A 144,179-nucleotide genomic window follows, 5' to 3' on the forward strand; every position below is an offset into this window, starting at 1 on the left:
TGCTTAGCGGCATCATTCCAAACGTTTACGTGAAAAGAAAAAAATCAAGCACACACATTGTGATAGGGTCCTCTAGAGAAATAACAGCAACAGAGCGAACATGTATTATAAAGGGAATTTATTAGCTTGGCTTACACAATAGTTGCTGAATCTAAAATGCTGGACGCCCAGTTAGTTCCAATCTGGTGCTGAGGTTGTGGAGGATTCTCTCGTCTTCAGTAATCTCGCTTCTGATAGAAGGAAAAAAAAACACACACACACACAAGAAACAAAAATGAAGCAAAAATGTAGCATTTGCAGTCATTCTGCTCAGCTTGGCCACTGGCCATATGTGACATTAAAACATTTTATACCAGAATTTAATTTTCCAGCCGCACCGATAACATTTCAGTACTTATTTCCATCGTCACAGAACATTCTTTTGAAATATTTTATCCCTGTCAAAGCATTATCCATTCTTAGCTTAGTTCCCTTCCTTCCTCCTTCTTTCTTTTCCTCCCTCCCTCCTTGTTTTCTTCCTTCCTTCCTTCCTTCCTTCCTTCCTCCCTTTTCCAGCTAGGGTTTCTCTGTGTAGCTCTGGAACTTACTCTAGACCAGGTTAGTGTTAAGCTCAGACCCACCTGCATGTGCCTCTGGAGTGCTTGGATCAAAGGTGTGCGCCACCACCAGCAGGGTGCTTATTTTCTTCTTAATGGGTGTTATTTACTGTTACATTTTGGGCCATCCACAATTATTAGAATTAGGTTATCCTTAAAAGTTTCTTTTACAAGTTTGGACAAGACTGGATTAGTATATGAAAATATGAATTATGTTTTATTTATTTATTTATTTATTTATTTATTTATTTATTTATTTATTTATATTTTTGAGAAAGGGTTTCTCTGTGTAACAGAGCCCTGGTTCTCCTGGACTTGCTTTATAACCTTGGCTGGCCTTAAACTCATAGAGATCCACTTGCCTCTGCCTCCAGAGTGCTGGGATCAAAGGTGTGTGCCACCACACCTGGCTTTCTTATAATTTGTATTTAAGGTAATTTATATGGAAATAGGATAACTAAAACAAAGCCTAGTGTGCTGGTGCATACCTTAATCTTAACACTTAGGTAGCTGAAACAGGAGGATTATGAATTCAAATCCAGCCTGGGTTACATATGTTTTGTGTTTCTGTTTTGTGGTAGTGCTGAGGATTGAACTCAGGGCTTTATGAATATCGGGAGACACTCTACCACTGAGCGATATTCCCAGCAGTGTGGGTTGCATAGTGAAATCCTGTCTGAATAACAACAACTAACAACAAAGACAGCAACAACTAAAAGGAGGTTATTGGAATAAAAATGTAACAATGTTAACTCAGTTCTAAGACTCATGTATAAATGGTAGAACTAATTTGGGTAAACTATTTTCATAGTAGTAATTACTACTTCAAAACCAAAAAGAAAAAAAAAAACCTAAGTGTAAAAAATGCTGAATGTGTTCCAAGCCTTTAATTCATTTTGCTCCTGAGGTTTAAGCCTAATTCAATTATGTAATTGAGATCTCCATATTAGTGAACATAGTCATTTCCTGTTTAATCCAAATATTTAACATCTCATGAAAATCCCCTGGCACATTTCCTTGATGAGAGATAGGTAAAAATTCTTAATTCTCCCTTTAGCTTTAGAGGAAGTAATGGTGGAGACTCCAGAAAAAGCTCCGAGTGAATCATTTAAAAGGTACACAGCTATGGAAGGGACCAGCCCATTCAAAACCTAGAGAATCACTCACAAGAACTTAACTCATATTTGTTGTATAAATACCAGCCATTGGAGGGCCTTTGATAGAGTGTCTAAAACTCTCCATAACTAAAAAGTGAACTTACTTTGGCTTCAGTAAATAATGATAACTTTGAAAAAGCAAGAAAATGGCCACACAATGCAGCTGTTTTGGCTATTTAAACAAACCAACCAACCAGGAATAGAATATATATATTACATAGAATATATATATTACATAGAATATATATATTACATAGAATATATATATATTATACATATATATTCATACATTATATATATGTATATATGTATATATTATATATACATATATATGTATGTACACACACATACCAATATATATTTTCTATCTAAGCCAGGAAAAATACAAATATTTGGCACTCACTTTAAATATTTTGTTAAGTAAACTAAGGTAGATGTATCAGTTAGTCTGAGGTTATTGAGAGATAGTTCAGGAGTTAAGAGCACTTGCTGTTTTTCCAGAGGTTCCAGTACCCCCAAGGCATCTTACAGCCATCTATAACTATAGTCCCATGGGACTTGATAACCTCTTCTGGTGTGCAGAAATACATGCAAACAAAACACCTATATACATAAATAAATCTTATTATTATTATTATTATTATCATTATTATTATTGTTGTTGTTATTATTGAGGCAGGCTTTCTCTGTGTAGCCCTGGCTGTCCTGGAACTCTCTCTTAGACAAGGGTGGCCTCAAAGCCAGAGATCTGCCTGCCTCTGCATCCCCAGTGCTGGGATCACCGTCTCACAAAATAAAATAAATAAATCTTAAAAAAAAAATGACAGCAAGAGAAAAAAGAAATACTATTGGAAACTTAAATGGTACCAGTTTAAACAAAGATAGAAGCGCTGTTTTTTCTTGCATATACATTGTAAAGACTTATAATCCGAGGCTGAAATGGGGACTCAGTTATCAGAACCTCACTCTTTCTGTTCTGTAATTCTTAGACCATGAGCTCCATTGCTAAGTATGCTTTCCACACTCACAAAGCCGTTGTGTAGCTCTTCTCACAGCCAAGCTGTAAGAAAAGAGGACACAGAGTTCCTGATAATTATGGTACCCTTTCTTCCCATCAGCTTTTTTTGAAGATCCCCCTGACAAGTTGTGCTGGCATCTTTGGCTGTCTATACAGGAACTTCACCAGCCCCTACACTATCATTTAGAAAGGCTCCTGGTTACAAGTATTTACTTTTATCATCAACTTGAAGGAAATACATTTTTAGAAGTTTGACTTATAATCTCCATTAGCAACAAGGTCATGTTTATAGAGAAAGGAACAGGAGGAGGAGGGCATTAGCAATCTTCTGTAGACTTGCTGGCCGCACTTCAAACTATCCCATGAGTCTATGTCTGAGTCACAGCATAAGCACAAGTGGCTGAAGAACTGTGTTCTTCTGATGTTTTAGTTTTAAAACATTCTGAAACAAGCATGGTGATACACACCTGTAATCCCAAGCACTTGGGAAGTGGAGACAGGAGGATCAGGGGTTTAAGGTAACAACCTTGAGGATGCTCAGTGACATAGAGAGTTTGGAATTAGTCTTGGGTGCATGAAGCCTTGGTCAAAATGGGGAGCAGATACCCAGAAGTTCCTAGTTGAGGAGAGTGTCTCATGTCTGTAACTTCAGCACTTGGAAAAGCAGAGACAGGAGAATTGTGAGTTCCAACTTAACCTAAAAAAAAAAAAAATGGGCTAAACAAAATGAGTGTGTTTACTAGCCCACCCCACTTTTTAAAAAAAGACAGGGAAAAAAAAAATGAAATATTTTGTTAGCAAATTCTAAACATACTGGAAATGCTCAGCTTTCTGTGTTTAAGTCCTAGTTAGATTGCTCAGTAGTGGAAGAGCATGTGTGGAGGAGCACATAGAAGAACTTCCAGACCTGGGACTTTTGTGGCTAAAGAACTGTATTAAATGGGATTTAAGTGAATATGGCCATATAGTTAGAATAAGCTCTGTAGTTTATTCACATCTTAAGAACAAATCTCAAGTAGTTATGATGTAAGAAAATGCTGTAATTTTTCACTTCCTTTCAGTTAAAAGGCATGATTCCTTTTAAAATTTGTGTGTGACGAAAATCTGTGTGAATGGGACACGGAAAGTCCTAGGCTTGTTTTTAGTCTTTAGAATTGAGGGTACCTGTGTGGCTAGCAGTGTGGCTTTCAGAAAGAGACGCAGAGAACATTGGGAGTGCACAGAACATTCTTGCTATCCATGAGTCATTGTCTCCCTCTTAAACCCCACACTCTGATCCCAAACGATGACAAGGAATGAAAAAGTGGCCACAGGATCTTGTGTATAAGTATTCACATAGGATTTCCGGTCTCTGAGATGGCTTTTACATAGGTGTTAGCCTGTGGCTGATAAGATCTCCCAACAAATTTTGCTGCATATTTTTTAAATTTTAAAAATCAAATTGATTTTAAAATCTAATTAAGTATATATATGCATGACACCACACATGGTTACTTATGTTATTAGATGAATATATGCTGCCACTGAGGTGCTTTTCTGCTGTGTGAGACAGGGATCTCCTCATGTCGACTGGACTCAGAGGCTCCTACTGCCTCTGTGTTTAGTCTGTGACTGATTTTTTTTTTTTTTAATTTGGTTTTTCAAGACAGGATTTCTCTGTGTAGCCTTGGCTGTCCTGGAACTCACTCTGTAGACCAGGCTGGCCTCGAACTCAGAAATCCGCCTGCCTCTGCCTCCCAAGTGCTGGGATTAAAGGCGTGAGCCACCACCGCCCGGCTCTGTGACTGATTTTTAATAACTATTTTGGGGAAATAGTTCAATTTCTCTATTACCTTGCTTGTAATTATGCAAGGCCTATGCAATGCATTTATATTTTATCATTTTATCATATTCACCAAATTCTTCCTCCTCTTCATTTCTTCTTTCTTCTTTTCACGATCCTCCTCTTCTTTCTCTTCCTTCTTATCTTCCTCCTCTTCTTCCTCTTTCTCCTCCTCTTCTTCCTCCTCCTTCCTTCTGAGACAAGGTCTTACCTGTAGATCTGGCCAGCCTGGGACTTGCTACACAGACCAGATCTTCCTGCTTCTGACTTCCCAGCGCTAGGATTAAAAGCATTTGCCACCACATTAAGAGCATTGGCCACCATACCTGGCCCATTCACCAAATTCTTTAGCACTTGATATACATACAACACAGGAATACTGAGAAAATTTACAAAAAAAATTTTTTTGTGTGTATGGGTGTGAACCACGTACATGTCTGATATACACAGAAGCCAGAAGAAATGGAACTGGAGATACAGACGTTTGTGGCCCAACATGTGGGTGATGAATCGCTCTACAAAAAGCAGCAGGTGCTGTTAAGCTCCGAGCCCTCTCTCCAGCCCCTAGCTCTGAGTAAACTTTACTCTTTAGTCATTCACTGATCGAAAAGTTTATTGATTAGGTGGTAGAGATGTAAAGAAACAGGTCAAGATGTCTGTCCTGAAGGAACAACACTGTTGTCCAAAGCAACTGAACCGCAAGGGGTCTTATTTCTATGGCTTGGCTTTATTCTTCCAGTTCTAAAATCATGTCTACTTGAACTTCCTAAACTGATGATCATCAGTTTTCCAAAACCTCCCTTCAAGCAAGAATCCAATAGGTGGGCAGTGGTGGCGCACATCTTTAAACCCACAATTTGGGAGGCAGAGGCAGACAGATCTGTGTGAGTTTGAGGCCTGGTTTATAGAGTGAGTTCTAGAATAGCCAAGGGTACACAGAGAAACCTGTTTGCCTCCCACGCCACCCTATCCACGATAGAAAGCAAGAAACAGGAAAGAAAAGAAAAAAGAGAAGAAAAGAAAAGAGAAGAGAAGAGAAGAGAAGAGAAAAGAAGAGAAAAGAAAAAAGAGAAGATCCAAGAATAGGTTTGAAGTCTTCTGGGTGGATTTGAGAGGCTCATCCCCTAACCTTTGCCTTAACAACGTTTTTGTCAGCCTTGAGATCCAGTTCCACACACCGCATCAGGGAGGAGCTGTGCTAGCCCTCTGGGAGTTTATAATTAAGTTCAGTGTGTGGAGGATGGAAGGGGAGGGAAATGGCCTATAATTACAGAGTTCTGTTGGTGAGCGCCTGCCGGGCTAAGTGGCAGAAGTAAGAGAAGTGGATAAAGCTTTCTGCATTCTTAAACAAAAGTCTCTCAGAAGTGCCTGGAGGAACCAGGGAACGAGGTGTGCCTGGCTCTTTCTTTTGATTGCAGCCCGCCCCGGCTTGCGGGGCTTCTTCTGGAGGCGCGCTGCCACTGGCCCCTGGTCCTTTGGACCTGGGCCGCAATCCCGGGGCGGCCTCACAGGACCCGCCGCCAGCGCGCACGGAAGTGCGCCCGGCCTTCTCCTGTGGGAGGCCACCGTGAGCGCGACTTCCTCTTTCGGCGGGGCGGCCGGGCCTCGCCGGCTCCTCCTCCTCCCCGGCCTCCTCCCCCAGCCCGGGCAGCTCACTGCCCCGAGGTACGGCGCTCGCCCGGCCACTTCTCAGCGCCAGGCACCGCGCGAGCCAGCGACTGAGCCGACAGAGCCGGAGTCCCGCGTCGGACACAGCGCCTCCTGGGTGGCCGCCCGGCTCAGCCTCGCGCCGCCCCGCCGCCCCGCCGCCCTTGACCGCGAGCGCACAGCCCAGCACCGCAGTTCGGGCGCGCGCAGGCGGCGGGCCGCGGCCACCGTGCACCGGGACAGGGACTGTAGTCTTTCGGCTCCGCGCCCCGCGCGCGCCCCGGCGATGGCTGCTCCCGGGCGGCTGCTGCTTCGCCCTCGCCCCGGCGGCCTCCTGCTGCTGCTGCCTGGCCTCCTGCTGCCCCTCGCCAGCGCCTTCAACCTGGACGTCGAAAGCCCCGCCGAGTACGCCGGCCCCGAGGGTAGTTACTTCGGATTCGCCGTGGACTTCTTCGTGCCCAGCACGTCCTCGTAAGTGGCCGCGCTTGACTCTCCAGGCACCCCCTCCCCCACCGCGCGCCCTCACCCAGCCGATCCGCACCCAGCCGCTGGTTCCAGGGTCCTCCCGGCCCCAAACCGGCCTACGCTCTCCATCCTGCGGCTAGCCCAGGTCTGGCATGGATGAAACGTTTGTAGGGATGATCAACCCTGACACTCAGCATCCACTTTCACCCTGTCCCCAACTTCTTCTGATTGGCTGGGGACAGTGCGAGAGAGCTTTGAAGGAGCTCTGTTAAACATCCAGTAAAAGTGAGAAATCTGTACAGGCTCGTCCTGCGGGACTTTTGGCCGTCTCTGTCATTCTGTGACTTGCTTCACTTGGTCCTAGAATTTTTTCCTCCCGTTCCAGTTAGCCTCTTTCCTAGTGCTTTTTTTGCTCTCTGAAACTAGCCCTTCCTCTCCCTTCGTGTTCTCTCTCTCTCTCTCTCTCTCTCTCTCTCTCTCTCTCTCTCTCTCTCTCTCTCTGTTTTTTTTTCACTCCTCTTCTAGACACTCCGATGACTAAAGTGACCAAATTGCTGCACTACATCGTAAAGGACTGAGACCTTTGCGCCTTTGAGGTCCACCAGATGAATGGAATGCGTCATCTGCTCCTTTTCTAGTCTATTTAGGTCATTGTTTAGACAGAATGGCGGTGAATGCTGAGTTTTCACTCGCTGCAGGTCACTTCAATACTGAAGAATTCAGCAGGTCACCTAGGCTTTCAAATTACCCACGTCCCGTGTTGCAAAGTCTCTGAGGATTTGTTATTGTCGTGTTTTGGATTAAAGTTGTCTTTGACTCAACGCTGGCATCTTTCTCATCCCTACTAGTGTTAGAAACCCAGATTTAATTAATGTTTTTTTTTTTTATGTTTATTACATCGTTTTTTTTTTTTTTTCTTCAAAGAAACGGTTCCTTTGGTTACTTCTTAGGGCTCACAAAGGGTAACAACACATTTTTTTCTTACAACAATTTTTTCCCCTCAAGATTTCGTTTTGGGGGAGGCGCAAAGCATACTTTTGATGGGTAGGTGATACAAAGTTAATTTGAAGGTGACCTAAGTTTGTCTGAGGTTGTTAGGGCAGCCTTCAGGATTTGTCACCGTTTTCCTGAACACTGCTGAGTATCATTGGTACCAGTCCTTAAATCAACACGTAGCGTGGGTGGGGTTGGCAAATGTAGCCCACTCAGGACTTGATTCACACTGCCAGTGCTTTCTGTTAGATCTGAGCTCACATTCTCCAAAACGATAAAAGATCGATTGCAGACATCTGATCACTCACACAATAGGTGATTGATCTCTTTCTGGGGATGGAGTGGAGTTTGGGTCCTACCCAGGGGCCCAGGCTGCTGAGTCTGTGCTAAACCTCTGAGCTACAGCCACATCTACTCTATCTGATCATTTTAGTTAGCTCATCTTTTAAAAGTTTCCCTTTTTTATGTATTTTTTTAAGTGTATGCTTTTTATATGACGAGCACTGTACTTGCTCCCGGGGTGCATCCTTTAGATTTAGTGTTACAGAATTTTTCTGACTGAAGTATTCTCTACCTTACATCAGGAATTAGCATTTAAATACTTCAGAGTTGATGGAGTGTTTGCAAATGCTATTAATTCCTTTTACTGTTATTTAGTAGGGTGTTTTTTTTTTTTTTTTTTTTTTTTTTTTTTTTTTTTTTTTTTTGCTTCTGTCTATGGCAAAGATTTAGTAACCAAGATAACATGGCAGGAACATGGCAGGCTGGCAAGCTTTTAAATGATTTATGCCATGGAAAACAGCAGTTATGAGCTATTGGTGATATTTACTATTGTGGATTGCAAGGAATGCAACTACTCTTTGGAAAACATATGGCTAATGGCTAATGGATTTGCTATGAGCTCATACGTTTGCACAGTCTCATGTTTAAAGGAACTTGTGTATGAGGTTTTTTTTTTTTTTTTTGTTTGTTTGTTTTGTTTTTAGAGACAGGGTTTCTCTGTGTAGTCCTGGCTGTCCTGGAGCTCACTCTGTAGACCAGGCTGGCCTTGAACTCAGAAATAGCCTGCCTCTGCCTCCCAAGTGCTGGGATTAAAGGCGTGCGCCACCACCGCCCGGCAGTTTTTTGCTTATTATCATAGTTTTTGTATTATCATTATCAGTTGCATATATTCTTTCTTTCTTTCTTTCTTTCTTTCTTTCTTTCTTTCTTTCTTTCTTTTTTTTCTTCCTTTTGTTCTTGAGACAGGATTTCTCTGTGTAGCCCTGGCTGTCCTGGAATGCATCCTGTAGACCTAGAACTCAAAAGTCTGCCTGCCTGTGCCTCCCAAGTGCTGGGACTAAAGGCATGTGCCTCCATGCCTGGCTTATCATAAACTTTTAAGGAAAAACTATGTAATCAAGTGTTCATTAATGAAAGAGCTCCCCACCCCACCCCCCATTTGAAAAAGTATTGATTAATGAGGAGAATAGCAGTGATTCCTACATATTCCAGTTTCAGAAATCTAAATACTATGAAATGGTTTCACTTCTCTTTTTTCTTATAATAGATTATGAGTGATAATATCATCTTCATATTGTTACGGGAATGAATGCATCAGCACTCATTAAGAAGAAATGTTAAGCAAAGCTTCCAGGATGAAGCTGTGCACTGTGATATTCACCTGTAATCTTAGCACTTGAGATGTGGAGGTAGAAGGATCAGGAGTTTAAGCCCCAGTTATGTCCTGAGTTCCAGGTCTGCTGGGGTAACATGATGCCCTCTCTCAAAACAGAAAAGGTCTTAGTTTCAAGTTCTATATCTCCATTAGAAACAATATTGCAATAGCTGTGGGTCAGTTAGCCCGAATTAGCCTTGCAACTCATTTTGGCTAAAAGTGAATTATATTTGCATCAAGAGATGTTGGTTGCACCTTCATTTCTATTAATGGAACCCTCCTTTCTCTGTTGCCCTGGAGATCATTTCATATTCCTCCCTCTCATTTTCTATTTTACTTTGTCTCTCCTACTACACTCCTCTGAGATTAGTCACTGCTTAGTCACCAGGCAGAAGGACTTACAATCTCTTTCTTGTTAATGTTTCCTTGCTTCTAGCTTTGCTTTCTGCTTTTGCTTCTGCTTCTTACTTGAGCCTGCGCCCTTCTGGGCGCTCAGATCGTCTTGAATCATTCTGCCTATTATTTGGTGGATAGACCTGCAAAACACCTTATATGTTTCTACTGGTTTTATATTTCCGAAATTTTTTTTTTTTTTAAATCTCGATACTCTGTTGCTAAATTCTTTGTAAATTCTTTCCCCTTGGCAGAGGAAATCTAAACCCAGATTAAGGCCTCCTGAAGGAAATTTTTAAAATTTCCATGCTGTAACCATTGTCATAATACCTTAGACAATGACTCAAAGTAGTGTACTTACCTGAAGTCCCAGCTCTCAGGAGGCTGAGGCAAGAGAGGACTGTCACAAGTTTGAGGCCAGCTGGGCTATATAGTTAGTTCCAGGATGGCTTGTTTTGGCTACAGAGTGAGACTTAGTCTCAAAAAACACACCCACACCTTAAAAAAAAAAAAGACTTCAGCATGTTTTCATAAACTTGAATGTGACTGCTATTGTGTGGCTTAATTTTTCACAGATAATACATCTGACTAAACTACAGTCTTTATTATTTGGAAAGCAAATCTTACGTCTGTTACTTTTGCTTAAGATCATAAATTTATTGGGTGGATGTGATGGTGGACACTTTAATTCTTAGCCCTCGGGAGGCAGAGGCAGGGAAATGCCTGTGAGTTCCAGGGAAAATGTATGAAATGTGATAGTTTCCGTTTCCATTTTACTTTACATAGTTGTTGACCTGAAGCATTTGTTTGTTTGTAGAGCAAATCTGAAACTTTTGAATTACACCTCATCTATTTTATACACATTTCTTTTTATGTACATGAATAGTATTTATTTTTTCAGGAGTTCCCATTGGTTACCTCAGTGTCAGCTACGTATGTGAAACATGCTTTATCTTGGAAAGGTCAATGCTGAAAGCAGCCAAAGAACTTAGTTCATTTGGAAAGTTTGGAAATGTACTTGTCATTGTTTGGCCAGCTGCCCTGCTTGGTAGCCAGACTTCCATTCTGTGAAGCCACTGCCCTTCCTGTTCTGCACTGGATAGGAAATGTAGTTCAAGGGCATCCTCAGAGTGTCTCTTTCCCTTCTTTCTCTTCCCACCCCCACCCACACTGCTTTTTTTCCTTCCCATCTCTTGCCTCCGTCTCCCCTCTTCCCTTTCCTGCTGCTTCTCAGCATCTTTCCACTCCTTGGCATCACATGAATAGCACACTTATTTCTGGAGTCCTAAGGAGGCATTAGTACAAATAAATTGAGTTACCACATAGTGCTAGTGAAGGTGTGGCTCTTGGTCATGTTCTTGGACAAACTACTTTTGGAGTGAGATAGAGTCAGCAAGGAGAACATTGAGGGCATGTTCGATCTTATGTTGCTTAGCCTCAAAATATACATGCTCTTTAGGGAGGTCTTTCCAGCCCCATGCAACCTAGAGCTGGCTCCCCACCTGTCTGCTTTGCCCTGAAATGGTGTGAGCCAACTTTCCTGCCCTTTGCTTTTCCTCTTTCCCTTTGAGTTAATTACTTGAGTATTAATGGTTCTTTGAGAAGGCTGAGGAAAGAAAAGCTCCCTTAAAAGCAGGCTTTAAATTACTTCCTATTTCACTAGGAAATAGCGTATTAATTATATAAACTGCTGTTTTGATTGCTAATGGCATCATTGCGTATTGTTTCGAAGCTTTCAGACATTGTTTTCATTTATCTACTGGCCACCTGGGAAAGAATTTAGCTAATGACAGAGACAGAGCACTGTACCTCTGTTCTGGAGAACTGAGGACAGATTTCAAGTGACTCCTCTAGCTGACTTGCCTTGTTTGCACTGGGCGGTGTTGCTTGCTACACCGCAAACAACTTTTCTCTTCTGTCGCCTCTTTTACTGTACTTGGACTGCTGCAGGCAGTCGGCAGACAGTTTTAGCTGACTTTTAAGTAACATTACTTGCTTTTTATAAAGAGTTTCATTAACGTTTTTAGTCCTTAATTATTCTTCCTCTTCTTCTTCTTTCTTCTTCTTTTTCTTCTCTTCCCTTTTCTTCTCCTCTTCTTTCTTGTAACTGTGGCTTTTCTATGCCTGCCCCAGTTCCCAAATAATGCTTCCTCTGAGTCTGAGTGGCACATCCCCTGCACCATCCTCTTTCTCTGAGTTCCTTCCTCTTTCTCTCTCTGTCTAGAAGGCCCACCTTACTATTATGTCTTTTGCTATAGGTCATAGGCTTTTTATTTCAACCAATCAAAGGTGCCTTAGGCAGGCAAGGAAGAACAGAGACACACCTTCACAAAGTGTATAAAAACATCACTCTATCACCACCCCCTCCTCTTCCTTTTCCTCTTTCTCCCTCTCTTCCTTCTCTTTTTGGGCTCTCTGTGTAGCCCTGGCTGTCCTGGCACTCACTCTGTAGACCAGGCTGGCCTCTAAGATCTACCCATCTCTCCCTGCCAAGTGCTGGGACGAAAGGCGTGCACCACAGCAGCCCAGCTTCCTTAATTTTCTTAGCATCTTTTTACCCCCCCCCCCCCGTGCCCTCCAGTCTATGGGAATACTTATTTACTTCTTTAATACATAACTTCCTTTTAAGATTCTTTACTTTTTCCAAATCTCCATTCATCTCTTTTAAAATACTTAAGTATTAAAGGTAACTTTAAGTATTACAGTGCTATTTATATTAAAACAAACCTGTTTCATATTTTAAATTTTTATTGTTTTTAAATTATTAGCCTGGGATTAGACCCTGACAGTTCTCACATGTTTCTTCTTTATTCTTCTCCTTTTTCTATGCATTTCACCAGCGGGTGAGACTGCACATGAAGGCATATGTAGGGACACTGTTGAACATCGATATTAGCTCCTCTAATTGGCACCCTTGCAAGCCTGCACTGTGCAGTCAGCCTGATGAAGGCAGCAGACACTCAGGCTGTGTGCTGCCAACAAGTGACGTTTTCATTCAGTGCTCTCTCCTACTGTGCCCTTTCTTCAGCTTTAGCCAGAGGCCCTCCCCTAATAACCGACGAGTGTGTGCTGTTTTACAGTTGCCCAGCCAAGAAGATATCTGAAGTACAAAACTAAATAGAATTGTTACATGAGGAAATTGTTTTAAGAATAATTTAATTTAAATAACTGAACGATTAGGAAAGTATGGTTTCTGTGACCCAAGAGTTCATGGAGTACTTTGAAAACGACTTACTGTATGTAGTTAGACCTATAGCTAATGAATGCTTCGTTACCTGTTCAGGCAGAAGAGTGAATTAGAGCTCCACATTCAAATAAGTACTTCCTCATAAGTAACGAATAGTTTTGAAAAAAAATAGAAGGCTCTGAAAAGAAATATACAAAAGACTCCAGAGTGAGTGGCTTGTGGGTGTCAAGGCGAATCTGGGATCCAGCTACTTTGACTTGGAAGCCCATTGGTCCACACTAAGGGATCATATATATCCATGCTCAGATAGTCACTTTAAGAACTCTGAAGGAAGGAACCAAGTCCTCTTCAAGGTGCAGACTTTGACAAGCAGTGCATAGATAGTCCCAAGTCAGATCACTGACTACTTACGTTTCAGCCTTCTGACCCTACAGCTTGCATTTCAGCCTTCATGTGGCCAGAGGAAAGGGCAGAACATAGGAAACACTGGACGCGATCACCATCTTTAAGTCTGAAGGTTAGGGGAAGGGATGTGTGCTAGACTTGACAGCATCTCATGGAGGGAAAGGACCTGGGCTCCCCACTCTATCCCCAGTGTTAAAACACCAAGCTTGTAAGCCAGAAGCAGCTTAGAAAAGGGAAAGGTCATGTAGGCTTATGGTTCCAGAGGTATAGTCCATATAGCAGTGGAGGCATGGGGGCAGGTGATTGGAGTAAGACGCTGAGAGATCACATTTTCAACTACAAACCCAAAGCAGAAAGAGTGAATTGATGTGGGGTGAAGCATATAGTCTCAAGTCCCTTCCCCTTGATATCCATCCTTCAGCAAGGCTACGTGGACTAAAGTTTCCATAATTGCCCCACATTTCACCACTGACTGGGGTCCAAGTGTTACAATACCTGTGCCTCTGAGGGGCTTTCCCCACTCAAACCACTGTATTCTCCTCTCTTCTGAGCTGTGTCCCAGTTTCCCACTGATGAAACCACTGATTGGAAAATCTCAGTCCATGGACCATCTCCCCACTGTCTGTCTGTGAAAATAAAGTTTTATTAGAACCCCCAAAGAAAAGTAGCACATATGCCTGAATTATTCTCTCAACAGAGTACATTGGAAATTTTTTAGATAAAAAGTGAACATTTATGGTATCTCTCCCCATCACACTGTCCCAGTTTAAAATTTTTTTTTCCCTTTTTGAGACAGGGTTTCTCTGTGTAGCCCTGGCTGTCCTGGAACTCACACTGTAGACCAGGCTGGCCTCGAACTCAGAAATCCACCTGCCTTTGCCTCCCTTGTGCTGGGATTAAAGGTGTGTGCCACCACTGCCCGGCCTTTTTTGCTTTTCTTTCTTTTTTCTCTTCCTTCCTTCCTTCCTTCCTTCCTTCCTTCCTTCCTTCCTTCCTTCCTTCCTTTCTTTCTTTCTTTCTTTCTTTTTCTTTTTTTAGAGGGTTTCATGTAGCTCAGGCTGGCTCTGAACTTCTCAGGTAGCATTATGTAGCCAAGGTTTGCTTTGAACTTCTGATCCTCCTATCTCCTGTCTGATGCGATTATGGGCATGTGCCATCACACCTGATTTTAGGTGGTACTAGGGGTTGGATTTAGGACTTTTTTGTTTTGTTTTCTTTGTTTTTGCAAGCTAGGCAAAGAACTCTATGGAATGAGCTACATACATCTCCTGCTCACTTTGCCTGATTTGGTGGTGCCAGAGATCCCACCTCAGGCTTCAGTGATGCACTAGTTAAGTGCTGTGTTACTGCGCTGCATGTCCAGACTTACGGCAAAGTTTTGATCTAACTGAGAGGAAAACACACACAGACACACACAGACACACAGACACACACAGACACAGACACACACACACACACACACACACACACACACACACACACACGCAGACACTCACACGCAATATCTACAGCTAGATTTGCCTTTGTAAATTTATGTATTTATAGCAAAAATTCCATATTCTAATTTGCCTATGTTAATCAACAAGTTCTGAAAGAATTCAGGGTATTGTAATAACCAGGAATTTCTTTATCTTGTAGGTGAAACAAGTCTCACACTCAACCCTATTTTGTTTTTTCTGTGAAAGAAAGATTCTTGCTGAGTGAAAACAAAGCTGATTTCTTACTCAGAACCATTGCTGTGATGGGAGGAAGCCGGCACTGGTGTTTTACTGCTGCCAAATATGACTACATAAAGATTCATTAAACAGGGAGTGGCTTGGTTTGGAGTTTAATTTGGATTTTGATTGTGTGGGTTTCAAGATAAGTGTCAGAGGATACTTATTACCTAGCAGTCCACACAGCGGCTTTCCGTCTGATCTAGCTGAGCTCTGACTGCCACTACCCAGAGGAAGTGAGGTTGAACTGAAAAAATTTACAATAACTGCATTTTATATATTTGGTTTGTCATTGTGAGTTATACTTTGCCAGACCTTAAGGGACTTGTTTAGCCAGATGGGACGGCAGTGAGGCAGTGTCTATCTAGTGTTGCTTTCCTCACTCCCCGTCTCTCGGAACACTCATGTTTTGATACTGTTCAACTAAATCTGTCAGTTCCTGGAAAAGCAAAGTGGAGAGTTTCTTTTTCTTCCTTCTCTCGCTAAGCTTGCTCTTGTCTGTCTTCTCTCCCAGCTCCTCCTGGGTACAGATCTCCATTTCCCATGGGGACTTACTTAGGTGTCTCACAGACAGAGGGACGGGACAGACTGAGAGCTGAGTTCATGTTTTCTTCTGGGATCTTGCCTTCCCCTCCCCTACTTGCTCAACTAGACTGGAGAATGTGAAGAGTTGGATGGTGTTTTTCTTTCCTCCCCATTTCTATGTTCAAAGCCTAGGTGCCATCTCTCCCTGTTCATCCTACTCTTAGTATTTCTTAACTCTTCTTCCATCTCCCTTGGCTAATGAATCTTGTTTGCTTTTTCTTTCTTTCTTTCTTTCTTTCTTTCTTTCTTTTTCTTTCTTTCTCTCATTTTTTTCCTTTTTCTTTAATTCTCCAAAGTCAATAAAGTCTCCATCCCTAAGGTTTTAAATGGAACTGAGATTAAAACTGATGGTCTTACTATGTCTGAAAGGGACTTGATGATGTAGCCTTTGCCAGGCTTCCAGGCTGTTATTTTGGGCCACTCCTAGCTTGCTCTCTATGCTTAGCAGTAACCCCTTGTCTCTTCTGTCCGGGAGACCAAGTTCTCTCCTACCAAGGATCATTATGCAGTGCTTAAGGTGTCCCACCTACCTCTTCATCTCCCTTTCTCACCTCCCTTCCCTCCCCTCTTTTATAACCACTTCCTAGATGCTCTTTCTCTCCTGAGCAGATTCCTCCCAATTCACTGTGCAATCTACAGAGATCATTTCCCTGAGGACTTTATCTCTAAAGGATCTCCCTTTCCATTCCCCTGACATCTTCCTGGAGAGAGTTTCCTTTACCTAAAGGAACTCTTTCCCTTCCATTCCTTGAAGGTAACTTTTCTTTATCTAAGGAAGGCCTGCCTGCCATCTTTACTTCCAAGAAATCTTCTCCCTTGGCCAATTGCTTGTCACCTTCAGAGTAATGTTGCATGATTTGTTGGCTGGCTTGGTTTCTCATGGAGAGAACAGTGTCTAGACCAGGCGTCTTTAGTGCCAGAACTGAGGCTGATGTAGAAAATATGTTTAAGCCTCTGCGTTATTTTTTGAATGAGAAGGAAACAAAAACTTAGCCAGGACTGGTGGTGCACATGATTTTAATCTCAGTACCTGGATGCAGAGACAGGGGGATCTCCGTGAGCTCAGGAAAGACAGCCATACTCTGAGGACTTATTTGAGAAACAAAAAACCAATAAAACAAAAATCAATCAAACAAACAAAAAAATGTGAGGGGGCAGGAGAAAATGGAACTTAAGAAAAAAAAGTACATTTCATGTGTGTGCGTGTGTGTATGTGTGTGTGTTTGTGTGTGTTTGTGTATGTGCACGAGTGCTATGGTGAACATGCATGGAGGTCAGAGGACAACTTCAGGCATTAGTTTTCTTTTTCTACCATATATTTTCTGGGAATTGGACTCAAGTCTTCAAGACTTGGCAACAATAACCTTTACTATCTCACTGGTCCAAGAAAATGTATGTACTTAAAATGTATAGTTTGGGGTTAGGGAGATAGCACTGGCTGTTGTTTTAGAAGACCCAGGTTCAACTCCCAGCACATACAAGTAGCTCACAACCATGTGTAACTCGAGTTCCAGGGCATTCAGTAAATACTCTCTTCTGAACTCCATAGGTACAGGCACGGAGGCTGTACATAGATACACTTGCAGGCAAAACATTCATACACATAAAATAAATACATTAAAAAAATTAAGATGTACAGTTTGGATACTGTACATTTTTAAGTGAATGCAAGAGAGATTATTTTATAGTGGAAAAATTATGCCATCCAAAAGTAGTTTTTGATGTATTTGTGAATAGTATCAAAAGAATGTTTGGTCATGAATCATAATATAAATATTACGCTTTGTGTCATTTGAAATATCACCTGGCTTTTGTGTTTTAGCAGGATGTTTCTCCTGGTGGGAGCCCCAAAAGCAAACACAACCCAGCCTGGGATTGTAGAAGGAGGGCAAGTTCTCAAGTGTGACTGCTCATCCAGCCGGCGTTGCCAGCCCATTGAATTTGATTCAACAGGTAAACCTTGACGCTGTTGGCCAGTCTCTTGATTTATGTCATTTGGTTGGCTGGTTGGTTAGTTTTAGAGGCAGAGTCTTACTATGTATCCTTGACTAGCCTGGGGTTTGTTGTGTAGACTAGGCTGGCTTTGAACTCACAGAGATCTGCCTGCCTCTACCTTCCGACAACAGTGATGAAAGGCTTGTGGCACTATACCTGGCCCATTTGGTCCTTTTTCTTGCCTTATTTTTATTTTTGTTTAATGTAACAACAGGGCTGGAGAGATGGCTCTGTGTTTAAGAACACTTGTGGCTCTTGCAGAGGACTGGGGTTCAGTTTTCAGGACTCACTTGGCAGCTGACAAGCATTTGCAACACCATTTTGGGGGACCCAGTACCCGCTTCTGGCCTCCAGAGGCACCAGCCATGTACATGGCTCACATACATGTGTACAGGTAAAACACTCGTATACACAAATAAAAGCAAATACATCTTTTTAAAAAAGTAACATCTAAGACACATCATCACCTCACACCCACAGGGAGACTTGTCTGTATAAATGATTCGTATGTGTTTGCTACAGCAGCTCTGTGTATCTCCATTACTTTGGATGTCTTCCAAAGGAAACTTACAGTGTCAATATGTAGACATTTTGGGAAAACCTACTAAGATAAGTCTCTGTCTCTTCTGGGAATAGGGAGCTCCCAAGAACAGTAGAGATTTCTGCTGTTTTACTGTGAGCCAAATTGAGGCAGGACTCATTGACTATTGAAGATATTACCTCTTCATTCATCCATGATTCCCAGGCTTGATGTGACGCAAAAAACAAAAACAAAAGTTAAAGAGTCATCTTGAGTAGTCAAATAGATTTACGTGACAAAAAAAAATCATAAACACATTTTTATTTAAAATGTGCTGGAAATTTATATTGTGTTACTGATAACAGGATAATTTTATTTCTGGAACAAATTTTAATGTCAATGAGGGCTGTGGCGGTAAAAAAAAGTTAACCTGTGGAAGATGAGAGTTAATTCAAATTTTATATTTACATCGTTGGAGTAAAGTATTCAGACTTCTATATGCATTTATGTTGGCATATTCATATATATTTAAAAGTCTGGGGAGAGGCTGAAGAGGTGGCTCAGCAGTTGGGAGCCCTTGTTATTTTGAGAGGTCTTGGGTCTGGTTCCTAGCACACATATGGTAATTCACAACCATCTGTAACTGCAGTTCCAGGGGATCTGATGCCTTCTTATGACCTCTGTGGATATGAGGCATGCATGTGGTATATACATAACTGTGCAGTTAAACTGTAGAGGTGAGTGGGAGACTATCCATATAGTGAGCTAACATAGTCTGTTTCTTCTGTTTTGTGTTCAAGCCAGTATTAGTTCCCTATTGCTGGTATCAGAAGCTATCCCAACCCTGGTTTCTTTCTTTTTTATTGCTGGAGATTGAATTCAGGACCTGTGTGTGGAATATGTGACCTCTGAGCTTTTTCCCTTCAGCCTTAGATGTCTTTCAACAGCACAGGTTTATTATAGTCAGTCCTACAAGTTAGATATCTGTAATGGATCTCACTGGGCTAAAGTCAAATGAGCAACCCAGCATTTCTCTTGGAGCCAATAGCAGGGAACCCGGAGCTTCTGGCTTCTTTCTTCAGCTAAGGCCAGCAGTATTGACAAGATTCAGTGCTGCCTCACTTGGACTGATGCTTGTCCTGGCTCCTCTTGGACACACCCAGACATTTTCAGATGATGTGGTTGATCACACCTGTCAAGTCTTTTATGGCTTGTGATTTCCTGTATTGCTTAGGAAGATTCTGGGAAGTAGGATGGACATCTCTGTTGGAGTAGTGTTATTCTATTGGCCAGAACCTCTTTACATGTTTTAAAATTTGATATGGTTATGCTGAAAGCTGCTTCCAGCAAGAGCTCTGTTTATATAAATAGGCTTTGCTCCTTCTCTTGTTCTTTTTCTGTTGGCAGCTGTGGTTACTTGGAATGCAAGCTTGACTTAGAAGACTGAGATTCAGGCTCGGATACTTCCTGGGTGACCTTGGGAAAGTGATTTACATTTGCTAGTATCAGTTTCCCAGTTTGTCAGGGAAAGCAGAGTTGTCATGTAGATCAATGGAGTTTGTGTCTATGAATTCACTCATAGATAGCAAAGTGCTATACTATATAAGGGAAGAATTGATTGTTTATTACAGCCTCTAAGACTGGGTGAAGAATAATCATGAAAAAGGAATTACAAGAAAGGAAAGAAAGAAAGATAGTTGTGGCTGTTAAGTGAATGATGTCTTGGTTTACATTATAATCTCTGTTATTGTGACTTTTGGCAAAACCCTCTTATTCCCACGTGTTTTCCTTTTCCAAGGAAGCAGATGTTACTAACAGACTCATCACTGCCCAGTTTTATTTATAAACAGAATCTTTTCCAGCTGGAAATGGCCTCACGTGTCTCTTACTCCAGCCCCAGGGTTGGCTAAGACAGTAGGGTCACTGGGGCATGCTGGCTGCCAGACTAGCTTCAGGTCCAGTGAGAGACCCTGTCTCAAGGGAATACAGCAGAGAGCGATAAAGAAGGATACCTACCAGGCTTCTGGCCTCTGCATACATGAGTGTGGATGTGGGCATCCACACACCCGAAAGCATATATAACACCCCACCACCCCCTCCCCTTCCAGAAGCATAGGCTGTTGATCTCCACTGGGGAAGGAATACATTCCTCTTTCCTTGGAAATACAGGCTTGACTGCAAGCTTACGGATAGTGCCTTTTAAAAGTAGAAGGATCTAACTTCATCTTAGAGAAGGTCAGATGTACCCTGAGTACCCTGCTACTGCAACGCTCAGGCATGTTTCTAGAAGGTTTCAGCTGCAGGCAGCAGACAAGCCTGGCCACGCAGACTCATCCCGAAGAATGCTGTAAAGTTATTTCCCACACATTCCTAGCCTTTGCTTTAAATAACAAATGTAAAAATGGCCTCCGTGTCGTATACTTTCCAGCTTATGAAAACTAAAACACTTAGGTAGACTCTAAAACAGCTTTCTGCAAGTTTAACTTCCTCCTTCTGGCGAGTTTTTCTGTCTTTCCGAGATATGTCTAGATTGTACACTTCTAGTAGCCTTACAAATTACAAAGTTAAAACAAATGAAATGTAGTTTTTTTTTTTTTTTTTTTTGCTACAACATGATCCAGTTCTTTTGTTATCGATTAACATCTGTAACATTTGACCAATCCGTTTCACATGATCCCTTTAAATCTTCTCACAGTTTGATCCTACTCATGCCCATTCTTTCAAGACTGGGGTTGGTTTTATTTTTTTTCTTTTTAAATCTCCAGTAAAGGGATTTTGTTTGAAACTGTTTGAAGCTCTCAGATCACTTCCTCCCCAACACTAGCGGGAAACAATCCAGCATTGAGAGAGCAGTGCTGGCTCACACAGGCCTGTGTTTGTGCTGTGTTCCTGCAGAACCTCAGAGATGGCTTGTGGGATGAAGGGGGAGAGTCTGAATAAGTCTAAATAAACAATGCTGGTACCCAGAAAAATGATCTCCACCTTGTTTCTTCCGGATACACTTTGCTGACTCTTCTTGTTTATCTTTAGAGGACAGCTGTCTTAGGTAAACAATGTTTCTGGATAGTTCTGTGGAAATTAGTGACAGCATGCAGCTTTAGTGGGGACACAGAGTATGAGAGAGGGAGGGATCATGCACCAGCCAGATCAGCTGAATCACCATGGTGACCAGCAGAATGACAGCTGTCAGCCATGTTGTTCCCACAGGTCTGCTTCTTCACTGTGGGCAGCAGAGGCCTTGGGTCTCATTTACTGATGCATCATTACCTAGATTACCCTAGCATCTAGACAGAGATTTAATTAATGAATGATCAAAGGGCTTTCTTCCTCTGACCTGGCAAGTTTCACATAAATAATAACGTCTATCAAGAGATTGTTTTCCTCAAAAAAATTTACTCACTCAAATTTATTTTTTAGTAATATCTGAGTTGAAGTTGTATTTGGGGTAAAAACTGGCTTGAGGAGGTTTTTGAAGTGTTTATTTTACTCAAGGATTAATATGAAATGACATTTTAACAACTTGTTTTAGCAACAAAAACCAACAAATTCTCTAAGAACCTACCTAAATCATCTACTTATTCATAGAACTCATAGAAACAAATAGGAACCAAATGAGTGCGAACACATTTAACTTCTAAATAGAAGCGAACTCTCTTACTTCTTTTTAATATTTCAGCATTTCTCTTTTAAAAAGAGTGGCCTAATCTTGTTAAAAAGATATTCTTTAGTCAGAAAAAGAAGAGACAAACACATAGTTTTAGGTTAACAGGGTATCTGCGTCTTAAGATTTAGCATTATGTTAATGATATTTTAGTTCCCCAGCAAACTGAACCCTGCATGTCTGGCATTAGCTTGGGAAATACTTTGGAGAGAAGAAAGAAGCATTAGATACTCACACCAACACTGAAGGGGCACTCTTGTGCTTCTGCCCTGAAACATTTGGGAGTTTGGTGGGGAGCAAAGAACACATTTTGGAAGCTTGCAGAGAGAGAGAGAGAGAGAGAGAGAGAGAGAGAGAGAGAGAGAGAGAGAGAGAGAGAGAGAGAGAGAATTTAACTTTCAAGTCTCCAGTGATTTGCCCCATGATTACATTTATTTTATTTGTTTTAAGATAGGGTTTCTCTGTGTAGTCTTGGCTGTCTTGGAACTTGATTTGTGTATTAGACTAGCCTTGAACTCATGAAGATCTGCCTGCCTCTCTGTCTCTCAAGGGCTGGGATTAAAAGTATACCACCATGCATTGTCCTCCTCTGAAGTTTGTTTGGGTGATATGAGCCAGTTGTCTAACACATTTGAGATAAAAACAAACAGCATTTCTCCAGCCCTGGAGTCCCTGGCCTGTGTTTTATTTTTCTTTTAAGAGTGGCAACACAGTCCAGCAGTTTGGGTGGCTCAGCATAGAGACAGCAGGACAGCGGTGACTTCGGGGTTGTGACTCAAAATATTTACTTCCCTCATGTGTTCCAGAGTGGCTGCCAGTCCACGCCAGGTCCTGAATGAGCTGCCTGTGGGTTTGTTTGGAGAGCAGCCTTTCCTTGCTTTCTCCCGCCTACTCTATTCACACTTCCTTTCAGCGGAGCCACTGTCTGATGTGGACTCTAGTATTTTAAGACTTGGGCTCTTAGTGAAGACAAACTTCCTTTGGAGCAAGCTTCTTGAAAGGATGGAGATCTGAAGTTGTGACTGTTGAAGCTGGAGGAGGCAGTAAAAGTAGTAGGTTTTGTGTGTGTGTGTGTGTGTGTGTGTGTGTGTGTGTGTGTGTGTGTATTTATGATTATTGACTTAACTTTGGGTGTCAATATAGGCTAGTGCATATATCAGCTATATTTAGTGATGTAATTGGACATTTAGGGAAGATTTATTTTATGTGTATGAGTATTTTGTTTGCATGTCTGTCTGTGCATCATGTGTGCAGTGCCTGTAGAGAACTTAAATTACTGGATACTCTAAGACTGAAAATACAGATGGTTGTGACCTGCCATGTGGGTGCTAGGAATCAAACTGGATCCTCTGAAAGAGCAGCCAGTGCTTTAAACTCGGTGCCATCTCTCCAGCTTCGGAACTGAAAAAATTAAATGCATGGTGCTTTAAGGCATGGCTGTTGATTCTGAACACTTCTACGTTTCAGAGAAGCTCCAAGTTGTTTTGGAATGAGAGCCCCTCTGTGCTGCCCCATTTCTCCTAAAGTAGTACTTTTCAGTTATGACCCCTTTGGCAACTCTATCTCTAAAAGTACATTACAGGGCTGGAGAGATGGCGCAGCTGTTAAGAGCACTGACTGCTCTTCCAGAGGTCCTGAGTTCAATTCCCAGCAACCACAGGGAGGCTCACAACCATCTGTAATGGGGATCTGATGTCCTCTTCTGGTGTGTCTGAAGACAGCGACAGTGCACTCACATATATGAAATAATTAAAGAATTATTATCTTTTTTTTTTAAGTACATTACAATTCATAGCAGTAGCAAACTATGAAGTAGCAGTGAACTAATCTATGGTTGGGGCCACCACAGCGTGAGGGACTGTATTAAAGGGTCACAGCATTAGGAACGGTGAGAACCAACTGTATTAAAGAGTTGCAGGCTCAAGAAAGTTGAGTGTCGCTGCCCTAAGGAAACCAGGCTTTCTAATATTTAATTTAATGTCATTTATTTTTTTGAAGACAGGGGTTCTACTTGCTAGAAGAGGCTGTTATTAGGCTCATGATTTACCTGCCTCACTGTGCTAAGATTACAGGCTTACAGCACAATGCCTGCCTTAAATTAATTTTTAAAATTTCTGCTTACATCCAAAACACATTTCTGATGTTTGATGCTTTAAAAACAAAACATAACAAAACGAAAAACCTCTGACTGGTGTTCATTTGTTCTCAGTAGGTGGTAAATAGGTTTTCATATGGAGAAAAATCCATAGATTTTAAACTGGTTTATAAGTATAAAGCAAATATATAAAATTCGCATGTATTTTCTGTGACTTTTCTAGCTTCCATTAATCTTGATATCCACAGAGAGAAGTCCCTGAGAGGCATTGTGGCAAGAGGTTTTCTTCTCTCTTTTTGGGTGGTGACACATGCTTTTAATCCCAGTACTGAGGAGTCAGAGACAGGCAGATTTCTGTAGTTTGAAGCCAGCCTGGTATACAGAGTGAGTTCCAGGACAACCAGGGCTACACAGAGAAACCCTTTCTCAACAACAAAACAAAACGAAACAAAACAAAACAAAACAAAACAGGATTCTCTCTCTCTCTTTCCCTCCCTCCCTCCCTCCCTCCCTCCCTCCCTCCCTCCCTCCCTCTCTCCCTCCCTCCTTCACTTCCTTTCTTTTGGGCATCTGCATCTTGGGAACCAAACAGGACCTTTTCAAACAAACGGAAGAAATCACTGCAGTGGGAAAAAGCCCAGGAGGAAGACTGCCATCCATGGTTCTAGGAAAGCTTCCCTTTTCAGTGTATGATTCATTGTAAAGAGGAAGTGAATGCTGAGAAAAATACTTGAAGTACTCTAGTAATGGGACAAGGCAGTTCTTTACCAGGAGCTCCAGGCTCTGGGTGCCAGCAGGAAGTGTTCCTCCTCTGGTGTCAGGGTCTCGGACATGCTTGTCCCTTCTTAGCGATCCTCCCCCACCCCCATGTTGCTTCACACCCTTACAGCATTCTTGAGGATCTGCCACAGATATCCTGGAGGTCATAGCCCCCTCAAGGAAGGCTGCTGGGGCTTGGTCATCCTCAGTCAGCAGTCTCCCTGAAGTCTACTAGTATCACATCCATGCTGTGTTCAGTCTTCAGGCTCAGGAAGGGTTTTGGCCACTGCTTTTCCAGGTGGCCAGCAGTGTCAGGGGTAAAGCTGTCTGGTTCGAGGTTCCAAGAGCAAGAGGAAGGTGCTTCCTAGGAACGAATTGAGGTTGTCTCCTAGAAGGATCTGTGTCTCAGGAATGGTATGGGGGAGATTTTTTTTTCCCATAGGTTGATGTGTTGCTTTTTACCAAATATTACATATTTATCTATCTATTTATTTATTTTTATTTTTATTGGATATTTTATTTACATTTCAGATGCCATTCCCTTTCCCCATTCCACTCCCTAGAAAACCCCTATCCCATCCCCCTCCTCCTTTTTGCTTTTATACAATTTTTTTTTAATGTTGATCAAAGGCTTTATAAGTTTGGTAATGCTCAATAACAAGATGCCCATACAATCAGAAGTGTAACCCAATACCCAACCTAGATATAACAACTATCTTTGACTGGCGGAGACACAGGAACATCCGCCTTTATGTTCCTCTCCTTCTCTCTGTCTCTGACGCTCTTTTTCTCTATCTCTCATCTCCTAACTTCTCCTCTCCTTACTCCTCCTCTTCCTTTCCTTACTCCCCCCACCTTAGTTCCTCCTACATATCACCTTTCCTGTTAAAATAAAACTTTTCTCTCAAAATACAATTAGAGCATAACTATACCAATTTGTGTCAGTAAGGTACAAGATAGACCTAATACCCAGTCCATCATTTTGTTGATTAAGCAGAACCTCTGTCATCTCTCCTAACTAAAAGTCTTAGCTCTGAACCTGGCTTTTTTCTTGGCTTTAGAATGAATGTCAGCTGAAAACCATCCTCTCAAATCTTTTCTCTCAAAGTAAATAGCCGGGATTGGCTATAAGACTGTAAGTCTTTAACCCCGTCAGAAATCCAGAATGACTGAATTAACTGAAATTATGGGAAGCACAAACCATAACTTCTAAAACTTAGCCAATTTATAGAGACCACTGAACACCTGGACAGTCCCTATACTACAAAACGTTGGAGCATCTGATCTTTAGCCTTCTGGCCCAGGATCATCTGACAGACCTTAGTGATGCAGAATTATTAAGGGCTGATTACTCTGTCTTGGCAGATATAATCAGTCGACTATTCTGCAAGTGTGTCCTTTTCTGGACAGTAATTTGTCTGTAGATGGAAAGAGGTAATTCTTGCCTAGTGGCTGTCTCACAACTGGAGTAACTCCAGAGATGCTCAGTTTCTTCTTAGAATCCAAGACAGGAAGCTGTCAGGAGCAGACAGGTCTCTAATCAAAATGAACATTAATACAGAAATGTTTGTAACATCAATTCTGTGGATTTCTGATGTTTTGAAATCCAACTATCCATGTAAGGCTATCTGGACTGTTGTCTGTTAACTCCTCTCAGCTATTTCTAAATAAACTATAGAAAACACCCCTATGGTATAGGGGGAGATATTTTGTATACCATTTTATTTTATATTTTACTTCTATACTGTTATCAAAGAGTTATTTCTTTTTAATTATATGTATTTTTGAATGTCTGTGGGTGAGTATGTGCCATGTGTATGCAGGTGCCCTTGGAGGTCATTGGATCCTCTGAGGCTGTGAGCCTCCCTGCGTGGGTGTTGGGAGCTGAACTTGGGTCCTCTAGAAGACTTGGGCATTCCCATATCTGAGCCATTTCTCCAGCTGTCTGTACCTTGTCTGTCTGTTTTGTCTTTTAAGGAGAGTTAGACCATGGTGGCTGTTCTGAGCTTTCATTACTTGACAATGTACAACAACAGCTTGTGCTACTGTATACAAACTTAAAGCGAAGTATATTTCTTGAGAAAAACATTTATTGAGACAGTTTTGGAAAGTGGAATAATTAAATAACATTTTACAAAGAGGAAACTTCTAAACATCCAGGTATAAAATAATGGAAGAAAAATGACTTAGCACAAGGGTGCTTGAGTAATCCCTGGGAGGACGTTCTCAGCATGGTGGAAAGGCCCTTCACAATTCTCCTCCTGACGTTTCCTCCTCTAATGTAGAGAACAACCCTTAATACCCTTAGAAATCCACAATTACCTACTCTTTTATTTCGTGGCACAAAACTTGGTCTAGAACGCTGGTTCTCAAACTGTGGGTCATGACCCTTGGAATGACCCTTTCACAGGGCTCACCTAAGACCATCAGAAAACACGTTTACATTATGCTTCATAACAGTAGCAAAATTACAGATATGAGTAACAATGAAACTAATTTTATGCTTGGGACCACTAGAACATGAGGAACTGTATGCAGCATTAGGAAGGCTGAGAATCAATGGTCTAGAAGGTATTTCTTTGTTGGTACTGTACAGCTGTATTCATAGGCTCTCATGATTGTACTGTAGTAGACATGCGTTTCCATAAGAAACCGTGTCATCATGCCTTAGGTCATGAGTGAGTATATGCTGGATTTTCAGGTAGCATTAGAATTTCAAGAGGAAGGAATGAGGTTTCTCAGGCAAATGAGCCTTGAATACAAAGGCTGTGTATAGAAATGAGACTACCTAGTTCCATGGATTGAACACGGGAGAAAGGGAGGACTTAGATATCAAATAGGCATATCTTGAGGCTTTGGTAGAAGTATATCCATTAGAATAATAGTCGATAATGTGCCATGCTCTCAGAGAATTTATCACCTTAACCTAGCCATGGACCTGTGTCCTAGGCCCCAGTGATATGCTCTGTTGAGATTGCCACATGTAGTGGAAGAACACATAGATTAGACTTGGAAGGATATATATATGAAGGTTCCATAAATCAGTCTGAAAAAACTGAAAACAATGGAAACAGAAAGAAGGCATTCACTAAACTATTATGTGGTTATGAAATGAGGCTATTGTACAGCATTCAAGATGATATCAGAAATCTATTTTCACTGATTATTGTTTGGAGGGAAAATGGTAATATGTATTTTAGTCATAGGGCTTTCCTGTGTTCTGACATTCATACACGTCTTTATGGCAGGAATGCCTGGGAACATAACAGGTGGTCACAGCGTTTGTTACAGTTACTCAACAATTTAAATAATTTAACTGGAAAACCTGGCTTATGATGACTTTTCCATATCTGTGATATAATTGGTGATGTTAACAGTAAACCAGAGACACTAACATGCCCTTTTCTCTTTCAAGATTTAATTTTAATATTATATGTGTTGGTGTTTTGCTTGCATGAATGTCTATGCACCATGTGTATGCAGGGATCTCAGAAGAGGGCATCCTGGGACTAGAGTTGCAGCTGGTTGTGGGTTGCTAAGTGTGTCCTGGGATCTGAGCTCTAGTCTTCTGCAAGAGCAGCAGGGACCTTTAACCACTGCGCTATCTTCTAGCCCCACACACTTTCTGATCAGCTAGTATCCTTAAGCTATCTATATATAAAGTACAAGAGATGACTACAGTGTAGGCAAAGTGTTCAGCTAATCAAAGGACACTTTTTATTTATTTATTTATTTATTTATTAACATAATCACAGTATGTAGCTCTGGCCATCCGAGAATTCACTTTGTAGACCAGGTTGGCTTTGAACTCACAGATATCTGCCTGCCTCTGCCTCCTGAGTGCTGGGACCAAGGGCTCTGTCCCCTGCCCGCCACAAAGGTACACTATTCTGAACCTAGCCTGATAGAAATTGATTCTCGTGTTCTAAGAACAGTCTGCTTTGTTTCTGATCACACATACTGTTCTTTTCCAGGCAATCGAGATTATGCCAAAGATGACCCACTGGAGTTTAAGTCCCACCAGTGGTTTGGAGCCTCTGTGAGGTCAAAGCAGGATAAAATCTTGGTAAGTCTTTAGGAACTGAGGGGGGCCGGTTTGTGTAGAGCACAGGAAGTTTTGTATGTTGAAGTTGGAGTGAAATTTGGTCTGGCCCATGTGAGCATGCTGTTACTTACTCTTCCCTCTTGCTGCTTCCCAGGCTTTTGCTTCTGCCCCCTCTCCTGCCCACAATGTTCACGTTGTTGTTCGTTTCTTTCTGTTCCCTTTGATAGTCTCTGTGGCGCCATTGAACAAAGTCAATTCCTGCTGTCCCACACACTTTTTATTTATTTATGTATTTATTTATATTAGCATAATTCTTTGTTGGTTCTTTGTGGACTTCACACCACACACCTCAATCCCACTCACTTTCCAGTCCTGCCATGTCCACCGTCCACCCTTTTAACCTCTCCACCAAAGAAAATATAAAATTAAAAGTAAATTAAAAAAAAAAAAGATTCTGTCCTGAAAGCTGCAGTGTGACACACAGTGTGCCCTTTCTTTGCCCAAACATCTTTGCTTGTAAACATACACTGTAATGAGTCATTGGTCTAGATCGAGGCCTCTGGCTTCTGCTACCCCATCAATACTGGACCTTCACTGAGATTCCTCTAGGATATCCTGTTGTTGCCTTGTGTCATGGAGATTCTGCTGCTTTGAATCTGTGGGACCAGGTCTCTTCATGTGTTCCAGCAGTTCATAGATGTTGAGGTGGGCCAACTCACAGCCCTGGATCTGGGTCTGAGTTGTAGCTGAGTTGGTCAGCAGACCAACTCTCCCATCCCCACGACACCAGGGCAACTCTTTCGCACTGCCGAGGTAAGGGGCCGGGTCAGCTCTCCTGTATCCACATCACCACTGGTGCCACCATGCAGTGGCTAGTGAGGGACAGGACCCGCTCACCATGGTCCTCAGACATCAGTGTGGTTTCAGGCAGACTGCATGGCCTTTGGTGGTAACACAGGCTATGGACATCGACCTGATGCGGTAGGACCACACATCCAGACATGGCCCTTGGTGGAAGCACAGCCTAGAAATGACCATGGCCTCAGGTGCCATTGCCCGCTACTCACCTCAGACTGTTCCTCACCACCCTCATATCTCCAGCTTGGCCTCTAAATGGCACAGAAACCAGTCCACTTCTGTTTCTCTCCCATCTCTCCAGCACATACTTGCTCATCATAGTGCTGACTGCCCTCCCACCCTTTAAAAAAAAATCCTAAAACAATTTTATGTGTATGGATGTTTTGCCAGCGTGTATATCCCTGCACTGCGTGCATGCAGAGCAAACAGAGGCCAGAAAAAGACGTCAGATCCTCTGTTACTGGAGTTCTAGATAATTGTGAGTGGCCGTATAGGGGTTGGGGACTTAACCTGGGTCCTCCGGAAAAGTAGCCAGTGCTTCTAACTGGAGAGCCATTTCTGTGCTGTTTCCACAGTTCTCTCTCCTCCCCATACTTTTTAAGCACCCCCACCCACTTTTTGAGACAAGATATCAATCACTCTGTAACAGGGCTGTCTTTGAACCCACAGTCTTCCAAGTTCGGAGGTTACAAGTACATGCCTTCATGCCAGGCTCAGTCTTTTTCGTATCTTAGTTTATGTGACACTGTTTGTTTATATTTACTCCCTCCTGTCTTGCTCACTTTTAAAATGTCTCTATTAATACTTTTTCTGCTCAGTTCCTAAATGTTGGGATGTTTTTTAGCATTACTGAAGTCTCCATTGTTTTCGCTAACTGACCTATTTACCCAGAGGGTTTTTTCATGTTCCACGTCTGTGAATACAATCTATATATTATAATCTCCAAATTAATATCAGCTATCAGTTGGCCCCAACATTTTAAAGGGGTATCCCTAAATTATCTATTTTTTTGTCCTTCTAATAGAGTACTCTGAATGAATATGATCAAAGTGGGATTCTTGTTACCTTCTGTCAAACAGCATGAACAAATAACAGGAATAACTTATCCCTTGATGGTGTGGCTTCCCACTCTATCAGTGATTCCTATAAGACATAGCCCCCTCTGAAATGCACCTCTTCATAGGGTCCATCCTCTCTCTCTCCGCCCTGCAGTGAACCACCACCCTTGCTCATCCAGGCCAGGGGAGTTGCTTGTCTCGTCTGTCAGCTTCCTCTCATGCCTCAGTTGTAGCCTGTTTTGCACAGCAAGACTTAAGGAATCAGTGTTTCCCCCTTGATAAAAACAGCAGAGTGACTTTTTATTTCTGAATTTTTACCAAACATGGAACACAAATATCACTAAGATCAGGTTCATTGTAGTTAGGGTTTCTATTGCTGAGATAAAACACCATGACCAAAAGTCACTTAAGAAGGTTTATATCAGGTTACACTTCCTCTTGATAGTCCATTATCCGAGGAAGTCGGGGTAAGAACTAGAGGCAGGAACTGATGCAGAAGCCACGGAGGGCTGCTGCTTACTGCCTGGCTCCACATGGCCTGCTCAGCCTGATTTTTTTGTAGCACTCAGGATCATCAGCCCAGGGGTGGCTCCACCCACAGTCAGCCGTGTCCTCCCACATCAGTGACAGTGAAGAAAATGCCCCACATTTTAATTTGGTGAGGGCATATTTTTGTTTTCAGTTGAGGTTCCCTCTTCCAAAATGATTCTAGCTTGTGTCAGGATGACATAAAAATTAGCCAGCACAAGGCTGTGCTTCTGTTATCTCAGTCTATCTGAAATATTTTAACGACACTTGTCTTTGGGTTTATTTCTTCCGTATCCCAGGTCATTCAAGCAGTATAGTGTTACTCCCATCTACCTGGAGTGGGTTTTCTCAGTTTTTATTCAACCATTTCCTTTTGTTCAGTGTTCACTTTTAATTTCATTTTCTGAGAGTCATCTGTAATTATTTCAGTTTTACTTACATTTTTAAAATATGATGATGATGTATTAAGGAAAGCTTGTTAAAGAGTTGATGTTTCAGCAGGACCTTAGGGGACATGTCAAGTGTTACTCTTAGAGCAGAAGGCTAGGTGTGAGATGGGGTAAGGCACACAGATTGATGACTCAAACCAAGCAGGGAATGCTGCTCATCCACCTTACAGTCAAAGATGTGCACAGTGGTATTGGCTCCTGCTTTTAGTCTCACCAGAGTGGATATGAAATAGTCCGAGGTCAGGGTTTCTGTTGGAAAGTTATTATAGAAATATGCTGAGCTTTCTTCTAGCAACTTAAAAATTTGTTAAATTTTTCCAAGTTTTATGTGCCATTAAAGCATTCCTTATTTGATTGCGTCTATGAGATATTGAAATCAAACCTCTGGAAAGTTCACAGTTTATTTGGAAAGTACATAGGAGAAGCACTGCAGGGTACTTTTGCTTATTGCTCTTACTGCTTGCTGTATAATTTAGGGGTATCTCCTACAAGCATGAGGATATGATTTAGTTCCAAAGGTGACTCAATCTGTGACCTTCAGCTCAGCATCTAGAAAGAATGCTTCTTGAAACAAGAGCTTTGCTGACTTCTGAAGACAGGAAATGAGAGCTACAAGTAGTCTCCAGAAAAATCTACTCCTTACTGTACCTGAGAAAGCGTCGAAGTGACAGAGAATCTGAAGAAAACAAACAAACAAAACAACAACAATAATAACAACCACGACAACAGCACCTCTGTTAGACTCTTTATTTACTCCTGCCGTAAAGCAGAGGCTGGGTTTGAAGTTTTCAATGTTTAGTGCTCTTGTATTCTGAGTTAGCATAGATATTAGGATTGTTAGTTTTTCAGAGGATTCTTGTATCATGGACGAAACCTTTGCTTTTTAGGCCTGTGCTCCATTGTATCACTGGAGGACTGAGATGAAGCAGGAGAGAGAGCCAGTTGGAACCTGCTTTCTTCAGGATGGCACAAAGACCGTTGAGTATGCTCCATGCAGGTCAAGTATGTATGAAAAGCTGCACTGCCTCTTAACAAGAGACCCCACTAGCCTAGTTTTTGTGTGGGAAGCATGTGTGTGCCTGTATGACAAATTGTGTAGACATTGTGAGATTGACAGAGCAAAATGAACTAATTCTGTTTATACAAAGAAATTACAAATGTGAATTGATCATGTTTATTGTTTCTAAGAACTCAGTGTGGCCATCCTTGATTTGAGATAATTAATATCTAATCTTGGAAATATGTTATGTCCAGTCATAGTGAAAAGATGTTTATGTAAGCTTCTCTCAAGAAGAAATGGGCACCACAGTTAAAGATTCTGAGTCACTAGCTCAGGCCTGGAACCTACATTTTAATCAAGCTCTGTAAGGTTGTCCTGTTTGGGAAGCACAGTTGTAGATGAATAATGATATTAAAAGTAGATTTAAAAGGATGTCTTGATGAGCCAGAGTTCACAAAGGACCTCGAAGATAGCACTTAGGTCTCTTAAGTCTGGATTTGCCAGGCTTTGCTTTCATTGGGATTTTAACTAACATTAATGAAAACTAACATTAGTGTTAGTTGAAACGCCAGTGAAGGTTATACCCAGACGATTTCTTGCGGGTGTCGTTTGGCTATACCTTTCTCTGCATGTCTTTCTTCCTCTGGAGATCCCAGACCTTTTGCAAGCATAGTTCTTATTGGATTGGCCCTGACTTTGCATCCTCTTTTTACCAAAGACATAAAAATAGATTGTCCAAGCTGGGCTATGATGGTGCATGCCTTTATCCCAGCACTTGAGGAGTAAGAGGCAGATGGATCTCTGTGAGTATGAGTTCCAGGATAGCCAAAACAGAGAGAGACCATGTCAACAAACAAACAAACAAACAAACAAACAAACAAAAAACAACCAAACAAAAATAGATCGTTCAAATGCAGTCTTGCCTTGTCTAAGGGGCATAGTCTATAAGATGTTCCACCAACACCCAAGACCATACAAAATTCTACACGCTACTAAATTTCTTCGATGAATCATTTATTTAAGGCAATTTCCCAAGTAGTAACTTCCGAACATGATTAATAGTGAGCAACTGAAACAATTAACAGCAAAATGGTGCCAATAAATGGAGGACTCCAGGTAGTCTACCTGGTATCTTTTATGATGCTCAACCCAGTAGTTGAACAGACAGAACTAATTAGTAAAGTCACAACATGAAGACACTTCCTGCTAGATTCATCTCCACGTTAGCTGACATATAACATTAGGTCAAATGAATGACACAGTCTTCCAGCTTCCAATTTTGAATCTCCAGGGAACTGCAAATTTTTTATTAAACAGTTATTTCTTAGTTGACCACTTGATCATCCTCCCTATTGTAAATGTGAAATACACATCAAAGGCACGGTACCTGTGTAAAGAGCATGCCCTGCCTGGGTGGAGGAAGTCAGAGCTCCATCCTCAGTGCTTGGGGCCATCTGTCTCACTACATGTGTGGGTGGTTAGGTCCCAGTAGCATCCTCGTTGGTAATGTGTAGAGAATGTAAAGACTACATTAGTGTTTTTAATGTCTGTCTTTCAAAAACACTCATTTTGAAAATAAAACTTCATAGCTATGAGGAGAGAGCTCCTCATCCCGTGTCAGTAAAGCTGTCATAGAATACATAAGCACATACATTCACATGCATGCATACAGATTTCTGTTCGTGTGTACACACAACAAGCACACCAACCATCACTCTTCTCATTTGAGAAATGCAGAAATGGAGACTGAGGACAGGTATATTCCCAGATATCGATATCGACTGGTCAAATAAGAATTTGAACCCAGGTTGCCATTTTTTTTTCTTTTTGGAGCTAGATGCTGAGCTAAGGTCTCATATATGTTAAGCACTTTCACCCTTGAACTATGCCCCCAGACCTCTAGGTGTGTTATATTAAACAACCAACCAACCAACCAACCAACAACAACAACAAACTTTCCTTGCTTTACTAACCAGAGAATAAGCTTACCATTTCAACTGCGTCTGAAAGGGGCATTCTAGCGACACATCTTTGTGTAGCTGTTTCCTAATGCTTCCATTGTTTGCTTTAGACATAACGAAGTCTTATTTCCTAAGATACTTAGCATTCTAACTGTAGTGATCTGTGGCTTGTGAACCTGCCTTTACAAGTACCTTTTTATGGGAATCTAGCCACACCCATTTGGTTATACACTGTCTAGAAGGTTGAATCATTCTAGAGTTGACACAGTATGTGACCTCCCCCCACCCCCCATTTTCTTAAGCACTTATCTTTTCGGAAAAGGTTTATGGACCTCTGTTCTAAGTAAAACACCTCAAAGAAAAGCATCATAAAACACAGACAGAGGAAATGACTCTCCTAGCAAACCAGGCTATAGTGTGCTACTTGGTCAGACTTTTGACATAGGACATACCAACAGGCTCCAATTAAGAAGGAGGTGACTTACCCAGGTCTAAGTAAAACATCTCAAAGAAAAGCATCATAAAACACAGACAGAGGAAATGACTCTCCTAGCAAACCAGGCTATAGTGTGCTACTTGGTCAGACTTTTGACATAGGACATACCGACAGGCTCCAATTAAGAAGGCGGTGACTTACCCAGAGTGGACACTGAGGAAGAGTAGAGCTTGGGAACCTGGGTTATACCCTCAGATTCCCCTAACAGTGAACCTGGAACACTGGGTAATCCCCTTAACCACGCTGAGTCCTCACTCAGTATTGGTAAAACGCTGGTTCTGACCAAGCCTTTCTGAGGTACTGTTTGGTTTATGTTTTCCTTCTATTTCTTTTTAAAATTCTCCTCTCATGTGTAAACTTCCCCTCTCTCCTCCCAGCACCATTTGATATTTTGTGTTCATTCATGCTTCAGTAAATTGTACAGTCCAGAACAGGATGATTCCAGTTTTGTGAGGCTGTAGCTGCATGCTGACCTCTTTGTAACTTTGTAACTGCTTGGCTGTGGTGGTTTATGTTTGCATGTGCTGGGGTTGGCTTTGTCTTTCTTGTTGTTATTATTCGGTTGGCTGCTGATTCATTGGTTTTTGTTTTTAACATGACCTATGTGTACAGCCTGGATAAAGAACCTCACTCCTCGTCTCCCAGTTACTTCCTTACTGTTCGTGGTTGCTCGTGGCTTTTAATGGCAATCTCCATGGCCATGCTTGGCCTTAAGCACTAGCCAAATGTCCGTCTGTTGAAAACTTGCCTGAGTCACAAGTGTGGAGGCGTTTTCAACACTGTGCTCACACTGAATCCATTGCGCCTCATCTCTAATTTTGATAACTATATTTGGATAGTTAAGGTTTCTAGTTTTTTTTTTTTTTTTTTTTTTTTTTTTTGACTTCTTCCTTACCCAGATAATGACTGCCAGGCTGCTGATTGAGATAGCACAGTTCAGTAGCATTCAGGTTCACAGTGTCATCTGGTTGACTGTGGGTAAGCCACTTAATGCCTCTAGCACGAGTCTTCTGAACAAACAATGACTAATAATCACATCTCTCCAAAGATTGTTCTGAGCCTGGAAAAGAAAAATGCTAAATGAGCAGCTTCCGGTAAGCGCTTAGTGCACACTTGTGACCTTGCTGTCCCAATCACTAGTCGTCATAGTATTTCCAGGCTTGACAAGTGGGAGAAGTGTTGTTCATCAGTGGAGATAAACATCAAGCCCTTTACTGAACTAAGTTGTTATATTAAGAGAGTTTTAAAATGGTCAGAAGCACCCACTTTAGTATGTGCCCATCAAGGAAATTTTAAAGAAGTTATATTTCCAACTGGATAGCCCAGAAAACCAAATAAAGCAGATCACTGCATAGTATCAAAAAAAAAAAAAATCATGTCTTCATAAATGGCTTAAGATCATTACCCGGGTGCAGCTTGAATGAAGGAAATGCATGGTGGAGTGAAGCACAATTCCTTGGTATGATTCACCAGACACTGGAAACCCCAGTCCACATTTTCCTATTCCCTCTTGGTTAGAAAATTTACATTAGAGTATTGTTACACTTTTGTGGTAAAACAAAAAATATTTTATTGTGTAATTTTGGGGCAGTTCCCAGATTTTAAAATTGGGTTCTAAGTTTGGAAGGGATTGTTTGCCCTTCACTCCTCCCACGAAATTCTTCGAAGTTTAACATTATGATTAAAATGAACTATTTTTGCTTCCTGTACTTGAGTGGCCTGAGTGGGAGTAACTTATATATTTGCAACGCCAGGGAACACATCTTTTGATAACTAAAAGATGACCTCTAATTAAAGGAAGAATTTAAAAAACTCGTCTGCATCTCTATTTTGGGTGTGGTGTTGCTCATGATTAAAGTTAGTTTAAATTAATTGATCAATTATTTAGATCAGAGTCAGTTGCTTTTCCTGAGACTTATAAAGAACAAGCAAACCAAAAGGAGTAATTACAGAAAAGCAAATTATTGACTGCTATAGTTGGAGGACACCTTTGAGAGCCATGTTTAAACTCGATCAGCTCCTGTGACTATAGCTGCAGGATAGTTGCATAGTTTACTCTGCAGAGAACATTAGGTTTGGACTTTGCAATTGTCTGAAATTCTGCACAGTGTTACATATAGGTTTTTTTTTGCTCTTTCTTTCTTTCTTTCTTTCTTTCTTTCTTTCTTTCTTTCTTTCTTTCTTTCTTTTTTTCTTTTTGTGATAAGGTCTCTTGACATAGCTCTGGTTGTCTTGGAACTCACTATGTAACCAGGTTGGCTTCATACTCACAGAGATCCTCCTGCCTCTGCCTCCCAAGTGCTGGGATTAAAGGCGTGCGCCACCCCCTCCACACTCCCCACTAGTCTTTTAGTTTTAGTTTTATCATCATCTGTAAAATGTATACATAGGAAATATATTAGGCATGTATGGATGGCTTTGCTGTTTTTCCTAACAACTTAGCAACTGTAAGGTAATAGGGAGAAAGCATTTCAGACAGCAGGCTCACATTTGCAAATGAAGGCTTGTTAATTTTTTTTTTTTTTTAAAAACAAGATATAATTGAGTAGAGGATGTACATTACAGAGCACATTGCATCTCATAATATTTTGTGAGATTTTAAGTTATGCGTTTATTTTGCATACCCTTAATGTTTGATGCATTGTGATACAAGCTATAATCTTTCTGTGAGTTGTGATTGAAAAAAATAGTTTAATCCAGCTGTGGTGACATGTGACTTAGTCCTAGCACTTGAAAAGCAGAAAAAGGAAGATCCTGAATTTGAGGCCAGTTCGGACAACATAGTGGAATTCTGTCCAACAAAAGACCTTAGCTGATCTTTCCGGTCCTTGGTGTCTGGCCCCCATGCTCTACATGGGCAGTGTCTCTGGTTTGTATCTGAGATGAGCAGATGGTCCTGATGAGCATGTGAGCTGGTGTAACAATAGCCAGGTACCTGAGTGAGTGGCAGAGAAAGCTTGGCTTCAACAATAGCAGATTTATGTCGTGCTTTGTTTGTGTTATTTGCTTGTTTTGGGGTTTGTGTATATTTCCATTCTTTTTATTTTAGAAAATATTGATGCTGATGGACAGGGATTTTGTCAAGGAGGATTCAGCATTGATTTTACTAAAGTAAGTTCCCATTTAAGATAGATTCAGATCTTCTTTACTGACTCAACTGGTTTTAAAAATATATGCTCCTTACTTAAGCTTTTCAATAATTATCGTGTTTTAATGAAAAAGTATGAAGTGGTCTGTTCATTTTGATATTCTTTTTTTCATTTTGATATTCTTTGATTTATAATATTCCTTTCTTCATAAGCATTGCTTAGTTAAAATGTTGAGCAAACACAGTGAGAATGGGGAAAGGTAGAAAATCTGCTTAGTAAATAATAGGTAACTATGATGGTATTGAGGTTTCCAGGGCCAATGAGATTGGCTCAGCCAGTAAAGGCACTTGCCACCCAAGCCTGATGACTTGAGTTCAGTCTTCGGAAGCCATATGAACTGACTCTACAACTGTGTCTTCTGATCTCCATATGTACACCTCCCCTACTTACATTATACACAACACAGACACAGATACACACACACACACACACACACACACACACACACACACACACAGATACACACACAGGTACATGTATACACACTCACAACATCCACATACACACATTCTCAAACACACACATTCATACACACACACACACACACACACACACACACACACACACACTTGAAATTTCCACTTATGGAAATTTATAGACTATTACAGTTTTGTTTTCAGCTGAAATTGTTTTTTTCACAAAAGCTATATATATATATATGTATATGTACATATATATATATTTTACAAAATTAGATTTAATTGCATAAAAGCTTAATTGCCATCTGTTTTTCGACTGTAGTGCCAAGTGAAGCTGAGCAGTTTAATCATGGTGGAAAATCTCATGAGCAGGATTCTAATTTTAATTAAACTGATTTGCTCTTCAAACTTGATAGTTTTTAATCTATCTAAATAAGAATTTCATCAGCATTTTTAAAGACAAACTTTCTTAAATATGCTTCTTTATGATATTTTTGTTTATCTCAGCATCGTTTTCCCCTCAGCTGTCTAAAGGTTTTGGATATCAAGGTGATAACATTTAATCCCTCTTGGTAGTAGTGGCATAGAGTTTCCTGGCACTAGGAGGTGGCACATACCATAATCCCAGCTCTGAGGAAACTGAGGCAGAAGACTACAAGTTCCCAGCTACTCTGGCTACACAGTGAGACCCTGTTTCAAAGCAAAAACACCCAAAGCAACAATAGCAGCAATAAATGTGAAGTATAAAGTTATATGTGCATTTGGGGGAAAAATGTCTTGCCTCTAGCAAGAAAAAAAGTCCAAGACACCATCATGTACAAACACAAAATACCTTGAATTAGACCCTTACAGTTTGTTACAGATTTAAAAAATGCTGGTGTCCTTACTGAAATTTCCCCTCTGAAGTCACATATCTTTAGGTTTGTGAGATACTAAAATAGTTTTTCTTTAGCAGAACATTTCTTAGTGATCATTAGAAAATTTATCTTAAGTAGTCATATATCTACTACAGGAAGTCAGCAACCCTTTTCTTATTGCAACCAAATAATATTTCCACCAGTACTGCATTCTGAATGTACAGAACAGTCCAATCTTCGGGGAAATGTTTTCATGTTAAGTGAAGGTATTAAATTCCTTCTTAATTCCTCTTAGAAAAGTTAATACTACTGAAACCGAGTTAGCCGAGTCAGCGGCTTGTGAATTAATTATAATGTCTTTAGTGTGTGTATACATACCTGTAATGCTTAGTGCACTGATTGTGGTGTTCACACTCATTGTTTTTAAGCATCATCCTTCTGTTCTGTGATTTGATCTAGGCTGACAGAGTACTTCTTGGTGGTCCTGGTAGCTTTTATTGGCAAGGTAAGTTCATATTTTTCAACTGAATACTTGCCTACTCATGCCTATGAAGTATCTCAAATTATATTTAAAAAGAAATAGAAGATGTAATTTAAATATATGAATTATCTGGTATACAGTATTTTTTTTTAAATTTTGTTTTATTTTAATGTATGAGTGCTCTGCTGCCTGGAAGAGGCCATCAGATCTCCCTATAGATGGTTATGAGCCACCATGTGGTTGCTGGGAATTGAACTCAAGACCTCTGGAAGAGCAGCCAATTGCTCTTAGCCACTGAGCCATCTCACCAGACCTGCTATACAGTATTTTAAAGAAATAATTTGATGTGCTTTCTATAGTATGTATTAATTGTGCATATATTTTAGATAGAAAACAACAGTTTTAAAGGTAAATTTAAAGTAAACATATAAAATTATTTTAAAATTGTTTGTTTTTGTTCTTTTTGGTAAGTGTGGTTTGTATTTTATTTTTATACCCTAAAGGCCATGGCATATACATTACTAAGTAGCCTTCTGAAAGCTAGGGGTTTTAAATTGGGTATCAGTGTACCCAAATGATCTCTTTAATCTTTCTAATCAGTGCCTTCAAGAGGGCTTTCAAGTTAGAAGATCTTAGCTGGACATAGTATAGTGGTACACATCTTTAGTCCCAGCACTTTGGAGGCGGAGGCTGGCACATCTCAGAGAGCTCAAGGCTACCCTGTGAGACCCTGTCTCGAAAAACAAGGAAACAAACAAACCAAAAATAAATGCATAAAAACCCAACTTAACTTTTAAAAAGTAATTAAATTGGTGGAGATATAAAGATAAAAGAAAAGTCTAACTTTTTTAACCATCTCATTGCTGACATTTTGAGGGAGTGAAGAAAAGGGAAATCACTCATTAGAAACAATGTATATAAGACATTGTATACAACATATACAAGACAGACTAAAATTGAAAGAGTATCCTCCTTTGTTTAATTTGTTAGAGATACACATTTATGTAGCTAATATGCTACTTGTTTAGTTTGTGTTAAAGAAAGCTGTTCACATGGTCATAACTCGGCTTTCTTAGCAGCCCAGTCTAAGGACATGACCGTATCTATTTGAAAGTTTTTTTAACTTTGAATTTTGCTTTTTCTTTCACTCTGATTTTCTGTATAAGGCTCTTTCTGGGAAACTATGTGCTTTCATTCCATGTCTAGAGAGAGATAGAAAGAGAGATATTTGCTGCAGGAAAAGGGAAGAGGATCAGTGAGAAATAAGAATAAAGAAAAGTTGAGAAGGTGTCTAGAAAAAACAGGCATCAAACCCCTGGGCCACTCTGAGAGGTGCATTAGCTAAGACAGGAAAGTGTGTGTTCTGTGAGTTATGCAGCTATTGGGAAGTGACGCTCATGGAAGTTTTAATCGAATTTTACTGCTGTAAAACAAAAGCAATATTTTAAAAAGCATAGATGAGGAAATAAGGGATGCTGCTTTCTTGTTAGACAGAGTGGCTCTGACAGCTTCCATTTATAGCCTGCTGTGTGTCAGATAAAACAACTCCAAGCTCCCAGATCAGGGGAGATATCCAACTTGGGTTTTTTTCTTACTAAGCATGCCTTAACCTGTTAGTGTAGCCAAGCGAGTTGGGTTGGGTATTTCTTCCAAACAACTGTGAACGAAGCTAGATTTTGTGATTCTCAGTATCCCACTAACTTATTTAAGACGCCTTTTCTATGATGTATTGATATCATGTTTATATAACTGGCTTGCAATATACAATTAAAAGGCTCGCTTCACAGAGGATTATTTTTCCACCAGCTTTGTGTGTGTTTGTGTGTGTTCGAGGGTTACTTGAGACTATAATTAGAAACAGTAATGCCTAGCCAGGATTGCTAGTGGGCATTAGGAAGTCCAGCCTTCAGAGCTGAGGCAGAAGAATTGAGAATTTGAGACCAGCCTGGACAACATACTGAGACCCACGCCACAGACAACAAAATTAAATGAAACACCAGAAATAATAATGTCTAGCAGGACTTTTGTGCTCTGAAGTTTCCCTGAGAGACCTGTTTCACTCATTCCCGTCTTTCCCTCACCACAGGTCAGCTCATTTCGGATCAAGTGGCAGAAATCATATCCAAATATGACCCCAATGTCTACAGCATCAAATATAATAACCAATTAGCAACACGGACTGCACAAGCAATTTTTGATGACAGTTATTTGGGTAAGTAAACACAAAATATAGAGTTGCATGGAGTTTTGCTATGTTTGCTCTATAATTTTGCATATACTACTTTAAGTAAAAGAGTATGTGAAATAGATTAATTTTTAAAAAGCACATAATGGGCATACAGCATCCAGTCAGTGTTGGATACTTAGGTTATGCTCTAATTCAGCAGTTAAAATGGAAGATTAAGCGCTGAGTCGTACACAGCTACTAACAATAAGTAACCTTGAAACGTCACTTTTGTGTTCTGGGTGTTGTCTGTGTTTCCTCTTCATTGCTTATATAATCCCGCAAGTCTGTAGGACACACCTTTCCTACGCCCATCATGTAAGATGATGCTGATGTACCAGAGGCTAAGCCGCTTGCCCACTGTGCACAGTCATGGCCTCGGAATTTTGGCTACTGAACTTTTAGATGCAGGTTTTGGTCTGAGAATGCATCAGTGTTTGTTCTCACTCTTTACATTTCTTTGTTATGTATGGAAGCAAGTCACACTACAGAAGCAGGGCTTGGTGACTGAGAATCCGTTATTCCTTGTGCCTCTTGGTCAAACTTCAGATTTCCCTGTCTTTAACACTCCTTGTCTTAGTTTTTTTAAGAAGGTTGCGCTCCCCCCCCCCTTTTTTTTTGAGTCAGGGGTTTCTCTGTGTAGCTCTGGCTGTCCTGTAGACCAGGCTGGCCTCGAACTCAGAAATATGCCTGCCTCTGCCTCCCAAGTGCTGGGATTAAAGGCATTTGTCACCACTGCCCAGCTAGGGTTGCCCTTCTTTGAGCATTTGACCATCTCACGTTAAACTTTTCTTGTCACATGTGTGTGAATTCTTTACTCCTAGAGGAGAAAGAAGTTCTACATGTGTTGAAGAGAATCACAGTGTCGTACCTTTCCTTCCTGTCTAGGTTACTCTGTGGCCGTGGGAGACTTCAATGGTGACGGCATTGAAGGTAGGAAGAACTTGGGTTACCCTTCATGCTCTCCAAATAAGCACTGGAAACACAAATACTGGAGAGTTCAGCAGTTTGCAACCCTTGCTATGGAATATACAGAAGGAGGAAGTGACAGAGGGGAGACAAGTTCTGCCTGGCAGGACTGCTGTGGGCCTGGAGCTCTTTCCCTGTCCCTTTTGAGGCCCTGGTAAATTCTGTCTGGTTGGAGAGGCTTTTCCTCTCCTGGGTTGATGTGAGCATAGTCTGGGAGCAGGCTGTTCCTCCTTCCTACTTGCCGAGCTTCCAGTGTAGCAATCCTGGAAATCACATATGTCCTGCTTCTGGCCCCGCCAATCTCATTTCAGCTATGTATTTTTTTTCCCTACCGTAAACATAGCTTTTTTCCCCCCTTGATTTTTCTGTTCCTGTTTAATAAGATGTGGTGTCATTTGAGGGCTTACTTGCATGTATTTGTGTTCCTGGCTGTCCTTGAACTCACTCTGTAAACTAGGCTGGCATCAAACTTAATTTGCCTGCCTCCACAGAGATCCTCCTGCCTCTGCCTCCCTAGTGTTGGTATTAAAGGTGTGTGCCACCACTCCTGGCATATTTGAGGTTTTAGTAGTGTTTCTATGATTTACAAATTATGTTTTTATAATTTAAAATGCAAGGTAGGTTACTTTGTATTCACCATCGATTTAAGAGACCTCTAGTTTGTTTTCTACTGGATTTTAAAAAATTTAAAGCTTTCTGGTAGAGTACCTACATCTGTATCTGTAAATTCCAGTGTTTGTCTTAAAAATGAGTAATTAAGTTTTCATCCCTTCCCCCCCCCCCCCCCCCAGATTTTGTTTCAGGAGTTCCAAGAGCAGCAAGGACTTTGGGAATGGTAAGATGAAAAAGGTGTTTTTAAACATACAGGGGAAGGGGCTGGGGAGCTGGTCAGAAGACATCTCAAAGTGTGAGGTCTGCTTTTGGATTCCAGGCGAGCATATGAAAGGAGGCCTGTCCTGCTGCTGTGGGTCAGGGTGGGGAGACCAGTGGACCCCTGCTGCTCACTACTCAGTTATCATACAAAGGAATGAGCTCCAGGGTTGGAAAGAGACTCTCAACTCACACACTCAACTTTGACCTCTGGCTTACACATACATGCACAAGCTTCCTTTCCTCCCCCCACCCCCATGCACATATCTCCACCAACATATTCATATACCACCCCCCGTATGTAGATATCATTAATTTTAAATGTTTCATTTGCTTTTTTTTTCTACACAGGTTTATATTTATGATGGGAAAAATATGTCCTCTTTACACAATTTTACTGGTGAACAGGTATGCAATTAAAATTCACACCCCATTATGAAAATTCACTGAGGGAAATGTAGAAAGTGAAAAATACAGAAGTCATCTGCAGAGTAGCCGACATACGGTGCAGAAGACACCTCTTGCTGTTGCTTTTTTCCTGCGCAAGTCTGTACAAAAGAAAGCCACGGTTCTTCTGTTCTGTTTTCAGTGTGTATCTTACTTGTGTCAATCAGCATGGGAAATAGTTTAATGGGTCCACACATAGAAAGCTACAAATAGAATTATGACAGGCTTTAGCCCCCCCCCCCCCCCACAAGGTTTCTCTATGTAGTCCTGGCTGTCCTGGAACTCACTATATAGACCAGGCTGGCCTCGAACTCAGATCCTCCTGCCTCCGCTTCCTGCATGCTGGCACTAAAGTTGTGCACCACCACTGCTCAACTGGCTTTAGATATTTTACCTTTGTTTTTAAAAAAATTATTTTGGTTTAGCAAATCCTTTTGTCTTTGTATATTATAGCTTGTTTTGTTTGCTGTTTTTTTTAAATAAAAGTAAAATTGCACATACACAGAAGCATAACATTTTCTTGATGTCATCAAAGTTTCCCTAAAGAATTACTTATGAAGCCTTTAATTCTAGCAGGAGGGAGCCAGAGCCAGGTGGGTCTGTGAGTTTGAGGCCAGCCTGGTCTACAAAGTGAGTTCCACAACAACCAGGGCTACACAGAGAAACCCTGTCTCAATAACCCTATAAATAAAAAAAAAAAGAACAGAAAAAACAAGGATGACATGTGTTTTAGTTTTATTAGATGTCAAAAGCATAATACAGATGTGTGTATTATTGATGGTATATACATAGCTGCATTACAAAATATAAGTTCTCCTTTAATCCCAGCACTTGGGAGGCAGAAGCAGGTAGATTTCTGAGTTTGAGGCCAGCCTGGTCTACAGAGTGAGTTCCAGGACAGCCAGGGCTACACAGAGAAATGCTGTCTCGAAAAACAAAACAAAAAGCAAAAACAAAATATAAGTTCTTCAGTTTAGTACAATCCATCCAGAGTAAGTATAGATGTTTTGTAATATTCTTGTTTGTGTGTCTCAGGGAACTAAGTTACAAATTGGTAACGACAAAGGAAAAGTTCCACAGCAGGCAGAGAAAGAAATAACCTCCCTGTATTTGTATCCAGGCTGGAGCCTTCTTTCCTGGCTGTATTAAGCTCTGAGAGAGGAGGAAGGGATGAGGAGCCTCATGGTGGAGGCTCTGCAGTGATGAACATGAAATGTGTTTTGTTTATAAATCTAGAAAAACTGAAAAGGCTCATTAATGGATGGCCATCATTTCAGGAAAACAGACAAAAAGATATTGGATTGAACCGCTACATGCACAGGGAAAGAAATCAGCCTTTCTATGAGATGTAACTGTTAGTATAAATGTTCGTCTGGCTGTATGAAATGTAAATGTTTTTTCCATTTTCTTCTTTAGATGGCTGCATATTTTGGATTTTCTGTAGCTGCTACTGACATTAATGGGGATGAGTAAGTCTTACAAAAATGTTTCCAGAAACTATTTTCCTCTTTGTTGACAAGGGCTTGACTGAAACTAAACAGTGTTTCTTCTGCTTCTTTGTCTCCTTCCTGTTAATCTTCTGTCACTTTAAGAAAACAATTTGATGCTTCCTGTTCGTAAATATGAGGAAATCTTTGAGTTGGTCATAAATTTTAGAATAGCTCTAACACAATGGTTCTCAACTTTCCTAATGCTGTGACCTTTGAATACTTCCTCATGTCATGGTGACACTCAACCGTGAAATTATTTCATTGCTACATCATAACTGTAAGTTTGCTACTGTTATGAATCATAATGTAAGTATCTGATATTAAGGATATCTAATATTCTGCCTCTGTGGGGTTGAGAATCACTGTCTTAAACCAGGACAGTGTAATTTTATGAATGACCTACCATTGAGCCATGTAGTCATAAGAGGCTTGCAAAGGTGTGGGAAATGGAGATTGAGTAAGAAAGAGGAGTTTTAATAAGAATGTGCTGATGAGGGGGTTGGAAAGACTGCACAGTGGGCAAGAGCACTGGCTTGTCTTGCCGAGGGCTTAGGTTCGAGTCTCAGCACCCACTTGGTGGCTCATAACCACCTAAATCCAGTTCTAAGGGATCCATTGCCCCTTTCTGGCATCTGAGGATTCCAGGGTGGTGTACAGACACACATGAAGGCCGGGCACTCCCTTAATCCTAGCAGAATCAAGTGGATCTCTGTGAGGTTGAGGCATGCCCAACCTCAAGAGCAAGTTCCAGGACAGCCAGGGCTACACAGGGAGACCTTGTCTCAAAAAGCCAAGCCAACCAACCAACCAACCAACCCACCAAATAAACAATACCCATAGAATAAAACACAAATTAGAGAAATGATAACTGTCAGAGTTTGATTTTGTGTGTGAGGACATTCTCTTCTTTCAGTTACGCAGATGTGTTTGTTGGAGCTCCTCTGTTCATGGACCGAGGTTCTGACGGAAAACTGCAGGAGGTCGGCCAGGTCTCAGTGTCTCTGCAGAGAGCGTCGGGAGACTTCCAGACTACAAAGCTGAACGGCTTTGAGGTTTTTGCCAGGTTTGGAAGTGCCATAGCTCCTTTGGGAGACCTGGACCAGGATGGCTTCAATGGTAAGATCCAAGCGCATATCTGTGTCGCCTGAAGTCCGGAAATGCCATCCATGTACAGGAAGGAGGTCGTAGTGCAAACCTCCACCCCTTGAAAGACAGAGCACATCACTGACACAAAATTTAAAAACAGACTGATGTTTTTTTCCCCTTAAAAATGAGCAAAAATTTTCAAAACTTGGCTTTCATGAGCTAGAATGGCAGATGATTAAATTCTGAAAAGAGCCTTCATTCTCTGGGAGCCCTCTGCGTCCTGCTGCCCGGCAGCGCCCTCTACTGTTCATCTGGTTCCAAGAGAAAAACTAGCTCCCAGGCTCATTGTCAAAGCAATAATGACTTAATGCCTATCTGAGGTATGAGCTTCCACTAATGTTTTTATAGTCACATCTTTATAGTGAAACCTCAGAGACAGGTTGTATATTTTTTCATGGGGACTTGTGTATGGCTTATGCTCAAAGTGGTCTTATATTTCAATAGTTACAGATACCTTAAAAAAAATGTTGGCGCTGGGCAGTGGTGGCGCACGCCTTTAAACCCAGCACTTGGGAGGCAGAGGCAGGCGGATTTCTGAGTTCGAGGCCAGCCTGGTCTACAGAGTGAGTTCCAGGACAGCCAGGACTACACAGAGAAACCCTGTCTCGAAAAAAAAGTTGGCTTTTACTACACAGCTCTTTTCCAAAGCCTGAAATACAGATTAAAAATTAGATACACAAAATATAGGTTACAAAGATTTTTGTAAAAGAAAAGTAAGGAAAGAAGAATTGTTGGTTTGTTTGTATAATCAGCAGTATATTTGGGTATGTCTCCCAAATATAAATAGAAAGTTATTGAGAAAGCTGAATTAATTCAATAGTACAGATGACTCTGACTGGATAGTGGAAAGGAAAAATGCCTCCACTCCTGCTTTGTGGACAGCTGTGTGTCACAGACAAGCTTGAATAACTGTAGAGGATTTCAGATTTAGTGAATAACTAGCTCAAGGTGTATTTTGCTTCCTATAATAGTCTTAAATTTTTTTTTTTCATCTTCAAAGAACATAGCATTCAACTGTAGAATAAAACTCATAACAAATCATGGAAAGACCACTGTAGGTCATTGTCTACTGAAAATAAAACCTGGAGATAAGAAAGAAAACTGTATTTGATTTTCTTTCTACCGTGTGTAAAATTATCAGGTCCCTTTCAGTTTAGCTGGACTCCGTCTCTCAGGCTTTCTTGAACAGCTAAAACATGTGCTGCTGCTTTGTTCCTAACGTATTCCAGTCATTTTAAAGACATTTCCTGGGTGTTGTCATCTTGCTTTCCATATTTTTGTTATGTTACTTGACAGCATGTATAAACAACAGCAAAAAATCTTAGAAAAAATTTTTACAAAGAAGTTTTAGTGTTTGAAGATAAATACCCTAAGAGGTGTTGATGGTCTCTAGGAAACCGTGAATGGTAAATCTTTAGTGGAAAATTAACAGAGCCATATTTATTTAAACATGCACTTTTGTGCTGTTAGTTCCAATCTAGTTTTGTTCAGCTCTGGTAACAGTGAGTGCCTATTTCAGTCCTCCACCCCCTTAGATACCAGCAAAAGGTGAATTAGTTACTTGTTGCTGTTACCAGATATGAAGCAACTCAAGGGAATGTCTTAATTAGGGTTTTACTGCTGTGAACAGACACCATGACCATGGCAACTCCAATAAGGACAACATTTAACTGGGGCTACTTACAGGTTCAGAGGTTCAGTCCATTACCATCAAGACAGGAACATGGCAGCATCCAGGCAGGCTATGTGTAGCTCCCGGGTGTTTTGGATGAAGGTCTTAAAGACCACTACCACAGGGCCACACCTACTCCCACAGAACCACACCTACTCCAACAAGGCCACACTTCCAAATAGTGCCACTCCCTTGGCCAAACATATTGAAAGCACCACTTGCCAAACAACAACTGCCAGACAAGGTTAGAAAGAGATAGTTTGTATACTAAATAACTTCACAGACTAGAGCCATCTTTTGCTGGGAAATTAATCAATATTTTCTTTTTTTTAAATTAATTAATTAATTTTACATATATGAGTATACTGTAACTGTCTTCAGATACAGCAGTAGAGGTTACTGGATCCCAATACAGATGGTTGTGAGCCACCATGTGGTTGCTGGGAATTGAACTGAGGACATTTGGAAGAGCAAATCACCGAGCAATCTCTCCAACCCCAATTAATGTTTTCTTAAAACATATGTCAATTTGAATTGTCTTTTTAAAACTTAGGAAGGGTTAAAAGGGACAACTTTACATGCTACAGATACATATTTTTAAAGAGTGACATATTCTTAGGGCTGTGGCTACCGGATAGTCTTTTAGGTGCTGAAAATCAGAGGCTAATCAAAGCTGGTGTGATGGTACACACCTTTAAATCAAGAGTTCTGGAGGGAGAGATAAGCAGATCTCTATGAATTTGAGGCCAGCCTGGTCTTCACAGAGTGTTCCAGGCTGGCCAAGGCTACATAGTGAGATCTTGTGTCAAGCAAAGCAAAACACCAAGAAACAAAGAGGTTAATCACCGATACTCATTCTTAGCCCGGTGGGGGTGCTCACCTTTAATCCCAGCACTTGGGAGGCAGAGGCGGTGGATCTCTTGAGTTTGAGGCCAGCCTGGTCTACAAGAGGGAGCTTGTACATAGAGAAAACTTGTCTCCAACAAAACAAAGCAACAAAACCAACCAAACAAAAAGGGTAATCATCCACACACATTCTTGAGGAACCCAGCATGCAATAGAGTGTTTATATGTAGGAAATATTCTTCTTTAAAGGCCACCAGAATTCAATTACCATGCCGTTTGAGATATTCCCAGGCATGATGGTCTCACATAAAGAATGAGCAATCCAGGCATGTTTAGTATGTAAGAAGATGTCACTGAGGAGGCAAAAGGTGGTTAGGTAAAGACATTGAAGCAATTTGGTGTGACTGTTATCAAGAGGCTATTAGAAGTCAAAGAGATAACCATGTTCGGAGTGGTAGTATCAGAGAAAGGAGGAATTGGCATATTTATTTTCAAGCCACCATGACCATGTAGTATTGCTTAGAATTGCTTTAAAGAATTAAAAATTTTATGTTTGTTATTTCAGTATAAACTGAACAAAATGAAGAAGTCAGAACTTTGAAAATTATGAACTAGATTTTCATTTTGTAAAATAAAACTTATGAATGAATTAGAAAGAGGGGTCAGAATGAACTTTAGATGAGTGTTTACATGTGTCCTCATCTATGTCTGTATAATTTTAGATGAAGCATTTTAGGTTCATAAATCTGAAGTCTCTTGTCCAAGGTCAGACCCAGGGGACCTACCTCTAAATTAATGTCACTTTTGCATAGTTTTCCTTGAATCTCTTTGAAGTAGAATGCCCCCTTTTGTTTTGCTTTCTGTTGTCTTCACAGAGTCTCACTCTGGAGCCCAGGCTGACCTTGAACTCAGAATCCTGTGTTAGTTTCTTGAGTGTTGGGATTACACAGGCTTGTTCCCTTGTTACAGCCTAGACTGCTGTTCTGCAGAACTTTAAACTCAACCATTAACTTAACAGATGGGTTGTATGAAGAATGTTAATACTGAGATAATGTTCTGGCCATCCCTGCCCACTTTCCTAATTCACTATTCCTCTTCTCTCTCTCTTCATCTTCTCCACCCTGTCCCCTCTTGTCCACAGATATTGCAATTGCTGCTCCATATGGTGGTGATGATAAAAAGGGACTTGTTTATATCTTCAATGGAAGATCCACAGGCTTGAATTCGGTGCCATCTCAGATCCTCGAGGGGCAGTGGGCTGCTCAGAGCATGCCCCCAAGCTTTGGCTATTCAATGAAAGGAGCTACAGATGTGGATAGAAATGGATATCCAGGTGCTTTTCTACAGATATGTGTGACTATTGGCCTTTTCAGTTCCCAAAGTATTAATTATTCTTTTTCTTGTCCATCATCCCATTTAATGTCTAAACACTGATCAAGAATTTAAATGGCTCTCTTTGATGGGAATGTATAGTATGAAAAAAGCCAAATGCACATTCTAGGTTTTAAAAATGGCATTCATTGTTTTTTTGTTTTTAAGGAGCAGGTATTTTTATGAACTGGTGCAATCATTGTGTGTGTGTGTGTGTGTGTGTGTGTGTGTGTGTGTGTGTATGTGTGTGTGTGTGTGTGTGCACGTGCATTGAGTGCACCTGCATGTGGAGACCAGTGGTCATATCTTGTGTTTGCCTCTGACACTTCATGTTTTGAGACAAGGTCCATCACTGGAGCTCATAAATTTGCTGGTTGAGCAAGCCCTGAGATCCTGTTGTCTCTCCCCCTAGTCCCATGCTAGGATACAGGTGCATAGCACCATATCTGGCTTATGTGTTGGGGAATACAAACTCAAGTCCTTATGCTTTGTGCAATAGGAATTTTACTCACAGAGCCATCCACCTAGCCTGGACTAATCACTCTGATTTATAACAAAACAAAACCAGTACCATTTCACCGAATTTTCCCCAAAACATTGTGGAATGTAAGTTAATTGAGGTCACAATAAGGCCATTTTGTAGATGTGGAAGTAACTGAAAAAGGGTAACTTGACCAATGTTTCCCACCGAGTTAATCTGTTAGAGTGAGACCATCAGTTTAGATTTCTACATCCTTTGAGTATTGTTGTGGATCTAGGATCAGAATTGATCCTTTCTTTACATGGGGCAAAATGTCGAAGACCCAGATGATCTCTGTTGTTGAAATAGCCACTCTGGATTCTGGGTCTAATTTTGGTGCCATGCTTTAGAAGACATGAGATTTGTCTGTGAGCTGGCATTATTTCAGAGCTTTGTTATGAGTGCAGCATGTGCACTACAAAGCTCAATATCTCAAAATGTATCTGTCTATTCCCATGATGCATTTATACTTTGTGATTGTTTAAGGCACCTTTTTTAATGTACCCCAGTCTGTCCTGGAACCCATAATCCTCCTGCCTTTGTCTTTTGAGTGGCTGTGATTACAGGTGTGCAGCACCATGCCCAGCTCATTCATTCATTCATTCATTCATTCAGATGAATATACATATATATTATACATATATAAATGTATATGTTTTTATTATTTTATATAAGTGGGTTGCATTTATGTTTGTGCATCTTTTGTTCTGTGCCTACAGAGGCCAAAAGAGGGTGTCACACCCCACTGAACTGTAGTTATAGACAATTGTGAGTCACTTTGTGGATGCTGGAATTAAACTTAGATCTGCAGGAAGACTAGCCAGTGTTCTTTAACTGCAGAGTCATCTCTTCAATCATATATATAAATTATAAATGATATATGTCAGTATACATATAAACACATAACATATACATATAAACATATATGTATAAATTATATATATATAATTTAACAAAATAACATTATGCTTTATTTGCCCTTCGTTGTTTATTTTATTTCTTTGAAATACCAGAAACATTTATTATTCTAAAACATGAATTTCATATTTCCCATTCTAACAAATAACTGTCATAACTTATTTTACCTTCTGTTTTGGAATATACATATGTGTGTGTGTGTGTATTGTTGTTGTTGTTATGTGCCTCTAAATATTTCCTTACGTCAAAATTTTCTGTTATTTCAAAGGCATGCGCTCGTGTTTGTGTGTGTGAAGGAGGTGTGGTGGTATTTGACTTATGTGTGGTTCTGGGTGTATGAGGAGGCTGGAGGATGTGTGGAGTGTCACCTGGTTGATTCTTGCCTTTCCAGCTCATTTGAGACAGGATGTGTGTGGTGCTGCATCTTCACTGGCTTGGGAGCTTCAGGAGAGTCTCATCTCCAAGGAAGGACATGTTAGAATTAGAAACACTTGCACAGCTGTGTCCAGTGCTCGTAAGGACCAAGCCGTTTCTCTAGCTCCCTAAAAATATTCTTGTTTACCTGAAGGAGAATCTAATTGATGATGAGAGTTTATTCACTATTTTGAAATAGTTTTGCCTTATGGATATTATCTTAAAACTTCTTGGCTTTGAGAATAAAACCCCGGAGCATTAAATATGCCATAGAATAATGCATATTTTAAAAACTATGTTTATTATTAATATATTTTTTTCTCTCTCAAGACTTAGTTGTAGGAGCTTTTGGTGTGGATCGAGCTATCTTATACAGGTATGTTGCACATACTTTAATACAGGAATATTTTAAATTATTTGAAAAATTTTAAGTACTCATTTGAATTTCAGATTGATTTTCTTGAAGTAGTTAACAAAATTATTTGTTCTATTCAAGGTTCATTGCACATAGTATATATTTAAGAAACTCTCAAAGAATAGAGAGTTATAGTTTTTTTAAAATATTTTTATATATAAAGACTACTCAAAATTTTCCCTCATTAGCCTTTAAATTTTGTGTGAAGACATTGTCCTGCATTTTTAGTCATTCTTAAAATGTATAGGCAGTAGCTGGGAGTGTCCTTGCCTTGTGTACACTAGGCTTGGGCCCTCTGCCCCAACAAAAAATGAATTTAGGATGATAAAGGTTTGCATTTTTGTCAAAGAGTCAGTGAAGCTAAGTTGTACTTGTGCCTCGGTGTTACATGACCATAAAGGCGGTATGTCATAAACATCAGAACTCTTATTTAAATTGGAGCATGGCACACAAATTCTCACTTTTTAGCTGCATACGTGCTCTCAGAGCTGCGGGCCATCTCTTCCTCTGCCTCAGAACATCAGCCAACCTCTTAAATAGACTGAGGTTCTTGCACTGCTATGGGCCGAACTTGGCAAGAAAGTTACCACTGGAGCCGTGTAAGGCTTCAGCTTCCATCGACTTCATCTCAGGCATGGAGAACACAAACTTCCAGACTCCAGCTGGGTGTAGTGGTACACACCTTTAATCCTAGCACTTAGGAGGCAGAGGCAGAGAGATCTCCATGAGCTCAAGGCCAGCCCGGTGTACCAAGACAGGGATAGCTAGGGCTGTTACACAGAGAGATCCTGTCTCAAACCACAACAAACAAACAAACCACCACCACCACAACAACAAAAAAACAGAAGAAAAACCCTTACAGACTTCCAGGATTTATTATTTGAAGCAGCCTCATTGATTTGACCTCATTGTTCTTTAATATAAAACTTAGACTTGTTTATCTGAACTTTGCAAAAATGTAGTCTCAAGTTGAATATTCCTTCTTTGAAGTGCTTGGGACCAGAAGTGCTTCAGATTTTGGAGTTTTATAGGGTTTCAAGTATTTGCAGAGACTCACCAGTTAAACATTAAGCGTTTCTATTCTAAAAGTCTAAAACTTGAAATAGTCCAAAACATTTTTGATCATCTTATTGGTACTCAAAATAGTGTAGGTTTGAGAACCCATAGTATTTTATAGTTTGGATTTTCAGGATGTAGGGATACTCAGATATATTTTAGTTTAAAAATTATTGTTAATAATTAATATAATTAAAAATTGTTATAAAATTATTGTTAATGAACACTTGCATGAGATAAGCATTCAAGAAATTTAAAGGGTGAAAATGGGTTGGAGAGATGTCCCAGCAGTTAAGAATGGAGTTAGGAGCATGTACCGTTCATGCAGAGCACCTAAGTTCAGTCAGTTCCTAGCATCCATGGCAGGCCTGTAACTGTCTCCCAGGGATCTGATGTCCTTTTCTGGCTTCTGTAGACATCTATGCTTACTCTCATCCATCTTCCATCCCAAATGCACAAAATTAAAATAATAAAAACAAATATTTAAAGAGTATAAAACAAGCATGTGTATGTTGCTGTACCGTAAATATTCTCCTCATTAAGAAGTTACATCGGCCTTAAGTGTAGGTATTCTGCCTGCGTTGCAGGATCTGTCTTCTTTCCTATATGTACGCCTGTCAGCCCATGTGGCTGTATGACACACACATTCCTCCTCGTGTTCCCTCTAATTAGCTGGATGTCCTATAGCTAGTCATAGTTGTGCTTTATTGTGCTGAACTCTGTAGGCTGATCGATTGTCTCATTGCCCGGAATTGAACAATTGCCAAGGTGCAGGACTGGATTAGGTTAGTTGTGGGTAAAACGAGACAGTCAGGCATCTAGGCTAGTTCAATTGTCGTTGTTATTACCGATAGTAATAGGCATTGGGTTGCATCTGTAATGAATGAGAATTTAATTAATCTATTTTAAAATAACCTTTTCTTCCTTCTCTTTCTTCTTCCTCTCTCTCTCTCCCCCCTCTCTCCCTGTCATTTAAAACTAGAGCCAGACCCGTTGTCACCGTAAATGCTGGCCTTGAAGTGTACCCCAGCATTTTAAATCAAGACAATAAGATCTGCCCGTTGCCTGGGACATCTCTCAAGGTTTCCTGGTAAGGATCTTTGTTCAGTAGTCGTTGTGATGATTAATGGTTCAGTCATTGAACGAGCAACACAAAGTTAGCTGGCAGGCCTGAAATAAGAAACCCAGGCAGTTTCTGTGAATGCTGTCTATATTCATGTCACAGATTAGGTTATAAAATTCAAGGAAGCTATCTAGATGGTTCCAGAAATAGTTTATAACTTAGTATGAGAAAGAATTTAATTTATTATATATGGTCAAAAGTGCATGTGTGTTAGTTCTCTGTATCATAATTTTTTTATCTTAAATATGGAATTTCTATGAATTTTGCTACATTTTCATTTAACTGTATTATAGCTATCTTTTATTTAAGTAGATTCGTGTTATTTTAAAAACTTAAAAATGTCCGTATGTGTCCAAATAAATATAAAACTTAACTAATAAAGAGTCTTGACTCACATATAGAGAGCAGCTTGCATTGAGGAACACTGTTCATGGTCCTTTACAAAAGTTCAGATAGAACTTACGGGTCTGATGCAAACCATGAATAGATGGGAAAGCTTTATTTGAAAGGAGTCTGAGAAGGGCATTTCCTGGCTTTCTTGAATTATTACTACAAACACTGAAAGTTTGCAATTCTTATTCTCCATTGGATCATGCTAATCAGTGTGTCACACCAGCTCTTTGGTTGGTTGGTTTAGCTGACATTTTCAGTGCCTTGTCCACTCTCACCTGTCCCGTGAATACTGAGTGAGAGCTGCTAGTGATTGAAGGGCTTCTGGTTGGAAACCTCGAGCTGTGTATGCAGATACAACTCTGCTTGACAGAAGAGCCCTCAGGCTCTTGCAATCATGATCATGATACAGAACAGAATATATTTTGCATCATATTTAAGTGAATAAGAAGCCATGTCTCAACAATTAGAGAGTGATAGAGGAAGACATCCATAGTGGACTGCTGACCTCCATGTATGTACACACAGGCGATCTCCTCCCTGCGTGTGTACAGACGTGTACATACAAACACACAGACAATTAATACATAGATAAATACTAGAAGGATATTAAAACATAAAGAAAGGTGAAAATTTTTTGTAGTGCAGACTCTACTATCTGTTCTCTGCATTTGTCAATTCAACGAACCATGGATAGAAATATACAATAAAAATTGAGTCTGTTCTGGAGATGTCCACACTTTTTTCCTTGTCATTCCTTAAAAATGCAATACAGCAGATATTCACATAGTATTTACATTGTATTAAATGTTACAACTATTCTGTGGGTGGGTGACTTAAAGTTGGAGGATGTCAGCCGTCTGCTGACAACACCATTTTATATCAGGATCCACTGATTTTGGTGTCGGGAGTGAATGGCTGGTTGCTGGAACCATCTCCCACCACCCCGGATACTAAGGGAGAGTGACATAAGAAATGTGAGATTTGGGTGGTATTCAGTTTTCAGTAATATACCTAAACTAGATTATAGAATTTACATTTGAAAACATTTTTTCTTACAGTTTTAATGTCAGGTTCTGCTTAAGGGCAGATGGCAAAGGAACCCTTCCGAGGAAGCTCAGTGAGTATCTTGTGCAGGATCAGTGTGTGAATGGTACACAGGTACAATGCTTATGCTTCAGGGCACACAGTGCAGTTAGTTATTAAATGCTGTCATTTTTAACTTGAATGTTTATGCTTGAAGACACTTAAGATACATAATTATATATCATTACTTTCTTTGGCAGCTTGTAGGTCAGCTCAGAGGCAGTATTTTTGTTGCTGGACATTGTGAGCACAAGAATGGTAAATAGGAGGTAGCATTCAGAATGTTGAGTGATTAATAACGGGAGGTAAATGGGGTCTAGGGAAGCTGTCATTGTTTATGAATCTGTGCTCTACCGAGAGCTAGGGAAGGCCTTCCCCTTCCGTGGACAGGGTATAAAGTTGCTGCATTTAGTCTATGGCGCCAACACCATTCCTTCTATGCTGAAATGATGGATGTAGTCTTGAGAGCAAGGTTTGCCAGTTGAATGGATAGTGATGTCTGCTAGTGAGTAGGGGGAGGCTGGAGAAGAAAGCTGAAGGAACTGCTCTCAGTGTCAATGTGTAGAGGATGGCAAGCAGGACCTCACTGGAAGACCAGATTGATGGAGAGACCACAAGGGAGTGAGCGAGCAGAGGCATGCCCTAGGACTGTTTAAGTCTTGTGGAATGAGCTCACTCACTTAGACTCTCTTTGGCCGTATGCTTCAGGAGAGACACATTCAGTTGTCACATTAAAGGGCAGCTTCATTGAAAAAAACTGTTGCAAGTGATATAAACTGTTTGTAATACTCAGTGTAATGTTATGGATGTACACTAAGAAATACTTACCAAAAGTACTGTGAGGGGGATGGAACCCAGGGTCTCATGCACTCTACCCCAAGCCTGCTCCCCTCACCCAGTGGTTAATTTACTTCTGTTTCAGTCATGGACATCCTTCCCTTAGCTTAAATTAAAAGCTTTTTCCCCGTTCACTTTTTTTCCTCTTAGCTTAAATTAAAAGCAAAATTTTCCTCCTCTGATAACTTGGCTTCATTACTGCCATTGTAATTGCATATGACATTTTTTTGGAGGACAAGTGAATTATTTAGTTATTAGTTTCTGGAATTAATGTGTTGCTGTCTCACCACAATGCTTAGGCATTTAAATGAATTTAGGAGGAAGTTGCTTTTCAGAAATGAGTATCTCTGCCTGCAGGAAAACTCTAGCTTGCTAGGACAGCGACATGCCCACAGGAATGTGTTGGTTATACATGCTTTGGTTTGTGTAGACTTCCAGGTGGAGCTTCTTTTGGATAAACTCAAGCAAAAGGGAGCCATCCGACGAGCACTGTTTCTCCATAACAGGTCCCCGGGGCACTCCAAGAACATGAGTGTTTTCAGGGGGGGACAGATGCAGTGTGAGGAGCTGGTCGCCTATCTCCGGGTAAGACACTTTCTGCACCACTATCTTTTCCTTGTAGTTTCCCCCTCTTTCATGGATATGGTTTTTTTTTTTTTCTTACCTGTAAATCGGTGTTTAGTTAAAATGAAAAGCTCAGAGAAATACCCATGAAAAAAGTGGTTTTCCCAGTGTTAAACCCAATATGGAAGGTAGAGTTTCCTGTGACACTTCTCTGTGAGTCTAGTTTGAGGCAAGAGATGGAGCCTGAAGCAGGGATGGGTTTGATTGTAGACATCAGCCAGGGATTGAGATTTAACAGAAGCCTTCTGCAGCTTGAGACTTGTTTGATCCTTGTGTGACACTGAGGGGTTTCTGGTACAGAGACACATCTTGACTCTGGCATGAGGGAGTATAGGGGGGCCCTTGCGTAGGAGTAGTCCAGCTTGGGATCAAGTGATGTTCAGTACATGCAAGGATGGTTTGTTTGTTTGTTTGCATATTGTATGTGTTTATTTTACATGTATGTATGTATGTATGTATGTACCATGCATGTGCCTGGTCTGTCTGTCTATCTGTCTGTCTGTCTATCTGTCTGATCTGTCTGTCTGTCTGTCTATCTATCTGTCTGATCTATCTATCTATCTATCTATCTATCTATCTATCTATCTATCTATCTATTTCTCTATCTCTTTAAAGACATATCCCAGATATTAAGACTGTCTATTATGCTTTCTTTAAAATTATGTGTATGGCTGTTTTGGCTGCAAGTAAGACTATGTACCATATTCATGCCTGGTACTTGAGGTGGTCAGAAAGAAGATGGCATTAGGTCCCCTGGAAATGGAGTTACAGATGATCATGAGCTACCATTTGGGTGCTAGAAATTGAACCCAGGTCCTCTGGAAGAGTAGCCAGTGCTCTTAACCACTGAGCCATCTTGCCAGCCCTTTAGCTTTCTTAAAGCATTTTGTCACCTCCCAGTGTCACATAGACTTGTGGTAGATACCTAGGATCCAAACCACTTTAGGAATCAGTAAGAGAAAAGTAAGTTGAAAAATTGGAACAAGACAGAGAATGTGACTTTAGGTAAAAGTAATTATAATGGAGAATTATTTAAATCAAATTATCTTGATAATTACGGTGGACTATCATAGGAGTAGAATATAGAGAAAATGTATGTGAACTTTAAATGCTATTTAATTTATATAAAATGTCTGACAAATTTTAAAAAATGAACCAACATCTACATAAAATTTGAAATAAAAAGAGACATAAGGATAGATAAAATTTAGTCTTAAATTATAAAAATTTTTAAACTAACCAATATATAGGAAAACTTGAATTAAAAAAGTAATTCTTAGGCATACATAATACACCTGTCATAAGGAGATACAAAAAACCAACAACTATAGGATCGCTCATATATGGTTTTATATATAACTATGTTAAAAATGGAAAGGCAAGCAAAATTGGTTTTGTTTTAGAAGCAGTGTCACCTGTTGTCTAGGTTGGCCTTGAACATTGCTTTGTAGCTAAAGGTGACCTTGGATTCATGATTCTCCTGCCTCCACATGCCAAGTCCCCATCTTTAAAAAAAAGAAAAATCTTTACAGAAAGGAACATAAGGCCTAGATAATTTTTAATGCAATATTATAATTTAGGAATGAGTCATTTCTGATAGCAAACAAACTTCAAGAGAATAGTAAAACTGGAAAATTTCTAATGTTCTACGAAGCTTGACATTTGTCAAGTTACCAAATCAATAAGTAGACCAAGATGAATTCATTCTAGGCTGGACTAACATTGAGAATTTAGAAGGAAGACTTTTTACATGAGTAAAGAAGAAAAAAAAAAAAAGCAAGACCATTTTATGTAGCTGGAGAAAACCAACTGTGATCTGATGAAGCATTGAGGATTTATTTAAGAGGCAGTCGTTGACAGTGAACAGATAATCCAAGTCTGTCTGTTAACTAGTCCAGGTTGATGGGCAGAGGCTCATTCGTTGCTGATGACCTTTTAGTTGTTATGAAGGTTTTGGAAAATAAATAAGAACTGGTGACTTATTTGACTATTTAAGAATCATCACTGCAACAAAATTTTGTAATAAAAAAACAAACAAACTGGGAAACCACAAGTAATCTTTGAAGTAATCTTTTGAAATAATCTCTAGGCTGTGTGTATGTTTTTACAGACACAGGACAAAGGGAGGTTGGTGGTCTAGGAAAGAGTGGGATCTCATCTGTAAGGTTCAGATGTCATCTTTATCATCTTCTGCAGGATTCAGATCTTTATCCCAGTCTTTGGTTACTGGAGGTGAGAGAGCCACCAGATTTTCTGATGGATTCCAATAGTTTCAGCTAGCAATGGCAAAAGTAAGTCAGATGCAGAGATTTATAGCTAAGAGTTATTATAAAGGACTATAATAACCAGTTCTATAACAACTCTGGTTCATTATCTGAAATATTACATCTGTGCATAGCTGGCAGAGCTCAGCTCTTAGCAGACTATTAAATATATGTGGTTTCTTCAGAGAACTTTGCCTCACAAGTATAGCACTTCGTAGGTCTTTGCGTTTGTTTTGGTGAGTCAGATGTTACATTATAAAACCAAACCTGATAAATAGTTCTTACTGAACAACCCTGTGAGTTTTACTCTATGCTTACTACAGTTTTTCAGATGTTAGAATTGAAGGTTCTGTGATGAATTCAGGTGCTTTTGTGGTTTCCCTGGCTGTGGATTTCTCCGAATAGTTTAGGGTGATGCCCCTTTAACCTGAAGCTCTTTTGTTTCAGGATGAATCTGAATTTAGAGACAAGCTCACTCCCATCACCATTTTTATGGAGTATCGGTTGGACCAGAAAACGGCTGCTGATGCCACAGGCTTGCAGCCCATCCTGAACCAATTTACTCCCGCCAATGTCAGTCGGCAGGTAATACGTGCCCCAAGTTACTTCTTACATTGTCCTTTGATCTTTTGTTAAGGCTTTACAGTTTGTGTTCTTAAGTATCATAAGGGATTGTTTTTACAGTGTTGGTAGATGTTTAATTAAAAAATCAGAGGGGGAAATAATCAGAATATTTAGGTCTGAAATCTTTATAACATATTCAGTAGTTATATGCATTGAAAGACTGGACCACATTTTAAATACAGACAATTGTAAAATGATCTAAGGTAAATAACAAAAGACCAGTTTATTTACATGCAGTTTATAGTACTTACATCTTGGATGTACATTTAGTGATACACACACACACACACACACACACACACACATATGCAGTTTATGTATATATTGTATATAAGTAATTGCCAAGGTCAGCCTTTGGTCCTGGAAACCTGATTGGGGATGGTGGGGGAATAAAGGACAAACAGACATACATGTACTGAAAAGCTGGGGTCAGGTGGGTTATATGCACACTGATGGAGTAATATCAACTATCACACAGCATCTGAGAACCTTAGCGTGTTTGTTGTATACAACACAGGGGGAAGGGTTAACTAGTCTTGTAGGCGGTCTCTGTGGGTGAGGAGTCTCAGCATGTAAATATCTGAGAGGAAGAAGGTGCAGTTGCTAGGTTTTGCACACACTGCCAATATTTGCACTGAGACCAGAGGAAAGCATTACCAGTTCTGAGCCTGCACTGTATGGGGAATTTGCCATACCTATGGGTCTGATGCATCGGTCATTCATACTGCTTTGCCCACATCAAACAGTACGCTTTCACTCAGGACTTCATCTGCTCATTACACATCCACTCAGAGCTCCGGGCTCACCACAAGTAACACTTTTCATAAGGTAACACAAACTTTCATACAGTTTGGTAATTTTACAAAACCCTTTGCACAATATCTTTTTAAATACTATTTTCTGTATCGTCCTTGAATTTCACTACATGTCCACAGGGCTCGGTCTCTCAGTTCACTAGCATAATCTTGGTTGTCACTTTGTCTTTGACTTCCTTTCTAAGATCTCACGAGCAGCATTTATTTCTGGGGGTATAATTTGAGAATTGTACTATGACAAAATAGAAAGCAAATTGAAGTATATTTAAAAGTTTATATGTAGTTTATGTATTTTAATGAACATTATATTTTGTTTTGTGCCTTTGGTAATTTAGTGTATCTGCCATTTTTTTTTTACTATCCACTAGCAAAGGACTTGTGAACATAGTTCTGTGTTCAGAGTTGTTATTGGGGATAGATGGATGTTGTACTGATTAATTAATTAATGTTATATCTGAGCTTCTTAGTATGTGTGCTTCAATGTGGTACTTTCTTTAGAAAGAACTTTTTACCTGTGCCTTATTGTGTGGGTTTTGATGTTTGGGCTATGACTATTTTTTCTTTATAGTTTTAAAATTATTTTAGAAATCTTTATGATTATTGTTACTATTATTTTTGAGATAAGCTCTCACTAAGATAGCAACAAATAAGACCTTGTCTTTATTTTTTTTCCTTCATGTTTTTGTTCCTTCTATATGTTCTACCAACATATTTTTTCTTGCATGGTTTCTCTTTTGAGGGTTTTCCTACATGTTCTTCATGGCACATTTCCTTGGCCAGAGCCAGAAAAAGCAAGTTTAGATTTTTTTTTTTTGCTGTTTTTTTCTGGTTTAATTGATTAATTAATTAATTAATTTTTGTTTTTTGTTTTGTCTGTCTTTTTTTAAGCTTCTTTCTCAATATTTTGTACATTCTGAACTTATTTTGGCCATTTTCTCCCTCCTTAATGTTTGCAACCAGTTTCTGTGGTAGCAGCAGAGGCCAGTGTCTTAACCAGGAGCTCTGTTCATCTTGTCACTGCTTGTGTAGGTTAGCCAGGAGCACATTTAAAAGGATCCTTCATTTCTTATATTAGACTTTATTCCAAAATGCTAACAGCTAATTTGAGAAATCCCAAAATTCTAAGTAATTATATTTCACCCTATTTTTTCTCTTATTCTTGATTAACTACACTGACATGTTTAGAGATGAGTTTCCAGGATCCATGTCAAAAATAATAAAATGTTTTTCTTTAAGGCTCACATTCTGCTCGACTGTGGCGAAGACAATGTCTGTAAACCTAAACTGGAAGTTTCTGTAGATAGGTAAGTTTTACTCTAAACGGTACATATAAAAAGATAAAAAAAAAATTAAAGGGAAAACCACACTTTTCTATTCAAGATGCTAATGTTTATAAGGGGAATTATAAACATATATACACATACATTCACAATTTTCTTCACAACAAAGCAATTAATACAGTGGTTAAAAAATACCCACTGTATTTCCACTAGGGGCCTGGCTTGGCAAGTTTTGACCATCAGGTTTGGTTGTTCCATGAGTCCTACTAATTGCCTTGATACACTTCATTGTGGACAAGCCCTGAACTGAGGAATGTCCTTACCACTTGACAAGACTGTTGTGAGAATTGTGGCAGAAAAATAATTCATCTTTTTAGCAAGGCCACCAAGGAATTAAGAAGTACATGCACAGATGTAATGTGACTTTGGTCGAATGTGTACACGGCCATGGTCTGTGACGGCCATCACAGTTCTGTCACACAATGTGAAACACTGGGGTTGTACCCCTTATGCTGTTTTCTGTTGAGCTGTGGAGAAGCCTTGACCTATCCCGAGACAGTGAAGACTGTCGGCCACGTGACTCATCTCCTGTTTCTCTGACTAGTCACACGCTCCCTTCCCATGGAGTCTCTTTTCACTGTTGGATTTGAATTAACTTCCAGTGATCAAAAGAAGATCTATATTGGGGACGACAACCCTTTGACACTGACTGTGAAGGCGCAGAATCAAGGGGAAGGAGCCTATGAAGCTGAGCTCATCGTTTCCATCCCACCGCAGGCTGACTTCATCGGGGTTGTCCGAAACAACGAAGTAAGCAAGCTGTCTCTTTGAAAATCATTCCCAGCTCTCATTAACATTAATGAGGTAGTCCGTATTTAGTGAAGGCCAAGCTTAGCCATTCTAAGACTAAATTACTAGACAGTAGAGTGAATATCTTACATAATTCCTTTCAGCCCTCATGCTTTGCATAATATATTATTGTAGAATTATTAGGTTTGCCAGCCACGCATCTGAAAAATGAGGTCAGCTAGATATAGTCTCTAAGGCTGACTGCCCATCACATTGCTAGTCAGATGCACTGTGACCAGAATCTAAGTCCTCCAGGAGTCTGCCCAACACTTTAACATTTAACATGCAGCAGTGGCCCACAGCTCTGGCTTCTTTCTCTATTTACTCAAATAGATTTATTTGCTTCATAAAAAGAGGAATTTAAATACCCACAGGATATTGGGTAGGGAGTTTGTTGTTTCCGCTTTTTTGTCTACTATTAATTTTCTTTTTACATCCCAACCCCACTCCTCTCTTGTTTTCTTTCTTGTCTATCAAAGGCCTTAGCAAGACTGTCCTGCGCATTTAAGACAGAAAACCAAACCCGGCAGGTGGTGTGCGACCTTGGAAATCCGATGAAGGCTGGAACTCAAGTAAGGCATTTTAAGTCAATGCATTTTTTTTTCCTCTATAAATAGAATACTATGGTATTTCCCCTTGTAGGTTTTCTTATAGTAACTTCAAACTACATTGGGCTTTTCTTTGTTATTGCCGTTTGTTTTTGTGTGCCAGGACCTTGCACATGCTTGGAAAATGCCCTTCTGCTGAGCTACATACTTAGTTGTGTTTTGTAAACATAGGATCTTCGTATGTAAGCTCAGCATGGTCACAAACTCAGGTTCTTCCTGCCTTTGTCCCTGAGTGCTGCATTACAGGGCTGCTGCGTACGCCACGGCAGCTCTAGGTCGTGTCTTTATTTTATATACCTTTTTATTTAAAATTTTTAATTATTTATTTAGTGTGTGTGCGCGCGTGTGTGTATTATTCCTACATATGCATGCATGTAGGTGACCACATGCTATGGGGCAGTCAGAGGACAACTTTTGGAAGTTGATTCTCTCCTTTCACCATGTAACACCTGGGAACTGAGCTCAGGTCATCCGGTCAGGAAACAAATGCCTTTACCCACGGAGCCATTTCACTTGCTCTCAAAGTAGTATCATTAAATTAGTTTTGATTTAGAGTTTAATAATTAGTAGAGCTCTGTTTGCTTTAACTAGGATACTAAAATTATAGGTGGGGCTGTATGCACTTCCATAAACTTCTCTTCTTAGTGCCTTAAATCGTAAGCAGAAAATAGACAAAAACACGATTTTCACTGAGGCCTAAAATGATAATTTTAGTGTTTTGAGCCAGGGTTTCTGTGGAGCCTTAAAAGCCATGCTGACAAACACAAAGGCCTGTCACTCTTAAATAAGCTGGTGTTATTTTATTAACCTGAAGTCTATTTCATAGGAAACTTAGTTGGATCAGGCTCCCTTCTGATGGTGAGCACAGAGCTTTAGAGCATGAAGCCAAGCTCCCAAGGAGGCTCTTCTCAAGCCTTCTAGAAAGGAAATAGTATTGTTATTACTGATATTGAGGAAAACATGGCTGTCCATGTGATGATGGACAAGTCGGTTCATGGCAAGGCACACCAATGTTAGTTATGTGCTCATCTGTTGCCATGGTCTAAACATTGCATGCTTCTTAAGTGTGCTTCTGCAGGCAGCCATCATTATTCTGCATAGACGTTTCCGAGAGAGGAGCACTGTGTTTTCTCTTCCCTGGTTTTCTAGCTTATGGCTCCTTTAGTTCCTGGTTCTCTCTCTCTCTCTCTCTCTCTCTCTCTCTCTCTCTCTCTCTCTCTCTCTCTCTCTCTCTCTCTCGTTTTTCAAGACAGTGTTTTTTTTTTTTGTGTGTGGGCCTGACTGTCCTGGAACTTGCTTTGTAGACTAGGTCTGTTGGCCTCTGCCTCCCGAGGCCTGGGACTAAAGCTTTGTGCCTCAATGTCTGGTGGTTCCTGGCTTTTCTAAGTGGCTAACTCCAGACTTTGTAATGTGAGTGCATTCCCACAGAGGTGTCTGTTTTGCATGCAGTTCTGTGAACCCCAAGAAGCCTGCTATCTTATATATGTAGTTCGGTTGTTTTCTTTAAAGTTAATCAGTTTTCTGACTTGGGGCTTAGGTTGTCCTGAGGGAAGGGGACTAAGAGCGGGGTGAGAGGGAGATTCTGCTTCCTGTTTGACTTCTTTAACTCTGTACTCTTAAAAACCCTCTGGTGTGGGGCTGGAGAGATGGCTCACTGATTAACAGCACTGATGGTTCTTCCAGAGGTCCTGAGTTCAGTTCCCAGCAACCACAGGTGGCTCACAAGCATCTGTAATGGGATATGATGCCCTCTTCTGGTGTGTCTGAAGATAGCTACAGTGTACTCATATAAATAAATAAACCTTAAAACAAAACAAAACACCTTCCAGTGTTTTTTGTCTGGCTTCCTAACTCAAGTCAGTTGTCAGCTTTCTCTATCAAGTCTTATACTTAATTGTGCAGGCTTTCCCTAGAACAACAAACATTATAACTTTTAGAAAGACAGTTAATATCGTAGGGAGGTGTGGTTATAATTAATAATTATTAAATAGCCTTCATTATGACTTTAGTGGAAAATCAGATGTAATTATTTTTGTTCAGTTTTACAATAAACTCATGAAAGTGTATTTTAGAACCCACTTCTTTATTTGGATGACAAATTTGACATTTCTAATTTAAAGAAGACACTGACTGCCATTGTTACCTCTTCCCCTCTCAGCTGCTCGCTGGCCTTCGTTTCAGCGTGCACCAGCAATCAGAGATGGATACTTCTGTGAAGTTTGACTTGAAAATCCAGAGGTATGAAAACACTCCATTAGGATAAAATAACCATCTTTTCTTGTAAATGTATTACTTACCACCCTTTAAAGATGGAATAATGTAGGTTAATAATGTATAACTGCATTATAGGATTTTTCACAAATTTATTTATTTTTAAATATTTTTTATACATTGGTATTTTGCCTGCATGTATATCTGTGTGGAGGTGTTGAATCCTCTGGACAGTTGGGAGCTGCCATGTGTAACTGCCATGTGGGTGCTAGGAATGGAACCCTAGTCCTCTAGAAGATCAACCAGTGCTGATGACCCCTTATTATAGAATTCCTAAATCGGTAGTTACTCATACATATGATTTTATTGTCAATTTGAGTTTATGAAACAAAACTAAACATTAGGAAACAAAACTTTCTTCATCTTTGAATTAATTGGTTGATCAGTAGGGCTTCAGCGGAATTAATGGTAATTAAGATAATCGGTTGATTGGTAGGGCTTCAGTTTCTATTCTGCTTTGAATGGTTTAGTTTTAGTTCCCCCGAGTTTTCCCTTTCATAGCTTTGAGCATAAATGTGCCCATTTCAGTCCCAAGCATGTTTCTTTTCTTTTCCTTCATTTTTCAGCTCTAATTCTTTTGACAATGTAAGCCCAGTTGTATCTTACAAGGTGGACCTTGCTGTTTTGGCTGCTGTGGAGATAAGAGGGTAAGTGTGCATCTCAAGCCGAGTATCTCATTGTTGTGCTTCCTTCTGCAATGTGGCTGCTGGACTCCGACTTCCTTTGGGCAGTCACCCCAGCTGTGTAGATATAAGGTCCTGAATGTGCGTCAGAGTTCCAAGTATCTATCTGGTGCTCTTTCGAAAAGGCATGGTAACAGTAATTGTAAAGTATGTTATTGAACCTTCACAGCAATTGCTTATTGGTTCATCTGTTGCACGCTGATTTAACAACAGTGGCTTTTATGCATATGTTTGTTTGTAAGCTTTTCCTTTAAGGCTTTTAAAATTAGCTCTAATTTTATTCAGTTGAATATGGAATACTTAGGAAAATGAACTGATTGTGCTGTTTGATATTCATGATAGGTTTTCTTTGGTCATTGTTTAGAGTTTCAAGTCCAGATCATATCTTTCTTCCAATTCCAAATTGGGAGTACAAGGAAAACCCTGAGACTGAAGAAGACGTTGGGCCTGTTGTTCAGCACATCTATGAGGTTTGCAGTAACCGGACCTAATAGGAAGCTAGTGAAGGGGTCAATGGGGAGAGAGGCTACATTTCTTTTAAAACCAATCCTATATAATTTTTACTTGGAGTTTGTATGGTGTAACATGTACCAAAAGTACTATTTGTAAGTTCATTTTTATAGACAAATATCTTTGTGTTTAAAGAACACAAATCAACTCTGAGTAAAAGAAATAGCTCTTGTGTGTGCCCTATGACATTTTAAAGTTCTGACTAAAAATTGGAAATGCCGGCCGGGTGGTGGTGGCTCACGCCTTTCATCCCAGCACTTGGGAGGCAGAGGCAGGTGGATTTCTGAGTTCAAGGCCAGCCTGGTCTACAGAGTGAGTTCCAGGACAGCCAGGGCTACACAGAAAAACCCTGTCTTGAAAAGCCAAAAAAAAAAAAAAAAAAAAAAAAAAAAAAAAAAAAAAAAAAAAAAAAAAAAAAAAGGAACTGCCTGTAATTAGGCAAAGTTTTATTGTTTCTCAAGGGCTATTAAATCAGCATTCAGTAGCTCTTTAACAGTTTTCATCTTCATCCTGGTAGATCTTTCTGTTGAGAGATAAGCATTGTTTGACCTGTGTGTACAATGGTCATGTTTGTAGTCTGTCGGTAGCAACTGCTGCTGTTCAAATCCTGCTTTTTGGTAGGATTTCTAGTGCTAACCTTGGGCAAGGATTGTAGAACTAATTATTGTCCAAGGTGCTTACGTTTTCTTTTCCTTATTAGCTGCGAAACAATGGTCCAAGCTCCTTCAGCAAGGCAATCTTAAATCTCCAGTGGCCTTACAAATACAACAACAACACTTTGCTGTACATTCTTCATTACGACATTGATGGGCCAATGAACTGCACGGCAGATACAGAGATCAACCCTCTGAGAATTAAGGTAGTGCGCTTTAAGTAGGCCTTTAGTATCACGACCTTTATTTTCTTTCTTTTTAAATATATAAATGAAACATACGAAATAAAAACAACTATGAACTCTGCAAAAAGTATTTTAGTTCACAACCAGTACACTAAAAATTAGCTCATTTATGCCATAGATAAGAATTAATTCTATGCAGTCCTTGCCAACTGTACGTTTATGAATGTTCAGTAACCCTCAGGAGAGATCCTTGACCATGGCCCACTGCAATTATCAGTTTATCAAATGTATAATACTATATTTAAAGCTATTTTATTGTCGACATTTATGTTTTTAGAATAAGACAGACCATCTTATGTGTGACTTGATTTACAGAATCTAGGAAAGATTTTTATATGACTTTATATTTTTGGTGATAGTGATCTTTGTTCTACAATATATATTTACCTAAAAATATTATATCAGGCTGGGCAATGATGGCACATGCCTTTAATCCCAGCATTCAGAAGGCAGAGGCAGGTAGATTTGTGAATTTGAAGCCAGTCTGGTCTACAAGTTACAGGACAGCCAAGGCTACACAGTGAGACCTTGTTTCAGAAAATCAACAAAACAAAAAAGATTACGTCATATACAGTCTAAGGAAAGTTCAGAAAACAAATAATAAGCCAGGCTTGATGGCACATTGTGGCTTGTAATCTCATAACAAGTTTGATGTTATCTGTTGTGTTCAAGGCCAGCCTGGGCTATATAGCAATACTCTGTTACCAAAACCCAAAAACAATCAGACTCAAGCCTCCTAACTGACACTCATTGTAGACATGCTGTAGAACACCAGGCTTTTTCAGCAGGTATCAGTTTCTTGCCAGGGATGCCGGAAGAAGAGGTGGTTAGGAAAAGCTAACATTTGTAGGGTAATTAATGATGTTGATCTTTTGCTTTCTGTCTTTCCTGTTCACTAACTATTAAGTGGTGAAATTTCTGTTATTCCACACTTTCATAGAGTGTATGCTAATCATATCTAAGTATTAATGTCCAAATGTCAATGTCAGATGTTTTTCTGTTATCACTTAACCACCATTTTACAGTATAATCCATGTCTCATCTTTGCAGACACCAGAAAAGAATGACACAGCATCTGGGCAAGGAGAAAGGAATCATCTCATCACCAAGCGGGATCTCGCCCTCAGTGAGGGAGATGTTCACACTTTGGTAAGTGCCATCTACAATGCACAAAAAATAAGCATCTAAAAATACACGATTACAGGACACTTGACAAACAACATCTCAGCAGCACTGCTTAAAAGATCTTTGGTCCTCTTCATCTTCTTCCTAGTTACATTAATGACAGTTTTCAACTAATCAATTTCATATACTGCTTAGTAAAAGAATTTTGTGTTCTGCCTGCCTTGACTGCTCTTCCAGCTGGGCATTTTTGATCTCATCTTCCTCTTTGACATTTTACAGGAGATTTTACAGGAGAAACACAGAGGCCCAGTGATGAAAACGTATGAAGGGAATAATTAGTTCAATGGTTAGACTTTAATCATGTCAGGTTATTCGGTGTCTGAACTGTTTGATAGAAATGCATTGTTAGCAGTCACTATTTTTTAAAACCCTTTTTTATTTAATTACGCTATCATTTTTCATTGTTTGTGGCACATACATGCTGTGGTGTACCTGTAAAGGTCAGAGGACAGCTTGTGGAAATGACTTTTTTGCTTCTAACATGTTGGTCTCCAGGCTTGACAGTGAGAACCTTTACCTGCAAAGCCATCTTCCCAGCCCACACCCACTGTTTTTATATAACTGAGTCCTGGGGTCAAAGGCTCATTGTTCAAATACTGAATTGTCTTCCTATCACCACAACAGGGCTTTATTCTCTTCTGGTTCTCCATCTTCCGCCCCTACTCTCCCCAGTCTCAGATTTTAGACTTTTATCCGATACACTGAACCTCAGGCTCCTTAATTGCTGATTAGAATTTCTCTTTAACCATAAGTTGGCCTTTTCAGATTCGATCTGGAGGGTAGCCAGGGTTTTTTCATAGTTCTTTTCAGGTCCATCATAGAAGGTCCGGGCAATAGTTCGAAGACTGATGTGTTCCCTGGGGTGATGGACCTTGGTTCCAATATCCAACCCCTGAAAAGGAGTTCATTGATCATTCTCCAAAAGCAACTCCTGACAACTGATGATTCATTCATCTGTCTAAGAACAGCGTGTTCCTCTAGTGGGAAGAAATGAATAAGTACTCTGTATTTTTACTCTGATGAAAAAAAAAAGAAGAATTTCACTTAAATGTCTATCAGAAAATAACAACTCTAAAAATACATCCTGCAGTTTTCCCAGCGTTTCTTCCCACACTGATCCAGATGTAGTGAACACAAACCCCATTCTCTGTAGAAACCCTTCCTCTTTGTCTCTCAGCTCCTACAGCCTACATTTCAGTAAATTCCATCCCCATCTACTTTGTAGAGCACCTCATTCTAACCCTTCTGCGCCAACTCTGTTCCTTCAAGGTGTGATCTACAGCACTTTCTGTTGACTTTTATCATCCTTGGCCCCTGGCTTTATGCCTGTATCTCTTCTAGTGTCTATTTACCACAGAACCTGAGGGCTTCTCTGATGTGTGAATCACTGGCAGGTCACTACAGGAGTTCCTGAGTTTGAGGCCAGCCTGGTCTGCAGAGCGAGTACCAGGACAGCCAGGTTTATACAGAGAAAGCCTGTCTCAACCAAAGGGGATGGAGGGCATACAATACTTGTCTTTTTGGTTTCTCTCGTGACGGCCTGCATTGAGTGAGACAAAGACCAAGTCTGTTCTGAAATCTGTCATTTGCTAACTTGGTTTGACTTAGTAAAAGCAGGTACCATGTCTTTTTTTTTTTTTTTTAATATTTATTCATTTATTTATTTTATTTATATGAGTACACTGTAGCTGTCTTCAGACACACCAGAAGAGGGCATCAGATCCCATTATTGATGATTGTGAGCCACCATGTGGTTGCTGAGAATTGAACTCAGGACCTTTGGAAGATCAGTCAGTGCTCTTAACCACTGAGCCACCTCTGCAGCCCCCATACCATGTCTGTTTGTGTCTGAGTTATCTCACTTAGGATGATTTTGTTTTTCTAGCTCCATTCATTTACCTTTAAGTTTCACAATTTTATTTTATTTTATTTTTTAACAGCTGAATTATATTCCATTATGTAATTATAGCACATTTTCAATATCCATTCACCAGCTGATAGACATCTAGGCTGATTCCCAATTTCTGGCTATTATAGAAAGGGCAGCAGCAAACTTGGATGAGCAAGGATCTCTGTAGTATGGTGGAGAGTCCTTTGGATATATGCCTAAGAGTGGTATGGCTGGATCTTGCAGTAGACTAATTCCCAGCTTCCTCATGTCTAGTTAACTTCTTGCTAGACTAACTGTCTAGCAAGCCTCAGGGATTCTCCTGTTTCTTCCTTCCTAGCAGCAGGATTACTGGCATGTGTTTCTACACCTTGCTTTTATTCTGTGGGTGCTGAGGATCAGAACTCAGCTCCTTTTACTTGCCTAGCGAGTAAGTTACTGACCGATCCACCCTCTACCTCTTGCATAAATGTATTCCATAGATGATTTATATGTGCATCCTTAATGATGAGAACAAATGGTTTTTTATTACTCTAGCTCTATAGCAAGTTTTGAAATCTTTCCTTCCTTCCTTCCTTCCTTCCTTCCTTCCTTCCTTCCTTCCTTCCTTCCTTCCTTCTTTCCTTCCTTGTTTCTTTTTTCAAACATAGACCAGTCTCACTGTAGCTCAAGTTGAAACTTCTACTGATCCTTCCGCCTTATCTTCCTGAGTGCTGGGATTGCAAGCTTGTGTCACCGTGTTTGGTTTATTTTCTTCCCTTTTAAGCTTCTTTTCGATGTTTGGCATTTTTAGCAACTCCTTACGCACTTTAGGTTGTGTATATACACTTCGTGGGGCCACGTGCATCCCACTAGCAGTCTGTGGGTCTAACCCTGACTGGAGAACTCTTGCGTCCTAGAACACAGGCTATCCAGTTAGGTTCTCTGACTCCTTTCAACGATATTTTACTTTCTCTCAGGGTTTTCACAAAAAAAGCTTCTAGTTTTAGGGTACTAGCTTTGCACTTGTAGTTACTCTTTTTGTTGTTCTTTTTGCTATTGTACAACTGACAAGTTATATTTGGATAGCATGCTCAGATATAATAGATGCATGTGACCTAGTACAATGTGACCAGCTTATGGAAGGTGGTGGATGTTTGTTTCCCTTAGCTGCCAACCTTCAAGTTCCTGATGAAAACACTAATTACGCAGGTGTCATCAGCGTGTGATTTTCTTTCTATAGGCCTCACACAGAATAATAATTAAAGAGTCACTGCTTGCTTTGCTTTTCTACAGAGTTACTGTAATCTGATATCTTAAAATGATCATGTTCAGGATTTGCCCAAAGAATGTTTAGTTGTCATAAAAATGAACTTTTCAATATTATAGACTTTATGTTCCTAGAATAATGTACACCATAAAACAATGCTTTTGCATATGCCTTTAATCCCAGTACTGGACAGACATCAGTACTGTGAGATCAAGGCCAACCTAGTCTACGTAGGAAGTTCTAGGACAGCCAAGGCTATGTAGCAAGACCCTGTCTCAAAACATATAAAGAAACAAACAAAACAAAACAAAGGAAGACTGCTCTTTTCTGAAGTGCAACAGAGGAGTGGATCTTGGGGGCAGGGGAGATGGTGGGGAGGACCAGGAGGAGTAGAGGGAGAGGAAACTGTGGTCAGGTGTAATATATGAGAAGACCAAAAAAAGCACAGAGTTAATTGTTGTCCTGTTTGTTAAGCATTATACCCAAAAGACAGAAGAATCAATCGAGTTTGTCTTTGGCTGTCACGCTTACTGTTCAAATGTTACAAAAGACAGTGTGATCTTACTTTGTAAGGAAATGGTCTGTTCTGGCAGGGTTGTGGAATTGCTAAGTGCTTGCAGATCACCTGCCAGGTTGGTCGACTGGATAGAGGGAAGAGCGCTATCCTGTACGTGAAATCCCTGCTGTGGACTGAGACGTTCATGAACGTAAGCAGATAGATGTACCAGCAGATTCATACACTTTTCAAAGGAATGGTAAGGCTTGCTACCTAAGAAACCATCCCGTTGTTATTTCTGTGCAGAAGGAGAACCAGAACCATTCCTATTCCCTGAAGTCATCTGCTTCGTTTAATATCATAGAATTTCCTTACAAGAATCTTCCGATTGAGGACCTCTTCAACTCTACACTAGTAAGTCACTGGCTTCAGAGAGTGAATAAAGGCAGTCTAAACACCTTAGCTTTTTTTTTAAAATGGAAGTTTAACTATAATAAGTGAAGATATAAGTTATTGGAGAGGATTATATATTTTAGAATCAAAAGCATTTTCTTTCTTTTTTTAAATTACGTTTGTTGTTGCTGTGGAGGGGCACATTTCACAGTGTCATGTGTGGAGGTCAGAGGATAGTTTTCCAGAACTGATTCTCGGACCTGAGGATTGGACCTGGGTTAACAAGGGCCTTTAATTGACAAGTCATCTCACTGACCCAGGCTCTTGTCCCACGGTGTTTCTCTACTTCCTTACTCTAGAGTTAGTAGAGCTGGCCCCTTTTCTTTAGCACTGGGTGCTGTGTAACAGGACTTTTTAAACTGTTTACCAAATTGGTCAGGGGATATTTTGGAGTTACTTTCTCCCCACAGTTATAAGGTTGGAAACTAACCACGATAAGTGAACATATTTTGAAGATATCTAAGTATTAAAAATAGGATCAGCTGTCATGATTTGTATTGGGTAATTTTGTAGTCATTTTAATTTAAATCTGATGTCAACCTGTTGTCATGTCAGAGTTGTGTGTGTGTACGTGCTATGGATGCTTAACATGCATTCACTAAATTATTGTATGAGGAAAAGAACATAATGTAACTACCACTAAATCAATTGTTAAAAGAAAGTCGTGTACTCACTGACTAGGCCCAAGAGGTATTTAAGACTTAGTGTGTTTTCTCCAACAGGTCACCACTAACATCACCTGGGGCATCCAGCCCACGCCCATGCCTGTGCCTGTGTGGGTGATCATCTTGGCAGTTCTCGCAGGGCTGCTGTTACTGGCTGTGTTGGTGTTTGTGATGCACAGGGTAAATAATGGTCTAAGTAGTGGGATAGAGTAGGAGAAAAGGACAAAGGACGAAGGGAGTAACGAGAAGGAGAACCGGAGCCGGGGTGCTGCTGCCTGCTGAGCAGGGCTTACTTCAGAACGGGATACTAAACAAGAACTCCATCTGAATTTTCAAGGCAGTAATAGAGTCAGTCATATTTTTAGCGTTCTGTTACTTAGCGAGGCCTATGTTTTCTCTTTAACTGGCAGATGGGCTTTTTCAAACGTGTCCGACCACCTCAAGAAGAGCAAGAAAGAGAACAGCTTCAGCCTCATGAGAATGGCGAAGGAAACTCTGAAACCTAACCGTGCGTCTTAAGCTGTGCCACTCCTGCACCCTCCAAATTTACCACCTTAATGATAGATTTAAACATCTCTCGGGAAGAATAAAATACCAAGACTGTATTGCTGAGGGCACCCAGCAGCCTCAGTTTACCCACAAGATTGAAATGGACATTTGTCGACTTCTCTTTATAAATAAGTTCAGATTACATTTGCTTCACGTACACTAACGTGTGTTTTTAGGCATTTAAGTGATGGGATTTCAAATGATTTTCTCTGTTCAGTGTACATAAGGCAGATAGCACCTGAGTTACCATGTTATATAGCGTAGTACCTCTTCAGTTAATTTACTATGTGGGGTTTCTCTCTTCGATGTTAGGGCAATTAGGATTTTTAAAGCAGTTCAAATTTAGACCTTAGCATCGGTAAGTTTGCACAGGTACTTAGAACAGGTACATATTACACTACAGTTGAGTTCATAAGCTACTGAAGACTTTGCAATTGCATGGACTTAGATTTTAGTGTCATTTACACAGTAGAACTTTTGAAAGACATAATACCCTCAAAATTCTTTCCCCGGGGCAGTAACTCACTTCAAAGCACTCCCTGGGTTTAATTCTCCGCACTGGGAGGAAAAACAATAGTTTACTGTCTTAACAGCGGTACAGTATTTTTATATGAAAATTAGGTTTTTATTTATGTGTAGTCTGCATTGTATTTTATTGTATTTTAACTTTTGTAATTTAAATTCTATATCAAATCCTTTAAGTCATTTACTGCAGAAAATTTTATAATTAAAAATACCAGTTAAGTAATAGTGTGGTCTCAGCTGGATGATGATGATGGTTGAAGCTGTTGGAGTTGGAAGTTTCTAAGTACATGTATTTCCTTTGTGTGGCTGCCTGCAACGTAGAAAAGCTTGAGAGACTCTCTGTAGGTCTCTAATTGCTCATCAAGAATACGTCCTTTAATTGGACTGGAGCTTTTAATTGGTAGTAATTTATTTTTCTCCTGACCTCATATTTTCCTTCCACTTCCAAAACTGAGAGTGGCTCAAGACTGTCTTCATAACCTATAGGAACCTGGATCTCCTGCCCTTACCCCACAGGAAATGCCTGGTATCAACATTCCAAAGGTGGCTGATTGGCTCGTTTCTAGCAATAGCATGGGTAGTACTTCAGGTTAAGCAAGGCAATATATAAAACTTGTCTCTGCTCTCAGAATAAATGCTAAAAAGGTGTTTTTGTAAGCAGTTTTTGTTACTGAAACCTTCTAAAGCTGTTTTACATTTTTAGTTTAAATTACTTTTTTAAGGCTTTAATAGAGGCAGCCAAGGAAGCACAGTACGGTCTTCAGTGGCGGTGATTTATTCGCAGTTCCTCAAGGCCTCGGAATAACTATCAATTATAGCTATTTTTGTGCAATTACATCATGTTATGCATTGGAAGTTGAGAATTTTAATAGCTTTTTAAACTGCTGTCCTCATTAAGCAATGAAAAGATATTTCTCTTAAATAATTGAATATTTTTCTACATTTTAAAAATAATTGAAGTTTGTCTCACCATATCTTACATGTGTATATGGATGAGCTAATTTGGAGAATATATTTTCATAACATGAAGCACATTTATGTGAGTTGTACAAATTAGAATATAGACAGAACCCTATATTTAGCTTTAATGAAGTTTTAAATTAATGAGTTTTGTTTTGAAAGATCATAATCATATATACAATAATTATTTTTTAAACCAATAAATTGAATTTTTTTAAGAAACATTTTTGTCTTAGGGCCAAGCATCACTTAGCCACTTAGGACCACCACAAGTCACTAAGTTGGCCTATACAAACTATTACCTTCTTTGTCTTTCGACATAATAGCCGCCATTCCTGGAAATCAATGAAATTTATTCTTTGGCAATAGAATCAATATTGGCTTTTACAGTTATTCTTTTATGGCTTCTATGCCAAGGAGTAACTTTCTGTTAGAGATTAAAAGGTGTCATAGCTTGAAATTAACATGATATGTAGTTTTCAACAATAGTATGGATTGTCTTTTAAAAAAATATAAATTTGTATCTCTGTAGAATTAGGAACTGTAATTTGAAAGTTAACTCTCTGAAAAAATGTTGAGATTCTCTTTATCCCATAACAGCATAGTCATATAGTCAACAAAGTGGCAAGAGATTATTTTTAGATTCATATTTGTAGTTTACCAAGAATTAAAATTTATTTCCAAGTACAAAATTTTCATAATTTAGTTTAATTAAAGAAATTGATTGATCCAGAGGACACTCGACACATGTGAGGAATTTTAACACTGGTACTGATTTCTTATTAGAGATATTAATTTTAGAGTTGATACTTTAAAATATCTGTGTGAGGGTTACTCCTCTCCCATGTTTAATTATCATCATAATTCTGACTATGTCCTGAATGACTATGAAAGGTGAAAATGTCAGAATACCTGTATTTTGTTTTAAATCTACCTGTATTACAAAATTACTTATTAAGAGTTAATTCTCATGAATACAACATTATTTATATAATGAGGAAAATCTAAGAGTAGACGAGAGTTTTGCTGCTACCTTATGAGAACAGAGTTCAGTGGCAAAACATATATTGGTAGAGCAGCTGATTCTTGTAGAGCAATAGAAGGCTAAGGTGGCATCTGTCCTCATGTGGGAGATGCTGGGGAGAGCCTCATGGAGAAGGAAGTAAGTTGTTGTAGAGTATCTGTGTGTGGCCATTGCCTATCTCAATGTCACCTTGTTCTTACTGTTGAGTGGCTTGTACAGGTAATTTGATGAGTAAGGGGAAATGACAGACATGTATTATGGGATCTAAAAAGGCAAATAAAATTGCTTAATGTCTAGTGATTTGTAAACGGTTTCTTTGAACTTGGTCCTATGATATGAACCATGAACCTGTGGATATGCCATCTGCAGTATACACTGGCATTCACTGTAATTTCTGATATGTCACGGACTTCCTGTGAGGTACTGAATCTTTGAATTCTGTTGTCATTGTTCTCAAGTGCAATATAACAATGTAACGAAACTTAAATATAAGTCACTATTAATTTAGTATGCTTAATCTGAAATTTATTAGTATTTTTTGTTAGCAGAAAAGAACAATTCTGCTGTAGTTGTAGATATACAGGTGAAATTCTTTGTTTTTTGCTTTTTTGTTTTGTTTTTTACCTCTAAACCATTCAATCTGCATTTTATTTTATTTTACGTGGAAGACGAACTATTTTTCACCAGTTTTAAAACACTTTCAGTATATTAAGGTAACTTGGAAGCTGTGTGTATCAAACTACTTTGCTCTGTAAGTAACATGGAAGATAATTTTCTTTGGCTTCTCTGTGATCACCCACATTGGGTGAGACATAAAACAAGACTCTTCTGAGATCTGTCATTTGCTAACTTGGTTTGAGTTAGTAAAAGCAGGTACCATGTTCTGCCTTGTTTCCAATGTGTAACTTGTGACTACAATAAACTTGAACATATGGTGCCAGCTTCATGTGTGGATTATATCCTCTCCTATGATCTCATGTTTCTTAACTACAGGAACCAGCAATAATGCATCAAAACAGTGGCTTCAGGGTGCTCCCTACAAGTTCAAAAATTTAAGGATATTAGCTATCTAAAAAAAAACGGTAACCAACAAGCAAAAAGCAAAGGGAAGCTAGTGTTAAGCCACATTCTTAGGAAGGAAAATACATTCTTAGCATTTCAATGACTTGAAATAATAGCAAGAATCAGTAAGTGAGGTTTCTTAAAATTAAAAGGCCTCTGCCCATCAAAGGAAACAGCAGAGAAAAGAGGTTAACTGTAGAACAGGTGAAAGTCTCAGTCTGTTTTACAGCCTGCAGACAACTAATAGCTAGACTATGTAAAGAACTCAGAAAACTAAACCCCACAAGGCTAAGCCATCCAGTCATTTCAATGAGCAAATAAAAAACTCAGGCATTTCTGAAAAAAGTATAAATGGCTGGTAAATACATGGTAAAATACATGAAAAGTGTTCACTTTTAGCTACCAGGAATGTAAATCAAAACTATATTGATATTTGGTTTCAGCCCAGTCAGAGGGGCGATTATTTAAGAAGCCAGCAAACAAGCAGTGCTGGGTGGTCTGTGGAACCGGAACTCCTGGTCAGAGCTGGAGAGAATGTAAACCAAGCTACTATGGAAATCAGTATGGAGGGTCCATGATAATTGAAAATTACAACAATGACTCAGCTGTAGCAGTCCTGGATAACTAAGCACAATGAATACAGTTGGTCATCCACGTTCATTGTGGCACTATTCAATCAATACTCTTACAATAGCCAAGCTAGGGGATTCTTCTAGGAGTTCATTGATGGATGGACAGATAAATGTATTTATATTAGGATTCATATTTGCACTAGGATTTTATTCTGCAATAAAGAATGCTATTATTTTCAGGAAATGGAGATCAAATTAAGTAAAATCAAAATCAGAAAGACGTTTGTTGCATAGTTTCTCTCATCTGTTGATCATAGCACATGTGCAGAAAATGACATGGATGTTGAGGGGGAAAAGGAAGGCAAACAGTGGGAAGGGAGGGTGAGGAGAGAATAGCATGGGGTTTATTCGTAGTACTTGATACACTTGAGAAATGTCATTGTGCAACCCATTGCTTTGTACACTGAAATTCACCAAGGGAAGAGAAGTACTTAGGTTAAATAAAAATTTCCTGGAAAGATAAGAATCTTTTCATTTCTAAGCAACTGCTCTTCAATTTTTATTGCATTGAACTTTATGATTTTTGACTTCATCAGGTTGCTTTAAATAATATACATTTACCTGTAAAAGTATGAGCCAATTTCAGTTAAGTTATTGATCTTTTCATCTTCTGTTTCTGTTTTAAGCCCTCTAAAATAGTATTATGCAGGGCCCAAACACTGTTTCATTGTTATTTTCATCTGTATGGGTCTTATTCTTTTTAATTTTACTTAATTCTCTTTATTAATTTTGAACTATTTATGTCTGCTATAATTTTTTTATACTCACTCTCTTTCTTCAGCATGTAATCAGAATTTTTTTTTTTACCTGATCAGAAATTTGTCTGCGCTTGGCTTTCTTCTGTGTTTTTTTTTCTTTTTTCCCTGGCTTTTGATGTTCATTATAGACCTCATGCTCTCTGTTCTACCACAGTTTACAGGGGAGAGGCGTTTCCTCCACCCAGATTGGTGGGTTTTGTTCCTGGCCTTTTGATCCGGCTCCTGTGTCAAACCTTACTTCAGCTCTAAGCTTAGATCTGTCATGTTTGGATTCTGTGCCAAACACATTGGATACCAGCTGTAAAAGTATGGTTTTTCTACAACTGCCCTTGCTCTGAACAGGTCTCTGAGAAAGACCAGTTATATTTATTAAAAGCTTTAGGCACTAAGCTGGGCAGATTCTGATCTATTCTAACCCAACTATGCTGGCCTGACCTATTTCCCAGCCTACTTTGCTGGAGTTGGTCTGGTGCTACTAATGTATTCAAATACTAAATTCTGGCCCCCAGGATCTTGTTGCTCCCTTAGAGGAGATCCTGACCAATGAACTTGGGGAGAAAGGTTATGTAGCATCGCTTGCGTATCGCAAGCGATGCTACATAACCTTTCTCCCCAAGTTCATTGGTCAGTAGAAGGCTAAAGCCTGTGATTGGTTGGTAGACGGGTTTCCAGGTACCTGGCTTGGGTTTGCAAGTAGAGAGAGGATGAAGAAAGAACATGGAGAGAGGAGGCTGCTGCCATGAGAGGAGATGGACCACAAGCATGTGGACAGGAGAAACAGCAAGTAACAAGGGACATATGGCTGAGATATAAATTATAATCGCTCAAAACCTGCCCAATCTAGGCTAACAGTTTGTAAATAAAATACCTGGATTGTATGTGTTTTATACAGGGCAGCTAGACTAAATAATTATTTTTATATGCTTTTCAGCCATGTGTCTCATATCTTGGCCTTGCCCAGGCCTCCTTCTCCATCTGTGTCCTCATGTTTCATAATAATGGCAATGCCAAGTCCAGACTGCACCCAGATCTTTGGGTACAGAAATCAGCATAGGAATACGATGCACAAAGCATCCCTCAACATGTACCTCTTTATGCATCTTTAATTCTAGTGGAATAAGACATTCCTAATACTTGAATCCATACGAATCCATATGGCACCTATGTTTCAAATGCCCTGCTGTGAGGTTGAGGATCACTGTCAAGATCCTTAACTGGTAAAAAAAGAAAAAAAAAACATAAAAAATAAAATAAAAATAAAAAACAGCACGTGCTACAGAATCTGAAACATTGCTGACCCCACAAACTTCAGGCAAGAAGGCTCCACACAGATGAAGCGTCCTAAACAAGTTTTTGAGGAAGGTGCTTCAAGAGTGCTATTGTAGTGTATCAGTCTCCTTGCAAATGTCTGGGGAGATGGGTAAAGCAAGCTGGATGCCTATGTATTGTACAATGGAACACACTGAAACCATATCAGTGTACAGTTTTAGGTTTCCTGTCCCGATAGTCACAGAACTGAAGTGGCAGGAAAGTAACACATACAGGTCATGGCTTTTTAGCAATGACTAGATGTTAAAATATTTTTAAAATAGAGCATGTATAGGGTTACCGGGGACATTGCTGACATTATTGTCATTTTAAAAACCTTTGTCCTAGATTACTTTTCTCATCAGACCTTTTTTATCCAAAGAAGGTTCTTGCAAACGAGAGGCTGTTTATTGGAAAGGATGCTTGTCTGAGTTACATAGCTTCAGTTAACCAGAGCTGGAGAGACAACTCAATGGTAAGGAGCTGTAAAACACTGGGAACATTATAATTTGGTTTTTGAGGTTTCATACTAGAATCTTGGCCCTACAGTAAAAGCTTGGTAAAGGAATATGCATTTATTTACTTTAGGATAAGATCACTGTTTAAGATGCACTTCAGATACTGATTTGTTTGTTTATTTGTGTTTTCCAGACAGGGTTTTACCATGTAGCTCTGGCACTCCTGTAACTCACTCTGTAGACCAGGCTAGCCTGGAACTTGTAGAGATCCCCTTGCCTCTGCCTCCTGTTGGGATTAAAGGCCTGTGCTACCACTGCCCAACTGAGAGTTACTTTCTAGAGCTGCTCTGAATATATAGGGAGAGAATGTTTGTAAATACCTGTTATTTTACTTTACATAGACATTTTAATATTCTTGACAACAGTAATTCTCCACCACTGAGCAGCTAGCTTGTTGTCTCCACCAAGTTGGAAACATGGAGAGGGACAACCTTAAGAATGGGGAGGGTGGGAGCAAGCAGCTCAAGAGTTCAGTCAGCTTTAAGGTGAAGAGTGCTGTCCAGCTGAATGAGACAGGTTATACGCAGAACTTCTGGGCATGACAACTACAAAGCACTCCAGTTTGTGAAAGCTGGGGTCCTTCAGTGTAGCTCTATCCTTTAATCAATTCTGACAGCTGATCTTGATAACGTCATAAACCACCCAAGATCTCTGTCTGGCAGCTGAGACCTGCAATTAGATGTAGCCTACCCTGTCCTCGTCAACTCTCATCAACCATCTCTACTGACTCTAACCTTAAATAGCGGTTCCCCCTGCCTTTCCTCTTGTTTTCAGGATCATGCATTGTGGTACTTCCCATTTTTTTTTTTTTGTTATTTGATTTTGTTTTTATCACCAATGTCTTCAATGTGTCTGTCTCTTTCCCCTGTCTTTCCCCCTCCAAAATGTCTTTTATGCTGATAGCAAAATGATCCTTAAAATAGAAAAAAAAAAAAACAACAACAACAACAAAAAAAACAAACCATGGTCGGTCGGTATCTCTCTCCTGATCTACCTTCAGAATGGTCTTCAGTGTAGATCTCTGCTTGCTTATACAGCATCCAAGATTGCTGAAGTTGCCATCTGTGATATACAGGAACAGCGCCCTACACAGTAAGTACAAGTGTCTGCTAGATATTTTTAAATGGCTTAATAGTCTGTACTCCTTTCACTGTAGAAAAGGGTAAGTCCTCTGGTAACTGCTTTTCCAACTTAAACTTTCCCAAGTACATTGTGTTTTTATGCATCTTTCTCTGACTCTGTTTCTCTGCCTCTGCCCCTCCCCCTCCCCTCCTCTCTCTCACACATACACATACACACAATTCCAGTTTTTAGATGACCTGTTCACTACCATTTCTGTGTGAATTTTTATTTTGTATAGCCTACCTTCCCCAGTGTCTTTCACAGATCATACTTAATTTTGTTCAACTCTGTGTAAGCTCTAAATGCCTGTGTTGCTTCTTCTGTTGCAACCACCACAATGGACTACATTTTGCTTATCTATTTATTGCCTTGACCTAACAGGTAGTAAGCATTTGGAATGAAGGGATTCTATTTTACTTATTCTAAGCTTCTGACTAAATGAACAGTGAACACCTAGTTCAGTATTTGTTAAGCAAGACTTTTGTTTGTTTTTTCTTCTTGAGACAGGGTCTTTCTCTATAGCCCTGGCTGTCCTGGAACTCACTATGTAGAACCGGTTGGCCTCGAATATCAATCTGCCTCTGCCTCCTGAGTGCTAAAATTAAAGGTGCGAGCCACCACATCTGGCAAGATGTTAAAAAACAAAACAAACAAGTAAAAAAAAAAAAAAAACCCTCCAAACACATCAAAAGTATAGGTTACAAATAGAAAAGGTGTAATTAGGAATAATTTATGATGAAGAAAAAAAATCCTCATTCAAGCAGAAAAAGAAGTCCTGAGAATATCAGTTTATCTTGTAAGTGGGCCATGGGACCGCACAAAGTATTCCGTTAAAGGAGCCTGGTTTATCAACCACGGATGTCTCATTGCTTTAGAAGGTAATCGATATACCACCTTTTGTACCTCGGGGTCAAGTGGGAGGAATTTCATTCCACTTTGTACATTTTCCTGCTGCCTCGGTAAAGACTAAGAGTCTGAAACTCTTTCCTGTTCGTCTCCGCCTAGCTAAACGCCTGGGCACCTGCCGAGCACTTGCTGGGTAGCCATAGGGCTCAGTCCCCCGCTCGCCCCTCCCGGCGGTCACGTGCTCGAGGATGCGAAAGCCCGCTCGCCACCCTCCTGCCGGTCCGCTCCTCCTCCTCCCGCCGAGGCTGTGCACCGCAGACGGCGCGAGGGGGAGCGAGCGAGCGGGCGCGGCCGGGTTCCGCAGCCCTGGCGCCCGCCGCCGCCCGCAGCCCCGCAATATGCCTCCGTGGCTCCCTGGCTCTTCGCCATGGCGAGGCTCTGCCGGCGCGTCCCCTGCGCCCTGCTCCTCGGCCTGGCCGCGGTGCTGCTGAAGGCGCGGCTGGTCCCCGCGGCCGCTAGAGCCGAACTCAGCCGCTCCGACCTCAGCCTCATCCAGCAACAGCAGCAGCAGCAGCAGCAAGAGCAAAAGCAGCGCGAGGAGGCGGAGGAGGAGAGGCCGGAGGTGCCTGGGGCATCCTCTACTTTGGCAGCTCCAGGTACGACTCGGCAGCCTAGCCTTGCTTCACATCTGTGCCAGCGATCGCGCCTGGCTTCCCAGGTTTCTTAGCTCCTTCCTCAGCTCCCCTTTAGCCTATCCTTGCTGATCTCAATCCCTCCGCGTCTTCTCAGGTTGTCCGTTCGGCCTTTGGCTCTTTGCTGTGGTGGGAGCACTGCAGTGGGCTTCAGAAGGGTCGGGGGCTGGGGGTTGGACGGTAAGGATGGTCAAAGTGGGTGCCTGCTTCCATTATTCCACTAATCTTTTTATTTTCCCTCTCTTCTTTCTGTACACACACACACACACACACACACACACACACACGCTTTCAAATCCCTTTAGCATTCTCTTCTCTATCCTCTCCTAGATACTGAGCAGCCTTGCCATGTACACCCACACAGCTTTTGCACTGTTTCTCCATGCCTGCTGTATTTAAATTTAGAACCTGGTTGGGGGGGGGGGGATCTTCATTTCTTTATATTTCTCTTCTTACCCTAGGAAAGGTTTAAAGCGGCTTGCAAAAACAGAAAAAAAAAATGCGCTTGGTACAGTAAGACGAAAGAAAACAATGAAACAAGAGTTTGTAGTTGAAGGAGGGGACGTGGGAGGGAGACAGGTAGGTTAGCTTGGAGTGATGCTTGGGTAGCATAGCCAACCCTCCCCCTGAGGGAAGTCTCCTAGTAGTGCAACTTAAATGAGCCATCTCTTGCTTCATTCGGTAAGGGCGATGAAATACGGATGTAGTATATATGACCATCACAGTCCTCTGTTTTCTGTTTCCCCCTCCCTCAGTTAAAGCTTTCTGATGAGCAATGAGCTGGGTTATCCATTTAAATAGCTTTTACCCAGCCCCTACCCAGTTAGCTACCTTCTACACTGTAGATTCTGCCTGGGCTTTGGAATGAAAGGAGATTTTTTTTTTTTTTAATAAAAAAATAAAGCCCACCAATTTTCTGGGTAGTGGGCTGAGGTTTCACAAACCCGAGATGAGTGTTGTAACACTGATATTTTTGTTTTAAAATCTGCCTAGTAACATTCTAGAAGATGCTAAAAATGAAATTCTGTAGAGTGGAATCAGCATCTTAGTTTGTCTCGATTGCTCATCATCAGAGAGCAGGTCGGAGGCATGCCAGCTGTGATTCATGACGCAGCCCGGATGGCTTCATTTCTTGGAGTGCTTTGAGCATGGGATGAAATCACCAAAGTGCACAGGAGAAAGCGCGTGTTTCTGACATCCCCCCTTTAAACCGATTAATAACACTCAAAGGTGGTTAAGATGGAAAGGTGTGCAGTGCATTTGGTTCTTACTCACTTGTTAGTGTCAGTGCCTTAGAGTGCATGAGACTCATGGTAAAGCTGGAGACTGTGTTTTCATAACAAGAGTGATTTCTTAAGTTATCAGTGTAAGAGGAGTCTGGGAGAGTGTTGGTAAGTTTCACGGTTTCTGATATTTTTGTCTTACGGGAGTGAAATGGGTTTGATCACCATGGCATAATGTGTTCTCATGCACATCATGAATAACTGCAATAATTTGAAACTTTTGTATTTAGAATGAAAGTTAAACTATTTCTTTGCTGTATTTGTAAGGGCTACTTGGACAAGGATGGCTACTTGGGAAACTATCAATCCCTGTTTTATTTAGGTGAACTGAGGTAAAGGATTTGCTGTCTAGAAGTTCACACTAAAGTCTGAAGAATATCATGGCTGTTATGTCTGTCTCAAACACTCTAACCCCCAGTTCAGTGGCAAATGAGAACAAGTCAGTTGATAACGGACAGTTATTGGGATGACGTGTTGAACAGTGATATAGCCCATGCACGCATGAAGTTAAGATGCCCCCTGAACTCATTGTGATCTCCAGAGTGAATGGGTCTTATTTTAACCTTTGTTTCTTACCCAGATAGACATTTCTATAAAAACACCCGGCCCCTCTGGTTTCTATCTCCTGCAGCTCTTGCCTTAGCTCTCTTCATGGAAACCACAATGCCCAAAAGCTTCTTTCATTTGCAATGGGTTCAGGTGTCAGACTTCTGCACTTCCTGCTTTCTCTGTATGGAGTTCTGAAGCTTAAGTGGCTGGGGATACATACTGACTCCTAACCCACAACTTCTTCTCCCCTGGTTTATCCCTGCCCCCAGCCCCCATTTGCCATCCTTGGCTCGTCTTTTTAAAATAATCAGTTTATTTATTTGTTTTGTTTTTGTGAACGCATGTATGGTAGGTGCCACCGAACTCATGCATGGGGAGGCAAGGAGACAACTTGCAGGAGCTGGTTCTCCTTCTAACTCATGGGCCCTGGGAATTGAACTCAGGTTATCAGGCTTGGTGGCAATCCCTTGATCTGCTGAGCCATGTCACAGACCCTCCTCAGTAAGCCTATTAGGGTATAAACTTTGTTGTGGTTACTGCTGTAGTTCTGTCACCTAAGAGAGCCCTTGGCATGTCTAGACACTCACTGGTTTGCTGGCTGATTGTGTGAAGAGGCAGATGACTATGCTGCATCAGGGAGTATGCATTTCCCAAGTATTTGCTAAATAGTTAACATCTTGTAACGCTCTTCTTTAGAATTTGTGTAAAAATAAATGTTGTATGAAAAGATTTGTAAGTAAAGATGATAAAGTGTGTAATCTTGGATCCTTAATGTTAGCTGGTTTGCTTTAGGCTGCCCATGCAGAATTAATTGATACGGATATTGAGGCAATTCCTAGGTTTTTGTCAAGAAGATTCCTAACCTAAGTGCGCTTATAATCATCTTGTGACCTAGGTCGGTATCAACGTGTTACACCTTTAAATAGTTGTGACTGAGCCTGATTTGTCCTCTGCCTTTGTGTGACACTTCTCATGCCTTGGGCATGAAATGTGAAAACTGAATTTTTTTTCCTTCGGTAAAATTTAGATAACTAAAACCCACTGAGTGATGTCTTAGCAAAGACATTGACCATCGGCCTTTGTTACTCTCTGCACTTCACTCCTCTGAAAATCTCCCTGTGTTGTTGAGAAATAAGAAAGAAAAAAAATAAAAAAGAATGTATTACTTCAAAAATATCAGGATTTTTAAAAAGTATGGTTCTACTTTCTCATTAACTTCTGGAATATTGTCTTCAGAGAGTGATAGGGAAAGAAAGGCCAAGTTTGGGGTCTGCCAGGTCCCTTTGTTCCCTCCAGCATGTGCAGAAAGCCCTGATTTCCCCATCTGTGCCCAGTGTTTGCTAGAAATAGCTATGTGAGAGACTAGCAAAGAATAAATTTGGGAGCTGGTGGTAGCTGAAACAGCCATATCATATTCACTCTGATGGCCCATTAGGTAGGAGACATGTGGAGCTGGAGGCAAAGGGAGCGGAGACAATAATGAGTGGTATTAAATTCCCCCTGAGAAGCATGGAGGCGGGGCCTCTTCACAAATGTCCTGGCACATAGAGTCCTGAGAAGCATAACTCTGATGGTCTGAAAAATTTAAATTATGTATTTTGGTGATATACATATTTTGAATATATATATCTATCTATATCTATATCATACACATATATACATATACATATGTATGTATATCAGACAGCATGATAGATTATACCAGTCACTTAGTTTCAAAATTATGCCACTATTGTTTCACCCACACATCCAACCATTTCTAATCCATGGATCTTCCTTTTCCGTTCTATTTTGTGGTGACAGGTATGCATATGTAAATGTACACTTTACCACACTCTTTTGATAGGTAGGTATTTGCGTCTAACCAGTAGATATGCCATGTCTATATAGATATTTGCATCTAACCAGTAGATATGCCATGTCTATATCATGGGTGGGAAGTTCTTCATCATCTCCTTCCTAAGTTATTCCCATTCTTCATCCAGAGTTCTGTGCTGTTTTGATGGTTTTCATTCTCGATTAATTATTCATTTTACAGACCTTCAGCTACAGATTTCCCTATCCCTTAATCTTTTGTTTAGCTCCTCTAGCTTTAGAATATATTTTATTGATTTCATTAATTTTCTAGTACATTAGTAGTTTACTTCTCTTTATTGATGAGCAGTATTTCATTGTGAGAATTGAGAGTTCGGCTTATCGCTTCTTTTGTTATGATTATTTAGGTTGTCTCTGATGACTGAGGCTACTACATCTTTAAGTCTTTGCATGAACATGTTTTTTATGTATTTTTCATAAATGCCTAGAACTGGGATGGCTGGGTCATATGGTATACTTTAATATTTGAATATCATCCAGTATTCTGTGTGGCTGGGGTCTATCTCACTTAAGCTAATGATTAGTTAAATTACTGAATTACTCACACTTTTCTCTTAACTTGACTTGAAATTATTTTTGTATGAAAAACATACAGTACCTACGTAAAGAACTCTGATATTCTGATACACATAATGAAAGAGTTAACCCTAGTCAAGGGAAGGCACATGTCCATCTTCATCTTGTAGTTATTCTTAACAAGATTCTAATATATAATGCAACATTGTAACTCTCTTCCCATCTGCTACATTTGATTTGCTTTGTCCCCTTGTGCCTTTCTTTGGTCCATATGACTACCATAGTCATCATTTTCTTTCCTCCTTAAATCTCCCATCTGTGAAAACGGTCGATTTACTTATTGTAATCAAGGAATCTGGAAAACCAGTAGGAAGAGTCAGCTCAGAGATGGTTTGATTTCGAAGTACTCGTGCTGTAAAGGCCACATTCCCAGATGGATGATTCTGATTTCTTTCCAGGATTTTAATAACCAAAGGGAACATTTAGTGGATGTTAATTACAGGTTGAGCAACACATGTCATTGTGTTGAGTTGGAGTCCAGTTGGTTTTGTGGTAGGGTTTTTTTTTTTTTTTTTTTTTTTTTAAATTTTATTTAATATGACTCATCAGAAACTGTACCAAATATTTTTTTTTTCTGAAACAAAACTCTTCCCTCAAGAATATAAATATTGAACTTGGTCCTCTTTCAGAGTTCTGTCTCTCTGGGTCAGCCACAGCACTATTGCTCATTCACTTGGCCTAGTTTACTGTTTAGTTTTCCTCTGTGCCAATTGCCTTAGCTAGAAAGCGAGCACAGTGTTTCTCATCCTCAGTCAATAGTGCACGTGTTTGGGAACACTTACCTAGAAGATTCTAAAACTATGAAAGCTCTGCTTTTAAGTGTTTGAACGAAACATAAGCTAGACCAACAGCTTCTATCTGGGGCTGAATGGTGGAGATGCACGCTGGATGCAGAGCCAGGAGGATCTCTGTGAGTTTGAGGCCAGCCTGGTCTACACAGGGCTACACAGGGAAGCCTTGTTTCAAAAAACAGAAAACAAACCAAACCAAACTAAAAGATTCTATTTCGGGATGCCCTTTGAATTGGCCTTTAGCGAACACATCATCTCTATGTCCAAGGCAATAGATCTCTGTGCGCAAAAGCGCTTCTTACGGCTGCCCGTATTATTAGGCTGCATTCTTAAATCTGCTCGATGGTGCCTGAGAATATAAGCACATTCACTTGGCCATAAAACGGGTGAGGGATTCCCAATGCTCTTTCATGGAGAGCAGTGGATGCTGAGAAATGGCAGTCACTTTCTGTCGTTTCCAGCATGTCAAACTCGCCGCAGTACCTAATGAAGCAAAGCCGGCCTCTGGCCTCAGTAACACATGATGCCTCCTCGGCATCTTGAGTCCGTGAAGCCACTCTTTATGTTAAGGTTTTACGTCTTACATGGATCTGAAGTTAATTTCATTTATAAATGACATCTCAGTTTCTTTTTAAACACGCTGACCCCCACTCATCACAGTAGATGTCTGTGTTTTGCGGTCCTTGAGGGAATCGTTCAAAATTTCAGTACAATTTTGTCAGTAGCAAGGTCTATTGTTCTTCAATCTTAGAAAATTGAATTTAGAAATTAAATTAAATTTAGAAATTTTAGTAAAAAATGTTTATAAATTATTTATTTTATTTATTTAGTTTTTTAAAAAATTGTATCTATGTAGCTCAGATTGGCTTTGGATTTATGATTTTTCTGCTTCAGTTTCTTGAGTGCTGGGATTATAGGCCTGGACCACTTCCCCTGGCTTAATAGAAATAGTTTAAATTCATTTGTTCTGCTGAAATTTAAAGTGCTAACGGGGCCAAGCTAATTATCATTCCTGTCTGTGGACGAAAGAGCTGGTGGTCACTTGGCCAGCTGGGAGCCTGTAGACACGTAGGCTATATATAGCCTATAGGCTTCACCTCAGAGCTCAGGGTATGAAGGCCTGGCTTCATCTGAGGTACCTGCTCTAGGTGAAGCATCAAGTAGTCCACACTTCAGCCTTTCCTGGAACTATTCCAACAGATCAGATCTGTTCCTGCGCTTGTTTGTCCTTTTGTTTTGTAATCAGGGATATGACAGCAACAAATCAGAGGGCTAAATAGACCTCTGGTTATTAATTAGGTATAATAGACTGTTACATAATTAGATACAATAGATTATTACATAACAAGCTATAATAGATCATTAATTAGATATACTAGGACACTTATTTTTTCCTACCGCACTGATTGTACTCAGAAGCCGACCAGAGAATTCAGATGCACTGGATGCTGTGACGCACGCTACTTCTGCCTGCTCCCTTGTTTCTTGGGAAACAATCCAAATGAACTTATCCGAATGTGGCTCAGTATGGTTAGATGGGTTATAGTTCTTTCAGAATAATGAACACACGCTCCATTTCTGTCACATTTGCACTAACAGGATTGGTTTGTAAATGTCTGGGTGACCGAGGCAGGGTTGGCAGGGTTGGCAGGGTCATCTAATGAGCACCCATTTATGTAAATGTGAAATAGACAGAGACCATGTAAAGGGAGAAATAGCAACAAAAACGACAAGCACATTCAGCTGCTTAAATAAGCAAAATAAACTGTATATGGGCTCATGGTCAAGCACGTGCTGTGAAATGAAAATGAAATGACTGATTAAATATGTGTCCCTGAAGTCAAAAATAATGTTTATTTATTTTTAGTTAGATGAATGCATGTTTCCAAGGTTATACAGACTTTTAAAGAGAACTTTGCCCCCCTCAATTAAGTACTACCCAAATTATATTTTATCCTCTGCTTTATAAATCTTTTAAATTAGTTTATTAATTAGTTTGTTTGTTTGTTTGTTGAAACATGGGTTCTTTGTGTAGCCCTGGCAGTCCTGAGACTCACTCTGTAGAGTAGGCTGGCCTTACCTCCCAAGTGTTAGAATTAACTGCATCATCACCTTGCCTGGTCCTCTGTTGTTTGTTTGTTTGTTTGTTTTCAGACAGGGTCTCACTATGTAGCCCTGTCTAGCCTGGAACTCAGTATGTAGATCTGGATGGTTTCATATTCACAGAGTCAACCCTTTTCAGCCTCCTTAGTGCTAGGATTAATGGCGTGTACTACCATATCTGACCCCAAATTATATTTTATAATATATTTGTGCTGTTATATTCTGGAAGTTTATCAGAAAAGCTACGGTTTGTATAACTTTTTCTTCTCCTTCTCCCTCTCTTTCTATTCCTCTCTTCTTTCATTTTGTGTTCCAAAGGATCAAGCATTCTAGGCAAATTCGTCAGCTACACTGGCCTCTACTTAGTTTAGTTAGAGATAGGCTACTACTAAGTTGTGGTGGCTGGCCTTGAACTTGTAATCTTCCTGTTTGAACCTCCCAATAGCTGGGATTATAGGGATAAACTAGTATGTCTGGCTCAGTGCAACGGGGTGGGGAGAGGGGACGGGATGGGGAGTTTATAGAGGGGAAACCCGGAAGGGGATAACATTTGAAATGTAAACAAATAAAATGATTAATAATAATAAAAAGAAAAAAAGAAAACCGCCCTCATTGGTTAAACGTTTCTAAATGGTCTACATGGAAAAAACAACAAAGGCATCATTCAGACTCAAATGATATTTTATGTTTTCTCAACGTGTGAATTTTTCTATTAATTTTGGGAAAGTGTTGGGTCCAATGTGAATGCTTGATAGAAATATAAGCAATCCCCCAGAAGGCTTAAAACCTGCAACTTCTTAAGACATAGCCCTGTGGCCAGTTCTTTCAGAGTTGGTTTTTCAATTCTGTTTACAACGTGGCTGTCAGTATATAATGCCCCTTTGATAAATCATAAGACCTACTTGGCTTACGTATAGGTTCTGTTCTGCATTAAGCAGTTAGAGGCACCTTACATCCCCAAACCTGTTACTTTGGCAGCATCTATAAAATCTGTCACTTGGCTATCTCACAGAATGACAGTCACTGAGTCTGAGCAAATGACCTTAATACAGGCCCTGGTCTTCAGGTTCTGACAGGCTTGAGTCTAAGCCCCAAACAGTGAGCAAATAAGGGCTAATCCCAGCCACTAGACATTCCCAAAGAAGGCTTTTATGAAACATAATACTTAATTTATTAAGCTTTGGTCTCTAAACAATTTGCAGGTCAAAGTAGTAACTTCAGCGCACAAAGATTTAAATCTGCGATTTAACTAGCACTTTTTGCCGCAAGCATGCGCCAGGCTTTGAAATTAGCACCATCTTTAAATTCAGCAGAACATATTTTTCTTACTTTTTAAATTCACGCCTTTTCTGCTTTCAGGAGTAACTAATGGATCTGGAAAAGCTAATGCAGTGAGGAGCGAAAGGCGCTGTGACGGCCGCCTCTGTTTCGAGGACTGTATCTATCTTGTAGAAATCACTCTTGCACTTGAAAGGCCAAATAGGGAAATGTGACGATAAACAATAGTGTGTTGAGACCCCGCCAACAGCCACGTCAGAACTGCAGCGTCAGAGAATGTGGGGAGCAGACACAAAGGTCGTAAGGATGGAGATGTCCCTGAAAAGTCCTTCCTGTATGTAAGGACTGCAGAGAATGTCAGGGCTTCCGCATGCATCTGGTGGCTTAGAGGCAGGCCTGACAAAGGCAGAGAAAATGTCTTGACTCAGTTTCTCCCCCTTTTCCCCTCATCAACACTTCTTACCAGAAATGCGGAAAATCTGTAACTTTTCAACAGTTTGCTACCTAATGATTAAATGGAAAAACTGCATCTACATATTAATATTACCAGGAAAAGCTGTTTGGTATTAATATATGCTTTTTAAATATGTTTATATTCATCAACAAAAATCTATAGTTTTCTACTTTCTTTACTCTCTTTTTTGGCTCTCAGTTTTTTTCTCTCATGAGGTAACTTCTTCTACTGCAGTGTCCTTAAGCGCTACATATGATGTGTATAACTGCTTTATTTCCCATATGCTAAGATTCCCCGAGCTCTTCATGTAGCGATATAACAGGCATTTCTGCTTTGCCATGTCTAACACTGGAGTTTATGTTTCCCACATCTCCCTCAGACTTCTTAAAACAAACAAACAAACAAACAAAACCAGTGCTGAAGCTGACTTGGAGGCACATGTTTATAATTACAGCATTTGGGAAGTGGAGGCAGGAGGGAGACGAGTTTGAGGATAGCCTGGGATACGTGAGGTCCCAAAAACAAACAGAAAAATTCCCAACCAACCAACCAACCAACCCATCCTCCAAACCCAGTATTTGAGATCAAACCCAGAGCCTTAGTGCACTCTACACTGAGCTACTTCCCCAGCTCTAAATGTTTTTATTTTGAAACAAACTTACTGAGTTGCTACTATTTGCCATATACCACACATGATACCTGTATTACTTGCTTGTCTCGTGGCTGTGACAAAATCCATAACAGAAACAATAAACGGATGGAAGAGCTTGTTCTGGTCCCCAGTCCCTGGTGACAGGACCTTGCATGCAGCATAGCCTGTTCATACCTCTTCAGACTGGGAATCAGAGAGGATGGGGCTAGAAGCAGGGTGAACCTCAGATGAGAAAATTGAGGTTCCCCTTTCCAAAATGACTCTAGCTTCTGTGAAGTTGACATGAAACTAGGCAACACACTAACATATGGCAGAAATCTTTCTCTGCTGTTAAAAGTGTCATGGCGTTGATCACGTGTTATAGTCTTACGTCACTCATCTACAGAACCTAACAGAAACAGGTAGTGTCTTGATGTCTGTGAACGTCTCCTGTCTCACCTTTCTGTGCCACGTACAGCTCACTGGCCCTCATAAAAAACGCTCAACTTACCTTCTCTCCCTGTCAGCAACCCCAGATCTCATTGCTTATTACTGTTTTGGTATCTGAATGGAAATTTCTACAAACCACAGTTTCCTGCATAGTGATGCCCCTTTGTGCTGAATGACGAATTTCTTAAGATGCATGATGCATTCATAAAGTTTGTTTGGTTTCAGGTTAAGCTACAGATGTGTTCACACAAGAGGCACATAACTGGAAATTTCTAGTGCTGAACAAAAGATTTCAAACTGACTATAAGGTTTATACATTGATGATATATAGTATTTTATTCAGTTATTCATTTAAGAATACCTGGGGTCTGGGTGCTAAAATATGACACATAAGCTCTGTTAGTATGAGCTTCACAGTTTAGAAAGGAAGAGAAAGGTTGTATAGTTTTTCTTTTAGTACTTAAGGCTCCTGGTAAAGCAGTTTCTACATTTTGAAAACGCCCATTACATTCTGTAAATCTTCCAGGCTGGGAGAGCTGAGACATGAAGCAGGCGGCTTCCTGGAGAAACATATGGGCAGCTTAAGGCTGTTCTCCCTCAGGCTGGGTTTCTCAGAGTACACGTATAGTATACTGTCCTTTTGTGCTTTCAGGAGCTAAGGGGAAGGTTATACCATATCACCCCAGGGACAGAGAGAACTGTTATCTATAGCTGTGATTCAGTTATTAATCTGTGAAGTGGAAAGACATCGTCCTAACCCCGTCACACCTCTATTTCTACCATTCCATCAATCATCGGACCCAGAACCAGAAGTCATCATGGAGTCTGGGGTTCTCCCCTGCTTTTAAATCTGTAGTCTCAGTGTTTTTTTGTGTCTGTTCCTGCTGTTTTATTTACTCAGTCATCCCCCTTGGCCAAATTCTGCTTCATTTGTTTGGACTCTGGTAATAATATAACAGGTCTCCCTATGTCTCTGTCTTCTAATTCAAACAACCTTGTGCCATGCATCTTTCTGGCTTTTTTTTTCATAAAGAATATAATTTCTAATATAAAGATGAAATGTCACCATATTGCTTCCATGTTAGAGGTCCCCATCAGCCCTCTTCTTGCCCTCCCAAGAACTGTTCATAGTAAATACTTGTAAATATGAGGAAAAATTAAAACAGAGTGATGAATATTCATATACACTATCAAGATAGAGTACATGTTAAAATGTCATCATATTTACTTATCTCTCTTACCGACTGTCCTTACACACACACACACACACACACACACACACACACACACACACACACGCGCTCACACATGCATGTTCTCCATGCTCTGCAGGGCCATTTGAAAATTGTACACATCTGAGTTTTCATCCCCAAAATATTTAGCTTCTCTCTCTTACTATCTAGTTAACTTGCAGCAGATAAGTAAGTTTTGAAATACAACAATTGTTATGAACTTTGGAAAAGAACGGTGTAAAAGCCAGTGAAGAAAAAAAAAACCACACAAATGAATAGGTGAGTCTTACAAGTTGTGTGTGTGTGGTGGATTAAGATTCTCTTTGATCATTCCATTGGTATACATAGCACATTTATATCTGCATGCCTACCCAGTATGGTAAGACAGTGTTCTTTAAGGCAGTATCCTGGCCGTGTGACTCTCTGCCTTGCTTCCTGTTTGTTTTCTTGTTTGGTCACCATTTCACAAGTCTCAGGCCACTTTCCCTTGCCCTGTGTATAACTTTCTTGGTGGATGTATACGTATTTGCGCCATTCTTTTTTTCCCACCTTCCATAGATGCTATCCCCATCCTCCCATGCTTGTGATGGAGTTGGTGACTTCAGCCTTGGTTTTTACCTTCAGTCAGGTATTCTGTGAGCAGAAAGGAGGAAGGTCAGATATGGAAGTTGGTATCTCCTATCAATTAAGGTCTGGTTAGATGACTTCCATCTTTGTGGTTTGCTTTTGGAAATCACCTTCTTTAATTCCTCATGAGGACGAATTCACATGTTTGTATCAGCAAATCTCACCTGGATTGGGATAGTTGTTGGCCCAAAAGTCTTAACTGTTTCTATGTCATTTCCCACATGGTCTTTATGCCAGGCAGATTTAAAATCTGTTGGTGTTTTCTTTCCTTCAGCCCTATCCTACTTCTTTCTCATTCCTGACTCCAGCAGAGGCCCACCCAATCCTGCCTCCATCACAACATTTGCTGACTCATAATTAACTCTCAACAAATCACGCAGAGGCTCTACTGGATGAGTCTGTATCAGATAATAAATTGTTCAAATTAGTCTCCCTTCTCTGAGTTACATTATTCCTCCTCTAAAGCTTGTCAGTTTCTTTAGATAGTAAATATATTTATTTACCGATTTTATATCTCACAATGTCTAACATTAGGTGGCTGAGAAATATGCTGAATGGGATTGATTGGTAACTGTCTGTCTGCTCGTTAGTGTGAGACTCTGGACTGCATCTTCTTGGTCTTCTGCTACATGAGAAGCACACCAATGACTCCAAAGTGCTTTTTAATTAATAGGGTTTATTCCAGACTTACAAGATTAGGGCAAATGCTGATGGCATTATGGCGAACTGGGGGATGAGTTCACTGGTCCTGTGATATGCGTTGAGATGGAGGACTGTCAGTTTCATTAATGGCAATATCTCCAAGTACCATTCCCAAGCCATGAGCCCTTCTTGAGGAAGGTTCTTTCCCTGTTCTACATTTCTGTTTCTTTTTATTTCTACTTTTTAAAAGACCTCCTATTAACACTTACTTTGTCGCCTTTTGGTCTAGGCTGTGACCTCATGCTCTCTCTCTTCTGCTTCTTTCTTTTTCTCGCCCCCACCTTCCCTCCCTCTACAGGATTAATTTAGACGTCCTCAGGATTCTTTCTTCTAAACAGAAATCGTTACATTCCCCCCCCACCTCTTCTTAAAATACTGCTCAAGAGCCTCAGACTCATAAGACACATTTCTAAATATACACTGCAAATTAGTATACTAATCCGTCCTCAATAATCACCAAATGCCAGGTTTATAGCATTGTAAAGTTGTGCTGTTTTTGAATACTTTGTAAAACTGAGTAGCTAATTCTGCAACACTGTAGGGCTTTAAGGTTAGGTAGGGATAAAAAGGGTAGACGCGGGCTTTTAAGAACTTTGAGGACAGGAAGAGATGAGAGGAGAGCTCTGTCCACTTGGGGTGTGGTGAAGCTGGGCTCTGCTAAGGTCAGCACCAACCTCAGCTCTGCACACTTGTGCAAGCACCTGTGTTTGATGGAGGGAGCTGAAAAACGGTTCAGAAATATGTGATTTGGTGGTGGAAACATGCATGTCAGTGCTAAAACATAGATAGGCACAAGAAGGCCAAATTCTTAGGTTTTTTTAGATGAACTACAAGCAAAGAGCTGGAGATACAGATACTGACAGCTATTGGCAGAACTGTAGTAAAGATGGTCTTTGTAAAACATCTAGGACTCAGTGGGCACTCATCAAATAATTACTACTCTTTTTTCTTGAGAGAGAGAGAGAGAGAGTTAGTTAGTTAGTTCATGCTGTAGCCCCGGCTGATCATGAATGCATGGCAGCACCTGACCCCCTTCCTGGGACTGTAGGAACAAACCCTCATGCTTGTCACTATATATACATACTAAAGATAATTTTTAAGAAATTAAATATTGTAGAAATATGACAATCTTATCTAACTGATTTTTATTGTATAACATTCTGTTAGAAAAGGTTGAATGAACTGAAAAGGAAATGTATGTGATACTAGATTGTTTTTGTGGTTTTATTTCTACATTCTAAAATTATATGTATGTTTCTGTTACAAAGTATTGTCATTTTATGAAATAGAATTATTTCTGTTCTTCTTTAAAAAAAAAAAAAACCAAACATAAAATCCCAAACTAGAATCATCATTGTCTTTGAAACATTACCTAAAGCAAGCAAGGAAAATATATTGAAAAGCAAAAAATTAGTGAGGAATTCACCCATGAGCCTGTTTTTCTGTATTCCATTGATTCCTTTTGTTTTGCTGAGAGGATAAATTTGCCTGTAAGAAAAGACTGAATCAAACAATAGTAGCTTCTGTCTGTTTTTTTCCTGTCCAGAAAATCGTAGCTTGAGCTAACGGTATTCTCAGCATACAAATAAGCCAATTATAGCTGCCCTGGCCCTTTAGAAAACTTATTGAAAAAGATGGTATTTAAAATAAGAAAACCACAGTGTTCTACAGCCTGCCTTTGTCTCTCTGGATTTGGCATTGTTGGGGTAGTTTCATTTGACCATTAAAATGTGTGTCTTGAAACACTGTCTTTAGAAGGGAATTCTGCTGGAAAGCAGATGAATTTTTCCCTTCCAATACTTAACCTCAAAGGAGTAGTAAATTATCTTTCTCTCTAGTAATGCAGTCAGTACCCCACAACAGAGAGGGGCATTAGCATCCTAATGGAGGCAACTGATTGATTCCTATATTGATTATATAAAGAGCACTGTGTTCTGTGAAATTTAAGGCTGATTTAATTCTAAAATTGGTATGGCAAGTACATCTAAATAATTAAAAAATATATATCTATATTTTACAAAATTTACAAGCAAAGCAACATGCTTAGCTTTCCTTGAAATGAAAACTCACACATTAAAAGAGTTCAGAAATTGCTTACCAGTCAATCTAAGTTTGTGAGTAGGAAGCAGAAGAAAGTCATGGGTTATTACGGCCACATGGGATTTGTTTATTAAACATTATTCTTTAAGATACGGGTTTCCAAATTAAAGGAATACATCCAGTGTGAGTTTAGATAGTTGGCAGGACAAAACCAAACAGGGGCATTAGCATTTAGGAATAATGTTTTGATCCGTTTCGGTTACAAATGAGCTGACTCAGCTATGTTTTGTATCTCTTGCATACATTCATCATCGTAATGGATTCTCCTACTTCTGCTTTCATTTAAAAATATTTTTTCTTAACTATGACCGATTTCAGACCTATGATCTGTAGATAATGGACACCCCTGCACTCACCACTGGGATCCACCAAATCATTTTGTGCTGTATTTGGGTTACATTCCTCTGTCTCTTTTAAGAAATAAAATTTAAGCATGGAATCAAAGTTCCATTCTTATTTAATTTGCCTCCTCCTCAGAACTAATCACCATTATGAAACTGGTGTCATTTTCTGTTTGAAGAATCAAATAGATACACATGTTATGTATATCCTTCTGAAATAGATGAACATGATATATATATATATATATATATATATATATATATATATATATATCTCCATCTGAAATAGATGTACATGTTATGTCATCTTTTGGAAGTAGATGTACATGTTATAGGCATCCTTCTGAAATGAATGTACATATTATGTGCATCCTTCTGGAATAGATGGACATGTTATGCGCATCCTTCTGGAATAGATGGACATTTTATATATATCCTTTTGAAAAGAAGGACATTTTATGTATATCCTTCTGAAGACTGATTTTTTTTATTCAGCATTATATTTGGTAGAGACCCCTCACTGATAAATTTATATCTCATTACTTCATTTGAATAACTGTATAGTATTCCTTATATAAATAAATCATTCTGCTGGGCAGTAAGGATTTTTTTTTTTCGGGTTCAACCATGCTGAATGCCTTTTATATGTGTGCAAGACTATCTTATGGGTTCATACAAAGAAACAGAATCACTGACTTCTATGGATATGTACTATGTATAATTTTTGTGTTTCTAAGCTATCTATATACTTCTCAAAAGACATTGTAGGTTGTGAAAATGCCCTTATGGGACCTTGTAGAACAGTTTTCTCAAGTCGTCACCTGACCTGCATTTACTGCTTGCTGTGCCTGCTTGTCTTCTTTCATCTTGCCTTTTCTTGTGACTTGTCCTGCAGTCCTGGTGTTGTTTGTTCCTCCTGGGTATTTCCCCTTTCACTCCTGACCTTCTTGTTCTCCGGAACAGTCCTCTTCTGTAGTGCCCACGTTTTGTACGTTGTTTATTCCAGTGTCCTGATCAGGCTTTTAACACTTCCCCCCCCCCCCTTTTTTTTTAGAGTGTTCTGTGGCATTCTTTTGCAGTTTACTCGAATCAGGTTTGTTAGTCACTATATTCTTGCAGAGTAATTCCATATATAATGTCATGTAACAACATCCTCCAAAAAGCCCCCTCAAGCCTGCCCAGCAGAATGACTTATTTATATAAGGAATACTATACAGTTATTCAAATGAAGTAATGAGATATAAATTTATCAGTGAGGGGGTATCTACCAAATTACAAAATTTTCTGTTGATATTTAGCAAGTTTTAGCCAACCCAGAACTTATTTTGTGTAGGTCACGGGGTAGAAATAAGGTGAAATGACTTAAACTTCTAAGCCTCTTTAAACCTTTCTATATTGCATTTTGGATATTCCCATGAGTCTCGAGAGACACTGGAAAGTTGAAAAGTATCCTTTTTAATTCTCCAGAACTTAATTTTTTTCCTACCTAGTATGCCATCATTTTTATTTAAATATATATTCTGTTCTTTTAAATTATTTATAAAGTAATTATTGCTTTGGAAGCCTTCAACACGAGCATGATCTGTGAGGCAAACGATTTCATATCATACATCACATTTGTGCAAAGGATGCAAAGCTCAGCTCAAGAGAATGCTAGTAAAATCATTTATTAATGACAGAATGCTGTGTGCAGCATCTGTTGAGACTTGAAGCGGGATGATTTCTGGTAAATGAAGAGACCACCATTTCATGCCTGAAAATCAGACAAGACTCCCAGCCTTGCAAATTTGCTGATGTGCAATGTGATGCTGACCCCACACAGTTAAGAAGCAGTCACTTTCCAGTTAAGGAACAGACTGTAAGGTATTCTGTTTCCCCCTTGGGAAGGAGGTTTCTGGGATTAGATTCTACAGACTGGTAGGGGTACGATGTGAACGGCAGAAGTCGCCATCTCAGGTTGGCTGGGGTAGTCAGTAACATCGTCAGGGTGGGTCCATTCCTGACTTACTGATGCCCAACTCTCTTGCCAGTGCACTTAGGGGCTGTTAACCAAGCTTCAGACACAGTGCTGTGGTTCTAAACTCATAGAACTGGCATATTGATTAATGTTCAAAGCTTATTTTTGTCTTTCCCTGTTACCATGGTTACAGAACATTCTGTTTTAGTAGTGTGAAGATTTCTTTCATGTAACATGATTTGTTTCCAGAAATGACTGATGCATAAAGCCGACTATTGTATATTTTCTTTAGAGAAACTATTTGGGGGCAGTAAAAGTCAGAATGCCTGGTTCTGGGTAAATTTGCTTTTATATAACTTTTGGCATAGCTTGAGTCAAGGGAATTATATTTAGGTTCATATAGTGTTCTATAATTTCACTATTAGCTATTATCATATCATTTAATAGCTCAAGTGTTTCTGCTAGAATACAAATAAGATTTTTCTTTTTTATTTATTAGTTTTGTTTTTCAAGATAGGGTCTTTCTACATAGCTCTGGCTGTCCTGGAACTATCACTCTGTGAACCAGACTGGCTTTGAACTAAGAGCTCTGCCTGCTACTGCCTCCCAAGTGCTAGAATTAAAGGTGTGTACTACCACCACCTAGCTTAAAATAAGATCTTTATAAAACTGGGGAATACCGTCATCACTACTCTGTAGCAATAAGCTGAGCATTTTTTGTCATGTTAAAATTGGAAATAATATTTAAAGTGTTTGTGGGACTTCCAATGACCTAACATGTGAGGAGCTTGGAGCACTTCTCAGGGTTGGTGTTCTTACTTAGCCAATGTTTATTGACTAAATAAACCTTGACTTCAAATTAGACATTTTCTGTCCATTTCATCCCAGATCAATTCAAACAATGTTTAAATGAACAATTCATTTAATTTGCTTAACAGAAGTAACAGAAGCAATTCAAGTACTATGGTCACTCATAAATGTGGATCATATGTCAACATTTACTATAATATTTAGCAGGTATGCCCATGATTATTACATTGTATGAATTGTCTTCATACAGAAGTTCTATTGGAATTGCCTAGTTTTATAGAAACAGTGTATTGTGAATAGAGGCTGAGTTCTTCCCTTTTCCCTCAGTCCCTGTCCTGTGCTCCTTGCTACAGCCTGGCCCTCTGCTGTGTTAGCCTCGGTGTCTGTGTCTGCCTGTCTGTTCCCTCCTGGCTGGTTAGTCTCTGCTTGCTAAAGTAAAGAGAGACTTCCTGACAACATTTCCTTTGCCCAGTCCTTCTTTGGAATTCCATCTCTGGCTTTGTGTCCTGGCTGAGCATTTTGCCTTAACAAAGCTCCCACGCTCCGTAAAAGTGGGCTATTGAAAATAAAAGCAAAACGTGATTCTATTTTTTAAATAAACGTTTATTGGTCATAAGGGAAAAAAAGTGGCCTATTGATCTGTCTGCGGCCTTCCATGGACTTCCTGTTCATAGACTATGGGCTGATGTTATCTTGTTCTGTTTGCCTGCTCTTGGCTGACAGCCCATCACCTCAGTGGACAGGTATTGCTGAATAATTGTTAAATTACTATTTCCTTCAAAGCACAAAAGTCTCAGCAGGTTAAAAGCCTAACACTGATGAGTCGCCATCTTGCTTTTGCCTTGGATCCTTGCTACGACTTTTGCTCTAGTTTGGATTTTTCTTTCTTTGGTCCTAGTGTTTCAGTAGCTGTCTCTAGTCTCTCACTGTGTAGCTTGTTTTACAAATTTCTCCCAGAGAGGTCTTCTTAATACCTGAAATGTCTCACCATGAGCTGCTGGGCCTTCCTTCCATGGGCACCTTGACTTGTCTTGTTGGCTCGCTTTTCTTACTTTTTTTTTAATGAGTTTTTTTTTAATTTGGATATTTTATTTATTTGCAATACAAATGTCACCTCCTTTCCCCATTTCCCCTCCCTAGAACCCCCTATCCTATACCTCCTCTTTCCTTATGCTTTTACACCATTTTGATTACACGCATGTATTAAGGTCAGTTCTAGGTTTAGGGTCTAGCAATACAATAGATGCAAATAGTCGAGGAGCAAGCAATACAATAAACACAAATAATCAAAGAAAAAGCAAGGCATTAAACCCAGTTATGTGAACACTCCCATGATCACTGTTGCTAAAAGCTTATCGGGATGACCAAAGTATCTGTGGCTCGCTTTTCTTTGTCGCCAGGACTGATCTTGTTCACTTTTTCCTTTAATCCTGTGTTTCTTCCCTTTGGAAGAAAACCTTGGTGACACCTTCCTCTTGCGTCCCTTTCTTCCTGATATGTCCTTACCTCAAATTCTAGATTTTAGAGTTTATGTACTCTTTTAGATTTAGTCTCACGTATTCTATTTTTTTTTTTAATTTTTAAAATTCTTCTCTCATATATTACATCCTAACTGTAGTTTTCCCTCCCTCCCTTGCTCCCAGTCCTCCCCACACTCCTGTGCACCTCCTCCCTTGCCCAGATCCACCCCCTCCTGCCCCCTCAGAGAAGAGCAGGCCTCCCTGGGACAACAACCAAACATAAGAAGCAACATCATCACATCAAGGCTGGACGAGGCAACGCACTAGGAGAAAAAGGTTTCCACAAGTAGGCAAGAGAGTCAGGGACAGCCCTGCTCCCATCGTTTGTGTTTCCACAAGAACACCAAAATACTCAGCCGTAACATATGCAGAGGACCGAGGTCAGACTCTTATAGGTTCCCTGATCTCTGTAAGCTCCCATGGGTCCTAGACAGTTTATTCTGTGGGTCTTGTTCTTGTGGTGTGTCCTTGACCCTCTGGTTCTTCTGATCCATCCTTCTGCTCCTCTGCAGGACTCCCCGAGCTCCATCTAATGTTTGGCTCTGGTACTTTGCATCTGCTCCCATCAGTTGCTAGATGAAGTGTCTCTTGTCTCTCTGAGGACCATTGTGTCAGGCTCTGGTCTCAGCACACTCTACAGGCAGAATGATCTGCAGATCGGAGGCTTTGTGACTGGGTTGACGTCTGAACCCCTACTTGAGGCCTTGCCTGGTTACAGAAGATAGCCAGTTTGGGCACCATGTCCTCCATTACTAGCAGTCTTCACTAGGGTTACTCTCGTAGATTCTGTGGAGTTTCCACTGCACTAGGTTTTCACCTCACCCCCAATTCTAGTTGTTTTTCCCTCCCCACATGAGATCACTCCTGTCCCCAACTCCTTCTTCCCCCAGTCCATCTATGAAATCTATTCTACTTCCCCTTTCCCAGGAGATCCTTGCACTCCCTTAAGCCCCCGTTCTCAACTTCTTAAATGAAAATATTTGATTTCTGTGACTAGAGTTCATGTTCCCCTTTCTGTATACCAATAATTCTTTGTAGATACCAATCCTTCCACTAAAGCTTGAACTGCCAAGAGTTTGAAATTGAGGAAAATCAGATCCAATGCTAGCATGCATAAAATTTAACTATATGCTGGCATATACTGCAATCAAATAAGCAGAAGCTGGTGTGACATGTTGCTCATATTGGAGTTGACACCTTCATAATCCGGTAAGCATTACTGAGTTGAGTTTAATTGGCCTCCAACATTGACATGCTACCTGTGGACTCTCCTGTCATGCAAAATATATTTTCTGTTTGCATTGTATTATGTCTGCTTTGTCCTTTACAATCTTTTGATGTATTTTTCACTGAAAAGAATAAATTAATGAATGGTTACATTGCTAGTAATTTCCAGGACTGATAATATCTGTAAATCCCACACCCCTCATCTCATTCATGCTATGAGTTCATTTCGGCTAAGGTTTTAGGCAGATAATGTTCTCATGGTGCCTAAATTTTTCTTGGCTACCCAGTACTCCTTTCAGATGTCAAATTACAGAGAAATCTTGTAGTTTTCTAAGGTTTGAATAATGTAGAATTGGAGCCTTGGAGAAAGGCTAGGACTCATTCCATTTAAACCTAACCACTCTTCCAGACTGGCGATCTCATCAGGTTAAATGGAATGCTGACAGGAGATTTCAAACCATTTCTAAAAGAGACACTGAATGAAGTGTGCGCCCAGCAGTTTCTAAGTAAGCTCCATTTTCTCTTCATTGATTTAAACAGATTTATCATGGAGCCTTCTTTAAAAGGGAAATGGGTCTTGTTAAGCCGTTTCTTCTTTATTTTTTTCTGTGAGTACAGGGTATGAATTCACCAGTGGAACTGCAAAGCCAGAGAGGGACATCAGCGGATGTTCTCTGTCTATTGTTTGTGTCTTTAATTTTCCTGGTGAGGGCTCTCCCAGTGCACAAAAGGGGTGTCGTGGAAAACAAAAGCAAACAACAGTGTAGGGAGGAAAAGATAAGTTACCAGAAAGCATGCTGGTTTTAAAGCTTTATTGAACATTCTCTCTTATGCTAGCTCCCCCGGGAGCCATGCACAATTACATGGATACACTGACTATAGTAGAATAAAATCGGGATATTCTCCTGCTGAAAGTATAAATTGGTTTTTCATTCTGGAAAGCATTTTAGCAATTCATCTCAAGCACCTTTGCAGCATCTATACCTTCGACACTCCCCAGGAAGTAATCGACAGCTTAGACAAAGGTACTCAGATTTTAATTAAAGCATTGTTTGCAAATGTGAGAAATTAAACATGGCTAGCCATACTGTAATAGGGCATTCCATTTTCTTTAACAATATAATGCTAATCTTAAAGAATATTGAATACCATAGACTTAGGCTTATGATACAACCTTAGAAACACAGCACAATCACATTGGGTAGTAGTTGATTTCTCTCCTCCTTTTTAAAACATGGAATGGTAGTGAGTCAAATCCTGGCGTCTTGAAGCTGCTGGGATGGTCAATGGAACAGGTCAGTGGGTTTCTTTCTGATCTTTCCCATGCTCATGCAAGCACACACATATATTCCAATCTCAGCTCTGTAGGTCTATATTACTCAGTAGGCTGTTTAAAAGGTCTGAGTATAAACCAAGCTACTTCTGGGAACTAAAACAAGAACAATTTTGTTTTCCTTTAGATTTTTCTAAATTCCAAATCTTCTAAAAAGATAATATTTTTAAAAAGCAATTAAAGCAATGGAATGAAAAAATCATAGAGAATCGGGTAATTTTCATATGGGAAAGACACAGAAGTAAATGACCAGAAAACATTAGGAATCAGTGGTTAATTCTACCGTTCCCCCAACAGTAACCTAGCAATAGCCATCAGAAGACTATTTTTATCAGCATACGAGATCTCTTGCTCTGGGGTGCTCACTCTTCCAAGAGTACAGAGCAGAGGAGTTATGCACAACAAATAGAATTTTTTTTTAAAAAAAAAACAAAGTTACATAATTCTATTTTAATTGTTATATTAAAAGAACAATCAACTATGAACTGTGAGAAGATGGTTTCAAGTCAGATCTGAGCATCTCCATGAAGCTAGCTGTCATTCAGGCTCAGTGGTGCTCAGCCTTGCTTGCACTTTAAAAACGTCTTGGATCCTTTGAAAATAAGATTGCCTGGTTTTCCATCTCAATGATTCTGATCAGTATGGACAGGAATAGAGCCAAGAAATAGAAGCAGCATTTCTTCACATAAATCTGATTTTAACCAGAGTCAAGAGACTTAAGAAATCTGGAAAAGGTAGCAATGATAACATGCTACACAAATGCATAATCCTTCTGTGTAGCACATGTTTGTGTGTGTGTGTGTCCGCGCGCGCACACATGCATGTATATGTGCATGCATGTGGAGTCCAGGTGTCTTCCTCAATTGTTTTATACCTTATTTTTTGACACTGAGTCTCACAATGAACTTGGAGTTTACTAATTAGGCCCCAGGGATCCTCTCGATTGCCTGCTGTCTGCCCAGCACTGGGACTACAGTCATTTGCAACTGCACACAATTCTTTTTTTTTTTTTTAAATTTATTTACATTCCAGTCATTGCTCCCCTTTTTTGGTCTCCCTTCCCACAGTTCCTCATTCCCCACAGTAAGCCTCCCCCTTCCCTGGGACGTCAAGTCTCTCTAGGATTAAGAGCATCTTTTCCCACTGAAGTCTGACCAGGCAGACCTTTGATATATTTTGGCCTTGGACTGGCCAGTGTATGCTCCTGGTTGGTGGCTCAGTCTCTAGGAGCTCCCTGAGGTCTGAGTAAGTTGAGACTGCTGGTCTTCCTATGGAGTTGCTCCCCCCTTCAGCTTCTTTAATCCTTCCCCTAATTCAACCATAGGGGTCCCCAACTTCAATCCAATGGTTGGATGTAAGTATCTGCTTCTGTCTCAGTCAGCTGCTGGTAGAGCCTCTCAGGACAGCCGTGCCAGTCTCCCTTCTGTTACCTCACTCAGGATGATATTTTCTAGTTCCATGCATTTGCCTGCAAATTTGATTATTGTGCAGATTGCTGAACTCTCTGAAATATTTGTCTATATTTTCCTCCATATTATTATTCTCTCTAAATAGTAAGCACACATATTTAAAGGTAACTATTTCTTTGTTTCCTTTTCGGTGAATAGGACACATTTTGCACATAGTCGGTGCTTAATTGCTTATAGGACATGAAGGTGGTGCAAACAGAGGCTCCTAGACTTTGTAGATTCGTAGCTCATTTGCTGCTTTAGTGAATCCATACAACTTAATTTTTGATAACACTAATAAGTTGAAAAAATACATATTTGCTAGTTATATAGTGAGATGGATGTGTCTATTAGGCACCATATAGCCTTACACACTCTATGATAAGACTGAACACTGCCTCCGTCATTTCTTGCTGTGACAGTGGGTTTAAAAGCTTGGGTAAAGCTGGTTCTTTTGCACTGAGGTAATGGGCTCTCTGGGTAGGAGCCCAAAGCCCAATGGCTCTGGGCTCTCTTTTGCTCCCCCATTGAGTGGCTTATTCGTGGCTTACAAAGACTCTTTGCAGACCCATTTCATTAGCTTTGGTGAACCCACTTCAAGCTTTTAATCCTACAGGGAACAGGAAGTATTTTATTTGTTCTGTAACATTTTTAATTTTACCTTTGAAGATTATGTCCTTGTATCTTTTTAATTCCTTAGATTTGACATTTTCTCTGAAATAAACACTAGTGTCCAGGTTATTGCAAATGAATTTGTCTCCAAGATAAACAGTATTTTTCTCTATCTCTTTTCTCCCTCTCCCTTTCTTCCTCCCCTCCTCTCTTCTCCTCTTCCTTCCCTTCCTTCTTTCACAGCCAGTACTGTTTTTTGGATCTAATTCTGGGGCTTAAGCAATGAAACGGTGGCTTTTCTATTTTACTGAGTTTTTAATTCAATTCCATTTTGTGCCTTTAGAAGAAGGCAGTTGGTGTGTCCATTTGAAATGCTGTTGAGATTAAGCTGTGTAAACCCTCTCTGCCTTACAGAATACATAATTATATGTCCTTTCTCTTTCTAAGCTCCTTTGCTGTCCTCAGCTCTTTTCTAAGCTTTTAGCTCTTGTTCCAATTAAATAGGGAAATTGAACTTACATCCTGGAAGAAAGGCTCACAAAGCCTCCCTGTTGGTGCTTGTTTGTAACTGTGATAAAAGGTTTCATCTTTTCTGTGGTACATTGAAGTAGTTCTGCCCTTATGCATTCTACAGTGATCTTCCCAGGTTAAATGCTCTCATGTGATGTTATACTAGTTTCCAAAAACCAAAATGAACCTTTATATTTATTGTTGTTATTGTAGCAATGTATTCTTCACTGGCATCTAAGGGATGAGGCACAGATCTTTGTACTGAAGTTACAATCGGGCCATGATTTCAGGAGACCCCTATGGAACCCTGGTGCTTCCTGATTCTCCCAGGAGTGCGGCCGCTTCTGGTGTCCGTTCTCCTCCTTGTTCTACAGTTCTCCTTTCCTCATCTTCTCTTTCCTTTCCCTGCTCCACCCTTTCCTCAACCAGTGTAAGTTCACATGGCAACCTCATAAGAACACAAGGCTGCCCACAGCTGAACATTGGATGGAGCTTGGGGACTCTTATGGGAGAGTTGGGGGAAGGATTGAGGGAGGGCACTCAAAGTGGATAAGAGCTCCATAGGAAGACCAACAGAGTCAACTAACATGGACCCTTGGGGACTCCCAGAGACTGAACCACCAATCAAAGAGCATACATGGGCTGGACCTAGTCTCTCACCCCCCATATGTATCAGATGTGCAGCTCAGTCTTCTTGTGGGTCCAAAACAAATAGAGCAGTGTGTATTCCTAAAGCTATTTCCTGTCTGTGAAATATGTTCTTCTAGTTGGTCTGCCTTGTCTGGCCTCAGTGAGCAAGGATGAGTCTAGCCCCGCAGAGACTTGAGGTGCCAGGGTTGGGGGATACCCAGGGGTGCCTCCATCCACTCAGAGGAAAGGGGAGGAGGGAGAGATCATGAGAGGGGGGCCAGGGGGGCAACAATGGATATGTAAAGTGAATAGAAAAGACAAAGCTGTGTTGGAAACTGTTGGTTATGAAGATACCTAGCTTTGTAGAGTGAGAAGACATATCTGTGGAAAAGTGAAGTAAACATCAGGAGATATCATATGCTCTGGGACCTGTCAGAATAGAATCTAGATAGCATGGAGAAAATATATATTTGTAAAAGGGGTGTCTGACTTAAAGTGAAGAGTGAAATGAAATTTTCATAGGTAGAATAAATGAAACCAGAAATAAAAAGGGAAGAGAATGACTGGCCCTGGGTCTCAGCACCAAATGAACAAGACACTTAATGTAGATAATTGTGGCTGGAGAATCGATGAGGGTTCCTCACACCAGCCTGTGGGTAGTTGGCTGGGAATGCTCTGGCTTCCTCCAGCTGGAAGTTTGGTCCGGCTGCTGTGGCTCCACAGTTCCTCACGGTGTGGCCCCAAACACGAGAAAGTCCTTGGATTTCCAAAACGGGTTTATTGACATGACAGATGGTGGATGGATCTGGATGCACCCCCCCCCCAAAAAAAAAAAAACCAAACAAAAACAAACCCAGGGCAATTCTGAGTTAAATAGCAGGGAGAGAGGGGGGAGGGGCTGGGGAAGAATTCCTTATTGGCTCCACCCTCTGGCCGGGAAGGGAAGGGAAGGGAAGGGAAGGGAAGGGAAGGGAAGGGAAGGGAAGGGAAGAAGGGAAGAAGGGAAGAAGGGAAGAAGGGAAGAAGGGAAGAAGGGAAGAAGGGAAGAAGGGAAGAAGGGAAGGGAAGGGAAAAGAGAAGGGAAGGGAAAAGAGAAGGGAAGGGAAGGGAAAAGAGAAGGGAAGGGAAAAGAGAAGGGAAGGGAAGGGAAGGGAAGGGAAAAGAGAAGGGAAGGGAAGGGAAGGGAAAAGAGAAGGGAAGGGAAGGGAAGGGAAGGGAAAAGGGAAGGGAAGGGAAGGGAAGAAGGGAAGAAGGGAAGAAGGGAAGAAGGGAAGAAGGGAAGGGAAGGGAAGTGAAGGGAAAGGAAGGGAAAAGGGAAGAAGGGAAGAAGGGAAGAAGGGAAGAAGGGAAGGGAAGGGAAGTGAAGGGAAAGGAAGGGAAAAGGGAAGGGAAGAGGGAAGGGAAGGGAAGGGAAGGGAAGGGAAAGGAAGGGAAAAGGGAAGGGAAGGGAAGGGAAGGGAAAGGAAGGGAAAAGGGAAGGGAAGGGAAGGGAAGGGAAAGGAAGGGAAAAGGGAAGGGAAGGGAAGGGAAGGGAAGGGAAGGGAAGGGAAAGGAAGGGAAAAGTGAAGGGAAGGGAAAGGAAGGGAAAAGGGAAGGGAAGGGAAGAGAAGGGAAGGGAAGGGAAGGGAAAAGAGAAGGGAAGAGGGAAGGGAAGGGAAGGGAAGGGAAGGGAAGGGAAGGGAAGGGAAGGGAAGGGAAGGAAAGGACATGGCTGATTATAGGTTTAGTGGAGGATGAGGTGTTGAGGTTTGGTCTTTTACTGTGTATTGCACTGCTAAGTGTGGGCCTCCCCCAAGACAAAATAGTTGGCACAGAGACCAAGTGAGCTATGTGACCTTGCCCCCAAGTTATTTCTGATAGGGATTAAGAATGCTGACAGCCAATAGCTGGGCAGAAGAGACATAGATGGGGGTTTAGGGTTTCCAGGCTTGGGGTCCAAGGAGAACCAGGAGGAGGAGAAGAAGGTGGAGGAGGAGAGAGAAGCCACCAGGGGTTAGGTGAGTCATGAAAATGTGGCCCTGATGGCTGGCCAATTGGAGTTAAGAGCAGCCCAGATAAGTAGTAAGTAATAATTTGGGGTTATTGATAGGGAGGTAGATTATAATAGCATAAAGAGTAGGTATCTGCCCAGCTCTTGTGCTGTTTAAGGCTTATTGTAAATAAAAAGGTGTGTGTGTGTGTGTGTGTGTGTGTGTGTGTGTGTGTGTGTGTGTGTTTTATCCAGAAATGAAAGGGTCAAAGGCAGGATAAAAATTTTAAGATTAAAAATTTCTACAAGATGGTTTATTATAGATATGTGGGGGAGTATAGCCAGAGGCACAGCTAGGAGAGTCCAGAGTAGACATGACAAGACTGAGATGGTCCGTGTGGGGAAAGGGGGAGGAAAGGAAGAGGGGAAAGCAGAGGCACTCAGTGCAACAGCCAGGAGACCGTCCCAAATGTACAAAGAGAAAGGTAACCAAAACGGATTATATAGGGAAGGGCAGTGGGGGAAGAGCAGCCCAACCCCTGGGCTGGAGAAGTTTAGGATAGGGGGCAGGGTGTGTTAGCAAGGAGCGCTATGTTACAGGTAAGGGGACTGAGGGATATAGGAAAAACCTGGTGGCCAGGTCCAGGTCTGCTGTTAAATAGGAATCAGCCACTTGTCCAGGTTTGAAACCTAACACAGAGGTTTTATAAAAGTTGTCTGTCTTAGTTAGGGCTACTATTACTATGATAAAACACCATGACCAAAGCAAATTGAGATGGAAAGGGTTTATTTGGCTTATGCTTCCATATCGCTGTTCCTCAAAGGAAGTTAGGAGAGGAACTCAAACAGGGTAGGAACCTGGAGGCAGAAACTGATGCAGAGACCTTGGAGGAATGCAGTTTATTGGCTTGCTCTTCATGGCTTTTATAGACTGCTTTCTTATAGGACTTAGGGCCATCAGCTCAGGGTACTGTCATTACGATGGCCTGGACCCTCCCACATCAATTACTAATTAAAAAATGTCCTACAGACTTGTCTGCAGCCCAGTCCTATGGAGGCATTTTCTCAATCAAGGCTCCTTCCTCTCTGATGACTCTGGCTTGTGTCAAGTTGATAGAAAACCAGCCAGCATAGTGTGTGTTTGGTCTTGGATAGTGACGAGTGATCCATTTATGTAGCCACATAGAAGAGGATTCTGCAAACCTTTTCTGTAAAATTCTAGATAGTAGGTATGTTAGTCTTCGCAGGCCATATGGTCACTGATGTAACTGTCAAGTTTGCCAGTATAGGTAAGGTGGCCATTGATTCATAGACCCATGAGCTTGACTGAGTTACAAGAAAAGTTTTTTTTGTTTGTTTTGTTTTGTTTTGTTTTGTTTTAATACAATCAGGCAGTGGGTAAGAGTTGGTGTTTAGGCTGTGGAAGAATTAAAGGAAGTTAGGTTGCAGAGGAAGGTGGTGGCAGATGCCAGAAGATCTTGGATGCTAGCCTTGAGCTGGGAATCGATATCCTCTTTAATGAAACCAAGCCTGGTATGTCTCTGCTCAAAGTTATACATACACAGACATTTAAATTAGAACCAGATGTTTTCTATTTATACTTTAAGAGAGTTGTATGCCCAGCTACAACTAAGACATTTCTGTGCCTGAATATGAAATGTCTTAAAGTGATATATGGCGAGCAAGAGAGGCCTCTGAATGCCCCCAGTGAAGTCTGACTTGGGTCATAAGCAGAAACTTGGCATCTTTGGAGTTCTTACTGTAACTGCTCCTTAGGAAGGGACCAAAAGTTCAGTTTCTAGAGAAAACCAGAGAATGCTTGGCCAGGCCCTCAGGGTCCCTGAACTCAAAATGTCAACATGCTCCTTGTGGAAAATACCAGTGTGTTCCGCGCCCCTTTTCGAGTCCCCTTCGCCCGCGAAAGAGACACGTGAGGCAGTGTTCGGGTAGTTACTACAACGAGGCTTTATTCTTGTATCAGCAGAAGCGGAAAGACCCCAAGCCCGGGAAAGGCACTGCTATATGTACTCTAGAGTGGTGTGTTCACTTCTGATTGGCTGTTCACTCATTACCCCTTATTACACCCCGGGATGGGCAGTGACTTTGGCGCGCTTTTGCCTTTTGCACCTGCACAGTTAGTTGTTTACTTGTGGGAGCACAGGATGCCCATGCCATCTTGTAATGGCGAATGTTGTCACGCTCACCGCGGCTCCTAACACCAGTGTGAACTCATTCCAAAGAGAAATATCCAATCCATATATTATTATTATTATTATTATTATTATTATTATTATTGGATATTTTATTTATTTACATTTCAGATGTCATCCCCTTTCCCCATTTCCCCTCCCTAGAACCTCCCTATTGCATCCCCCCTCCTTCTTTTTGCTTGTATACCATTTTAAATACATGCAAATATTAAGGTCAGTTCTAGGTTGAGGGATACTAGCAATACAATAAATGCAAATACTCAAGGAACAAGCAAGACAATAAACACCGATAGTCAAAGAACAAGCAAAGCACTAAACAAAATTCTGTGAACATTCCCTTGATCACTGTTTCTAAGTAATGGCTTATAGGGATGACCAAAATAACTGAGCCAACTTCCCTGTCCTAGCCCAAAGTCATTTTCATGTCTGAAGCCTGCTTCCTTGTTCTAGCCTAAAATTTAGATTTCTGTCTGAAATTATTTCTTTGTTCTAGCCTAAGATTTAGATTCCAGCCTGAAATTACTTCTTTGTTTTAGCCTAAGATTTAGATTCCTGCCTGAAATTACTTCTTTGTTCTAGCCTAATGTCCGATTCCTGCCTGAGGCCTACTTCCTTGTCCTTGGCTAATATATTCCTGCCAAGAAGCCCATTTCCTTGTCCTTGGCCCACATCAGATTCTTGCTAAGCAGCCCCAAAGGCTCTCCACCTCTCCCTATTTTTTATTTTGTTAACAAGACTGAGCCTGTCTTCAGTCATTCTGACAAGAATGCCTTCCTTACCTGTCATGGAATATGCATTATCAAAAACAATGCATTTCTGTGCAGAATCTTAACCTGTTCTTGGCTTGCCAGACTGTTAATTTAATAACTCTGTCTACGGGTGAATCCATATCTTGACTACTTTGTAGGAGTTGTTAGCAATATCAACTCTGATGTAACTTGAGCTCAATTTCATTGAACTTTATGTTGTGTACTAGAAGGTGCTTTCATATATGTTTCAGTATTGCTTTTTTCCCACTATTTTCAGAAATTCTTCAGTCTTTCCTCCCTCCCATGTTGTTTTACCACTGTCTAAACTTTCCAAAGGCCCTGTTAATGTTTTTATTCCCAACACTAGCCCAGGGCTGGTGTGAACTGATGTCAGCGGTAACTGAGCATTTGCTGAATGAATTCATAGGGGTAAACATTTGTCCTTATTCAGAATAAATGTTTTAAAACTGTATTTCTGTACTCTTCACTGCTGCCCATTTTTCATTGAGATATAGTCTACTAAAGTCTTTACAGTTTATTTCCTTAAAGTATTTACTATTCAATTTCTAAAAGCTTGTATTTTGGCATTATATTTCTGGAAAACATTGCAGTATGACAGTATTGTAGTTGTTTGCAGTGTACTGGGGAAAATGTAGGCTGGTTTTAATACAAGAAAAATCTAGACCTTCAGTGGTGTCATCTGCACAGTTGTAACATACTTATTGGAGACAACACAATGAGATGTTGCTAGTTTTTCTCAGAAAGCAGTGGGCTTGTAATTCTTCCTCCTTCCCACACCAAGTTGTTATCGCCATCCTAATTTATACCTAGAAGTATTTTTAAAAGTCCTTTTCAGAACCTGAGTTCCCTACTCCTGTAGGATAGGAAACTGTTTTTTTTTTTTTTTTAAAGGACATTTCTTTATGCCAATGTAATTTTCAGTGAATTTTATTGATCCACACAACTTAATATACATGATAGGTAGTGATCAGTAATCCCAGGACATAGCTCATCAACATGTGTTTTATTTTAGTTTTTTCCCCCAGCATTTAAATTATATGTTTTCTAGTGCAGTTGGAATCATTTGTTATTGGACCATTTTAAAACTAATTGTGACATATTGAAAAGAAGATTGTGTGGGCATGACATAATGATTATAATTAAGTGACAGAGAAAATAACACACCTACAGAAAGCTGAATAAACAATGGAGAAAAGATGATAGATCATGGAGACAATTTCATTGCTGGCTGAAAATTATATATATTTAATCAAGAGGGATCTGCTTCCTTTTTGTTCAGAGTGGAGAGGGGGTGTGTCTGTGGATATGTAGTACTTCTGGCTGCCAATGTTGCTTGCTTCATCAGCTGCCCTGCAGAAGGCAGAGCATCCTGTTTAAGTCATGGGCAGGTAATACTTTATAACTTAAGTCTTTTGAATTGCTAAAACCAGATTTTTCAAACTGTCACCCAAGGTTTTGTTTCTTTTTCTTTTTCGTCTTTTCAAATTGTTTTTGCTCTAGCTTATACTAGGGTAAGAGATAAACCATGTTCAAGGACTGGGCAAAGAGACCCAGATTTAATCAATGGTTGTTTTTTTCAAGCATTGGCAGGGAGAGATACAGCAGTAAATGTGATGAAGGTCACAGCTAAGGAATAATGTGGGACAAAGAGCGTAGGCGGTGATATCCAGGGGACTTACTAGCTAATTTTCTCCTTGCCTTAACATTAAGAGAGACCTTCCAGGCTTGCCAAATAGGATAACATGTAGTTCCAGCAATGAACCTTATGTGTGTATATATATGTATGTATATATGTCTGGGTGTATGAGAGACAGTGTATGTGAGTGTATGTGTGTTTTGTGTTTGTGAGTGTATGGACATCAGAAAATGCCCGTATTTTAGGAGGCCAGCTTCATTAGGTGGAATCGTGGAGGAAACAGTTACAAGAACAAACGTGGTTAGTCTTTTTCCAAGTTGGACTTAGAGAGGAGTTTGCTGGCCAGACCTCTGTGTTCCCTCAGCTTATTAGGTGATTGACAGTGTAGCTGCAGGGGTTGTCACCACAGAGGAATTGTCTTTAACCCACTAAGTATGTTTACTGATCAAATTTGTAGCACATTCTTGGGGAGGGATTGTTTTAAATCGTTTTATCAGTCAAGCCCAGCACTGGGTCATCTGGAGCCAGTGTTCTTTATTTTGATATCTGTTCTTCTACAAGCTTAGAGAAAATGGGATTTTCAATTATTTTGTGAATTTCCTTTAGGATCTTAGCCACACATTGGGATATTTTAATCCAAAGGCTCTGAGAATTTTTTAGACTGCTGTTTGAAGCACATGAATTAATAAAAACCCGCTTTAGGTCTTATTATGGTCTAGAAGGAACTATTTAAAGTATATTTTTGCTACAAGTTCAGGTATCAAATTAAATAGGAAATTTCTTTAACTTTTGGTTTTACTGAGGAGGTTTTTCTTTTTTTTTTTTTTTGGTATTTAATATTACTCTTTCTTCCTTTACTTTGTCTTATATAAAACAAAGTGGCCTATCAATTAAACACATATGTATAGCTGTATTCAGTAACGCTTAATGTTTGTGTTTTAGAAGCAAATGCCAAGACCTTTGGCTACAATAAATGTAGGGAGCTCACAGAGAGGGCTATGCTGAAGTCACATGGGTTAGAGCTCATGGGTTTTCTAGGATAGTTCAGTTTCAGAACTGTTAGCCTTGTGTGTCTTTATTTCTGTCTAAGGTATTAGAAGTTTGACATCAGTGAGTTTGGTGGCTGACTGTGTTGCAGCTGCATGTCCTCTCTACTTAGATTTTTTTTTTTTAACACTAACCCATTCAACATTTAGTATAGAAATCCAAAGTGCCATGTGCCATGTGCACGGCAATATCTTGCTTACATGAGAGTTATAGTTCCCATTTAAGTTGGAAACCATCAGCCCAGAGGGCCTCAAACCCACACAAAGAACTAAAGGCAACCAGGGAATCTGTGAATGTGAGGAAGTAGTCTTCCCCCCAGGAAAAACACGTAGATTGGTTATTTAATACCAAATGGTCATCCCTGAGAACATATACAAGTAACATTATACAGACTGTACACACACACACACACACACACACACACACACGTGTACATGTGTGTGTGTATAACAACAATAATTGATGAAAAGAGGACTATGAAGTTGAAAGACGGGGGATATATTGGAAGATTTGGAAAAAGGAAAGAGAAAAAAGATGTAATTATATTATAATATGAAAAAAGAAATAGCTTTTTAAAGATTGGAAGCCATGATTTGGGGTGTGTGTGTGTGTGTGTGTGTGTGTGTGTGTGCACACGCATGCACGTACACACATGGTCAAGGGGTACTTTATTTTTCTATTTAGTTGGCATTAGGAATTAAAGTTCTCAATGATGATTACAATAATGTATTCTTTGAGATACAGTAGTGTGACATTTAGCGTTGTATTTAGCTCTGGAGTGGATCAAAACTATTTTGATTTTCAGTCTGCTAAGCTGCACCTTCCCAAAGACAGAGTGATTGTTCATTAGCTATGTTTATGTTTAAAATGATCCAAAAGCAATTAAAGGTGTGGCTTAACAAAGTTGGAATAAACAGGCCTGATGGTGACTGGTTAGCAGTACTGTGGCATAGTTAACACTAAGGAGGAGTTTTCCTTTTACCTGACATGACTTCTTCACAAAGTGATGCTTAGTAAACATGAGTTTATTTATGCAAATAAGGAGTGTTATCAGTCCTTCAGGAGGAGTCTACAAAAGTTCTGGAATGGGTGTGGTGTGGCTTTCAAATTGTAGAAAACATTACTAATGATCATAATGACCAAACATATTTACACTAACTTCATTTTGTTACCTTAAAGCAATTGCTATTCTCCCAGGGGTCCCAGTGTTGCATTTAAGGGTGACAGACCTGTGGCCACATATCTGAGGAATGGCATAGTGGATCTCAACTAGCTCCAGAGCCCACTCACAGGGAAAAATAAAAAGTCTTAGATGTAGTACTTCCTTCTAAAGGTGTCTCCGCAGTGCAAGTTCTGTTTGTTTGTTTGTTTGTTTGTTTCCAGATAGCATGGGGTAAATCCCAGTGAACATACAGATCAGTATTGAAAGATGAGACCAGAGGGCTCAGTAGAGCAGGTTCTAATTCTCATTGTCTTCACTTTATATTAGTATGAAATCTTATGTACAGAAGAAAAATTATTTTTTATATATCTTCAGAAAGGTTTCTGTGTGATATTTCATATAGTTAAAACAGCAACACATTCCTTGCCTTCTAGCCAACAAAAAACTAAAGGAGCTCACTGTGAAAGGGTGGGTTTAATTAGTGGTCAAAGTCTGTAAGTTGAAAGCAGACAAAGTAAAAATGTGTTTCCCTCAAGAGCAGTTCACTGCTCTTCTTTTAAATGGCAAAAATTAGAATAATAATAGTGTGCTTACTAATAATAAATATTCTAATTTATTTTGATTTAGGAAGAATAATGTATTTGTTGGACTATTTTCATTATTTTGAATAGCCATTAATATATACATTCAAAAAGTAAAAAAGTCTTGTCTTGTCTTGTTATTTGTAAGTATTGAATGACAATTTGATGTGCAAATGCCATACATTTTTAAGTTCGACCTGATTCAGTTTCTGTTTCTTTGTTGTTGTTTTTTTCCAGTGTCTGTTTTTATGCTGAAAGTCCAGGTCAATGACATCATCAGTCGCCAGTACCTGAGTCAAGCAGTTGTGGAGGTGTTTGTTAACTACTCGAAGACAAATTCTACAGTAACCAGGAGCAATGGAGCAGTATTGATAAAAGTACCCTATCAATTAGGACTTAGCTTAACCATCATTGCTTACAAAGATGGCTATGTCTTGACACCTCTGCCTTGGAAAACAGGAAGGATGCCAAGTAAGTACTTCAGTGATGTTTTGCATTCACAAATGTAAATGATTTCTCCATCTGTTGGATGAAAATCTGTTAAGCTGAAAAATGAGAACACCTAGAAGAAATCCATATAATATGCTTAGAAGGAAAAAAAAATTCTAGAAATGCTGTTTGTCTGTTTGGGATGTTAGAACAAAACACTGCAAATGAGGTGGGTTGTAAATATCAGAGATCCCAAATAGTTCTGGAAGAGAGGAAAACCAAGATTGAATTGCCAGCGGGCTCACTGTCTGCTGAGAGCTTGCTGATTATAAAGTGCCTTCCCTTTTTTACAGATGTTGTTGCCTTCACACTTTGTCCTCACATAGAAGAAAGAGCTTTGGGGGTATTTTTTAAGGCAGTCTGATTCCACTGATGAAGCCTCTGCTGTCTTATCTTATTTCTCCCCAAATCCCACTTTTTTTTTTTTTTTTAAACACTGTAGCTTTCTTTGGTGTTGGAATTCAGGTTGACAAAAGTCCTGGGATCACAGCAGTCATGAGGGCACTTACTACATCCACAGAGGCTTGCACACTGCCCAGTGGTGGATGCCTCTGGTAATTATCCTTTCCTGCAAGAAAGGATTAGGTGAGGGTTTAGTGGGGCACTGATCTATGGGTATAGCAATGTCATTAGCAGTCACTGTATTGCTATGTTCCATTAGCAGAATGATCATAGCAGGTTTTCCTCATGGCGCATGATCTGTTTAGCCTCAGGTTCTTGGTCACCTTAGCAATGTCAGGCAGGTGTGGGATCCATTTCGTGGGATGAGCCTTAACTTCAATAAAGTGATCGGTTAATCCAGTAATATTTGTGGCACTGTTATAGCGGTCTGTCTTGCATACAAGTCACTGCTGTAGGCCTCAGGGTTTGTAGCTGGGTGATAATGGATGGTTACCCCTCTCCTCCAGTACTGTGCAGAGTACTTCCCAGCATCATGAATCATATAGTCTGTAGGGCTAAACCTTCTAGTTGGTCATCAGCTTGATTTCTCTGTGTTCAATGACATAAGTATGTGATGTCTTCAGCAACAGGGCTTGTACGATTAGGATGTGACAGTAATCAGTAGCCTTGGCAACTGCTTGTGATTTTGGAGCCTCTTTGTCCAATGACACAACAAGATGTAACCCATTCCTGGGTCTGAGGGATTTACTTAGTGACATGAATGTCTAGTTGGGATGTTGTCTTTCCCATTATATGGTGATTCCATTTAAATATCTTTCATATATGGATATATTTTAGGAAGCTTCTGTAGTAGTACTTTTCCATATGGCTTTGAAAAGGCCATTAGTATCAGTGTCCCTCGTCATAATACCTCTTGTACACCACTCTCACCCCTCCCCCATCTAATCCTATTCTACTTTCCCCCTTATCTTGTTGAACTACATTCTACTTCCCTTTCCTTGGAAGGTCACATCCTCTGCCTTGGACTCTTGCTAAGTACCTAGCCACTGTGATTACTTTAATTAGAGCATACACACATATATATAAAAAAGCTTTAAATCTAACATCCATCTGTAAGAAACCATACGGTATTTATCTTTCTGGCTCTGGGTTACCTCACTTGGGACAATCGTTTCTAGCTCCCTCTAGCAATTTACTTGCAAGTTTCATTTTTCTTAACAGTGGAATAATATTCCATTGTGTAAATGTACCACTTTTTTATTATCCATCCATCAGTTGGTGGACATCAGTTAGTGGATTGCTGCTCTACTCATAACAACCAGAAATTGGACAGCTGTTTCCGATGTCTGGCTGTTATGAATAGAACAGCAATGAACATGGATGAGCAAGAGTCTCTGTGGTAGGATAGAATGTCCTTTGGGTATACCAGAAGCCTTTGAGACACACCGTGACAGAACTATACCTGCCTCAGTTTCCCCTACATTAAACTCTGTGATTGTGTTGTCCTGTTTCACAGTATATTCTTCAGTTACACTTTCGCTGTTCCCGCAAAGCCAAGCAAATATATGGCTCTTTGAAGACACTGTTTTGATTACTGGAAAATTAGCTGGTAAGTGTACTACTCCTTCGCTAAGGACGTTCTTAGAGTGATTATTTTATAAGAGGGTCAGGGTTGATTATAACTTGGCAAAAGTCCAAGTTGGGCATTGATGGTAAGCTGACCAAAACTATTTTCTTATTATAAAATTACATTTTTGTGTATTAGACATTATCTTTAGTATGCACTAAACATAGGGCTTGAGGATGTGAGGAAATAGTGAAAATGGCTGTCTGTCCTCTCCGTGTCTCCTCTTTCAGTGGGCCTTTCATGGCTGGTGTGAAGTGATCAGGTCAGAACCTGTCTTCCCATTTTCAGGCTCCCTAACTGTGTCCTGTTCTTTCCTGTGCCTCCCTGATGAATCTGGCTGCCAATATGGGAGATGCCCATGACTGGGGAGTCTAGGGCCTTCTAGGCAGCCTTCACCTGGGGTACTTGGTACTTGAGTGTCCACAAGAAAGAGTGTGAAAATCCCCCTTCACCGTCATGTGTCCCTTAACTGGCGCTTAGGGGAAGCTTAGCCACTGTGCTTCTTTTGATACATATTACATAATTTATGTGTTTGATTTGTATCAGTGAGTTAGTGTTCAGCTCTAAAGTAATGGACATAACAGGAAGTCCTCATGAAGGAGTCTGTTAGGAGAGGCATGGCCTAAAGAATTGCTTGTGAAAATTCACATTTAGAAGCTAATCTATGCATTTCTGATGAATTAAATAAGAAAACTTAACAGTACTCAAGTTTAGTACTTGAATTTGGGGCTAATCAATCTTGGAGTGACTTCCTACATAAGGCTCTAGAGCCTCTTTCCCTAGATGTTAAAGCATTTGGTACTCATGAGTTTGACATGAAGCTGTGTGTAGAGATTAGAAAGTCAACATGGCTGCAGAGAGGCCTGGTTTCATGCTGCCTTGGCTTTAATGAAACTAGATGGCAGATGTTTCTGATGTTGTCACATCACTCCATAAAGTACCTACTTCCCTTCTTAGCACTCATAAAATACTTTGTCAAGAAAGCATTTGGTTTATATAATAGATGTGTGTTCAGTATATGTGAATGTTTTTGTGGACAAGGGGACAGAAAAAATTAGAAACTTTTCCTAGGAAATGTAGATAATTTACACAGGATACACACTTTTTTACTTGTAAGAAATTTGTATCTTCAGAAGGATTAAGCCACATACTTTAAAAATTTTATTTCTTAGGTTAACATACAAAAATAATGCATTTTATCATGATATCTTCATATATAAAGGTTACATTGTTTAGCAGAGAATGTTTTAGTTAGTGTTTTAAATGATCTGAAAATACCAGACTGTTTTCTCAAATATCTTAACTAAACAATAATGAATATATAATTGTAATGTTTTACTCCAATGTTTTGCAGGAATTATTTTTCTCCCTTTATGCAAAACCCTAGAAATTGATTTTGAGAATAATCTGACATTCTTCTTTTAATAGCATATAAATCTTTAAAATTTGACACATTTTTTTTCACCCTAATAACTTAAATGATTTTTTTCCTGCCTTTATCAGTAATCTTATTAAAACTCCAAGGACAAAGGTAATATATCTGGTAATTTTCCATTTTAATTTTGGAATTGATCCTAGGCTTATTGAATTGTGTTGGTTATAAAAGCAATATGTCACTGAGTTCTCAATTGATAAATGTCAGAAGAGTGTCAGTTTAATACTACTGAAATGAAGTACTGTATATGTATGGAATCTGGCATTTGGAAGACTTTTAAAAATTACTGTGTAGCTATCTGATGGAGACACACCTACCCATTTCAGTATGTGGCCGAGTGTCCCGAAGGACAGTTATTTTTGAAGTTGCTGGAAACCCACCCGAAACTAGCATGAGCCCAAAGGGAGCATTTTTCTTTTACAAAGCAGGGTCAAATTCAGGCATGATTTAATCAGGTCTCACGTTGAAATAATTGAAAAATAGTTTTTTCTCTTTCTACTTCTCAACCCTGTGAACATTGCTTCCATTTTCAAACAAGCTCCCATTTTGGGTTTACATGATGGAAGCCTGTGGGAGACAAAGCAAACTGCATCCCTCGTGGGTTGTGCTTGGGACTAGGCCCATTGTTAAGCATGAACAAGGTGCTTGATTGGTCTTGGCCCATTCTGACACACACCATCAACCCCACTCTTGTTATAGACCAGGACGGATGAGAGTGGTCAATGTATGTTTTTCTAAAGTGAGACCTGAAAACAATGAAGACGTTCTGGGCAGCAGAGTCAAGCACCTGTGGTCTGGAGGTGTTTGACAATCTAGAAGAAACACATGTAATGTGTATGCCGTGCACTCTCTTGTCTACAGTCCAGAACTTCTTATGTGTATGACACTGACATCTTTCCCCCACTTCTACTTCACATTCAAGTTTCTTACACGTATCTGTATGCACATCAGTGGCTCATTTGTTGTTCCCAGACCGGTACTATTGTGGAATAAAAAGAACTTGTGTCAGTGTACAAAAAGGAAGCTTGTTAGTTCTGAATTTAAGGTAATTATGCCAGATGGTGAAACTCAGAAATTATTATAACCACATCCTTTAAAAGAAAATGTCCTGACCTGTGATGCTGTTTTTAATATGCATACATTCTCTCCATTTGTTAATGGGATTTCCTTTGTCCAGATGCCAAATCTCAACCAAGTGTTCAGTTTTCAAAAGCCTTCATTAAACTTCCTGCCAACCATCACATTAGCAACGTGACTGGCTATCTAACGGTTCTACAGCAGTTTTTAAAGGGAGACAATTTTCTGTATGCGACTGGAGTCACTTACAAATCAGGTATTCTAGTTTTTAAATATGTAATCATATTTCTAAGAAACATCAGCATATACGTTTTTCATCAAATAATATTTATGTACATAATATTACACATTTGATTTTTATGTCAGCTTTGCAAAATACATGTTGCTTTTGAAATATTTGCTACTAAATTGTTTATAAGCAATTTCCTTTTGTCCAAAGAAAAATAATTGATCTGGATGTGGTGACACGCTACTGTAATTCCAGCACTCAAAAGGCAGAGGCAGGTGGATCTTTATGACTTTAAGGCCAGCCTGGTCTACAAAATGGATTCTAGGACAGCCAGAGCTACACAGAGAAACCATGTTTCAAAAAAAAAAAAAAGTCCAACCCCCCCCCAAAGAATAATTATGCCAAAATCGTTGGTATACATTATGTCAAATTAATCTAAATGTCCTTTTGTTTTAATTCATTAAATTTTATTAGTACTAAAGCAAGTAAGCCAAACATAAAAAATCTATTATTGTAAAACTTTTCAAAATAGCTTATTTAGAAATGTTGACATAAATACATATTCCAGTTTGACTTTCTATGCAATCTTGCCAAACCGATGAGAAGTGTTACTTTAAAAGCCAGAGAGAGTATGCTATTTAACTGATGCCCGAGTAATGGCCACTGAGTGTACAGGGGTGGATAAGCTATTGTAATTGCTACTTGATCTGTCTTAGCTGAGTCAAAGCTGCTACCTCTTCCAGAGTCCACAGCTTTGGTGTTAGGCCCTTATAATATAAAAGTTAAAAAATTGACGGAACTTTATTTAATTAATTTTAATTAAAAACACAACCGCATTTGTCACACTACTTCTAATATTCTTTGTAAATCTAACTGAAACTCCACTGTTTAAAATTACCTCATACATCTATAATTTCGAGTATATCAGTTGTGTCAAATTTTTGGTTTGTCTGGGTACATCTAGAAATGGGAGTATCAAGAGTATATTATATAAATAATATAGTGTAAATTATAGATAAAACTGATGCTATCGATGTCCCAGCATGATGAGGCCCACTCTTCTGTCACAAGCCTGTTTCCTACTGCACACATCAGTCATTGCTTGAGAGCACTGCCTAGTCCATGAAGCAGGCTCTGCCCTTATGTGGGGCATACGAGAGTTGACACATCACACTCCCATTTCCTTGATTTAACTAGTGGGCTTGCACTGAAGTGACCTCACTGACTCTCCTTCACTGGCTTTCTCCCTTGTGTATTATGCTTCCACTTCATCAGAGGGTATTTCAGCGGATTACTTCCCCAGTCAGTTCCTGCTTAACTTATCCCAAAGCCTGTTACTTGAAAATGACAGGCTAGGAGTTCTGGCAATTTTCTAGATGTAAGTTAGAGAATGTGCAAAATAAAGGCATTTGTGGGGACACTACAACACTGGCTGCCACCGCTAAGCTCATGTTGTCCTGGAGGTATTCAAAACACAGCTCCTGAGACTTGGGCAGGGTCACAATGAGCTTTCCTGTCAAAGTCCCACTTTAGACACTTAGAGTCCTGTAAGGGCTCTGCTTTGTCTAGCCTGGTGCCACTGGTCACGTGTGCTTCCTGAGCATGGGATGTCATCAGTGCACCAAAGGTCTGGACTTCATATAAAAACCACATGCAGCTGGCAGGCCCTCTATTGAATTACACACTTCCAGACCCCTGTAAGTCTAAATGTCTTTTTTTTTTTTAAATAATCTCTCAAAAAGCGGATGGTTATGATTTAGGAATTAGAGTGTATGCACTCAGTGCAGCATGCCTGTGGAGGCCAGAAGACAATTGGGACTCAGCGTTCTCTGTCCAGCTTTACCCCAGTTGCAGGGATCAAACTCAGATCATCAGGCTTGTGCATTAAGTACCTTTATCCACTGAGCTATCTCACTGGCCTGGGATTCGCTTGGATTCCAGTGTCCTTAAATCAGATGACTCTAAGAGAACTAGATCAACGGAAGCTTAGACTGATTGGTCAATGTTACACTATTAGCCAGTACTTATTTATTAAATATTTTGGAGTTATATTTTTAAAATATTTAATGTACATCTAACAGAGTAATTATTAGAGTGGATAACAATGATGAAATAGAGTAAGACAATTTTTAGAAACATAGTTTATTGTGTGACTGAAACGTCTGTGTGTATATAATTTGAATCAATTCTACTCTCTTTTAGGTTTGGAAAACATTGAGTTGACTCCTATTGCTGCAATATGTGTGAAAATATATTCTGGAGGAAAAGAATTAAAGGTGGATGGCTCCATCCATGTTTCTCTTCCTCTCCTACATACAAGTAATGTAAACATAGGAGATCGGATACCTGCTTGGACGTTTGATATGAACATAGGTATGGTAGCTAAGAGAAAAATTATTAGGATAGTTTTCTTCTGGACATTTGGTTGATTTTAGAGTTTGATATGAATCTAGATTTTCACTAACATTGTCAATTTGTACAGTTTGTTAAAGGTCATAACTGGCCCCACTGGGAACCAGTAAATGTGTTTGTGAGGGGAAATGATGCTAATACACTGTCTTGGTTGTTTTTCCCTATGGTAATAAAATACCCTGACAAAAGCAACTTAAGGCAGAGAGGATTTATTTTGGCTTATAGCCACAGTGGTTATAGTTCATCATGGTGGCTACAGTAAGGAGGGGGTTGAGGCAGCATCCACAGTCAGGAAGCGGAGGTAATGAAGAGTGGTGCTTAACTTGCTTTTCTTTACACCATTCAGGATCATAGCTCAGTGACGGGTGCCAACCACAGTGGGTATATATGTCTTTCTATCTCAACCCTCTCAAGATCATTCCCCACAGGCATGCAAGAGGCAGCCCATATGTCAAGGTGATTCTAGATCTCATCAAATTGACAAATGAGATTAACCATTGTGCACATTATGTAAAAAAAAAAAAAAACAGTTCAACATTATTCACCCACATTGTCTTATCCTTCTTTAACATTTTGAGGTAGAGATCATTTAAGATTAAAAAAAAATTCCTCAGGAAATTTTAGTAGGCAGAATGAGCTTACAGAACAGCTTGGTTAAGACCTTCAAAAATATATGCTAATATCATGATGATCAATTGCACAAGAGATGGAAGGAACGGTGATCCCCCTTTAGGTACCAATTTTATCCATTGTGTTTTGCATCCTAGATGGCAACTGGGAAGCCCTTTATCCTGTGCAGCTTTTTAGTTTTGCACTTGTTCCAATGTAAATAAAGTAAATAAAGTAAATAAATAAATAAATAAATAAATAAATAAATAAAGTGCTAGATGCAGTGGGATGAGCTTGTGCAAAGCATGCTACAGAGCCTAGACAGTTTTCAGGACTTGCTTCATCTCCTTTCCCACTGTTTCCTCTATGTTAACACCTTCCTAAGATAGGACCTTGGGTTGCCCAACAAAAGGGTGTTGGTGCTGTAGCTTCTAACAGTGCACTTAGTCAGGTGGAGGACTAGTGAAGACAGATGTGCTTTGTGTGGTCGCCACAGCACAATCCCTCCAATGTACTGTGTTGTAGAATAGAGTTTGCCAGCGAAGCATACACACATTATACATAGGATTAGCTCACATGTTGATGTGGTATGGATTCCCAAACTCATCACGCCATCTGAGAACAGAGAATGGCAAGAATCCCAAGGGAGAATGAAAAGGTGGAGAGTAAAGCCAAACAGGCACAGATGTCCATGGCAAAAGAAAAGCTGCACGTGTCTGTGTTCTTTAGAGTAGTGGAAACTATGCATTTCATAGTGGTAACCCGCTACTGAGAGGACCAGCTGTAGCCCATGGGACAAGTTGTTTAAGTGACGTGGGACTCCGTGTCTTCTATTAAACAAGACTGTGCTGTTTGATTCAAGTTTCTGATCATTCTTCATGTGGATCGTTCTTTGACATCCACGTGAGCCCTACGCCATGTGCCTACACACCACACCTCCCTTACACACAAGCACAAATAATAACAACAATAATAAACAATAATGCTTAAAAGATTTAAATTGATTTATCATATCTGCTATGTCAAATTTAACTTAAACTAAAAGCAATAGATGGGGTGATTCATCTCAAATTTCTCTACCTTATTTCTCAGATTAACTGATCAATACGGCTGCAAATGATTGCATTTATCCACTTTTGTATGACTGACTAAATTAATCCTGCATAGATACATTTTATTTACCCCTTGGTGGACATCTTGGTTGATTCCATCTATTGGCTGTTTTAAACAGTGCTCCGGTAACCCGTCCATGGGGCCGAGGGCTACACAACAGTACAGGGGAATTAGTTTTGGTGTTTCATCCTATAGTGGGGCGGCTAATCTGTAATACTTTCTGATAAGCTCCAGGATAATGAGAGGAGTCCAGAGGCCCCTATCATATAAATGCTATTCATGTGTGTGTACGAGGTGATGGAAGTGTTGTTTTATATTATACATTGTGAATTTCTGTGAAATTCTCCTATACGCCATGAATATGCGTGAATGAAGGATAAAAATAATATACCCACTTTACATTTTGTAGATAGGAAACCAAACTTCCAATATATACAGATCTTTTAAGTAGCTGTGTTAGCTGTTTGTACATAACATTTTATCAAAGGTTTAGGTCTTACCAAATTTGTTTCAGTATGAGAGATGACATGTCACTGGAGTAGACAACATTCTTTAAAGTTAAGAGACAGTTCAACCTTTTCAGAATTGAGTGTGAGGCTTTGTATTCTCATGTGGGATGGATGAGGCACATCTTGTGGGAAGACACTGGACTCCAAATGGGACTGAGGGGGGCCCGTTAACTCCAGGCTCACCTAGTCTCAGGTGCTACTGTGGTCTGAGTTCTACACTGGTCATTTAATGCTTTCCTTCTGGATCTCCCAACTCCATTCTCCACTGCAAGTAAGATCAGATCAGGGCTTGCTTCCCAGTCCCAGCACCATACCTGCAGTGGACTGCTTTTATTTCAAGCGTCTCGTAGAAAACTACATGTAAAGTATGTTTCATTCATAGGTGGGCCTCTGGGATCGAAAAGACATTGTTCTGGAGAAACTATCAGTAACATTAGAACAACGGTTCTTAAAGTGATAAGGCAACAAAACATAGGCTGTAAGTGTTTAGCCACAGTCTCAGGGCAAATTAAAACTTGCTACCTGTCAAGGAATTGGGATTTCTTTCTTTCTTCTTACATGTCTCTTGCTGGCAATTAAACTCTGGGATTCAAGCACTCTACATCTGAGCTTTAAATTAGAATTTTCTTCTAATTTATCTTTAATCTAATTCATCTTTATTAATTTGATCTAATTTATCCTTAAAAACCATATCTCAGGGTCCGTAAGTTGAGTTTTGTTATAATGGTTTTATGTCCTTTGGTCATGGTGAATAATTCACATTATATTATTATGTATGTATTATATTGTAAGTATGACGTAACATTTAACATTATCATCATAGATGTTTAGTATCATGGTATTTGTCATTTCCGAAATGTCCTGTATTCTTTACATGACTACCTGCAGGCTCCTGGTTTTATACCTTAGCTCTAAGGAATAAAACTGTAACTAACTGTTGTTTTTCACTTACCACATGTTTTAGGTGCTTGGGTGCATCATGGCTGGGGAACAGTCAAGGAGCATAACAGTCATTTGATTTGGACCTATGATGCACCACATTTGGGCTACTGGATAGCAGCTCCATCCGTAGTCACTATAGGTACTGTAAAAATGAAACAAAGTCATTTTAAAGAATCATGCCGAAGATGATATCAGCCTCCAACTTAGGCTAAGCATTGCCATGCACCAGGCTAACGAAGCCTGACATAGCTCATCCTTTTCTTGTATACACGACCAAATAGTTAAGCTCCATGAGCTCTTTGTCTCTTACTGTCATTTCTGATGAATCTATGATGATTGAAGTTTATTCAAGTTTATGTTTTCATGAATAAGCTTTTCTCAGCTCAGAGCCTCTGGCTATCAGAAATAGGGACATGTTGAGTAATTTCTTAGAAGGTGGAAACTAAATGTGTAGTTTACAGGATGGTGGGGAGGAAGAAAGAGTGTGGTAGAGGTAGGCCACATCTCTGCAGCTCCAGAGCCTATTAACGGTCTTCAGCAGGTGGCTGCCACTGTCTCTAGTTGTTTGCTGTCTTTCTTTACATGGTTCCTGATTTTTCTAAGGAGGAAGACTTTGGGATGGGGGACATGAGAAGAAAGGCTGATGGATAATAGTGTCTGCAGATTGTTTTGAAAGAGCAGATAGAAGGTACACAAAATGATCATTGACCTGACAGTTTGAACCAAAGATGGCTAGAAGCAGGTGGCCATTCTCCAAGAATTCTTCAATAGGGATGATCTATGCTATTCTAGCACAAAGTATTTAGCATGGTATCAAATTACATGGAGAACCTAAACCTAGAGAAACCCAACATTTATCATAGTCAGTAAATTTCTTAAAAGTTTCAGAAAACATTCTGTATCCAATCCATTACATCTTCCTGAATATAGCTGGTCATAATGATACCTTTATTCCTAGCACTTGGGAGGCAGATGCAGGCATTTCTCTGTGAGTTCAAAGCCAGCTTGGTCTACATAGCCAGGTCCAGAACAGCCTGAGTAAGACCTTGCCTCTATAAGCTGAAAAAGGAATGGACCAAGTAACCTAGCAGCCAAACAAACAAAAATCCACCAAACCTTCCTGAACAGAGAAACACCCTTTCACATGCTGGAGGCTGGATTGGTTCTATCATCCTGGCCACCATTCTAATTCAAATAAGAATACTATAGCTGTATCCTATATTTTGCTACTGCATAGCTTGGGTTCCCATTTTGTAACTTCCTGAATGAATTTCTTTGATGTTGACTGTAAGGCTTGGAAGCTGGGGTCACATATTTTAGGGTTTTATTTTCGCAGTGCCTCAGCAGCCAGATACCAGTTCTCCAAGAGCAAGCTGTTGCGTTACAACCAGCCATTTCTGCATCTATATTATATATTTACCTTTTAAGTACCTATGTGTTTGAAGTTGAATGTTCTGCTCTTGGGCCTGGCATGTTTATTTTAGAATTCAGGTTGAAGCATTCTGGGACATGTCAGATGTCAGATGTCACATGTCAGAGTACCTTAGCAAGATAAGTGAGCCACATCACATGCTTTTAACATATTGACTGCTTTCAGAAAAATGAACAACACAATGAATATACATTATTCTGGGTCAGGACCATGGAAGATTCACAAAGGAGAGACGGGGGAAATGATCTGAGATTAAAGCTATGCATTCAGTTTATTTTGTAAAAGTAAATTACATGGGAATTTCAAGACATAGTGAGATTAGTTACTCACATACTGAAAAGATACTATTACTTGACAGGGATTAGTTACATTATTTTCTTAAAGGTAAGTTAAACAGAAACAGGCTGAATACACAATAGGGATATATAATTTTAAATGATCTAAATGCATGGTATTAACTAGGATGCAATATTAGGCGAAAGGTTAAGTCTCAGGAGGCAAGTGGTATTTTGGAAAAAGCTATTTCCATAGTCATGAAGAATTCACTGGCCAAAGCAGGTCAGTTGATTAATACCACAGGGCAAGAAAGATGTACTTCACAGAAGTCTACCACAGGAAGGAAACAAACCAATAGAAGTGGACATGCATAGTCTGTCTCATCCAGGGTAAAACAAAACTAAAAGTCTAGCCCAAACTAATAACGTTCCATTTTTCTGTGTTTCCATTGACTCATTCAGGTTCTGGTATAAATGATGATTTCCGGGACATCACTGCCTACCACACAGTGTTCCTTACAGCCATACTAGGGGGAACGATTGTCATCATCATTGGGTTTTTTGCTGTACTGCTTTGTTATTGCAGGTAAGAACAGCACATTATAAAACTCATTTATAGAAATAATTATCGAGGACCTGGAGAGATGGCTGAGTGGTTAAAAATGCTTGCTCTTACTGAAGCTGCAAGCACGTGGCCCACATGGGTCTGCACGAGGTCCTCTGTGTGATGTTATAGTGGTTACCTTGGTGGTTTTGTGGGGCTCCTAACAGTGGGAATGGATGTGTCTCTGACTCTTTTGCCTGCTCTTGAGACTCTTTTCCTCCTATGAGTTTGCCTTGTCCAGCCTCTATATGAGGGCTTTTGCCTTGTATCTTGTTTCTTAATGTATCTTGTTTTGTCGTTTGGTTGCTGTCTCTTGGAGGCCTGCTATTTTCTGAAGAGGAAACATAGGGGGAGTGGATCTGTTTGGGGGAGGGGAAGTAAAGGGGAGTTGGGAGGAGAGGAGGGAGGAGAAACTGGGGTGAAATGTACTGTGTGAGAGAAGAATCTATTTTCAAGAACAACATCATCAACAAAACAAAAACCCACTTGCTCTTCCAAAGGACCCAAGTGCTGTGCCCAGGACTCATATCTGCCTATAGCTCCAACTCTAGGGCTCAGACATGCACATACATCCAAATAAATAAAAATTTAAAAAATTTCAAGAAATAAATTGCTTAGACTTCAGTATTTGTAGATTGAAAAGCAAAAATGCATTCTAATAACACCATCATATATGTATTTGTATATTTTGGTATACTTTTCTTTGATCAAACTTATAGATTGTAACCTTAAGTATCTTTTGACTTTTCTTTTTCTACTCTAGGGGGAAGTGTGGAAGGCCACAGAAAAGAGAAAGAAATATCACTAGGCTTGAGATCCTCAAGAGAGATCAGACAACATCAACAACACACATAAATCATATCAGTTCAGTCAAAGTTGCATTAAAAGCTGAAGATAAACCACAGTTGTTTAGCGCCAAAACGTCCTCCTACAGTCCCCAGAAAAAGGAAACCACAAAGACGGAGGCAGAAGAAAGAATTTCCATGGTGAAAACTCGGGACAACTTTAAAATCTACAATGAAGATGTTTCCTTTCTGTCGGTCAATCACAATAATTATTCAAGAAACCCAGCACAGTCTTTGGAGCCAAGCATAGGGAGCAAACAGCCTAAGCATATTAACAACAATCTCTCTCCGTCGCTAGGCGATGCTCCAGAGGAAAAGAGGTATCTTACAGGGACCGAAGAGGTCTATGGGCGGTCCCACATTCCAGAGCAGCTGATGCATATCTACAGCCAGCCTATCGCCATCCTTCAGACGTCTGACCTCTTCTCCATGCCAGAGCAGCTACATGCTGCTAAGTCTGCCACTTTACCAAGAAAGGGACAATTAGTCTATGGCCAACTGATGGAACCAGTGAACAGAGAGAACTTCACACAAACATTGCCCAAAATGCCAATGCATTCTCATGCCCAGGCCCCAGATGCCAGAGAAGAAGACATTGTGCTTGAAGGTCAGCAGAGCTTGCCGTCCCAGACCTCAGATTGGAGCCGATACTCCAACAGCTTGTTGGAGTCTGTGTCTGTTCCTGGCACTCTAAATGAAGCTGTTGTGATGACCCCCTTTTCGTCGGAACTGCAAGGAATTTCAGAGCAGACCCTCCTAGAGCTGTCCAAAGGCAAGCCCTGTCCGCATCCTAGGGCTTGGTTTGTGTCTCTTGATGGAAAGCCTGTGGCCCAAGTGAGACACTCCTTTATAGACCTGAAAAAAGGCAAGAGAACCCAGAGCAATGATACGAGTCTAGACTCCGGGGTGGATATGAACGAGCATCAGTCAAGCAGAAAGCTGGAGAGGGAGAAAACGTTCATCAAGAGCATGCATCAGCCCAAGATCCTTTACCTGGAAGATTTAGACCTGAGCAGCAGCGAGAGTGGGACCACCGTCTGCTCCCCCGAGGATCCTGCGTTGAGGCACATCTTAGATGGTGGGAGTGCGGTTATTATCGAGCACCCCAGGGAAGAGTCTCCAGGAAGGAAAAGCACTGTGGAAGATTTTGAAGCCAACACATCTCCCACTAAAAAAAGAGGCCGGCCACCGCCACTAGCCAAAAGAGATAGCAAGACTAACATCTGGAAGAAACGAGAGGAACGCCCACTGATTCCTATAAACTAACTGCGAGAGCCGTGTACAGCCGCGTATCTCTGTAGTCTCACGGTGTGTGTTCCTGCTTCTTATAAATTGCAGTGTGAACTTCTTAGGAAGCTGAGACTGAGCAATCCCATGGGCCATAGACACATCTCAAGCAAAGCGATGGCAAAATAATAATTCAAAAATCAGAAATTGCTTTCTCTGGCTTGTTCTTTTCTTTCATGGGGGGTGGTGATGAAGTTATCACAATGTAAAATAATGTAAAGATGTTATCTGAAAATGTTGCTCAATTTGCCAGTTGGTACTGGCTCTTAAGACTACAGCTGTGAAATGTGTACTACAGTTGCTTTCCAAAATCTGGCCTCTGCCTTGGTCTTAGAAAGGCAGGTGTCTTCTTCAGGCCTCATCCTTGTGCAGTGTGACTGTGATGCCCTTCCCTGCCTATGCTTAAAAACAGCCTGATAAATGTTTGTGTGGATATTAAAGACCAAACAGCATTCTCTTACCTAAGGTTAATGGCTTGTGCATTGTCACCGCCAAAGTAAATCCTGTGCTCCTATAACATGGGCAGGAAGTCCCCCCCCCCCAGTTCATTAGAGAAGGAGACCCAATTCTGGTTATTTGGGGATATAGGTTTATAGAGTAAATAAGGGATTGATTTGTTATGTAGAAATTTGAGAAATGAAAACTCTGATATTGTCTTTTTATTTCGAATGGAGTGACCTTAGTTGTCAGCTGAGACGAGGCTTTGACTTTAAGGTTCACAAATCCCTAAAGGCTGAAGTTGGTTTTTAATATTTTTCTGTCATCTCCCCCATTCAAATTCAGTCATTTAGAGACTATCAAATTTGATTTAAAAATGCAAAAATTTCTCTAGAATGCCGAAAAATGAATAGGCTGTGGAGACAAGAGGAAATGAATATTCTGTGTAATTGGGCAGGAAAAGAAAGACCAATTTTCTGATATTCAAAAAAAATACCTCCAGGCTTTGAGTTACGTTGCTAAATGTTGACACTTTGAAACAATGTTGGAGAAGAACAGTCTGGGATTCCAGGGGAGGAGCTCCCTGTCTCCTGTGCCCTGCAGCCTTATGTGTCAGTGTCAGGTGTTCACTACTGTTCTCTCAGCATGAACTCAGGAGGTGTTTTCAATTACAGGTCCTCCACTCTTCTCAACACCAAGAGCTCTCTTATACAATGAACCATTCTGTTTTACTTAAATTTTTTTTTTTAATGAGGACACATTTGGGCAGCATTTCCCTCTTTTCTTTTGATGGGGCAACATGGTTCTGCTCACCCCCTACCATATCAGCAAATTCAAGCCACCTAAATAAGTTTGAGGAAACTAAAGCAGACACCAAAGCTTTGTAAAATGGTAGATAGCTAGACAGTGGAAGTCAGCAGCTTTTCTCCCCGAGACAGCAGACTTCAGCCAGGTTTTGCTATAATCACTTCTGAAATATCTGTCTTCACTCCCTTGGTTTTCTGTATGTAACCTAAAGAATGCAAAGACCATTGCCTATGTTTCTTGTATATTACCCCTCTCCATACGTGTTTGGATAACACATAGGCTTACTACTGGGGGTAGAGTGATACGGCTCACTTTAAGAGGAGGTTTTTATTGGTTCTACACAGAAATCGATCACATGCAGCATGAACACGAAGGAGAACGACTTGGAAACGTTTAAGGAGTTAGTGCTCTGTGGAAGTGCCTTTGACTCAGACTTGTGTTAGGAGGACTAATAACATCTTTCTTCTGTGTACATTTTGTTAGCCAAATTAAACAGATGTGCAGTTATTAAGAGATACGGACCTAGTGTTTCACGTTGGAACAAGGAATTTTGCATGTGACATTTTCTTTCGCGTGTTGTTTTTCGAATCCACAAGATATTGATAAATTGCTTCTATTGGAATGAGGTTAGGAACAAAATCTAAAATGCTGCACCCGCTCAACACTCAAGTGTATATCCTCACCTTTAAAAAGGTTTCATGCCTCAACTGGGCAATGAAATACACATATAAACATGTGAGTATTTGGCTCAAGTATGCCAGTGACTTCGCTCATTCTTATCTAAGGGAAATGACATGAGGTATCCTAAGGGCTTTTATAGAATTTTAATTTCACAAAATACTTTTTAAAAAAAAAACACTGCAATGCTGTTTTTGATTGGGAATGTTAGGCAGTTTATCTTTCCTAATCAGAGGAATGTGACTTCTCATTTGTGAGCTGTTCACAATTCCAGGTAAAAAGCTGAAGCCATCTCCTTTTTCTTAACCCAAGTGATAAACCAACACTACTCACTACTTTCTTAAATTTTTAAATTGAAAGCCGATGTGGACTTTTGCATATGTAAACTAGAGAATTTTGGTTACAAACTGTTGACATTTGTGGATCCTTTGTACATAGTTTGGATATATCTTGAAGGCAGGCTATCAATTAACCGATGGAGTCATTTACTAAATGAAGCACAGTTATGTGCAGTTTTGAATACACATGACCTTGAAACTTTATAAAACCCATTTTTATGACTTTCTGCAGTTGAATAGGGATCATGCCCTTTTATAATTCACAATATGCCACAAAGATCACAAACACTGAGGAATAGCAGCTCTGCTTTGCCTTGGCAATTACTGTCAGGCCAGTTTCTATTGATTTGAATCCTCCACTATCAATATCCATTATAGGGTTTTAGACATCTGGGGTGGTCAAATACTGTCCTTCGAAGCTTCCCAGAAAGGTAAAACTCAAAACTCCATATTTATTTCTATGGCTTGAGTTACCCTTTGTTGTGTGCGGACATCATAAAGAGGTCTACTTGGTTGCGACTTTAGATCTGCCCTCTTGTTCCCAGGTCTTTCCCTTTTTTTTTTTTTTTTTCCTTTGTCTTCTTTCATCAGAGAAATCTCATGTTTTGGTGTATTTATTGCTGTTACTGTATTTCTTGAACAGTCTGAAGATTTGTAAAACGTTATAAACAGTTCTTTAAGGATAATAAAATCAATCTAAATGTGTACGTGTTGTCATGTTTAATTTGAAGTAAAAGGCCAAGGGTTCTTTTCTAATGTAGTAAATATTCAATCCTCATTGCTTTCTATTCATTATGCCCCACAATAACGCTATTCCCATGTATATAATGAACTCAATAACTCCTTACTCTTGTGTCTACAGAATTCCCAGTTTTACTGTTGAAGCTGAGCATAGACAACTAGTTTTCCATCAGATGGGATTCATTGTTCTCACAGGCATTTTAAAAATTATAATGTATTTTTATATTAATATATTATTATATAATTAATCAACATCAACATTATATAATATTAATATCACATGATATATATTAATTAACAAATGTATAATATTAATTATTATAATTAATTTATTCTAAATGATATAAAGCCTTCATACCTCTTTTAAAACCCCCTTTGGGCTTTTGGCCTAACACAAAGTAAGAACTGTAAGGCTCTTCGCGCTCAGACTTCCAAGGTCCTCTCTTAGCCAGTTGAACAATGTTTGGATTCAGTCAGGTGGTGTTTGGTGACTTTAGAATAGTTTTGAGAATTATACTGGCTACCACGTTTTTTAGACACTTCAATATATTTTTCATTATGTGACCATTATACTTTGGCCCGGATCTACTGGGTGTTGAACTCTGAATCACTTGGCAGAGTCTCTGACTCCACTGGCCTGTGCTGAAGCCTTTCACCTGGAGCCCTGCAAGCTCAAGCAGGATTGTGACTTTTTGTGCCAGGGCCTGAGTGCTCAATGCAATGAAGACTATTGGAGTCTAAGAAATGATGTGGTAAAGTGATAGATGGGAGTGTAGCTGTCAAAGCAGGGAGACATGTGAGCCGGTGAAGACTCTGATCTCAGAAGTGTAGGAAGAATGCTGGGTAATGGGAAAAGCTGCAGGTAAAGAACTGGGTGGAGACAAGAGGTATTTTAATGTTATCGGAAGTGATTCTACTCACGCCCTTAATAGTTGGAACAGATAACCAGGTCCCTCCCCTTCGACTTCATGTTGGAAAATATGAAACTCGGCCACAGTGTTGCTTTATCTTGGCTCTACAATTGGCACTTTTTCTCTGCAGCTAATGGATTCCTTTGTCGGGATACACGACAAGATAGCTTCCTTCCAGCTCTCACACCAAGGGAAGGGCAGAGGAAATGGCTTAACTGCATGAGATTTGGATTTGCCTTGCCATCAAAATGAAGATTATTTCTTTGTTTTTTTTTTTTAATTTTATTTTTATTGGATTCGCATTCTTAATGACAGCTTTATAGTTCAATGCCAGAAAAGTAGTCAGGAACTCAATAACATTTTACAATGGTAAATGCAAAATATATTGGTAAAATTACCTACCATTAAAATAAACTCATTAATATAATTTCTGGGAAGAGGAATAACTTTGCTTCCTGAAATAGCTATGGTTAAAGATCACACGCATCACTTTGCTAGTTGAAACAAATGAATATCTTTGCATCTCTGTTTATATAATGAATTATATGTGAACAGAAACTTCCTTAACTGAACCCTGCATTTCCTGGTCTTTGTACCTAAACTAGTGGTATTGTAAATAATAGTCCATAATTTTGTAGGGCTATCCTGCATTTATTCATGGGTTGGCTTTTTTCCCTTCTTTTGTTCAGGTTGACAGTGGGTTTCATAATTCATCTGTTCACTGTTTCCAGTCCTTGTAGACCTTATTAAAAAAAAAAAAAAAAAAACCAGACTAACTACAGTCAGTCTGATCCAAAACAAACCAGATAATTACAGCCCCAGGAGTCTCTAAGCTTGTTAAACTCTGATGCCTTCATTAAAACTCTTCAAAAACACAACACTGAAAAGCACAATTGTGGCTACTAGGAAAGGTGAAATAGTGCTTCAGAATATTTTTTTATTTCATATTTCCATCTTTCAGTTCAGAAAATATATCTTTGTCTTGTACAAAACATGGTCGTTAAAAAGTTACACTCAAGATTATCTCTGCTAGATTTTGGTATTTTGAAGTCTTAATTTCTAACTTGGATAATCTCTAAAATATTTGCATCCACTAAATAGATAAAATTTTAATTATGAATGTACACTTTTATAATTTTTCTTTTTGCTCATTTTTCATTTATTCTAATTTAAAAATGTTTTTGTTTCATAAATCATTAACTATTTTTCTATTTTTTAAAGATTTATACAATGTATTTTGAGCTCTTTAGTGAATACTATTGATTTGAATGTTGATTGATAGGCAGAGCACATGAGGTTTGTAACTAAGTGCTTTGTTTTTCTAGGGAGCACGTACATCTATAACCACAAGAAGAAAAGGGAAAACAGGCACTTGTCTGATCAGATATTTTGGTTTCTTTCTTGTTGATGAAAATGGCAAGTTAATCTTTAAAAGGATTCTAAAAATGAATTTTATGCTAATGATTACTAATACACATACTCATCTTCTGAAACTGTAGTTTCTCAACAAATATTCCTGTTCGTGATTTTCCTTTACAAAGAACAAGTTATAAATTATTACAATGGAGCTGTACTTGTTCCTCTGCTTATTGAGCTTCCTTATCTCATCTTCTTAACTGTCTTCTTTTAGAAGTCAAGGTAAAATTTAGTACTATTAAAATTAATTTTTGTAAAAAATTTTAGTGTAAATCAGATAATTTCTAAGACCCCATCTTCCAAGACATACTCAGTTCACTTTTAAAGAGAAGAAAGATTGCATGTTACTTATGTATGTCCCACAGTATGAGCTGGCCGACATTCTTACATTGTACTGATAACCTTACATGTGTCTGCTAAGATCATAGAATCCCTGTGGACAGGAACTGTGCTTTGCCACCCTCAGTTTCCAAGCATACCTTTGTGATATACTTAATAATATTGATTGATGAATACATGATGATAGATTTTGTTAAATAGATACATCTAAAGTGTTTTGAGAAGTAGGGAGACAGGTGTCAGTAAGAGGGTAGAAAAAGAGCATCCTGGAGACATCTAGGGGACAATGAGAATCTGAGTTTGAATCTCAGCAATAATATAAAAACCTGGAGACATGTTCCTGCAACCCCTGTGCTATAAGTGGGAGACAGAAATAGGAGGTGCTCCTTGGGTGCCAGCTTACATTCTGTTTTAGTAACAAATCCTATCTTAAAGAAATAAGACAGGAAGTAATAAAACAGGATAACCATTATATTCTCCTTTGGTCTCTGTGCACCCATATACATGTGAATGCATGCTAGACACACATATATGTGCACATGCACCTCCCACCTCCCATGTCCATATCACATACACCCATATGCACATCACACATGTACATAACACACACACACACACACACACACACACACAGCCTCCCTTCTTGCAACTATAATAGTAATACTTTAGTACCTTTTCAGAAACATAAGAGTCTTTATAGCATCTTTGGAATATAGGTAGGAGGCTGTAAAACACTAAGGGTCAAAACTTTAAAGGGCCTTTTAAAAATTGGTCTAATAGTTCCAATAATGATAATTTATAAACAAAAGGCTATAATCTATGACATCAAGAGCATAAAAGATGTTGGAGGAGGGAAGTAAAGTGTAGAGTCTTACATGTGTGTCTGAATTTAAATTATTATTTTCTGAAAATAGAATGTTATAATTATGTTTATGTAAGTCTCATGGTTAGTTAAAGGAAAAATTCCCTCTAGTACTCACAGAAAAGAACATTGCTATGTCTCAGCCTCTTCAGCATCTGTGACTGGTTTTTGAACGTTCAAACTCTTGAGAGCTCTATCCAGTCTTGTTTACTCAGTACCCACTCTAAGGTGATTTTACCCATTTATATAATTTTCTAATGCACCCTTATTACCTCTAAATTTAAATCCACACCCACAAACTCCCATTCTGAGTTCTAAACTCGCTTACTTCAAGGATGAGGCTAACAGAAATTGTCTGCTCTTGTACTGTCTGGAATACAAGGCTCCCTAGCTACTCTAGCTGCAGAGGCAAGACTGGAGCATGCATGAGCTCTGTACCAAGACCAGAGGCTCTGCAGAAAACTGCCAGGCCTTCAACATCAGATCAAGACTACCGAAGGCACCCAGCCTTGTGGACTGAGTAACTACCAGGTTCTCATTTTCTCCAGTGTCAGGCAGCCATGGCTGGAGTAGTCCAATCCTATTAGATAAGTCAATTTAATAAATTCCTTTTTAATAGATTCATTCTATGAATCCTATTTCTCTAGACTCTAGAGACCCGAGGACTCTGACTAATGCCATCTAATTAAAATATTGATATTTTATTTAGCTTTCTTTATCATTTTCACCTATAAACAAGATTTGACAGACAAGCCATGAGAGTGGTGGGCCCACCATTTTTTGGAAGGACTTAGTTAAGCATGCTCTGTAACTGAGGCAAAATCTGAAGAAGCAAAGCCCTGCTATGATACTGATAAAAAAAATAAAATAAATGTTTTTCCATAAGCAGTAATGAAGAAAATTAGACCAAGGTACCCTTTAGGATATTATAAGTTTGGAGAGAAGAAAGGGCTGAAGTAATTCTTTTCTGACATATACAATTTGCAGCTCACTAGCTTCTTCCCTTCCTAATTTCCATTGCAGAGAGTCATTTAACTAGTTCTTATTAATGCTATCGGGAGAAGGTAAGAATAGTTTCTTCCTGCCATAGATGGTACAGAACATGAACAATGTTTATATCTGAAGTCACTGTTGGTGCACAGGTATGATAACTGGTATTCTAACATTCCTGAGTGAGAGATCTACAGGTTATGGCATACTTTTCTGTTGTTTTTAAATTTATATAGCCCTGTCTTCTCTCATCAGATTCATAAAGCTTCATCTTAGGAAAGCATTAAAGAGTCTTTCCTCTTTATGAAGAAAACGAGGAAGACAATCCTCCTATTTGAATGTAAGGTTTTTCTCCCTAAGACCTCTTGTGCTCCCTCAGGATTTATCTTTACCTTCTATTATGGTCAATAGGTGTGTAATTATAGCTAAGTCCTAACTAATAAACCCAGCTACGGATGTGCTGGTCCCCATATGACCTAATATCGTTAAGACGATATAATCTTACTATTGTATATTGTGGAAGAGAATATGTGGGTCTGGGTTAAGAGATTACTTACACTAGCTGGCTTTCTGTTGCTGTGATATAATGTTTACATAATAATAATGTTTACATTATTACCAAAAGCAACATGGGGAAGGAAGTTTGGCTTTCTTTGGCTTACCCTAACCTATTATAGGATTGTAAAGTGGATTGGTTTCATTTGCAATACATCACAGAGTGGATTTGACACATCTAGTGTTGGGCGCTAGCAGTGGTTTGGGTTTGGTTTCTCAATAGTTGAGTACGACAGTTTAAAGTGTATGGTAGCTAGTCACTAGGTGTGGTCTTAGCAGTGCTAACACAAAAAGGGGGGAAATTTTTTTTTTTAATCACAGTGGGTGGAGTTAGGGCTGTGCTGTTACAAACTGTCATCCACATACCTTCAGTACACACTAACTTATTTATTCTTCTGGGACCTGGCCAGCCTGGTAGAGAAGCCACTGCCTATGTTACTGGGGGGATTTCTCCCTTGACATAAGCACGAAGATACCCAGCCTGGAATTTGTCTAACAAAATAACAACAAAACAAGTCAACTTCTCTTCTTTGTGTCACCAAAATTCACATCCCAAACTGTGGTCAGTACTGGTGCTTATTATGTAGTTGCGATTGCTTATTATCTCAAGGAATTGCTGTTAGATCAGGTATGTAACATATTATTGCAACAATAGAAGCCAAAATCATTGTAAAACCTTCACAAAAAAGTTTGATTATCATAAGACTAGTATGGTATTTTGAATAGGTATGGCCCTCAAAGACTTGTTTGAATGCTTGGCCATAGGGAGTGGCACTATTAGGAGGTGTGGCCTTACTGGAGTAGGTGTGGCTTTTTTTGGAAGATGTGTATTACAACAGGCACAGGCTTAGAGCTCTCCTATGCCTAAGCTATGCCCAGTGTGAACACAGTTTCTTCCTGCCGCCTGTGGATCAAGATACAGAACTCTCAGCTCCCAGCACCGTGTCTGCCTGCACACTGCCATGCTTCCTTTCATAATGATAATGAACTGAACCTTTGTAAGCCAGCCCCAATTAAATGTTGTTCTTTATAAGAGTTGCCTTGCAGGCGGATTTCTGAGTTCGAGGCCAGCCTGGTCTACAGAGTGAGTTCCAGGACAGCCAGGGCTACACAGAGAAACCTTGTCTCAAAAAAACAAAACAAAACAAAAAACAAAAAACAAACCCCCCCAAAAAACAAAACAAAACAAAACATAACAAAACAAAACAAAAAAAGAGTTGCCTTGGTCATGGTGTCTCTTCACACCAGTAAAAACCTAACTAAGGCAACTATCTTTCTTA

The 144,179-nt window shown here is 39.9% G+C and overlaps 2 protein-coding genes across 4 annotated transcripts; both read left to right on the plus strand.

The window, feature by feature from the left end:
• The first annotated feature begins 6,179 nt into the window (after nt 1–6,179).
• Itgav (integrin subunit alpha V) lies at nt 6,180–79,125 on the plus strand. Of its 2 annotated transcripts, none has more exons than XM_034494250.2 (30): nt 6,180–6,711; nt 17,463–17,593; nt 28,645–28,736; nt 32,496–32,610; nt 38,115–38,176; nt 39,950–39,995; nt 42,058–42,183; nt 43,084–43,128; nt 43,956–43,999; nt 44,386–44,442; nt 45,898–45,950; nt 46,885–47,087; nt 50,777–50,968; nt 53,189–53,234; nt 55,312–55,419; nt 56,904–56,962; nt 58,196–58,350; nt 61,101–61,238; nt 63,329–63,396; nt 64,035–64,182; nt 64,701–64,793; nt 66,988–67,067; nt 67,667–67,747; nt 68,148–68,253; nt 68,994–69,152; nt 70,242–70,340; nt 74,107–74,220; nt 74,316–74,423; nt 75,185–75,307; nt 75,538–79,125. In XM_034494250.2, the coding sequence occupies exons 1-30, from the start codon at nt 6,527–6,529 to the stop codon at nt 75,631–75,633; spliced, it is 3,132 nt and encodes a 1,043-aa protein (XP_034350141.1). In that variant the 5' UTR covers nt 6,180–6,526; the 3' UTR covers nt 75,634–79,125. The 2 variants fall into 2 exon arrangements, with proteins under 2 accessions (XP_034350141.1, XP_034350142.1); XM_034494251.2 differs by having other exon boundaries at nt 17,466–17,593.
• Nucleotides 79,126–84,743: 5,618 nt separating this feature from the next.
• Fam171b (family with sequence similarity 171 member B) lies at nt 84,744–137,790 on the plus strand. 2 transcript variants are annotated; one of them, XM_034495137.2, is made up of 8 exons: nt 84,744–85,087; nt 119,775–120,008; nt 121,945–122,037; nt 124,668–124,823; nt 126,999–127,169; nt 130,404–130,520; nt 132,551–132,674; nt 133,456–137,790. In XM_034495137.2, exons 1-8 carry the CDS (start codon nt 84,859–84,861, stop codon nt 134,801–134,803), a joined length of 2,472 nt encoding a protein of 823 aa, XP_034351028.1. In that variant the 5' UTR covers nt 84,744–84,858; the 3' UTR covers nt 134,804–137,790. The 2 variants fall into 2 exon arrangements, with proteins under 2 accessions (XP_034351028.1, XP_034351029.1); XM_034495138.2 differs by lacking the exon at nt 84,744–85,087 and adding an exon at nt 105,589–105,611.
• Nucleotides 137,791–144,179: the final 6,389 nt, after the last annotated feature.

Source organism: Arvicanthis niloticus, chromosome 2 (genome assembly GCF_011762505.2).
Source record: "Arvicanthis niloticus isolate mArvNil1 chromosome 2, mArvNil1.pat.X, whole genome shotgun sequence".
NCBI classification, from domain to species: Eukaryota; Metazoa; Chordata; class Mammalia; order Rodentia; family Muridae; genus Arvicanthis; species Arvicanthis niloticus.

Coding starts and splice junctions, on each gene's coding strand:
- Itgav (XM_034494250.2), top strand. CDS start 6,527: ATGGCTGCTCCCGGGCGGCTGCTGCTTCGCCCTCGCCCCGGCGGCCTC. Junction 32,611..38,114: donor GTATGCTCCATGCAGGTCAA/GTATGTATGAAA, acceptor TTTTTATTTTAG/AAAATATTGATGCTGATGGA. Junction 44,443..45,897: donor ACAATTTTACTGGTGAACAG/GTATGCAATTAA, acceptor TTTCTTCTTTAG/ATGGCTGCATATTTTGGATT.
- Fam171b (XM_034495137.2), top strand. CDS start 84,859: ATGGCGAGGCTCTGCCGGCGCGTCCCCTGCGCCCTGCTCCTCGGCCTG. Junction 124,824..126,998: donor TGGAGTCACTTACAAATCAG/GTATTCTAGTTT, acceptor ACTCTCTTTTAG/GTTTGGAAAACATTGAGTTG. Junction 130,521..132,550: donor TCCATCCGTAGTCACTATAG/GTACTGTAAAAA, acceptor TGACTCATTCAG/GTTCTGGTATAAATGATGAT.